The sequence below is a fragment of the Bombina bombina genome, chromosome 6 (genome assembly GCF_027579735.1).
Source record: "Bombina bombina isolate aBomBom1 chromosome 6, aBomBom1.pri, whole genome shotgun sequence".
In the NCBI taxonomy this organism is placed as follows: Eukaryota; Metazoa; Chordata; class Amphibia; order Anura; family Bombinatoridae; genus Bombina; species Bombina bombina.
This window is the reverse complement of record NC_069504.1, coordinates 718,480,367-718,624,545: the sequence shown is the minus strand read 5'-3', so window position 1 is coordinate 718,624,545 and position 144,179 is coordinate 718,480,367. Positions and strand designations below refer to the sequence as shown.

The 144,179-nt window shown below is 38.5% G+C and overlaps 2 protein-coding genes across 3 annotated transcripts; both read right to left on the bottom strand.

Annotated features, from left to right (window-relative positions):
* Positions 1-22,690: 22,690 nt before the first annotated feature.
* On the bottom strand, positions 22,691-34,790 carry LOC128662232 (uncharacterized). Its single transcript, XM_053716054.1, has 2 exons — positions 34,511-34,790; positions 22,691-23,674 (listed from the first exon to the last, which is right to left on the bottom strand). The coding sequence occupies exons 1-2, from the start codon at positions 34,567-34,569 to the stop codon at positions 22,870-22,872; spliced, it is 864 nt and encodes a 287-aa protein (XP_053572029.1). The 5' UTR covers positions 34,570-34,790; the 3' UTR covers positions 22,691-22,869.
* A 9,528-nt stretch (positions 34,791-44,318) lies between these two features.
* Positions 44,319-140,066, bottom strand: LOC128663537 (hepatic lectin). Of its 2 annotated transcripts, none has more exons than XM_053717910.1 (7): positions 139,962-140,066; positions 106,418-106,525; positions 71,005-71,064; positions 65,432-65,479; positions 62,068-62,210; positions 60,579-60,691; positions 44,319-44,598 (listed from the first exon to the last, which is right to left on the bottom strand). In XM_053717910.1, the coding sequence occupies exons 1-7, from the start codon at positions 140,017-140,019 to the stop codon at positions 44,463-44,465; spliced, it is 666 nt and encodes a 221-aa protein (XP_053573885.1). In that variant the 5' UTR covers positions 140,020-140,066; the 3' UTR covers positions 44,319-44,462. The 2 variants fall into 2 exon arrangements, with proteins under 2 accessions (XP_053573885.1, XP_053573886.1); XM_053717911.1 differs by having other exon boundaries at positions 106,478-106,525.
* Positions 140,067-144,179: the final 4,113 nt, after the last annotated feature.

Here is a 144,179-nt window from a genome sequence, read left to right as displayed (position 1 = left end):
ATAATAGTGGTGCGGTGCGCTCGGCAGATTAGGGGTTAATAAGTGTAGGCAGGTGGAGGCGACTTTGTGGGGGGCAGATTAGGGGTTAATAAATATAATATAGGGGTCGGCGGTGTTAGGGGCAGCAGATTAGGGGTAAATAGGGATAACGTAGTTGGCGGCAGTGTACGGAGCGGAAGATTAGGGGTTAAATTTTTTTTATAGAGTGGCGGCGATGTGGGGGGGCCTCGGTTTAGGGGTACATAGGTAGTTTATGGGTGTTAGTGTACTTTAGAGCACAGTAGTTAAGAGCTTTATAAACCGGCGTTAGCCCAGAAAGCTCTTAACTACTGACTATTTTCTGCGGCTGGAGTTTTCTAATTTTTCTAATGCTCACTTCAGCCACGACTCTAAATACCGGCTTTAGAAAGATCCCATTGAAAAGATAGGATACGCAATTGACGTAAGGGGATCTGCGGTATGGAAAAGTCGCGGCTGCAAAGTGAGCGTTAGACCCTTTCCTGACTGACTCCAAATACCGGCGGTAGCCTAAAACCAGCGTTAGGAGCCTGTAACGCTGGTTTTGACGGCTACCGCCCAACTCTAAATCTAGGCCAATATTGAGAGATAGAGAGAGTGAATAGAAAATGAGATAGAGAATAGATAGATAAAATGTTTGAGTGAGAAAAATAGCAATTAGAAATAGAGAGAGTGATGCAGAGAGAGAACATAGAGACATAAAAATAATAAATTGATTAAGAGAGAGGCAAAGAAAGATAGATATCCTAAAATATAAAGATCTATAGCTATAGAATAGATAGTAAAAAGCAATATTGAGACAGACAATATAGAAAAAAAAAAAGATATAGAAATAGAATAAATAAGATGTTTATTAGAGTGCCAAAAAATATAAAAAGTAGATAGAAAGAGAGTTATAGAAAGAGAGATAGAGAGAAATAGTAAAATAGTTAAAAAAAAAAACAGAGATAGAAGAGATTTTGAAAAAAGAGAGAGTATAGAGTTTGAGAGATAGATATAGAGACAGAAAGAGGTATAGAAAAAAGATATATAGAGATATAGAGAGCAAAGAGATAAAAAGAGATAAAAAGAGAAAGAGATATAGAGGAGAGAGACATATAAATATAAAGAGAGAGATAGAGACAGAGAGAGAGAGATAGAGAGAGATAGAAATAAAATATTGCAAAACATAGAGAGCAAAGAGAGAGATACAATAAAGATAGATAAGACACAGAAAAAATAAAGAGAGAGACAAAGCAAGAGAGAAAAAATAGTTAGACAGCAAATATAGAGAGAATAGAAATAGCAATTCTTATTATAGACACTGACAAAAACAGAGATATAAGAAATAGATAGAATTAATCTAGATGAATTAAATAAAAAAGAGAGAGAATATAAATAAATTAGAGAGAAAGATAGATATTTCTTTGAGAGAGAGAGAATAGAAAGAGATTAGATAGATTGTCAAACAACATAGAGAGATAGACTTATCAAAGAGAGGATATAAAGAGAGAGAATATAGAGACAGAAAAAATCTGAGATATATAGAGTGATAGAGATAGATATAGATAGAAGATAGAGAAGAGATATGAAAAACATATAGATAATGAGAGATAGAGAATAAACATATAGATATACACATATACTATATAGAGAGAATAGAGATTGAGAGAGTGAGTATAAAGATACATACATCGAAGTAGAGAGATATAGTTATGTTACTGATAGTATAGCACATATGTTATTTAACTCCAAAAGCTGCTGCCCTAGTCAAGTGTTTGTACTATGCTATAATAAACCAATGCTCTTAGTAACATTTTTCATAGTCTTTCATTTATGTAATGAAAAATAATGAAATTATTGTTATTAATTAATTATTATTACCTAACGATATGATACTGATAATATGATCAATCTAAATATGTTGTTAATTTTTTAATTTTTACAGATATAATTCTTAAGTATCTATTAAAAATGTCATCTTCCAGAGAAGAAGAACCAACTAGAACACTAATGGATCTTTCCCAACAAGAAGTCAGACATTTGGTAAGTCCTTTTTTTAAAATAATTTTAACCTGCACTATAACAATATACAGGTGTCATAATACAACATCAATATAGAGAGTTTTTTTATATATCTTTTTATCTTCCAGAGTATAATAGAATTAATTGAATAAATATAATTATAAAGTATTTAAAGGGACAGTCTACAATAGATATATTATTTTTTCAAAATAAAGATAATCCTTTAATTACATATTCCACAATTTTGCATAACCAACACAGTTATATAAATACACTTTTTACCACTGTGATTACCTTTTATATAGGTAACTTTTTCCATCCCACTGATCACATGACTTTTACTGTTTATTATCTACTAGTCCTAAAGCCCGTTCACACGGGCCAGTTTTTGCAGTACAGCGGTCCCACCTCTTGCTCTCTCCCTCCCCCTCTCTTTTGCTCTCTCTCCCCCTCTCTTTTGCTCTTTCTCTCCCCCTCTCTTTTAAGCTCTCTCTCTCCCCCTCTCTTTTGAGCTCTCTCTCTCCTCCTCTCTCTCTCCCCCTCTCTTTTGCGCTCTCTCTCTCCCCCTCTCTTTTGCACTCTCTCTCCCCCCTCTTTTGAGCTCTCTCCCCTCTATTTTGTGCTCTCTCTCCCCCTCTCTTTTGCGCTCTCTCCCCCCTCTCTTTTGCGCGCTCTCTCTCTCCCCTCTCTTTCACGCTCTCTCTCTCCCCTCTCTTTCACACTCTCTCTCTCCCCTCTCTTTCGCGCTCTCTCTCTCCCCTCTCTTTCGCACTCTCTCTCCCCTCTCTTTCGCGCTCTCTCTCCCCCCTCTCTTTTGCGCTCTCTCTCCCCTCTTTTGCGCTCTCTCTCTCCCCTCTCTTTCGCGCTATCTCTCCCCCTCTCTTTTGTGCTCTCTCTCCCCCCTCTCTTTTGTGCTCTCTCCCCCTCTCTTTTGCGCTCGCTCTCTATCCCCCCTCTCTTTTGCTCTCTTTCTCCCCTCTCTTTTGTGCTGTCTCTGTATCTCCTCTCTCTTTTGTACTGTCTCTGTCTCTCCTCTCTCTTTTGTGCTGTCTCTGTCTCTCCTTTCTCTTTTGTGCTGCCTCTCCTCTCTCTTTTGTGCTGTCTCTCCTTTCTCTTTTGTGCTGTCTCTCCTCTCTCTTTTGTGCTGTCTCTGTCTCTCTTTTGTGCTGTCTCTGTCTCTCCTCTCTTTTGTGCTGTCTCTGTCTCTCCTCTCTCTTTTGTGCTGTCTTTGTCTCTCCTCTCTCTTTTGTGCTGTCTCTGTCTCTCCTCTCTCTTTTGTGCTGTCTCTCCTCTCTCATTTGTGCTGTCTCTGTCTCTCCTCTCTCTTTTGTGCTGTCTCTGTCTCACCCCTCTCGTTTGTGCTGTCTCTGTCTCTCCTCTCTCTTTTGTGCTGTCTCTGTCTCTCCTCTCTCTTTTGTGCTGTCTCTGTCTCTCCTCTCTCTTTTGTGCTGTCTCTCTCTCCCCCCTCTTTTAATCCCCCGTCTCTCTCTCTCCCCCATCTCTTTATCCCCCATCTTCTGCTCTGTTTCGGCAGTTGACCCCGCCCACGACGCACCCGCTGGCCATGCCCACGACGCACCCACCAGTCACGCCCACGGCGCACCTGCCGACCACGCCCACGACACACCCATTGGTCACGCCCACGATGCACCCAACGGCCATGCCCACTCCACCACACACTGACTCTGACGCCAGATGCCAGGTCAGTCGGAAAGGCCAGGTGTGTTTGTCAGCGCGCGCAGTCTCTACTGCGCATGACAGCTTCGGACAAACACACTTGGCCTTTTATAATATAGGATTTTCTTGCATTTAGCATTGTGTTGTACTAAACCCCTGTTCATAAACACAGTGTTATCTATATGTCCCATGTGTACTTTCTGTCGCTTTGTGTTGCAAAGAGATATAAAAAGCATGTTAGAAGTGTCAGCCTTTAAAGGCTTATAAATGATCATCTGAGCCTACATATATTTAAATAAATAAATAAATACAGTTTAATTTATAGTAGACTGTACATTTAAATCTATTTTCAACACAAAGAGACAGAAATTACACTTTGGACATATAGATAACACTGTGTTTAGTCATAGATGGTTAGCACAACACAATGCTAAATGCAAGAAAATAGATACTAGTCAGTCAAAGTCATGTGATAAGGGTGCTTGAAGAAAGTTCATAGCTAGAAGGTAATCACAGGGCTAAAAATAATATTTATACAAATGCTTTTTTTTATACACAATTGTGTACTGTTTAATAAATGTAATATCTTTTTATTTTAAAAATTATCAATTATACTGCAGACTGCAAATTTAAATTATAGTATATGTGTTATCTGCATTACTATTATAAAAATAAAAATTAGATATAGTAATTTACAAGAGAACCTATTATGTGTATATTCATATCATTTTTGTTTAGATCAATTTTGTTTGCTGCAACACTATAATAACAATAAAAAATTATATAAATATAGTGTTGAAAAGAAAAAACTTGCATATAGACAGACGATTTTTCTTTATCTGCATTTCTATACTAATACTCAATATTATCATTTGAACAATTATTTTAATGTTTTTAGCACTATATCTCTGTGTTATCTTTATATCATCAGGGTTATATGCATCATTATAATAACACCATGCACTATTGAAAGACACTGTAGTGATTTTGGCATGTGCTTATATAGAGAGGAGGCATTGTTATGTTTTAATATGTTTCTTCACCGGATGTAATAACACAATGCAAACGCTTTTTATATTACATCATCGCTATATACATTTATATATTATGTATTAATTTATTAAAGATAGATAATCCATTTTTTACCCATTCCACAGTTTTGCATAATCAACACAGTTATATTTATATATTTTTTAGCTATCTTGTATATAAGCCTCTGCAAACTGCCCCTTTATTTCAGTTCTTTTGACATACTTGCAGTTTATCCAATCAGCGCTGTCTCCATGGTAAATTCACGTGCATGAGCACACTGTTATCTATATGAAACACATAAACTAATGCCCTCTAGTGGTGAAAAAATATCAAAATGCATTTAGATTAGAGGCGGCCTTCAAGGTCTAAGAAATTAGCATATGAACCTCCTAGGTTTAGCTTTCAACTAAGAATACAAAGAGAAGAAAGAAAAATTGGTGATAAAAGTAAAAATGAAAATTGTTTAAAATTACATGCCCTATCTGAATCATGAAAGTTTTTTTTGGACTAGACTGTCCCTTTAAATGAATTATTTACGTTTATCAAATTTTATAATTTTAATTTTGTTTATTTATTAGATGGAACAATTGATGGAAGAGCGTAATTCAGAACCTTTATTGTTAGATGTTTCACAGACACACCTGTGGGATCCCATACGCAATCCAGATGAACAAAGTCAAGCAAGTTCAAGATTGGATCACAATTCTCAAATGACATATGAAGATAGTGTTGATTTGGAGAGACTAGTGTAATTGTCTTGGTGTTCATGCGGCAATTGTGTGTTGATGCCTACTATTGTAGAGAGCATTTGTTGTCGTGAAAGCAGTAAAGTTATGTTCCATATACCAGAGGGGTCTCCGTGTATAATTGAAAATAAATATAGTTGTTAGGGGTAATATGAACCTGACTGCAGCCATCTTGTTCCTTGCAGCCATCTTGTGATGATTAGCATCCATTTTGTAATGATTAGACTTTATTATAATGGGTTATTATGTAGGGCGAACTATGTGCATGTTATGGTAGTTTCTTTAGCTGTTCGGCCTTGTCAATGTACTTTGGCTATACGCCCAGAAGAAGATAATGTCAATAAGATGGTTCAGAAACCTTGTTGTCTCCGCAGATGTTAGCTTATTATGACTATGAGATTATTGTTATGAGCTGGTGAATTCCCAGAATCACGCTGTGCTCTACTGTGTAAAACTGTGTAAGATGATGCGGTCCTAACGTGTCATCCCCTTAACCCTGTATGCTGTTACTGTACACTATAAGAAATGCTTGCACTGTTCAATAAACAGGATTGGCTTTAGATCATATTGCTGCGTGGTCTGAGTCATTCTAAGGGATCCTTATCAGATAATCTACATCTGCCTCAGGTGGTACACTGGGCCTGTGGCTTCGGCCTGACCTGACACTTACCCCCCTGGGGAAACACCTAACAATTATGGTGTCAGTTATGTGGGATTCGCCGTGGGTGAGTATGAGTGCTTTTACCATGCTTTCCTTCTGTGAATCTGAACCTAAATTTAGTCTGGTAATAGGTGTTGATAATATATGATAAAGGGTTAAAGGGGTTCCTGTGGTTGAGACGCAGGTTTGCGGAGGTTATAGTCCGGCCGGCAGTTGTGATACCCCTCCAGACAGGTTAAGAGTCCTGTGCTGGGTTACGACAGGTATTGTGAGTCCTGTCTGTGATAAGCGCGCAAGAAATATATGAATGCCAGTTGACGGAGTCTTTTAAGCTAAGCTCCCCCAGGAAAGTTGGCAGTGAGTGAGTCTCACGTGTGTTAAAGTTTTCCATATTCATTCCCATAATAGAGTTTTGTTACCCACCTGAAGCTCATGTTGATATCTGATGCTTGCTTTGCTTTGGTTATTTGTGTTTTGCTGCTATATAAAATGATGCTGTGCGTAGAAAATATTAAGTGGCTATGCATGTTATTATTGTGGCTATTATTGTGTTGAGAAATGGGATCTGCTTATAGATAAGAATGCACAGAGAAAATTACATGTATAAGGTCGGAAAAAAAAAAAGAGTTAATAGTTTCTGCAAAAGACAGAAATATTTTTTTAAAACACTGTCAGTGAGTACTGCTGTGTGGTAAATAGAGAAATCTCTGAGTTAAAAAATGTAGCAGGCAAAGAAGGGGGGCCACCACTGAGCGCGCACATAGATCAGAAGAAAAAAAAAAAAGAAAAGAAGCTGTTACAGCAGCTTCGTTTGTAAGTCTTTTTATTTGCTTGCAGTAATGAAAAGGAAATTTTGTATATTGAGATGCATAATGTGTGATGGTCTGTCGGTTCTCACTGTGGTATGCGTGTAACAGATTTACTTTAAACCAAAAACAGAATGTATTATTTGAAAATGATTGTCCCAATCCAGGCAAAAAATGGCCATTTTGCGTGGAATCGGAATGAAATACATTTTGAACTTGGTGACAAGTTAATCTTGTGGTCTTTTTTTTTTGATAACAAATATACTTTATTAAAATTAGATACTCATTAGTTATACTGTTACATTAAAATAAACTCTTCTTACATTTTTTTTTAAACAAGCTTTATTAAACATAAAGAAACATCATACAAAGACAGAATGTTACACCATCATAGTATACAAGAGGGCTTGTGTTTGAGTATTCCAAAAACTAAAAGCTTTGGAGAGATAGTGGCGTAAGTCCAACATTATTCAGTGTCCAGAAATGTGCCCTCCCCGAGAACGGAGAGGGCGAGTCCTCTGCTGTGTTTGCTACAATGTCCTCTGGTCATTAGAGAGAAAAGTAGCTCTGGCGTAACATTCAATATAATAAAACTTGGATTTTTGTTGCTAAACAGTTCAACACATTTTGTCCTTTGCTTGTTCTTAAGAAGATGTAAACATTCTAACATGAACCAAAAGACATACGAAAGACAAATAGGTCAGGGTGCAGTACATTTAAGAAGGAAGAGAAAATAGGGGGGGGAAGGGGGAAGAAAAAAAAACATTTATTTGTAATTGCATGCATTAGCACGGTCAGGGATATAAAAATATAAGTAATATTTCGCCATTACTGTGGATGTGTAGGAGGGGGATTCCAAGTGGCCATCATCAGTTCATATGTGGCCACCTGGTTGCTCCTGAGGTAATGGAGTTTCTCCAGGATCAACAGTTCCTCTACTGCTGAACGCCAATCAGAGAGGGCAGGTGTTTCTTTAGATTTCCACCACTTTGGTATTAGTCTCTTAGCACCGGTGAGCATAATCAGGAGAAGGGCCCGGTTGTGGCTGCTCTTAGTGTCGGGAAGATGAAGGAATAGTAAAGTTTCTGGGGATATGGAGATATGTGTGTTCAGTTTATCGGACATCTCCTTCAGGACTGACGTCCAGTAATTAGTCAACTTGGGGCATTCCCACCAAATATGAATAAGAGTACCCTGTTCACCGCACCCTCTCCAGCAAGTGTCTCTGACTGTCGGGAAAATCTGATGGAGTCTATGTGGGGTATAGTACCATCTTGAGAGTAATTTAATTTGTATTTCTTGAACTGTGGCTGAGACAGAGGAACGTTTAATTAACTTAAACGATTTAAGCCAATCTTCTTCTTCAATAATAGAATTAAGGTCCCTGTTCCATGCTCTAGTAAATGTGGGGAGTGGAGTTCCTGGTGGTGTCAAGAGTAGTTTATATATTTTTGAGATTAATCGTCTTGGCGGTGAGGTCCCTGTACAAAGTGTTTCAAAGGGTGTAAGGTCTCTGAGAAAATTTCCTCTGTCGTTATGGTGTGACAAGTAGTGCGATAGCTGATGATATCTTAACCATGAGGAAAAAACTTTCCCATGGAGTTCTACCATCTCCTGTTGTGAACGTAATCTGCCGTTATGGAGAGCGAAATGTAGTATTCCTAACCTCAGATTATGTGGTGCAGTTTTACATTTACATAATTCATAGTAGGGAATCTCAGGGTTTTCAAGATTCGGTAGCATTGGGGATGATCCTGCCGAAATGTGTGTGCTAGTTGCGAGTAATCTATCCCATTCTAGAAATGTTTCTGACGTTAGATGATATTTGTGTAAGAGTTTAGGGCGCTTGGAGGCATGGATCCACGCGAAGGATGCCACATTGTTGGTATGAAGAATCTGTCCATCCAACCTAACCCATTGTTTTTGGGATGTGTTGTGTGACCACTCTACTATTCTCTGAAGGAGTATAGCTCTTCTATATAAGGCCAAATTAGGGAATCCCAACCCCCCCCCCCTGTCTCTAGGGAGGTATAGAGTTTTTTTTGGTATTCTGGGTTTTACTCCAGTCCAGATAAACCGCTCTAAGGAACCCTGTAGTTGTAATAAGAAGTCTGTGGGCAGACGTATAGGTACAGTTTGTATAACGTACAGAATACGTGGCAGAATGTTCATCTTGACTAGACTTATTTTCCCCAGCCAGGATAAGGATTTATTTCTCCAGGAGGATAGATCATTAATTATTTCCCTACGTAATGTAAGGTAATTATGTTTATATAAGTCTGAGGAGTTTGCTGACAGATAAATACCTAGGTACTTCAGTTTGGATGTAGCTATGGGAACATTGTAATCAGTCGCTAATCGTCGGATTTGTTCTGCAGGGGTATTAATGTTAAGGAGCTCCGACTTCGAGAGGTTCAGATGAAAATTAGACATCTCGCCATATTCTTGAATCTCTCTCAGTAGCTCCGGGATGGACGTTTCTACATTAGTGAGGGTGTAAAGGACATCATTGGCGTATAACGCCTGTTTATACTCCACATCACCTACTCTAACACCCATAATATTTGAGTTAAGTCTGACCTTTTGCGCCAGGGCTTCTATGGAGAGGGCAAAAAGTAAAGGGGACAGAGGACATCCCTGTCGGGTTCCGTTTTATATTGTAAATGTGTTTGATAAAGTTCCATTTATCCTAATTCGCGCATTTGGGGATGAGTATAATGCGAAAACCATGTTCAAGAAGGGTTCTCCGAAGTTCATGATCCTCATAACCTGACGCAGAAAAGACCAATCGACCCGGTCGAAGGCCTTCTCCGCGTCAGTCGAGAACAGCGCCATAGGTACCTTCTCGGTTTGCGCATAATTTAGCAACTGAATCACCTTATTGGTATTATCCCGCGCCTCTCTCCCCAGCACAAAACCAACTTGGTCAGAGGAGATGAGACTCGGCAAAAATCTGTTGAGGCGATTCGCCAGGATTTTGGCTAGAATTTTTATGTCCAAATTTAATAAGGATATAGGCCTGAAATTAGCTGGAGAGATGGGGGGTTTTCCGGGCTTGGGGATAACTGTAATATATGCTTCAATCATAGAGCTGGAGAGAGTGGGCTGTTCTATTAAGTTATTGAAAAGTTGGAGCATTAGAGAACTCAAGGTGCCCCCGAATAGTTTATAATACCTAGGTGAGAAACCGTCCGGGCCCGGGCTTTTCCCGCTTGGGAAATCCTTAATGGCTTGTGTTATTTCGTCAGCTGAAATGCATTTATCAAGGCTATCTCTTTGTTCAGTATCTAATTGGGGCATTTTCAATGTGGTTAAATATTGCATCACCAGACTGTCTTTCTCGGTCATGTCTCTGCTAAAGTCCTCTGGTCTCTGTGGTTGTGTGATGTTGTATAGTGATTGATAAAATGAATGAAAAGAATGAGCTATTTGCTTAGAACCTTTTAATACCGACCCGTCTGGGTTTTGTATCCAATGTATATGTGTTTTAAGTTGTTTTCTTCGGACAGCCCTAGCCAATAATTTGCCAGGCTTATTGCCTCCTTCATAGTATTGTTGTTTTAGATGTAACATTTTGCGCTGATAGGCCTCCCGTAGATGTGTATTTAAATCAGATTTAGCTTTCTCTAAATTCATTTTAATATCTAAATCTGAAGGGTCAGCTTTGTGTTTCTTTTCTATTTGAATAATGTTTTGAAGCAATTGTGTGTGCCTTAATCTGCGGTTCCTGTTAAGTCTCACCTGGTGTTTGAGGAACTCACCTCGTATAACGCATTTATGTGCTTCCCATACAGTTACAGGTGAGGTCTGAGAAGGACAATTATGAGCTAGGTAGTCAGTCAGTGTTTTTTGTATGTCAATTTTTATTAGGGGGTCAGTTAATAGGGTGTCGTCTAGTCTCCAGGTGTATGTTGTAGGTGGTAAGTCGGGCCATTGTATTGCGCAGGTAACAGGGGCGTGGTCGGACCAAGTGATCGGTCCAATTGAGCAGTCGGTAGTCATGTCCAATCCATTGGAGTCGGTAAAGAAATAGTCTATACGGGAATATTTGTTGTGTGGGGAGGAGAAAAAGGTGAAGTCTTTGCTAGTTGGGTGTAGTGTCCGCCAGACATCATGTAAGTGTAAATTTGTGATTGTGGACCTAACCGATTTAATTATTTTGGGTGAGGTGCTAGTTAATCCGTTTGATGTATCCAATTGTGCGTCTATGGTGATATTAAAGTCTCCGGAGAGAAACACCGGGCCCCTCGCATGGTCCAAGAGAATCTTAGAAAATTTAGTCATGAATAGGTGCTGGTCAGAGTTTGGGCTGTACAATGTGGCTAAGGTGATGGGGTGCTCATATAGCAGACCTGTAACTATCAAATACCTGCCCTCTGGGTCTTTTTCTATGTGTACATTTTTCAGTGGGACCGATTGGTGTATCAATATGCCCACTCCACATCTTTTAGTTGTGCCAGAGGCGAAAAAGGCAGTCGGGTATTGTGTGTTAAACCATTTTGGCTCTCTCCCCCTGCGGAAATGTGTCTCTTGGAAGAAGAGAACATGACTATGTAAGTTCTTGAGAGCATTAAAAGCGATGGATCTCTTACCTGGATTATTTAATCCTTTGGCGTTGACCGTGGTCAATGTTAGGGTATGAGCGCCAAATCTACTAGCTCGTTGGTTCATTCTGGAGAGAAGGGAGGCAAAAAAAAAAAAAGGAGGAAGGGGATGGGAGGGGTGAGAAGTTTAGCGGTTAAAGTGTAAGGAAGAGTTGGGAAGGACAGTTAAAGGATAAATGAAAGAAAAAAAGTATTCGATATAAGAGAGTAGATGAGGATGTATACAGTATAGTTTAAAGGTATGAGGAAGTAGAGGAGAAAAGTGTACATTCAAATACTAGTTAAGTATTCAACAATAACAGTGAGACAGAAATACTAACGGGGTGGTAACCCCCAGGCTAATTCAAACAATAGATACATACGTGTCCTCCAGCATGGGTCTAGCCCACTCCCTAGAGGGCGTTTGTACAGTTGGCATAACATAATATTTGGCGAGGGAAAGGGGAGAGGGGGGGGAAGGAAAAGTGAGGGAGGTTAGGGAAGGGATAGGGTAGGTTATGAGTAAGGGGGTGAAAGGGAAGGGAGGAGGCTATATGGAAAAGGGGTAACAATCTGAAACTATTAACAGGAGTGTTTAAACTTATTCCCAACAAAGGTAACATGTAGTAATCAACATTATAAACCTTATATCAATTAGCTTTATATAATCTAAATGCAACAAATTCTAGAATCCATGGTTCTCTGGTTTAAGGTAATCTTAACATTAAGGGCAGCATGGTACATCATAAGATATCTGTAAGCCCTTATTTCCAGGTGGGTCGGGGATGCCACCAGGATCATGGACTTTACCAAAAGCGTAGTCAAATGAAAAAGGATACGGTTTGGGTGGTTCTTGGAGTAAAGTTTTTATGATCTCAGTATGGAAAGTTTCCTGCTTTGGTTGTTGATGATCACAGGCGTGAAGAAGAGTGTCCCTGAGTTGTCTCTGGACCGGGCTAAGATTCAGCAATTGAGAGGCTTGTATAGAAGGCTTGCAAGTCTGCTCCCGGGCTGAACACTGCAGTCTTGTTCTGATGTGTTGCCACTAGTGATACCAGGAAGCCCCAGCGGTACTGGATTTTATGTGCCCTTAATCTGGATGTGACGTGACTCAGCTCCCTTCTCTTTTGGAGGGTGGTAGGTGACAAGTCTGAAAAGATTTGAATTTCCTCACCTGCATGGCGAATAGGGCTCTTAAGGCGGGCAAATTTGAGGATCTCTTCCTTGTCTTTGTAGTTTAAAAAGCGAACAATTATATCCCTGGGGGGAGCTTTAGGTGGTGGCTTAGCTCTAAGTGCTCTGTGTGCGCGTTCGAGCATTATATCAGGGGCTGATGGATTGTCTTTTAGGGTACGAAATAAACTTTGGAGGTAGCCGTCAATTGCCAGTGGGTGAACAGATTCAGAGACCCCTCTGAAGCGTAAATTGTTTCGGCGGCCCCTATTATCCAGGTCCTCCACCTTGTCTGAGAGCTGTTGTATAGCTTCATTTTTATTTTGGAGCTCTGTGTTCAGTAATTGTACTGATGATGCTTGTTCATGTTGCGTCGTTTCCACCTGTGAGACCCTGGCATCCAGTATTGTAATGTCTTTTCTAAGGTCATTGAAAAGGGTGCGCATCTCTTGAACCGCATTTTTGATGTCTTCTTTTGAGGATAGATGTTTTAGATCTTCCTTTGTTATGCGATCACTATTAGAAGCCATTTTGTCAGGATCTTTTTGTTGTGCAGCAGAGTGTAGCAGATTGGCCTCTACAGTATCAATTGTTGGAGAGCAGGGTTGTTCCACTTGCTTTAGATATTTATTTAATGTGCTTGCAGTTGTAATTTTGTCAGTTTTAACTTGTTTCTTGCAAGGCATCACTCAGTCTCTTAGTGAAAGGGAGGAAAAAAAATTCTCACTTTTCTCTCTCTGTTCTTTCCTGATTTTTATTTTGTTTTTTATAGTTATTCTCTTTCCCCCTTCCCTCTCTAGTTTATCCTTTCCTATGCAGCTGCTAAAAGTCTGTAATGTTAAGGTGATGTGGATAAATTCATTTTCTCTTTATATCACTGCATGTATCCCAACTTGGCATGAAAGTTGTGTCCTGCTAGTATTATGACACTTCAATAATAAGAGAGAGTTTGGTCAGACAAAAAAAAAGAAAATAAATTTTTTTAAGCCAAGGGTCAGTCCTGAACACATATAGCATCTAGAGAGATAATGTTAAGGTGTATATCAAATTTTAATCTTGAGGATAGATGCAGTCTTTCCACCTTTCTGATTGTTATCAGACTTGTGTTGCAGTAAAAGTATCAAAAACAAGCAAGAAGATTCCCAGCAGGGAGAGGTGTCAGCCTGGGCAGTGGGCTTTATGTACTCCGGCAAATTTTTAAGTGACCCTCTCAAGTGTGACACTGTAGTGATGGCGTAGGATGACAGTGTGTTAATGCCGCTAGTCCCCCTTTCACACCTATGGTGGTTATGGTAGCTCGTGGGGAGCCGTTGAGGATGTATGACGCACTCAGGCCCCAGGCTGTATAATGCGGCGCGGCCGCGTGATTGACTGTGTGTCTTACCTCAGGGCTGTGCGAGAGGGTTGTGGTGTCTCCAAGAAGCCGAGCGGTAAGCGTTAGCTTCTTTATCTATCTCCGGTCCACTCAAGGGAGCGGTATATAGTGTAGAAAGCCGGCGCCACCGCACTTCCTTTGCTGAGCGTTCAGTAGCCTAAGGCCTGATCGCGGCTGTCTGCCTTGTCTTCAAGGGATCTCCGTCGTCTGTGAAGATTTGATGATCTAGCAGGGGGTGCTGTACAATTGTTCCTCCTATTTAAATGCTTTGGGCAATAAAATAAAAAAAAAATTATGCCATTTTTATGTTAAATTTGCCTGAGGGTTCAAGGAGCAAACTTAAAACACAGCCATCTGCCTGCGTGGCTTGGCTCCGCCCCCCAATCTTGTGGTCTTTTATATGTATGTGGTACGCTATGAAATAGATGTTTTTCTGAGAAAAGAAAAAAGGGAGTGAATCTCTGGTATGCGAGATGGAATGAGCTTGTGTGTCTGTATCGCTGTAAAAATGTTTCTTTCTGTTTCTCTGCTGGGAAATCAGACGTTTTAAGAAGATATTTTGTAATGTTATTTTATATACCTGTATTTTAAAGTCAGCAGCATGTTTTAAGTATGTGGTATTAATAAGCAGTTTTAGTTTTAAGTGATAATTGTTTTTCGGCATGTAAATATATGATATTGTTTTAGCAAGTGAATTAACGGCTTTGAAAGTGGCTTTGAAAGTGCGATGGTGTGTGTGATTTTTTGTCACGCTCTGGTAAATATGAAACTGTTTCTGGTATGATTAATGGGTTAACGTATGTTATATAGTTATAGGCTGTAATTGAAAGTTTATCTAAAAGTGCGTCTGTTTTTGCTGCAAGTAAATTAATCTGCAGGTCATGCTACAGTACAGAGGTGAAATTTGTGTGGTAAATCATACAAGCAGCCTTAATTATTGTTGGGATATATATATGAGATTTACGTGATGCATGGTTAGTCCTTAAAGGGACAGTCCACTGTAACAAAGTGTTGCTATTAATGTATTGTCCATGACTTGTTATACAAGCTGCATAGTATAAAATATAGGAGAAATTGCATGTGCAAGTTTATTTGTATATATATGAAGTAGCTGGTTTTATGCTTTCAAAACACAGTTGATTGCAATGGGTTGAATTTTAGATAATAATAATTTCTCATTATCTTATATTTGTCTGTTAAATCAGCGCTCAATGCGTAGACGGAGCAATAGAAAATTGTTATTTTATTCTTTAAAGGATCACTCTGGTGAAAGGAGTCCAGGAGCAGCAATAACACTGTATTAGTAGTTTGCAAAATATATTTTAAGAGACCTTTCTTTGTATATATTTATTTTTAATCTGCCGTTTAGATAGCAGATGTTTCTTTTTGCAGTATAACTTAATTCTCTCTGTAATGCAAACTGAAGTGATAAGTTGTCTACAATTTTAGTGTAGCGATCTGTGAGACTAGCGAAAAAAAAACCGAGAAAAATAGAGGAGTGAAAATATTTAAAGGGATACAGGCAAACTGATATAACATCTGAGAATGTAAGGGAATATTTACATAAAAGACAATGAGGTTTACTGTGAGCCTAACACTAGTATATTTCACTGTGTTAGCAGTTTCAATTAAAGATTATTTTTTAGTTTGGGTAAAATGTCCCTTTAACTAGCCTGCATCCCGCTGTGAGTGCGTTCTTATGCTGCTTATGCTTGCTTAGGCTATTTAATGAACGTCAGTATACATTTTTTTATTATAAGGATCATTGGGAATAATTTGAAGGGGAAATTGTATTATTATTCTTTTTTAGAAAGCTTATTTTTGTGTTATATGCGGTTGTTATATTTGGCTGGAGAGCTGCAGAATGGTGATTATCAAATTATACACACCGTTAAATCCAATAATTTTGTTGTGGTTAAACTAATTAGCATTTATCAAGTTTTCGTGTGAATTTTATATTTTTAAGCAGTAAACAGTGTTTTTCCTTTAAGTAAAAATGAAACTTTGAGCTTGCCTCACTATCCTTGAGAAGAATGATAACACTGTGCATGTTTTGTTTTTCTTTAAAAAAAAAAAGTTTCTCTCTTGTGTTTTGCTTTGTCGCAGAGAGAAAGATTTGTACTTTACATTTAAAGTGGCAGTACTGGTGTTCTATGTTATAAAAAATGATAAATATAAATTGCTCACTACAAAGAAACCAGTATTTATATTATATTCTGTCACAGAATATAGCTTAAAACTGATAATTTTATTTCTGTGGTCGTTTGCTGTCAAACTGTATCTCACAGATATTACAAAACTCTTTGTTATTAAAATAACCCCCACAGCGTTCAATAAATAAATGAGACATTATTTAATTAATTAATTTAAGTGACACTTTAACAAATATGTGGCTATATGGTTATGACCCAGTCTACAGCTATAACTGCAATGAGTTTGATTGCTGCTTACCAGCTAAGCCGTGGTCTATAATGTGTCTACTATAAACACCCCTATATTAAGGCAATAGGGGACGGCAAATAAATGATGCACAATTTCTCTGATTCTACTGCATTTACATAACTTGCTATTTTATCTGATTATAGTTTTAGTTTTATTTATATGGCTATTTTGTCTCTTGGTGTTGCAAAGAGATTTAAACAGCCTGTGATAAGAAGCAGCCTTCAAAGGCTTAACAATTAGCATATGAGCCTACCTATATTTGGTTTAATCTAGGAAAGTTGGTTAAAATTAAAAGTCCTATCTGAATAATGAAATTTTCATTTCTACTAGTATGTCCCTTTAACAGTGGATTTGCTTGGTGCATGCGGCAGGAGAACGGTGGCTGTACCATGGTTATCTGATCGTTCCCAAATAAGCGCAATTTTATTTGTACAATATGCAACTGAAGTTTCTTGGGCATCTGCTGTGATTGCTTTCTTTGTGTGATATCAAAGTTTTGTACATAGTGGATGTTTTTAATTGTTTGTAGTGTTTTGCGAGTGTGGCATTTCAGTGAATGTCAGGAAATTTGTGTCAGCAGCTAATGTTTTGTTTTGTGAAAGACAAGAACAATTGGTTTTCAATGTTTGTTTGTTATGTTTTTCTCTTTTGTGACTACGTGTGGAAGCGTGCTGTATGGACAGCATATTGAATTGTGCAGTGTATTTGATTTTGCTTGCTATTGAGAATTGTCTCTGCATGAGTGGAGTGCATGATTTGTCGTTTAGTCTCTTGTTATGTGGTGTTTGTGTGTCACATGAGATGTTTCACGCAAACAAGGGGGAAGTATTGATGAGTATTGATGAATATCTTTATGTAATGGGGGTGATTGTTTTTAGGAGGTGAACCTAAAACGTTTTGAATCTCCTCTTACAATGTTATTGCATAAACCACCAGCTGTGCCCTAAATTTCCTTGTCTTACCCCAATGCAGGATGCACTACGTCCCTAGGATTGTCTAGAACTTTCCTTCATTGGGAATCTGGCCACGGACATCATCTACCTTGATGGCCACCCCAGTTGTAGCCTGTATACCCATACCCCACTCTTTTTTCCCTCCCTGGTGGATTAGATCTTTTTATTGTCTTTCTGTGTTGTATTTTGCACTCATATTTCAGATGCCTAAAATGTTTTATTTTTCTATTTGGTTCTTAACACTATATTTGTATTTGCAGGATGAGATCATGAAGCTGTATCCAGAGATTAAAAGACACTAACTGAATTATTTTTGAGTTTCCATATTTAGGTCAAATCTGTACAGGCAAAATTCCATAAGTGCACTCTTCAAAAGATTAAAGATTGAAAGCAAGTAAACCTTTAAAGAAAGAAAAGATGAAGATGAAAAACTTTTGTCAAGCTTGTTTTAACCACCATACTGCAGTAAAAGTTGCTGAACTATCTTTGGATCCATTCTTTGCTTTGCATGCTGGTACCAGCCCCAGAACTGGACTCTGGGTAATCCATGACTGTTTCCTCTGATGTGTGTCTTCAGGACATAAAGACTATCCTTCTCTGGACTGGGCCTTGCCGCTTGATATGGAGGACCTGTTATGCTGTTACAGGGTCAACCAATTAAATTAGGGGAGTATTGTTTTAACTCAATTCCTTACATTGCTTGTTTTGTATTCTCTTGTATTTGTTTTATTTTTATTGATCATATTGGGTATAAGAGATCATATGCTTTACTGGTATTAGTGCACATTGTAGTTTATGTGCTTAACAAAGTAACCCTTTAGATAAATGTAACTGTGAACTTCGCAGTATTGTACCCTATTGAATGGCCCACTGAGTATAAAAATATGTTTAAGGAAAATTCTGCAATATATCATATTTTAGACCCTTCACCCTCTAGAACATAAGGAGGACACGTCTAAGCTAGAAGTTTATATTAAATATACGGAGAAATATTTGTTTAGGGAATAGATAGTCCAGGAAAGCAAATGTATTTTTCCCTTTTATTAATTGGTATGGTATCTGCAAAGTGAGTTTGGTCTTTCCTGATGTTTGTCAAAGAGAATAATTCTTACCATAAAGATGTGTTTACCTTTAAAAGAGTTTGTAGTTTTAAATGATGTTCTGTTTGTATGCGTTCCTCATACAGGAGTGTGAGAGAATTTAGGTTGCATAAAATAATTAGTAAACTAGTAGTGTTTATATCAGATGAGATTGTTGAATATTAGGATCATGGTTGGAGAATTATAAACATTATAGATAGCAGCCATGCAGAAAAAAGCAACACAAGGTTCTTTTATTTTTTAGAAGTTCAAAGTGACACTGTAAAGAAATTCATTTATTTTTATTGACTGTTTTCTTTTTTTCCATTTTTGCTACAGGGCAGGCCTTAGCATAAGTTTTAGCATAACCCTTCAGGCCCTTGATGAAGTCTGGCAGGTTTTCACTTGCTTAGTATTCATGAAGTATCATTTAAAAGTGTATAGAGAAGTTGTAAATTATTCTCTGAGAAATATCAATGTATTTAGATTCTATTATATATCAACAATGTTTTGTTTGATTTTAAATGACATAGGATGAAAGTGACGTTTTATTTGGACATAATTGTGATTGTATTGCGGTGTGTACTCATCCTGTACTGTTTTTGTTTGCTTCCTAGACTCCCTGTGACTCGAGTGTTTGCTTGCCATGGGTATCCACTGGTTGCCTTGTCTACCCCATGAACAAACCATCAGATTTCCAGCATCTCCATGCGGAAGAACATTGGATAAGCACCCCTATTGCAAATGAACTGTTGGAGAATTGTATTATAGCAAAGTGGCAAGGTGCAGCACTCTCAAATGGACAAAGACTGTTTTTAAAGTGATCAGAGGCCACCTAGAGACAGTTGTGCTGTTACTGTGGAGAAGGAACTGTTGGGCATATTGGGGGGTGCTAGCAATGCAGGTGGAGAAATAAACGATGCAGCGTTGTTTGGGGGTAGATGGGAGGCTGGTTGGGTCTCTGTGCCGGTAGACCGGTAGTTTTGGGAAGGCTGGAAGATAGATGGAAGGTATTAGAGGGGCTGTACCTATATGCAGTGACAATTAGCCTATAAAAGTATATCACGACATAGGAATATTTTTCTCTTTAGTATTCTCACATAGAGTTCTGTTAACATAATATAAGGCTTTACTAATTTTCTATGCCTGTCTATTTTTATGTTATTCTGTTAGAATAAAAGGATGGTATGTTAGGGGTAATATGAACCTGACTGCAGCCATCTTGTTCCTTGCAGCCATCTTGTGATGATTAGCATCCATTTTGTAATGATTAGACTTTATTATAATGGGTTATTATGTAGGGCGAACTATGTGCATGTTATGGTAGTTTCTTTAGCTGTTCGGCCTTGTCAATGTACTTTGGCTATACGCCCAGAAGAAGATAATGTCAATAAGATGGTTCAGAAACCTTGTTGTCTCCGCAGATGTTAGCTTATTATGACTATGAGATTATTGTTATGAGCTGGTGAATTCCCAGAATCACACTGTGCTCTACTGTGTAAAACTGTGTAAGATGACGCGGTCCTAACGTGTCATCCCCTTAACCCTGTATGCTGTTACTGTACACTATAAGAAATGCTTGCACTGTTCAATAAACAGGATTGGCTTTAGATCATATTGCTGCGTGGTCTGAGTCATTCTAAGGGATCCTTATCAGATAATCTACATCTGCCTCAGGTGGTACACTGGGCCCGTGGCTTCGGCATGACCTGACACTTACCCCCCTGGGGAAACACCTAACAATTGTCATTGTTAATCAAGAGCATCTTACCAGAATGGCAAAATGTAATAATAGTTATGGGTCAATGCGGTTCGCTATTGGTCAAGTGATGACAGAAAGGTAAATTCAAGTTTAAAATATCAATTAGAGATTTATTAAACATAACCAATTAAAAATATATGTTGAAAATTAATAATTATATATTTTTTTTTTTAATTTTTAAATTTTAAATGTAGATCATATCGTAAACTAGCATACCGTGCGTACTCTACCTATACCATCGTGCATGGTGAAAAGCATTTGCAATGCTATTCCTGCACCGGATAATGTATATATTGGATTCCATTATGCAGATGATGATGAACCAGCTACTGAAATTATTCTTGATTAAAATTTTAATCAATAAATGACTAGAGTTATTGAAACATTTTTTCTATATCATCACTTTGAGAGTTATATAATGTTCAATGTTACATTTAAATTTTAGATATAGTACTTATTTTTTGTATTGTTTACATGTTGACATTTATCTTGTTTTTTTGTGGTCTAATTTATAATATATATAATCTTTTAATAAATATTTTTAGTATCATTGTTATTGGTCTTTGAATTTCTTATAGATAATCCATTAAGTTAATGATCACAACATAATTTGTTAATTATATATATATATATAAAAAAAACACAACTATCAATTTTTAAAGTTTTTTAATTATTCTATTTTTCTTTTTAATTTAATAATCCAAAGAAAGTAAAATATTAATGAAATAAACCCAAAAATTAAAATAAAAAAATATAAAATAATCTGAAAACAACATTTTAAAATTAAAAAAAATTATAATTCAAAAACAATATAAAAAATAAAAATATAGAAAACAAAAATTAGAATTTTTAAAACTATATATTTGAAAAATAAAATGACACAACAATTGTAATATTACTTAGAATTTCCAGCTAGTATATATGTTGGATACATTACTTTTTGAAGTAACGAGTACGATGCTTGTCTATTAATTCCTTTTTACAAGGCCTGGGCGTCGAAGCTATATTCGGAGGTAGTAGCACATTCTTTGATTGCCACGTATGGGCAAATGTGAGACATGTTCATCTCTTCATATACAGGCTTTATCATCCACTGTTTCTTGCTTTTGGGGAAGTAAGTGGTATACATTGGTTCACCCAAAGCACCACTTTTTTCTGTGGGACATTTAATTTTGGCTTGCACTCTGTTGGAATTGTAGTTGTTAGCTAGTGCATCCAATTTTGTCCTTGCCTCCATGGCATCCATACTGAAGTGTATCCTTTTTGGCCTGTATTTTAGAACAAAACTATGGAAGACTTCTAAACTGCCTGCATGACAAAATAGAGTAAGATGTGGCATATCTTTCTCCGTCTGTTCACTACATACTATTTGTTTCAGTTCATGGAAAGCTTCCAATTGTTGACTTAGCCATTTTCGTTCACGTTCTTCTTCGTCTCTCATAGTTTGATGGTTGCATTTCTTTTCTTCACCGTCCTCCATCCATGTATGAATGTTTAAGACGTGATATAAACAAGATTTCCATTGCTTTGACATAGACACCACATCTCCCTTGGATAACATACTAAAGGTCCACAGGTGATTAGTAATTGATGAAACCCATGGAGACAGTTGCAAACAAGTTTTTTTCTTTGAAATAGTATGCATTTTTTTCTTTAAGCTTTTTGCATAATGCCAAAATTCATACTGATGGTTTATATTCAGGTATTCCTTGCGTAAATTTTTTTTGATGCTGACATGCCTGTCTGTTGCAACAACGATGGAAAACACTCCTGAAGACATTAGTTTATTGACTGATCTTCGAAAAGCTTTTGCCTCCATTGCAACAGAAGAGGTAGCTTCCGAAACTTGTATGATTTCCAAATCTAGAATTTTTTTTTTACTTTTCCTCCATCATGGTATATGTGCAATATTTAGCCGAAAATCCAGGGCTGTCACATTGACCATCACCTGTTACTGTAATTGGTTTGCCCTTTATTGCACTGACATTTTTTTCAACTTCCTCTTGCCAGTATTTGTCTATTATTGGAAAAAGAAATGTTGTTTGGTAATTGTAAAAAGTTTGCTTGCTTAAAAAGCAAACACCAAAGAACTGAAACATCTCAGCTATCTTGTCAAACCGGTTTCCTGTAAACAGAAAAGATGAACATGCAAGTATATTACCAATTGGTTTGTTACCTACAGTAGGTTGGTTAACCCATAAAGTGCTGTTATGATTTGCTTTGCTCTCTCCAAACACAATTACAATAGTACCTACTAATCTTTTGTTAATTGACATCATTGGAGCGTTGCAACTGCTGTTGAATCTACAAGGAATTAATTTTGAAAGTTCATCTAAACTTTTTTCAAACACAATGAATTTTCTTTCGTAAACATAATCTTCATTGGTAGGTTCAACAATCATAGAAAATTTGTCCGCAGTCTCTTCAGTAGTTTCAGGAATGTAAGTATGATCCTTCGGATCTTCATCCATATTTTGGATCTGAGAGAGGTCAACACTCAAAACTGTTTGATCTATACCAGTCAGCTCTATTATTTCGTCTTCATTTGGTTTTCTGATTCAATCTGTCTGTGTGTAGCTTGATATCCTCTTTGGTGTTTCAAGAATCGCTACATTCAATGGATTTGTATTATCCATTTCTGTAATTGATTGTCTAGGTACTTCTATTTTAAATTGAACAGATTTTTGACCAGTTGAAAATAGTGACAGACTAGTATCTTCGGACACATCCCCCATAGGCCATGTGTACTTATCACTGCATTTTATCAGATTTTTAGTGTCGCTTGATTTGTTTTTTGTTTTGATAATTGTTGTCGTTTGAATATTAGCACTTACTATTTCAGTTGATTGGTCTTGTAATATTTTTTTCTCTGTATTAGTTGATACTTCAACTTTCTTAATATTCAGATTCTGTCCACATGCATGGCATACATGTATCCTTTCCCTTGTTTCAAAAACATATGGTGGGTAATTTGTAGATGTTGACGGATAGTTAGTGTTTTCAATAGAAACACTAGTTGGTTCAGTATTTGAAACTGATGTACCAGGTCGAAAAATTCTTGATGGAAAAATGGTTGGGATGGAGGTATCTGTTAAATACCTACTCACTCCATGAGTATAGTAGGAGTCAGGATGGAAGTGCAATGAGCACATTCTGTACCTTGTGGCCTTGTTTGTATCATAGACCAATTGTACCATAGTTTCTAACTCATCTGTATTGTATTGGTTGGTTTGTGTAAGCCAAAGACGGATTCTCTCATGTGTCTTTGGGAAAACATGAAGAGAAACTGCAGAATTAGAACGTCCTTTTTTGGTGGAGCTAAGGCATCCAATTACAATGCAGTCTTTCATTCTTATAATCCTCCTAATAAAATATACAAAAAATAAATTATAATAAATATTTCAAAATTTAAAATTGTTTGTTTCAATATAAATTGGTTGACCTAGTCACACATAAATTTGATGACCAGACTAACACTGAAGTATTTTATTACATAGCTCTAATTTGTTTATTTTTAAAAATAAATTTATTCTAATGTAAATTGATTTTTAAAATACAAATGATATGTTCTATCCTAACACTTTGTTACACTTTACTTTATTATATGCACATTCCTACATATAATATGGGCAAGTTTGGTTATAAAAAATTACAGTATAAAAATTTAAAACAAAAATAGAGAGCATTAAATTAAAAAAGGGTATTGAAAAGAAGTATTGAGTAAAGGAAGAAATTTTAAACATTGATGGACTGATTGTAGTCTGTTGTTGATTCATTTTATGGTACAAGTTCTATAAAATTTAAAATATATGTTCAATTTAATTTATGTTTATAAATATATAAAAAAATATCTAATCAATTAAAAATTGCACATAATGGAATAAAAAAATAAATTAAAATAATATAAAGACAGAAATAAAGTGAGAGAAATAGAGAAAGTGAGAGATAGAGAGAGAGAAACTGAGAGAGATAAAGTGAGATATAGAAAATGAAATAGAGAGATATTGAGAGAGATAGAGACAATGATAGATAGAGAGAGAAAGTTTGTGTGTGAGAGAGAGAGAAAGTAAGTGAGAGAGAGTGAGAGAGAGAAAATGATAGAGAGAGAGAAAGATAACGTGAGAGAGAGAGAAAATGAGAGATAGAGAGAGAGAGAGTGTGTGAGAGAAAGAGATAAAGTGAGAGAGAGAAATAAAGTCAGAGACATAGAGACAGTGAGAGATAGAGAGAGAGAAAGTGAGAGAGAGAGAGAGAGAGAGAGAGAGAGAGAGAGAGAGAGAGAGAGAGAGAGAGAGAGAGAGAGAGAGAGAGAGAGAAAGTGAGTGCGAGATAGAGAGAAAGTGAGTGAGTGAGAGAGAGAAAGTGAGAGGGAGAGATAGAGAGAGAGAGATAAAGTGAGAGAGAGAGAAAGTAAGAGAGAGAAAATGAGAGAGAGAAAATGCGAGAGAGAGATAGTGAGTGTGATAGAGACAGTGAGAGATAGAGAGAGATATATATAAAGTGTGAGATAGAGAGAGAGAGATAAAGTGAGAGAGAGAGAAATTGAGAGAGAGAAAGTGAGAGAGAGAGAGAGAGAGAAAATGAGAGAGAAAGAGAGCGAAAATGAGAGAGAGAGAGAGAGAGAGAGAGAGAGAGAGAGAGAGAGAGAGAGAGAGAGAGAGAGAGAAAATGAGAGAGAAAGAGAGCGAAAATGAGAGAGAGAACGAGAAAAATTTAGAGCGAGAGAGAGAAAATGACAGAGAGATAAATAGAAAAATTGAGAGGGAGAGAAAATGAGAGAGCGAAAGAGCAATAAAAAGTAAGATAGAGATAGAGAGTGAGAGAGAGAGCAAAATAAAGTTAAAGAAATAGAGACAGTGAGAGATAGAGAGAGAGAGGGAAAGTGAGACAGAGAGAGAGAGAGAGAGAGAGAGAGAAAGTGAGAGAGAGGGAGAGAGAGAAAGCGAGAGAGATAAAGTGATAGAGAGAAAGTGAGAGAGAGAGAGAGATAGTGAGAGAGATATAGACCATGGGGGGTAGTTATCAACGCGTCTACTTTTCCTGCCTTCGCCGGCCCAATACGCCCGCCTAAGCTCGCCTCACATCGCCGCCACGGACCTGCAAAAATTTGCCTAATTTATCAAAAAAGCTGTCAAAAAGCCGCGCACCAAGTACGGGGCGATGAGCAGCGGACTGTGAGAGTTATCACTCATCCGATCTCGCTGCTCTTCTGCTTTTTTTACAGCTTTCTTGCTAGCCTGTCACTAAGCACCCACACTAACTACACTGTTCTACCCCCTATACCGGCACCCCCGGAGCCTCCCGCAACTAAATAAAGTTACTAACCCCTAAACCGCCGCTCCTAGACCCCGCCGCAACTCTTATAAATATATTAACCCCTAAACCGCCACTCCCGGACACCACCGCAAACTACATTATACCTATTAACCCCTATCCTGCCCCCTCTATACCGTCGCCCTCTATAATAAAGTTCTTAACCCCTATCCTGCTGATCCCGCACCTCGCCGCAACTAAATAGTTTAACCCCTAAACCGCCGCTCCCTGACCCCGCCGCAACTACAGGGAGTGCAGAATTATTAGGCAAATGAGTATTTTGACCACATCATACTCTTTATGCATGTTGTCTTACTCCAAGCTGTATAGGCTCGAAAGCCTACTACCAATTAAGCATATTAGGTGATGTGCATCTCTGTAATGAGAAGGGGTGTGGTCTAATGACATCAACACCCTATATCAGGTATAGCGCTGCGGAATCTGTTGGCGCTCTACAAATAACCGATAATAAATAAATAAATAATATCAGGTGTGCATAATTATTAGGCAACTTCCTTTCCTTTGGCAAAATGGGTCAAAAGAAGGACTTGACAGGCTCAGAAAAGTCAAAAATAGTGAGATATCTTGCAGAGGGATGCAGCACTCTTAAAATTGCAAAGCTTCTGAAGCGTGATCATCGAACAATCAAGCGTTTCATTCAAAATAGTCAACAGGGTCGCAAGAAGCGTGTGGAAAAACCAAGGCGCAAAATAACTGCCCATGAACTGAGAAAAGTCAAGCGTGCAGCTGCCAAGATGCCACTTGCCACCAGTTTGGCCATATTTCAGAGCTGCAACATCACTGGAGTGCCCAAAAGCACAAGGTGTGCAATACTCAGAGACATGGCCAAGGTAAGAAAGGCTGAAAGACGACCACCACTGAACAAGACACACAAGCTGAAACGTCAAGACTGGGCCAAGAAATATCTCAAGACTGATTTTTCTAAGGTTTTATGGACTAATGAAATGAGAGTGAGTCTTGATGGGCCAGATGGATGGGCCCATGGCTGGATTGGTAAAGGGCAGAGAGCTCCAGTCCGACTCAGACGCCAGCAAGGTGGAGGTGGAGTACTGGTTTGGGCTGGTATCATCAAAGATGAGCTTGTGGGGCCTTTTCGGGTTGAGGATGGAGTCAAGCTCAACTCCCAGTCCTACTGCCAGTTTCTGGAAGACACCTTCTTCAAGCAGTGGTACAGGAAGAAGTCTGCATCCTTCAAGAAAAACATGATTTTCATGCAGGACAATGCTCCATCACACGCGTCCAAATACTCCACAACGTGGCTGGCAAGAAAGGGTATAAAAGAAGAAAATCTAATGACATGGCCTCCTTGTTCACCTGATCTGAACCCCATTGAGAAAATGTGAGATTTACAAGGAGGGAAAACAGTACACCTCTCTGAACAGTGTCTGGGAGGCTGTGGTTGCTGCTGCACGCAATGTTGATGGTGAACAGATCAAAACACTGACAGAATCCATGGATGGCAGGCTTTTGAGTGTCCTTGCAAAGAAAGGTGGCTATATTGGTCACTGATTTGTTTTTGTTTTGTTTTTGAATGTCAGAAATGTATATTTGTGAATGTTGAGATGTTATATTGGTTTCACTGGTAAAAAAAAATAATTGAAATGGGTATATATTTGTTTTTTGTTAAGTTGCCTAATAATTATGCACAGTAATAGTCACCTGCACACACAGATATCCCCCTAAAATAGCTATAACTAAAAACAAACTAAAAACTACTTCCAAAACTATTCAGCTTTGATATTAATGAGTTTTTTGGGTTCATTGAGAACATGGTTGTTGTTCAATAATAAAATTAATCCTCAAAAATACAACTTGCCTAATAATTCTGCACTCCCTGTATAATATATGTATTAACCCCTAAACTGCCGCTCCCGGACCCCGCCACAACCTATATTAAATTTATTAACCCCTATCCTGCCCCCCCTACACCGTCGCCACTGTAATAAAATTATTAACCCCTAAACCTAAGTCTAACACTAACCCTAACACCCCCTAACTTAAATATTAATTAAATAAATCTAAATAATATTTCTATTATGAACTAAATTAATCCTATTTAAAACTAAATACTTACCTTTAAAATAAACCCTAATATAGCTACAATATAAATAATAATTATATTGTAGCTATGTTAGGATTTATTTTTATTTTACTGGCAAATTTCAATTTATTTTAACTAGGTACAATAGCTATTAAATAGTTTTTAACTATTTAATAGCTTACCTAGCTAAAATAAAGAGAAATTAACCTGTAAAATAAAAACTAACCTAAGTTACAATTACACCTAACACTGCACTATACTTTAATAAATTATTCCTATTTAAAACTAAATACTTACCTGTAAAATAAACTCTAAGGCCTAGATTTGGAGTTTGGCGTTAGCCGTGAAAACCAGCGTTAGAGGCTCCTAACGCTGGTTTTAGGCTACCGCCGGTATTTGGAGTCAGTGATTTGTTCCGATCAGCCAATAGAATGCGAGCTCAATCTGATAGGCTGATTGGATCAGCCAATCGGATTGAACTTGATTCTGATTGGCTGATTCCATCAGCCAATCAGAAAATTCCTACCTTAATTCCGATTGGCTGATAGAATCCTATCAGCCAATCGGAATTCGAGGGACGCCATCTTGGATGACGTCCCTTAAAGGAACAGTCATTCGTCGTTCAGTCGTCGGGCCGGATGGATGTTCCGCGCTGGAGGTCTTCAGGATCCTGCCGCTTCGCTCCGGATAGAAGACCATAGAAGATGCCGCCTGGATGAAGACTTCAATCGGATGGAAGATCCTCTTCTGCCCCGCTTGGATGAAGACTTTGACCGGATCATGGACCTCTTCAGCCCCCCGCTTGGGCTTGGATCAGGACATCGGAGGAGCTCTTCAGGACGGATCGGTGAACCTGGATGGTGAAGACAAGGTAGGAAGATCTTCAGGGGCTTAGTGTTAGGTTTATTTAAGGGGGGTTTGGGTTAGATTAGGGGTATGTGGGTGGTGGGTTGTAATGTTGGGGGGGGGTATTGTATGTTTTTTTTTACAGGAAAAAGAGCTGAAATTCTTGGGGCATGCCCCGCAAAGGGCCCTGTTCAGGGCTGGTAAGGTAAAAGAGCTTTTACCTTTTTTAATTTAGAATAGGGTAGGGAATTTTTTATTTTGGGGGGCTTTGTTATTTTATTAGGGGGCTTAGAGTAGGTGTAATTAGTTTAAAATTGTTGTAATATTTTTCTTATGTTTGTAAATATTTTTTTATTTTTTGTAACTTAGTTCTTTTTTATTTTTTGTACTTTAGCTAGTTTATTTAATTGTATTTATTTGTAGGAATTGTGTTTAATTAATTTATTGATAGTGTAGTGTTAGGTTAATTGTAGGTAATTGTAGGTAGTTTATTTAATTAATTTATTGATAGGGTAGTGTTAGGTTTAATTATATCTTAGGTTAGGATTTATTTTACAGGTAAATTTGTTATTATTTTAACTAGGTAACTATTAAATAGTTCTTAACTATTTAATAGCTATTGTACCTGGTTAAAATAATTACAAAGTTGCCTGTAAAATAAATATAAATCCTAAAATAGCTATAATATAAATATAATTTATATTGTAGCTATATTAGGATTTATTTTACAGGTAAGTATTTAGCTTTAAATAGGAATAATTTATTTAATAAGAGTTAATTAATTTCGTTAGATGTAAATTATATTTAAGTTAGGGGGGTGTTAGTGTTAGGGTTAGACTTAGCTTTAGGGGTTAATCCATTTATTATAGTAGCGATGAGCTCCGGTCGTCAGATTAGGGGTTAATAATTGAAGTTAGGTGTCGGCGATGTTAGGGAGGGCAGATTAGGGGTTAATACTATTTATGATAGGGTTAGTGAGGCGGGTTAGGGGTTAATAACTTTATTATAGTAGCGGTGCGGTCCGCTCGGCAGATTAGGGGTTAATAAGTGTAGGCAGGTGTCGGCGACGTTGTGGGGGGCAGATTAGGGGTTAATAAATATAATATAGGGGTCGGCGATGTTAGGGCAGCAGATTAGGGGTACATAGGGATAACGTAGGTTGCGGCGGTTTACGGAGCGGCAGATTAGGGGTTAAAAAAAATATGCAGGGGTCAGCGATAGCGGGAGCGGCAGATTAGGGGTTAATAAGTGTAAGGTTAGGGGTGTTTAGACTCGGGGTACATGTTAGAGTGTTAGGTGCAGACGTAGGAAGTGTTTCCCCATAGGAAACAATGGGGCTGCGTTAGGAGCTGAACGCGGCTTTTTTGCAGGTGTTTTTTTTCAGCTCAAAACAGCCCCATTGTTTCCTATGGGGATATCGTGCATGAGCACGTTTTTGAGGCTGGCCGCGTCCGAAAGCAACTCTGGTATCGAGAGTTGCATTTGCGGTAAAAATGCTCTACGCTCCTTTTTTGGAGCCTAACGCAGCATTTGTTTGAACTCTCGATACCAGAGTTAAATTTATGGTGCGGCCAGAAAAAAGCCTGCGGAGCGTTAACAGCCCATCTACCGCCAAACTCCAAATCTAGGCCTAAGATAGCTACAATATAATTAATAATTACATTGTAGCTATTTTAGGATTTATATTTATTTTACAGGTAACTTTGTATTTATTTTAGCTAGTTAGAATAGTTATTAAATAGTTATTAACTATTTAATAACTACCTAGCTAAAAGAAATACAAAATTACCTGTAAAATAAATCCTAACCTTAGTTACAATTAAACCTAACACTACACTATCATTAAATTAATTAAATAAATTAACTACAAATCACTACAATTAAATACAATTACATAAACTAACTAAAGTACAAAAAATAAAAAAGCTAAGTTACAAAAAATAAAAAAAATAAGTTACAAACATTTAAAAAATATTACAACAATTTTAAGCTACTTACACCTAATCTAAGCCCCCTAATAAAATAACAAAGCCCCCCAAAATAAAAAAAATGCCCTACATTATTCTAAATTAAAAAAGTTTAAAGCTCTTTTACCTTACCAGCCCTTAAAAGGGCCTTTCGTGGGGCATGCCCCAAAGAATTCAGCTCTTTTGTCTGTAAAAGAAAAATACAACCCCCCCAACATTAAAACCTACCACCCACATACCCCTAATCTAACCCAAACCCCTCTTAAAAAAACCTAACACTACCCCCCTGAAGATCATCCTACCTTGAGTCGTCTTCACTCAGCCGAGCAGCAATGGAACCGAAGAGGAGATCCGGAGCGGCAGTAGTGATCCTCCAAGGGGCGCTGAAGAAATCTTCCATCCGATGAAGTGATCCTCCAGGCGGTGCTGAAGAGGTCTTCGATCCGATAGAAGTCATCATCCAGGCGGCGTCTTCAATCTTCATCCAACCCAGAGCGGAGCCATCTTCAGAAGAGCCTATCGTAATTAAGGTAGGAAAAATCTGATTGGCTGATTGAATCAGCCAATCAGATTGAAGTTCAATCCGATTGGCTGATTCAATCAGCCAATCAGATTTTTCCTACCTTAATTCCGATTGGCTGATATAATCCTATCAGCCAATCGGAATTGAAGGGACGCCATCTTGGATGACGTCCCTTAAAGGAGCCTTCATTCGTCGGTAGTCCGTCGGGCCAGCAGGATGTTCCGCGTCGGAGGTCTGCAAGATGGATCCTGAAGAAGAAGATTGAAGACCCTGCTTGGAAGATGACATCGTCCGGATGGAAGACTTCTTCAGCGCCGCTTGGAGGATCACTTCATCGGATGGAAGACTTCTTCAGCGCCGCTTGGAGGATCACTTCATCGGATGGAAGATTTCTTCAGCGCCCCTTGGAGGATAACTTCTGCCGCTCCAGATCTCCTCTTCGATTCCATTGCTGCTCGGTTGAGTGAAGACGACTAAAGGTAGGATTATCTTCAGGGGGGTAGTGTTAGTTTTTTTTAAGGGGGGTTGGGGTTAGATTAGGGGTATGTGGGTGGTGGGTTTTAATGTTGGGGGGGTTGTATTTTTCTTTTACAGGCAAAAGAGCTGAATTCTTTGGGCCATGCCCTTTTAAGGACTGGTAAGGTAAAAGAGCTTTGAACTTTTTTAATTTAGAATAGGGTAGGGCATTTTTTTATTTTGGGGGGCTTTGTTATTTTATTAGGGGGCTTAGATTAGGTGTAAGTAGCTTAAAATTGTTGTAATATTTTTTAAATGTTTGTAACTTATTTTTTTATTTTTGTAACTTAGCTTTTTTTATTTTTTGTACTTTAGTTAGTTTATGTAATTGTATTTAATTGTAGTTATTTGTAGTTAATTTATTTAATTAATGTAATGATAGTGTAGTGTTAGGTTTAATTGTAACTTAGGTTAGGATTTATTTTACAGCTAATTTTGTATTTCTTTTAGCTAGGTAGTTATTAAATAGTTAATAACTATTTAATAACTATTCTAACTAGCTAAAAAAAATACAAAGTTACCTGTAAAATAAATATAAATCATAAGATAGCTACAATGTAATTATTAATTATATTGTAGCTATCTTAGGGTTTATTTTACAGGTAAGTATTTAGTTTTAAATAGGAATAATTTATTAAAGAATAGTGTAGTGTTAGGTGTAATTGTAACTTAGGTTAGTTTTTATTTTACAGGTTAATTTCTCTTTATTTTAGCTAGGTAAGCTATTAAATAGTTAATAACTATTTAATAGCTATTGTACCTAGTTAAAATAAATTGAAATTTGCCTGTAAAATAAAAATAAATCCTAACATAGCTACAATATAATTATTATTTATATTGTAGCTATATTAGGGTTTATTTAAAAGGTAAGTATTTAGTTTTAAATAGGATTAATTTAGTTCATAATATAAATATTATTTAGATTTATTTAATTAATATTTAAGTTAGGGGCTGTTAGGGTTAGTGTTAGACTTAGGTTTAGGGGTTAATAATTTTATTACAGTGGCGGCGGTGTAGTGGGGGCAGGATAGGGGTTAATAAATTTATTACAGTGGCGACGGTGTATGGGGGCAGGATAGGGGTTAATAATTTTAATATAGGTTGCGGCGGGGTCCGGGAGCGGCGGTTTAGGGGTTAATACATATATTATAGTTGCGGCAGGGTCAGAGAGCGGCGGTTTAGGGGTTAACATGTTTATTATAGCTTGCGGTGGGCTCCGGGAGCGGCGGTTTAGAGGGTAAACACTTTTTTTTAGTGCGGCGGTGTAGGGGGGACAGATTAGTGGTGTTTAGACTCGGGGTACATGTTAGGGTGTTAGGTGCAGACATCTCCCATAGGAATCAATGGGATGTCGGGCAGCAGCGAACATGAACTTTCGCTATGGTCAGACTCCCATTGATTCCTATGGGATCCGCCGCCTCCAGGGCGGTGGATTGAAAACCAGGTACGCTGGGCCGTAAAAGTGCAGAGCGTACCAGCTAGTTTTTTGATAACTAGCAAAAGTAGTCAGATTGTGCCACACTTGTTTCCGGAACATCTGGAGTGACGTAAGAATCGATCTGTGTCAGACTGAGTCCGGCGGATTGAAGCTTACGTCACAAAATTCTACTTTTGCCGGTATCTAGGGCTTGATAACTTAGGCAAATCAGCCTCGCCACAAATACTCTGCGGAATTCCAGCGTATTTGAGGTTGACGGCTTGATAACTACCCCCCAGTGAGATATATATATATATATATAGAGAGAGAGAGAGAGAGAGAGAGAGAGAGAGAGAGAGAGAGAGAGAAAGTGAGAGCGAGATAGAGAAATAGAGAGATAGAGAGAGTAAGTGAGAGAGAAAAAGATAGAGAATAATAGAAATTGAGAGAGATAGAGAAAGAGAGAGAGATAAATTGAAAGTTATAGAGTGAGAGAGATAAACTGAGATAGAGAGAGAAAGTGAGAGAGAAAAAGTGAGAGAGAGAGTAAGAAATTAAAAAAAGAGAGAGAGAGAGAAATTAAGAAATATAGAGAGAAAATGAAAAGAGAGAGAGTGAAAAGAGAGAGCGAAAAAGGCAGAGAGAGAAATCAAGAGAGAGATAGTGAGAGAGTATCATAACATTAAAATAATTTTTGCATCACTGCACCTTTAATAAATACTAACTTAATAATAACACTATATATATTATATTTATTAACCCCTAATCTGCTGCCCCCAACGTCGCCGCCACCTACCTACAATTATTAACCCCTAATCTGCCGAACGGACCTCACCGCTACTATAATAAAGTTATTAACCCCTAATCCGCCTCACTCCCGCCTCAAAAAACCTATAATAAATAGTATTAACCCCTAATCTGCCCTCCCTAACATATTTATTTTAACCAGGTACAATAGCTATTAAATAGTTAATAACTATTTAATAGCTACCTAGTTAAAATAATTACAAAATTACCTGTAAAATAAATCCTAACCTAAGTTACAATTAAACCTAACACTACACTATCAATAAATTAATTACATACAAATACCTACAATTATCTACAATTAAACCTAACACTACACTATCAATAAATTAATTACATACAAATACCTACAAATAAATACAATTAAATAAACTAACTAAAGTACAAAAAATAAAAAAAGAACTAAGTTACAAAAAATAAAAAAATAATTTACAAACATTATAAAAATATTACAACAATTTTAAGCTAATTACACCTACTCTAAGCCCCCTAATAAAATAAAAAAGCCCCCCAAAATAAAAAAAAATGCCCTACCCTATTCTAAAATAAAAATTGAAAAGCTCTTTTACCTTACCAGCCCTTAAAAGGGCCTTTTGCGGGGCATGCCCCAAAGAATTCTGCTCTTTTGCCTGTAAAAAAAAACATACAATACCCCCCCCAACATTAAAACCCACCACCCACATACCCCTAATCTAACCCAAACCCCCCTTAAATAAACCTAACACTAAGCCCCTGAAGATCTCCCTACCTTGTCTTCACCACGCTGGGTATCACTGATCCGTCCAGAAGAGGGTCCGAAGTCTTCATCCAAGCCCAAGCGGGGGCTGAAGAGGTCCATCATCCGGATGAAGTCTTGATCCAAGCGGGGGCTGAAGAGGTCCATCATCCGGCTGAAGTCTTGATCCAAGCGGGGGCTGAAGAGGTCCATTATTCGGCTGAAGTCTTGATCCAAGCGGGAGCTGAAGAGGTCCATCATCCTATTTGTATGTAATTAACTTATTGATAGTGTAGTGTTAGGTTTAATTGTAACAGGTTAGGATTTATTTTACAGGTAATTTTGTAATTATTTTAACTAGCTAGCTATTAAATAGTCATTAACTATTTAATAGCTATTGTACCTGGTTAAAATAAATACAAAGTTGCCTGTAAAATAAATATTAATCCTAAAATAGCTACAATATAATTATTATTTATATTGTAGCTATATTAAGGTTTATTTTACAGGTAAGTATTTAGCTTTAAATAGGAATAATTTCTTTAATAAGAAATAATTTATTTCGTTAGATAAAAATTATATTTAATTTAGGGGGGTGTTAGTGTTAGACTTAGCTTTAGGGGTTAATACATTTATTATAGTAGAGGTGAGGTCCGGTCGGCAGATTAGGGGTTAATACTTGAAGTTAGGTGTCGGTGATGTTAGGGAGGGCAGATTAGGGGTTAATACTATTTATTATAGGGTTTTTGAGGCGGGAGTGAGGCGGATTAGAGGTTAATAACTTTATTATAGTAGTGGTGAGGTCCGGTAGGCAGATTATGGGTTAATAAGTGTAGGTAGGTGGCGGCAACGTTGGGGGCGGCAGATTAGGGGTTAATAAATATAATATAGGGATCGGCGGTGTTAGGGGCAGCAGATTAGGGGTACATAGGGATAATGTAGGTTGCGGCGGTGTACGGAGCGGCAGATTAGGGGTTAATAATAATATGCAGGGGTCAGCGATAGCGGGTCGGCAGATTAGGAGTTAATAAGTGTAAGGTTAGGGGTGTTTAGACTCGGGGTTCATGTTAGGGTGTTAGGTGCAGACATAGGAAGTGTTTCCCCATAGGAAACAATGGGGCTGCGTTAGGAGCTGAACGCTGCTTTTTTGCAGGTGTTAGGTTTTTTTTTCAGCTCAAATGGCCCCATTGTTTTCTAATAGTTGGGGGAATCATGCACGAGCACGTTTTTAAAGCTGGCCGCGTCCGTAAGCACCGCTGGTATTTAGAGTTGAAGTGGCGGTAAATTATGCTATACGCTCCCTTTTTGGAGCCTAACGCAGCCCTTCTGTGAACTCTAAATACCAGCGGTATTTAAAAGGTGCGGGGGGAAAAAGCATGCGTAGCTAACGCACCCCTTTGGCCGCAGAACTCTAAATCTAGGCGATATTATTTGTTATTAGCAAATAGATAAGGTTCATTTCTAAATCGATTTCTCTTTGTAATATTTGATAACAATTTGCAGACTTTAGCGATATATATAAAAATGTAAATTGACTTGCAAACTTTGAGCAAACATTTTAAATCATGAAAAAAAATCTTTTAAATATACATTTCAATTGAGAAGTGTGATCGGTATTAGCTGCTATATAAAAAAGATGGAATTCACAAACTGAGCTTATAATATAAAGCGTTGTATAAAATAATATATTTACTATTATTGATCAAATAAATTTTTACACAGCAAGATTCATGATAAAAACAATTATAAATATATGCAAACAGTTGTGTTATACAAGTAAGAGATGTGCTTGAATTCTCATACTTACAATTATTTTGCGGCAAAGACAGATCGATAATCGCACTGCTAGTCTTGAGAGTGACAAATATAGTATTGAATGAATTTCGTAACTCATTCAATACTATGTTGCAGAGTATTGGCGCATGCGCTGCAGAGGGCGATGATCGGGATTAACGCATGCGCAAAGGTGAGAGTGAAGTTAGGATGCGCATGCGCCGTTGTTAGATGCTCGATGTGCACGACCTTAGTAGACACGTATAGAGCGGGTGGGACCGCTCTATACTTCACTGTCTAAGAAAGCCGTAAATGATGAATGGGAGGAGAATCGCAAGGCAACGAGCATAAAAATATAGGTATATAAATAATGTAAAAAATAAATTTATTGATAAAAAACTTAGCGACTGGGTTTAAGACTGGAAAAGGATTCTAAATATCATTTTTTAATGCCCAAACTTTACCTTCACTTTAAGTCTCCCACTATGGCTTATTGGTAAATTTTGCTGACTTGAAGGTTGAGAGTTCAATTCCAGCTATGGCTATGTGTTCTTCACACAAACATTTAAATTTGATATTTGTTACAGTATCAAACCAAATTTGTAAAAAAGTTAAAAACAAATGTACAGTGTTGTATGACGCCTATATTACATATACAGGTCCTACATTCACATAATGCCTACATAAATACTGAAAGATCATAATCATTGTTTAACCCTTTTGGTACTACTGTTCCTAATTTGTTGATTCACCAAACCAGCCTTTATTTCAAAAGCCTTTCTCTATTCATGCTATTCCTGGGGGGCTGTACACGTACTATTATCTGCCACCTCAGTTAGCTAATTTGGTGACCCTGTTCTAAGAAATGACTGGAGAGGGGGCCTCACGATTGTTGCATCTGATGTTAGATCGGTGCTGGCTCATTCTATCCCTGACTTTACGTGTCGTCTCCCCTATGTAAACAAGGGAGCATGGACACTTAATTAAATAAACCACATATGTAGTCTTACATGTGTAATAACCATTAATCCTAAACGTCTTTCCTTCATGTGGGTGATAGCAATGTTCTCCCTTTTATAATGGAATTATAGCTCATGCAATTAAGGCAGGGATAGCTACCTGCTTTCTTAGTAGTAAGATAAGTTTGCCTTTTATTTTTACTGGGGCCTATGTCTGTCTTTACCAAATGGTCCCTCAGATTCTTTACTCTTCTATGAGCCATCAGAGGGGGAGATTTGAATATTTCAATACCCTCATTACATTTACTCAATATGTGCCAGTGTTTGCGAATAATCCCTGAGATCTGATTACTCATTGGATTATATTGGGACACAAAAAAACATCCTCTCTCTTGCCCTTTAGGTTTACCTCTCGGTGCATGTTTTTTTAGTATCTCTTCCTTATGTTGGGATACTAAGGTCTCTGGGTACCCTCTCTCCACAAATTTTATGGACAGAAATGTCACTGTTTCCTCAATGTAATCAACAGTGAATTCCAACCCTGCCATAGAAGTAGTTAACTCATAGACAAACTCAAAAGGGATCCACTGTCACCCTACCATATGACCATATGCCAAAAATGTCATCTATGTACCGCCACCATATGGTACCATATTTGACAAAATTTTTATTCTCATAGATTACCTTTTCCTCTAATTCATTCATGAAGAGATTGGCATATGATGGGGTGATATTGGATCCCATGGCCGTAGACCTTGTTTGTACATACCAGTCTTCCTGAAAGATAAAGAAATTCTAATATAGTATTAGACTGAGTAACTCTCAAATAAACCCCCCTTGTGGAGTCTCATGCTTGATGGAAGTGTATAGACTCTTAACGTCCATAGTAAATAAAATAAATTTGTCACTTGGTAACTCTAAAGAATTGGCCTTACCAATAAAATGTCCAGTATCTTTGACATATGAGGACATTTTAACTACTTCTGGTTGAAGTATTTAGTCTATGTATTTGGAGATATAGTGTATACTGATTCAACACAAGACACAATGGGTCTACTGGGGGGGAACCGGATTTTGGAACCGTGTAGTATATGGGAGTGCATGGTGTATTGTTATAGGTATTTAGATATATATTTTTTTAATCAATGATACCCCTATCTCTTGCCCTTTTCAAAATAGAGGTGGATTACTGTCTAATTTTTTATACGTTTTTTTATCTTGAAGCTGTTCAAGTATTTCGCCTATATAATATGATTTATCCATTACCACAAGGGCCCCTCCCTTATCCGCCCCCTTTAATACAATCTCAGATTTCTGTTTAAGGCTGGTAAGAGCTTGCATATCTGCTTTTGAAAAATGACTGTTTTTCCCCATGGTCCTTCTATTTATAAGACCACGGTTCTCCTATTCTTTTAGTTTTTTAATATCATTATCCATAATCTACTAGTTGGACAAAAGTGTGCATACTATTGTTATTAATCGTAGGGTTAAACATACTTTTTTTCTTAAGACCTAACAATTGCAATGAGAATTTATAATTTTCAAATGCTTTACTATGTTACTGCTTTCAACATTGGAATATCCTGCATTAGTAACATTGCTAAACCACAATTTCAATTTAATATTCCTGTAAAACCTCTGTTGGTCTTTGTCCAATTAAAAAAAAATCTGTATAATTTAGAGGACAAAATTAAAGTGCCTTATTCAGGAGATCCCGTTCATTAGGAGTTAGTTCATATTGGGAAATATTTACAACATTATCATTTAACGTTACTTTACTTTACGTTGCTTTTCTGATATTTGTTCTTCCTGTTGGATCATCTTATCTTTTGTTCCTTGCCGGTTCCTATGTTTCCGGCCCCCTCGGCAGTATTTGCCTCGCTGCTCTGCTCCAAAGGGGAAAGAGAACATCCGAGGTATTGGATTTGTTCATTGTGTCCTACTGACATGCCTGCTGGTGATTGGGCTTTCACCTATCTCTCCAGCCAAAGTGATTCCAGTTTCCATAGTTACCCATGCGCCACTTGTAAACCTTGCCTTGTTTTTAGCCATCCTCATCTTTTGTGAACTTGGTACATTTTCTTTGTTTGATTTCTTGCTATTGTAAATTGATTTGTTCCTCTATATTCTTTTCCAATTGCTCAAATTCTTCCAGAGTCATCGATTTAGACAACTCTTTTTTGTCTCCCTTGATCTTTTCCTCCTGCAGCTCCATTTCTTTCAGCAGTGTCTCAACCGTCAGCACCATGATATCGTAAGAGCACTTGTTAAGGATTGCATCAAATTTGTCACAGCAATCTTGGTTATCCTTTAGCAATGTAGGACAAGTGCTCATACGTAATCCCCTCAGGATCCTCCTTACCCGGTAATATTCGGATGCTGTAGCTAATGGGGGAGTAGGCAGTCTCCCTTTGTCTTCACGTGCACCGATATATTGTTTTAGTGCTGTATTCATTTAACTCTTTAAAGAAAGAATGGCCAACCACAGATGTTCCATTAGGGAGGCGATCAAAAATGGAGAGTCAGACCTACCAGTGGCCTGTTACTTTGCTACTCACAGATACAATCTGTTAAGTCTTCGGACAATAGTGATTGATCACATTCCTTCCCAAAGAAGAGGTGGGGACCGTGCTAGAATGTTACTCCAACTGGAGTCCAGATGGATTTATATGTTGGATACAGTGACCCCTAAGGGACTTAATGTAAAATTGGATTTTGATCCTTTCAGAAGTTTGTGCATCTAGCATCAAAATAGACACTAGCAGTCTGACTTTTAATGTATCATTATCTACACATCAAAACCCTCTGGTGACACATGCAATATCCTATTGTGTGCAATTTGGGAACTATTGTTTTTAATCTCTATTATATCTCATTCAAATTGGGTTATACCCCCACTGTGAGTAACTTTATCAAATGTGCATCAAATATGGATGATTCACTAATGAAAATTATGTCTCATTCCTACATAACACAGAAGTTTTAACATATAACATGAGCTGAATGAATGTGGCTACACATGATGAGATGGACAACTTGCTTCGTATAACAGAGTGACAACAAGATGACCCACTAAGCTAATGTGGGGCACATACATGGAGATTAGTTTCCCACAGGGGAGGATGTATCAGGATATATCCAGTTGTGTGTATCATCTGACCGCTGATTGTCCTAATACTGACAGATCATCCTAAAATGTGTTATTGATGCTGACAGCATATGGGCCTGCTCATTTAGCGGCTGAGTAAATATGCTAATTAGCCATGCGGTTCTTCAATCTAATCAACCATTGGCTTGGCTGACCACTGACGATATCCAATGGAAATCAAATGAGACACCCACCCTGAAGTGCGGCGTGTTTTTCATATTGTGCACGCAGCGCATCTTCCAGTAACGTGTTTGTGGACAGGTGCTTCTAATCAATTGCTCACATAGGTAGGGGTATATAAGGTTGAATGCTTTCAATTTTAAACAGACTTCCTTTGGGACATCATGTTGGTGATGTTTCTACTCTAAGAACTGGGGACATTTGATAAAGATGCCAGTTGGGCATCGAACCGTCATGCTTTCTCCCTCTTTATATCGTTTTGATAAATAAGTAATTTTTTATGGAAATCCAGAGTGCATTCTTTTATTGCAATACCGCATATTTTAATTATAGACTTTGCACCCTGGCTGCTGCTATTTGAGTTGGATACTGGGAGTGCAGATCATTTTGGAAACCTATATATATATATATATAAATATATATATATATATGTGTTGCGGGTAAAGTAAGAAATTTAATAATCCTAGCATTACACTGACATTACCCAAGCGGCTGTGGTAGCATGATAAATCTTCTCAGAGTGTATCGAATCACTGCATCAAACATATATACAATGCACTGTAATTCACACATCTTCACTATCTTTTTTGCCTCCGATTGGGAGGTTCACTTGGGGTGGATGCCAAAGGATTGGCGGGGTGCCTTCCTTGAACCCCCCAGGCAGAGGCAAAAAAAAAATAGTGTAGATGGGGGAATAACATTACATCTGGCTTTACCCACAGCCACTAAATGTCAGGTTTACCCGGGTAATCCAAGGAATTACCTGGCTTTCTGACTACCCGTAGCCTCTCAGATGGCTCACTTTTTTGTATTCTGTTTTTGTTATTAAAGGGATAGGGAAGTCAAAATTAAACTTGCATGATTCAGATAGAGCGTGTCATTTTAAGACCCTTAAAATCACTTCTATTTTCAAATGTGCTTTGTTCTCTTATTATCCCTTGTTAAAAATGAATATGCACATATCATACACTAGTGGGAGCTGCTGCTAATTGGTGCCTGCACATATTTGTCTCTTGTGATTGGCTAAATAGATATTTTCAGCTACCTGTCAGTAGTGCAATGTTGTCCCTTAAGCAATAGATAACAAGAGAATAAAGCAAATTTGATAATAGAAAAAAATTGGAAAGTTGTTTAAAATTGTCTGTTCTATCTGAATCATAAAAGAAAATGTTGGGGTTTACTATCCCTTTAACACTGATAACTAATATTATTGCTAGAAAATGAAAACACAAATTTAAAGGCAGAAATTTGTTTTTGTTTTTTTTTTAAATAAAGCTTTATTTGTACATGATTTATATTGTTGTCTGGTTTGTGTTTTTCATTGGTTTTTATTATTGAAATGTACTAAACAGATCTTAGAACTACAAATTTCACTGGAACTTGGAACTTGAATATAGCTTGTCGTCTATCCGGAACATTTATAAACATTTTAGCCTCGTACTGGCAAATCAGGAGTTCTAACAAGTAAAGTATTACTTGTGGTATCTATACAATGTTACATGTAATCTGGGTTATTTGTCCCCAGCATATTTAAAATCACTTCTTTTTTCAAATGTTTCAAATTGGCCTCTTGGTATCCATTGTTGAAAATGAATATGCAAATATCCTAATCTAGTGGGAGCTAGCTGGTGATTGGTACCTGCACACATTGTTCTCTTGTGATTGGCTAACTAGATGTGTTCATCTAGCTGTCTGTAGTTCAATACTGTTCCTTCAGCAAAGGATAACAAGAGAGTGAAGCATATTTGATAATAAAAGAACATTTTAAAGTTGTTTAAAAATGTATGTTATATCCAAATCGTGAAATAAATATTTGGAGTTTCCTGTCCCTTTAAGGATTTGCAGGTGCATACAACCATAATAAAATAAATATTTTTTTAAAAATCTGATGCTGTATTTAGGGGAAAAAAGTCTCAGTAGTTTAGCACCTTGCGCTGAGCATGGATATATTGATAATTCTCAGTAGCGTACAGTCAGCGTAAGCCGTTAGGTGGTCTAAAGCCAAGTCCGTTTTTAAAGTCAAATGGAATAAAGAATTACACAGGTATTTAAAAAAGAGGTGGCAAAGCCAACTGGAAAAACCAAACAATGTCAAATTTGCTTATGGGGACAAAATTACTATACCAATTAAACAGGTAGACAAATAAACTCAGATCAATAAGTCAAATAGTTAATGAAACCTATATATTTATTTATAGGGAACGATCTCTCAAGATGCGATAAAATGTAAGAATACAATATATCATAAAATAGTACTAGTATAAGGATAAAATAAAAATAATGTACACGGATAAAAATCTAATAAAAGGTCCATACTGGGATCAGCCCAAAAGGACAATTATAAGACAGGAAGAATACAATATATTCTAGAAGAGTTCCTATAAAATATATCATCAGCGAATAAAGGAAATATACAATTCGGATAATGTGTCAAAACACCTCAATTAAATGACAGTTAATGTGAACTATGCAAAATATTACAAATCAGAAAAAAATACAGAAATAATAATATAGAAAATAATAATGATATAAATAAAGAATCGATAAGGGGTTACCTTGGGTATAATTAGCCCAATATAGATATAAGTAGTGAAGGTCTGAGGATCTAAGTGTGTCTAAGGAGCTAAAGGGCTATGGATCATATAGCCAATAAATATACAGAATATTATACTCAATGAAAAAACAGTGAAATAAATAAGTGTTAATTAAAAGCAGTGGGAAAATGTGTGAATGGTGTTGAACACAATAGTGTATGATATATAGCACTAAACCAATAAACAAAATGACCAATATAACAAATTGGCTTATGGCCACTAAACGAGTGCCGGCACACTTAAAAAATAAAAAAATAAAACAACTAAAAAAAGAGATCTCTAAAAATTAGTAAGTATAAACGTCCATGGGCCAACACTTGTGGTCCTAATGATATTTAACGAATTAGAACCATAAGTGTTGGCCCATGGACGTTTATACTTACTAATTTTTAGAGATCTCTTTTTTTAGTTGTTTTAGTTTTTAAGTGTGCCGGCACTCTTTTAGTGGCCTTAAGCCAATTTGTTATATTGGTCATTTTGTTGATTGGTTTAGTGCTATACATCATACATTATTGTGTTCAACGCCATTCACACATTTTTATCACAGTATTGTCGTCGTATTATGTTTTTGTATTTTTTGTGATTCTTGTGTTTTTATGCATATTAATTTTTTAATTTCTTTGCACCCATTTTCCCACTGCTAATAATTAACACTTATTTATTTCGCTGTTTTTTCATTGAGTATAATATTCTGTATATTTATTGGCTATATGATCCATAGCCCTTTAGCTCCTTAGACACACTTAGATCCTCAGACCTTCACTACTTATGTCTATATTGGTCTAATTATACCCAAGCTAACCCCGTATCGATTCTTTATTTATATCATTATTATTTTCTATATTATTATTTCTGTATTTTTTTCTGATTTTTAATATTTTGCATAATTCACATTTTTCAACCTTTTTTTTCTCTATTGATTTCTATGGGGAATGCAAACATGCGAGCATGCAATCATTTAAGTTAGGATTTTTGTGCTATTCGGAGTTCCCGCTTGCGCAAAATATGTTTTTTAAAATTGTAACATGAACGCAACACGACTAGCGTAAAAAGCTTAATTCTAGCAAAGTTTTCCGCGCCACTTGTAATCTAGCCCTTAGAATATTATATGAAAAAACATCACTTAGCTGTCTTGCAAGCAACAATACTTATTTTAGTTAAAATACCATTTACACTGACCTGAAACCTTTTTTTTTAAATTCATTTCTTTATTTTTAGTTAGGTATAGATTGTAAAACAAATATCCAATTTCTTTATACTCGTGAATTCTTTATACTTGTGGATTCTTTATACTCGTGGATTGTTTAGTAACTAAACCCTAATATAGAATTTCAACTTAGTTTCATCTCACAAACAGCATAAGCCTGGTCATAGGTACAATGTACATCATTCCACTCTCCAGAGGTCCAAACATGAGCGCAGTCTTCATTACTGCTATAATCATTTGGTTCTCCTTTCTTCCAAAACCTGAAAAAAAAGAGCCTACATTAAATTGAATAAAATAAAAGACAGTAATGAAAAACCCATTGACAGGGAAAGGAGTAGACATGTGCATTACTTTAGCTAACAAAACATTGATATAAGCAGAACGCTAGGAGCATAAGCATTGACTACGGTTCTGGGATGGTTCACAATATTGGGCTCCATTTATTAAGCAGCTGATGCTGCTTCTTAACCCCTTAATGACCACAGCACTTTTCCATTTTCTGTCCGTTTGGGACCAAGGCTATTTTTACATTTTTGCGGTGTTTGTGTTTAGCTGTAATTTTCATCTTACTCATTTACTGTACCCACACATATTATATACCGTTTTTCTCGCCATTAAATGGACTTTCTAAAGATACCATTATTTTCATCATATCTTATAATTTACTATAAAAAAAATTATAAAATATGAGGAAAAAATTGAAAAAAACACACTTTTCTAACTTTGACCCCCAAAATCTGTTACACATCTACAACCACCAAAAAACACCCATGCTAAATAGTTTCTAAATTTTGTCCTGAGTTTAGAAATACCCAATGTTTACATCTTCTTTGCTTTTTTTGTAAGTTATAGGGCCATAAATACAAGTTGCACTTTGCTATTTCCAAACCATTATTTCTTCTGTTATGTGTGATCAGTCCACGGGTCATCATTACTTCTGGGATATTATCTGCTCCCCTACAGGAAGTGCAAGAGGATTCACCCAGCAGAGTTGCTATATAGCTCCTCCCCTCTACGTCACCTCCAGTCATTCTCTTGCACCCAAAGACTAGATAGGAGGTGTGAGAGGACTATGGTGATTATACTTAGTTTTTATAACTTCAATCAAAAGTTTGTTATTTTACAATAGCACCGGAGCGTGTTATTACTTCTCTGGCAGAGTTTGAAGAAGAATCTACCAGAGTTTTTCTTATGATTTTAACCGGAGTAGTTAAGATCATATTGCTGTTTCTCGGCCATCTGAGGGAGGTAAAAGCTTCAGATCAGGGGACAGCGGGCAGTTGAATCTGCATTGAGGTATGTCGCAGTTTTTATTTTCTGAATGGAATTGATGAGAAAATCCTGCCATACCGTTATAATGACATGTATGTATACTCTACACTTCAGTATTCTGGGGATGGTATTTCACCGGAATTACTCTGTAAAAGTACATTAAACCTTTTAATAGGTATTTTATTCATGTTAAACGTTTTTGCTGGAATGTAGAATCGTTTGCATTTCTGAGGTACTGAGTGAATAAATATTTGGGCATTATTTTTCCACTTGGCAGTTTGCTTGTTTTGATTATGACAGTTTCGTTTCTCTCTCACTGCTGTGTGTGAGGGGGAGGGGCCGTTTTTGGCGCTCTTTGCTACGCATCAAAAATTTCCAGTCAGTTACACTTGTATTTTCTGCATGATCCGGTTCATCTCTAACAGAACTCAGGGGTCTTCAAACTTCTTTGAAGGGAGGTAGATTCTCTCAGCAGAGCTGTGAGACTTATGTAGTGACTGTGTTTTAAAACGTTGCTCTGTGATTTTTATGTTTAAAATTTAATTAGTGTTACTTTACTAATGGGAACAAACCTTTGCTAACAAGTTGTGTTGTTTTTAAAGAGTGATGCTATAACTGTTTTTTTCAGTTCATTATTTCAACTGTCATTTAATCGTTTAGTGCTTCTTTGAGGCACAGTACGTTTTTGTTAAATAAGATTGTAACCAAGTTGCATGTTTATTGCTAGTGTGTTAAACATGTCTGATTCAGAGGAAGATACCTGTGTCATTTGTTCCAATGCCAAGGTGGAGCCCAATAGAAATTTATGTACTAACTGTATTGATGCTACTTTAAATAAAAGCCAATCTGTACAAATTGAACAAATTTCACCAAACAGCGAGGGGAGAGTTATGCCGTCTAACTCGCCTCACGTGTCAGTACCTGCGTCTCCCGCCCGGGAGGTGCGTGATATTATGGCGCCTAGTACATCTGGGCAGCCATTACAGATAACATTACAAGATATGGCTACTGTTATGACTGAAGTTTTGGCTAAATTACCAGAACTAAGAGGCAAGCGTGATCACTCTGGGGTGAGAACAGAGTGCGCTGATAATTCTAGGGCCATGTCTGATACTGCGTCACAGTTTGCAGAGCATGAGGACGGAGAGCTTCATTCTGTAGGTGACGGTTCTGATCCAAGCAGATTGGATTCAGATATTTCAAATTTTAAATTTAAATTGGAAAACCTCCGTGTATTACTAGGGGAGGTCTTAGCGGCTCTTAACGATTGTAACACTGTTGCAATACCAGAGAAAATGTGTAGGTTGGATAAATACTTTGCGGTACCGGCGAGTACTGACGTTTTTCCTATACCTAAGAGATTAACTGAAATTGTTACTAAGGAGTGGGATAGACCCGGTGTGCCGTTCTCACCCCCTCCAATATTTAGAAAGATGTTTCCAATAGACGCCACCACACGGGACTTATGGCAAACGGTCCCTAAGGTGGAGGGAGCAGTTTCTACTTTAGCTAAGCGCACCACTATCCCGGTGGAGGATAGCTGTGCTTTTTCGGATCCTATGGATAAAAAATTAGAGGGTTACCTTAAGAAAATGTTTGTTCAACAAGGTTTTATATTGCAACCCCTTGCATGCATCGCGCCGATTACGGCTGCGGCAGCATTTTGGATTGAGTCTCTGGAAGAGAACCTTAGTTCCGCTACGCTGGACGACATTACGGACAGGCTTAGAGTCCTTAAACTAGCTAATTCATTCATTTCGGAGGCCGTAGTACATTTAACCAAACTTACGGCTAAGAATTCAGGATTCGCCATTCAGGCACGTAGGGCGCTGTGGCTAAAATCCTGGTCGGCTGATGTAACTTCTAAGTCCAAATTACTTAATATACCTTTCAAGGGGCAAACTTTATTTGGGCCCGGTTTGAAAGAAATTATCGCTGACATTACAGGAGGTAAGGGCCACGCTCTACCTCAAGACAAAGCCAAAGCTAAGGCTAGACAGTCTAATTTTCGTCCCTTTCGGAATTTCAAAGCAGGTGCAGCATCAACTTCCACTGCACCAAAACAGGAAGGAGCTGTTGCTCGTTACAGACAAGGCTGGAAACCTAACCAGTCCTGGAATAAGGGCAAGCAGGCCAGAAAACCTGCTGCTGCCCCTAAGACAGCATGAACCGAGGGCCCCCGATCCGGGACCGGATCTAGTGGGGGGCAGACTCTCTCTCTTCGCCCAGGCTTGGGCAAGAGATGTTCAGGATCCCTGGGCGCTAGAGATCATATCTCAGGGATACCTTCTAGACTTCAAATTATCTCCCCCAAGAGGGAGATTTCATCTGTCAAGGTTGTCAACAAACCAAATAAAGAAGGACGCGTTTCTACGCTGTGTACAAGATCTATTATTAATGGGAGTGATCCATCCGGTTCCGCGGTCGGAACAAGGACAAGGGTTTTACTCAAACCTGTTTGTGGTTCCCAAAAAAGAGGGAACTTTCAGGCCAATCTTGGATTTAAAGATCCTAAACAAATTCCTAAGAGTTCCATCGTTCAAAATGGAAACTATTCGGACAATCTTACCCATGATCCAAAAGGGTCAGTACATGACCACAGTGGATTTAAAGGATGCTTACCTTCACATACCGATTCACAAAGATCATTACCGGTATCTAAGGTTTGCCTTCTTAGACAGGCATTACCAGTTTGTAGCCCTTCCATTCGGATTGGCTACGGCTCCAAGAATCTTCACAAAGGTTCTGGGTGCCCTTCTAGCGGTTCTGAGACCGCGAGGAATTTCGGTAGCTCCGTACCTAGACGACATTCTGATACAAGCTTCAAGCTTTCAAACTGCCAAGTCTCATACAGAGTTAGTTCTGGCTTTTCTAAGGTCGCATGGATGGAAAGTGAACGAAAAGAAGAGTTCTCTCTTGCCTCTCACAAGAGTTCCATTCTTGGGGACTCTTATAGATTCTGTAGAAATGAAGATTTATCTGACAGAAGACAGATTAACAAAGCTTCTAAATTCATGCCGTGTCCTTCATTCCATTCAACTCCCGTCAGTAGCTCAATGCATGGAGGTGATCGGCTTAATGGTAGCAGCAATGGACATAGTACCCTTTGCACGCCTACATCTCAGACCGCTGCAATTGTGCATGCTGAGTCAGTGGAATGGGGATTACTCAGATTTGTCCCCCACTCTGAATCTGGATCAAGAGACCAGAAACTCTCTTCTATGGTGGCTTTCTCGGCCACATCTGTCCAGGGGGATGCCGTTCAGCAGGCCGGACTGGACAATTGTAACAACAGACGCCAGCCTTCTAGGTTGGGGCGCTGTCTGGAATTCTCTGAAGGCTCAGGGACAATGGAGTCAGGAGGAAAGTCTCCTGCCAATAAACATTCTGGAATTGAGAGCAGTTCTCAATGCCCTTCTAGCTTGGCCCCAGTTAAAGACTCGGGGGTTCATCAGGTTTCAGTCGGACAACATCACGACTGTAGCTTACATCAACCATCAGGGAGGGACAAGAAGCTCCCTAGCAATGATAGAAGTATCAAAGATAATTCGCTGGGCAGAGTCTCACTCTTGCCACCTGTCAGCAATCCACATCCCGGGAGTGGAGAACTGGGAGGCGGATTTCTTGAGTCGCCAGACTCTTCATCCGGGGGAGTGGGAACTTCATCCGGAGGTCTTTGCCCAAATACTTCGACGTTGGGGCAAACCAGAGATAGATCTCATGGCGTCTCGCCAGAACGCCAAACTTCCTCGCTACGGATCCAGATCCAGGGATCCGGGAGCGGTTCTGATAGATGCTTTGACAGCACCTTGGAACTTCAGGATGGCTTATGTGTTTCCACCCTTCCCGCTGCTCCCTCGATTGATTGCCAAAATCAAACAGGAGAGAGCATCAGTGATTCTAATAGCGCCTGCATGGCCGCGCAGGACTTGGTATGCAGATCTAGTGGACATGTCATCCTGTCCGCCTTGGTCTCTACCTCTAAGACAGGACCTTCTGATTCAGGGTCCATTCAAACATCAAAGTCTAACTTCTCTGAAGCTGACTGCTTGGAAATTGAACGCTTGATTTTATCAAAACGTGGTTTTTCTGAGTCGGTTATTGATACCCTGATACAGGCTAGGAAGCCTGTTACTAGAAAGATTTACCATAAAATATGGCGTAAATACCTATACTGGTGTGAATCCAAAGATTACTCCTGGAGTAAGGTTAGGATTCCTAGGATATTGTCTTTTCTACAAGAAGGTTTAGAAAAGGGTTTATCGGCTAGCTCATTAAAGGGACAGATCTCAGCTCTGTCCATCTTGTTCCACAGGCGTCTGTCAGAAAATTCAGACATCCAGGCCTTTTGTCAGGCTTTAGCTAGGATCAAGCCTGTGTTTAAATCTGTTGCTCCGCCATGGAGTTTAAACTTAGTTCTTAACGTTTTACAGGGTGTTCCGTTTGAACCCCTTCATTCCATTGATATAAAATTGTTATCTTGGAAAGTTCTATTTTTAATGGCTATTTCCTCGGCTCGAAGAGTCTCTGAGTTATCAGCCCTACATTGTGATTCTCCTTATCTGATCTTTCACTCAGACAAGGTAGTTCTGCGTACTAAACCTGGGTTCTTACCTAAGGTTGTCTCTAACAGGAATATCAATCAAGAGATTGTTGTTCCATCCTTGTGTCCAAATCCTTCTTCAAAGAAGGAACGTCTTCTACACAATCTGGATGTAGTTCGTGCCCTCAAGTTCTACTTGCAGGCAACTAAAGATTTTCGACAAACTTCTTCCCTGTTTGTCGTTTTTTCTGGACAGAGGAGAGGTCAAAAAGCTTCTGCTACCTCTCTCTCTTTTTGGCTTCGTAGCATAATACGTTTAGCCTATGAGACTGCTGGACAGCAGCCTCCTGAAAGAATTACAGCTCATTCTACTAGAGCTGTGGCTTCCACTTGGGCCTTTAAGAATGAGGCCTCTGTTGAACAGATTTGCAAGGCTGCAACTTGGTCTTCGCTTCATACTTTTTCCAAATTTTACAAATTTGACACTTTTGCTTCTTCGGAGGCTATTTTTGGGAGAAAGGTTCTTCAGGCAGTGGTTCCTTCTGTATAACGAGCCTGCCTATCCCTCCCGTCATCCGTGTACTTTTGCTTTGGTATTGGTATCCCAGAAGTAATGATGACCCGTGGACTGATCACACATAACAGAAGAAAACATAATTTATGCTTACCTGATAAATTCCTTTCTTCTGTTGTGTGATCAGTCCACGGCCCGCCCTGTTTTTTTAAGGCAGGTACATATTTTTTAAATTATAATTCAGTCACCACTACACCCTTGGATTCTCCTTTCTCGTTGGTCTTTGGTCGAATGACTGGAGGTGACGTAGAGGGGAGGAGCTATATAGCAACTCTGCTGGGTGAATCCTCTTGCACTTCCTGTAGGGGAGCAGATAATATCCCAGAAGTAATGATGACCCGTGGACTGATCACACAACAGAAGAAAGGAATTTATCAGGTAAGCATAAATTATGTTTTTTCAAAATTAGCGCTAGTTACATTAGAACACTAATATGCTTCAGGAATCTCTGAATATCCATTGACATGTATATAATTTTTTTTTAGTAGACATCCCAAAGTATTGATCTAGGCCCATTTTGGTATTTTTCATGCCACCATTTCACCGCCAAATGCGATTAAATACAAAAAATCGTTCACTTTTTTACAAATTTTTTCACAAACTTTTGGTTTCTCACTGAAATTATTTACAAACAGCTTGTGCAATTATGGCTTAAATGGTTGTAAATTCTTCTCTGGGATCCCCTTTGTTCAGAAATAGCAGACATATATGGCTTTGGCGTTGCTTTTTAGTAATTAGAAGGCTGCTAAATGCCACTGCGCACTACACGTGTATTATGCCCAGCAGTGAAGGGGTTAATTATGGAGCATGTAGGGAGCTTCTAGGGTTAATTTTAGATTTAGTGTAGTGTAGTAGACAACCCCAAGTATTGATCTAGGCCCATTTTGGTATATTTCATGCCACCATTTCACCGCCAAATGCGATCAAATTAAAAAAAACGTTAAATTTTTCACAATTTTAGGTTTCTCACTGAAATCATTTACAAACAGCTTGTGCAATTATGGCACAAATGGTTGTAAATGCTTCTCTGGGATCCCCTTTGTTCAGAAATAGCAGACATATATGTCTTTGGCGTTGCTTTTTGGTAATTAGAAGGCCGCCAAATGCCGCTGCATTTCACACGTGTATTATGGCTAGCAGTGAAGGGGTTAATTATGTAGCTTGTAGGGAGCTTGCAGGGTTAATTTTAGCTTTAGTGTAGAGCTCAGCCTCCCACCTGAAACATGAGACCCCCTGATCTCTCCCAAACAGCTCTCTTCCCTCCCCCACCCCCCAATTGTCCCCGCCATCTTAAGTACTGGCAGAAACTCTGCCAGTACTAAAATAAAAGCTATATTTGTTTTGTTTGTTTTTTTAGCATATTTACATATGCTGCTGTGTAGGATCCCCCCTTAGCCCCCATCCTTACTGATCCCCCACCAAAGAGCTCTCTAACCCTCCCCCTCTGCCTTAATGGGCGCCATCTTGGGTACTGGCAGCTGTCTGCCAGTACCCAGTTTAGTGAAAAAATGTGCCTTTTTTTAAAAAAAAAAACCCTTTTCTGCAGTGTAGCTTCCCCCCCCCCAAGATCAACCCCCCACCCCTTCCACATCTCTTAGCTGTTATTTACAGCTTTCAAAAAGTTAATTGAAGTACTTTTGAAACTTGATTTTTCTGTAGTGTAGCGGTTCCCTCCCGTTCCCGCCCCGTGCACGCGCCCGCCCGCCGCCCCCCGTGCACGCGCGCGCTCCCGTGCGCGCTCCCGCCCCTCCCGCCCCCGATCCCGCCCCCGATCCCGCCCCCCTCCACTCCACTGGGCACATCGATGGCCGCCCACCCGCCTCCCAGACTTGCTCCCACCCACCAACGATACCGGCCACCGATGTCCGGTGCAGAGAGGGCCACAGAGTGGCTCTCTCTGCATCGGATGGCCAAGGGGGGTTATTGCAGGATGCCTCCATATCGAGGCATCACTGCAATAACCGGAAAGCAGCTGGAAGCGAGCAGGATCGCTTCCAGCTGCTTTCCACACCGAGGACGTGCAGGGTACGTTCTCAGGCATTAACTGCCTTTTTTTTGAGGACGTACCCTGCACGTCCTCGGTCGTTAAGGGGTTAAACTGTCCAAAAAAGAGAGAAGAAAGTTTAAGGGGCTTAACTAGCAATCTTTCCTAATAAGACAGCGTATGATGTCGGCATTCAGTGATGTCTGGCGGACATGATATGCTGCAGCGTATGAGGTCTGCCAGACATTAATAAATCGACCCCTTAGGGGCCTATTTATTAATGTGTGAGCGGACATGATGGGATGTAGCGTATCATGTCCACCGCACATCGATAAATGCCGACAGCGTATTTATCATTGCACCAGCAGTTCTTGTGAACTGCTGGTGCAATGCGCCCCCCTGCAGATTTGTGGCCTCTAGCAGGGGGTGTCAATCAACCCGATCGTATTCGATCGGGTTGATTTCTGTCCGCGGCCTCAGAGCGGCTGCGGACAGAGTGGCCTCAGGCAGACTTCTGTTTCCAGGCAAACCTGAAGGCTCGATGGAACAAGGGGCATCAAGCTCCATTCGGAGCTTGATAATTCTGCCCCTTAGTCTGAAATTCAAGTGAATAGCAGATTTTTTTTTCTGACAAATTGCAAAGTTAAGTCTAGTTCCACTCCTCCTGTATTATGTGACAGTCATCAGCCAATCACAAATGCATATACGTATATTCTGTCCATTCTTGCACATGCGTAATTGGAGCTGGTGACTCAAAGGTGTAAATATAAAAAGACATATGCTCTTAGATGTTCTCTTTATTACATGCTCTGGGTAACCTTTAGCTAAAAACATATTGCTGATAACTTCTACTTCACCAAGAAAATCCTGTGTCCTCGAGCAATTACGTTTGGCCCTCTGAAATTGCCCAAAGGGAATATTCTGTATCCATTTAGCATGGTGCCCACTACGGGCATGTATATACTGTACCCATTCGTGTCTTAGTGTATGTTCCACCATTCTCCTGGGCAATCCCTAGGTCCAAAAACATATTTTTTTCCTTATTATAATCCATCGTAAAGTGGAGGTTCAACAAATTCATATTGGCATATTTAAAAAAATCATTCAATAGGTACATTTCTCCTTGCCAGATAATGAGTTCATCATCTATATAGCAGTACCACTTGATGTTATGACTTTTGTATGGGTTCTGGGTGTTTTATATATACATATCCACACACCACCCCATGTAGAGGTTCGCAAAGTTTGGGGTGAACTTTGTACCCATTGCGGTACCAGTCTTCTATAGATAATACTTATTTTGAAACATAAAATAATTCCTCATAAGTATAAATCTAATAGACTCTTCTAAAAACCAAATTTGATTGCTATTTATAAAGCCACATTTTTCTAGGAAATATTTTACTGCTGTGATTCCCAAATCATGGGGTATGGATGTATACAATGAACTCACGTCCATTGTGACCTATACATAATTATCCTGCCATACAGTATCTTTTAAAAGTTCCAGAATATGTGGGGTATTACAAACATAGGACCTTTTGTTTCAATTCCGGGTCACTGTGGGTTTAAATAGATCTCTATTGTTAACTATGATTATGCCTGATGAAACGGTCTGGAATAGACTGAGAAACGCGTTGCAAAATAAATACTGTTTGTTTTATACCACGACCCGGTATTTTTGCTTCTTTCCACAATCCACTTGTTTTTGAAACAGGACTTTTACCACGGAACCTTTCATACACTGACACTGTCAGTTTTGGAGAAAAGTCTCGGTGGCGTGAGTGCAGCAGGAGAACACCTATCAGCTTGCAGCTCACCTGGTCCGGCCATTGGCCCTAAAAAACATGGATGCTACTTTCTAGATGCCTATCTGGATTCCACAGGTCCTCTGGGTGAGACCTCCAGCGTACTGACTGCTGGAATTTGAATGTCAGCCTGCTTTATCGCACCTTATTCATTTAAGGTGCCACTTTCCTTGTGAGTAGTTTTTTGCACATCACTTTTATATTTGTTGTTTTAACGATTCACACTATGTTGGCGCCCCTTGTTTATCTTCCATTCTAGACACCCTGACCCATCGCACCGAGGGACACAAGAGGAGCACGCCAAACACCTGAACACATCACCGTTCACATATTAGGATTGGACACTTATTTTTTACATCACAGCATTTTTTGGGACATTGATAAGTACTTTTTATATATTTTACTCATCGCCACAAATATCATTGTTTATCTGTGATATCTGATTATTTCAATGTATCACTAATATTATACACAAATTGTCCTGAGCACTTGTTTTACTCACAATTTATTTTCGTCATTATTATTAATTTTTCACACATACCAAACACTGTGCTGTTTATATTTTTTTATTTATGCATACGGGTACAAACCCAATCATAAAGTGTTAGGTCCTACTTTGATAACCTGTGTTCCAAGCGCATCCTCTTAAGTTTTTTCCTCCTCAGGAATTTCTTTTTATATTATTTCCATATTCAGTTTAAGGAAGTTTACTATGAAATCTCACGAGAGTTGAGTGAAATCTCATGAGATCACAGTAAAAGAGTTCATGACCTCAGTACTGTTGATGCTGATTGGCTGCAGTTCATTTCTTCATTTTTTATTTTTTTTACCTGCAGCTGGGCAGCAGCTGAATTATAACTTTTTACACAGACCTTACTCTGCTGAGCTGAGGAGATTGTGAAGTAAAATATCTTCCTTTTTTACATAGAGATGCTCAGGTGATATTTTCCTGTCAGCTTTTTACAGTTATACTTCATCAGTTTCAAGTGATTTAGCATATGAGTATTATGTCCCTTTAAGTTTAAAATGTCTTACCAGAGTAAGTTTTCTAACAAGTTTTTTGGTGTTTATGTAAAGTTCGAACATTTGGATAAGAATAACAAAAGTTTTGGAAATGCAGAAAATGAGTCTGCCTATAAAATCAGGGATCTCTTGAACTGTAAAACGAATTATGTTTATATAATTATTGGGTGGGTTTTATTTTTTAGTTTAGGGTCTGGGCAGTAAAAGAGCTAAATGCCCTTTTAAGGGCAATGCCCATACAAATGAGCCTTTTCAGGGCTATGGGTAGCTTAGTTTTTTTTAGAATTAGTTTTTTTACAGGTAAAAGAGCTGATATCTTTGGGGCAATGCCCCACAAAAGGCCCTTTTAAGGGCCATTGGTAGTTTATTGTAGGCTAGGGTTTTTTTTATTTTGGGTGGGCTTTTTTATTTTGATAGGGCTATTAGATTAGGTGTAATTCTTTTTTATTTTGGATAATTTCGTTTTTAATTTTTTGTTTTTTCGTGTTTGTTATTTTTTGGAACTTAGTATTTTTTTGTAATTAGATCGTTTGTAATTTTTAGAGTAGTGCTAGGATTTTTTAATGTGTAGTTTAGTTTTATTTAATTGGTAGTTAGTTTAATTTTAGTTTAATAATTATATTAGTTTAATTGTTAGTTTAAATTTATGGGTAGATTACGAGTCTTGCATTATGAGCTGTGCGGTGCCAACCTGCAGTTTTTTTCTCACCGCTCACTTACCTACAGCGCTGGTATTACAGGTTTTTACAAACCAAGCGTTAAAAGGCAAAAAGTGAGCGTAGAGCAAAATTGTGCTCCATACCGCACTCCAATAGCAGCGCTGCTTAAGTCAGCGGTGAGCTGGTTATACGTGCTCGTGCACGATTTCCCCATAGACATCAATGGGGATTGCCGGCTGACAAAAAGCAGCGTAAAACTCAGTAACACAGCCCCATTGATTGCTATGGGGAAACACATTTAATGTTTACACCTAACACCCTAACATGAACCCAGAGTCTAAACACCCCTAATCTTACACTTATTAACCCCTAATCTGCCACCCCCGACATCGCCGACACCTACATTATACTTATTAACCCCTAATCTGCCACTCCGGACATCGCCGCCACCTACATTACACTTATTAACCCCTAATCTGCCACCCCCGACATCGCCGACACCTACATTATACTTATTAACCCCTAATCTGCCACTCCGGACATCGCCGCCACCTACATTACACTTATTAACCCCTAATCTGCTGCTCCCAACATCGCCGACACCTACATTATATTTATTAACCCCTAATCTCCCGTCCCCAATGTTGCCGCAACCTACCTACACTTATTAACCCCTAATCTGCCGCCCCCAGCATCGCCGCCACTATGCTGGGGGCGGCAGATTAGGGGTTAATAAGTGTAGGTAGGTTGCTGATTTCTTTGGGGCAATGCCCCGCAAAAGGCCCTTTTAAGGGCTATTGGTAGTTTAGTTTAGGCTAGGGTTTTTTTTTATTTTGGGGGGCTTTTTTATTTTTATAGGGCTCTTAGATTAGGTGTAATTAGTTTAAAGATCTGTATTTGTTTTTTATTTTCTGTAATTTAGTGGGGGGGTTTTGTGATTTAGCTAATTTAATTTAATTTATTTAATTGTATTTAATGTAGGGAATTGATTTAAGTGTAGTGTAGTGTTAGGTGTTATTGTAACATAGGTTAGGTTTTATTTTACAGGTAAATTTGTATTTAGTTTAACTAGGTAGTTATTAAATAGTTAATGGCTATTTAGTAACTATTCTACCTAGTTAAAATAAATACAAACTTACCTGTAAAATAAAAATAAACCCTAAGCTAGATACAATGTAACTATTAGTTATATTGTAGCTATCTTAGGGTTTATTTTATAGGTAAGTATTTAGTTTAAAATAGGAATAATTTAGGTAATGATAGTAATTTTATTTAGATTTATTTAAATTATATTTAAGTTAGGGGGTGTTAGGGTTAGGGTTAGACTTAGGTTTTAAGGGTTAATAAATTTAGAATAGTGGCGGCGACATTGGGGATGGCAGATTAGGGGTTAATAAATATAGGTAGGTGGCGGCGATGTTGGGGGCAGCAGATTGGGGGTTAATAAATATAATGTAGGTTGTGGCGATGTCCGGAGCAGAAGATTAGGGGTTAATAAGTATAATGTAGGTGGAGGCGATGTTAGGGGCGGCAGATTAGCTGTTAATAATATTTAACTAGTGTTTCCGAGGCGGGAGTGCGGCGGTTTAGAGGTTAATATGTTTATTCTAGTGGCAGATTAGGGGTTAAAAATTGTATTTTAGTGTTTGCAATGCGGGAGGGCCTTAGGGGCAGCAGATTAGGGGTTAATAGATAGTTTATGGGTGTTAGTGTACTTTTTAGCACCTTAGTTATGAGTTTTATGCTACAGCGTTGTAGTGTAAAACTAGTAACTACTGACTTTAAAATGCGTTAGTGATCTTGTCGGTATAGACTGTACCGCTCACTTTTTGGCCTCCCAAGACAAACTCGTAATACCAGCGCTATGGAAGTCCCATAGAAAAAAGGTTTTAGGAAATTTACGTAAGTCAGTTTGCGTTAAGGCCAAAAAAGTGTGTGGTACACCTATACCTACAAGACTCGTAATACCAGCGGGCATAAAAAAGCAGCGTTAGGACCTGTTAACGCTACTTTTTTACCTTACCACAAAACTCGTAATCTAGGCGTTAGTTTTTTTTAATTTGACAGGTACGTTTTAATTTAATTTAAGATAGGGAAATTGTAATTTTAATATAAAGTTAGGGGGGCATTAGGTTTAGGGGTTACTATTTTAAACTAGTTTTTTTTCGATGTGGGGGCTTTCGGTTTAGGGGTTAATAGTTGAATTAATATATTTCGTTGTGGGGGGCTTTCGGTTTAGGGGTTAATAGGTTTATTACAGTGGCGGCGGTGTAGGGCTTAATAACTTTAGTATAGTGGGGGCGATGTGGGCGGATGGCAGATTAGGGGTTAATAATATTTAAATAGTGTTTTTGCGATGCGGGAGGGTCTCGATTTAGGGGTTAATATGTTAATTATAGTGGGGACGATGTCGGGGAGCGGCGGAATAGGCGATGTCGGGAGCAGAAGATTAGGGTTTAAAAACTTTAAAATAGTGTTTGCGATGTGGGAGGGCCTCGGTTTAGGGGTTAATAGGTAGTTTATGGGTGTTAGTGTACTTTTTAACACATTAGTTAAGAGCTTTATGTTACAGCTTTGTAGAGTAAAACTCATAACTACTGACTTTAGATGGCGTTACGGATCTTATCGTTTTAGACTGTAACGCTCGCTTTTTAGCCAGAACGCAAAACTAGTAATACCAGGTAATCCCATTAAAAAACGTAATTTTTACAAGTGCGGTACTGACGTTGCGTTACAGGCTAAAAGGCTTGCAGTACACCTATACCGACAGGACTTGTAATGGCTGTGGTGCTGTTTTATCACTGAAAATACCATATTTTCAGCGTTAAAAGACGAACTCACAAACTTGTAATCTATGTGACAGAAAATGGGATAAACACACATGGCTTGTTGGCACATTTTTTAGAAGCACACAACAAAAACAAACTCGGATTTAGCATTAGAGCCATTGAGCCTATTAAAAATATATTAAGAGGAGGTAATTGTCTAATTAAGCTTAGACAACGGGAGACCTACTGGATCCATAAGTTGGGTACCATGGAACCGGTAGGTCCAAACCATGATATAGATTTAGCAGCTTTTATAGAGAAGTAGGATATGAGAATATCTCTCTCTCTTATTTCTGATTTTTTTTTTCATCATTCAGATAGGGCAAGCAATTTTAAACAACTTTCCAATTTACTTCTATTATGAAATTTGCTTTGTTCCCTTGGTATCCTTTGTTGAAGAGTCTACCTAATTAGGTTTAGGAGCAGCAGTGCACTACTCGGCGCTAGCTGTTGATAAGTGGCTGCACATATATGTCTCTTGTTGTTGGCTCACCATATATATTCAGCTAGCTCCCAGTAGTGCATTGCTGCTCCTGAATGTACCTAGTTATACTTTTTAATAGACATGTGCATTGATTTTGTAAAAAATTCATTATCAATACACGGATATTCGTCTCGTTTTCACAAAACAAATTTTATCCAAACAAATGCAGCATTGAAATGTAAAGAAAACTAATAAATCATGACAAATTGGTCATTATTCGTTTCCTGTAAATAGTTAAAATATTTACTTTTAGCGTGCTGGATAGCTGCGCTAACCTTCTCCTCTTCTTCACAGAGCCCTGGATGCTCTAATAGGAGGCTTTTGACCAGTGTTCCCTCTAAGGACAGTTTTGTGTGCAGCCCAGCAGTGAAACAGTTAACAAGAGAACCATACCTTGCCACCTGCATTGTGTAGTGTTTGCTAATTGCAGGGTGTGGTTACCTAATTAACTGTATCACTGCTGGGCCGCACACAAAACTGGCCTTAGAGGGAACACTGCTTAGCACGGTCTTTAGTGCAGGCCATGGGAGCTGCCACGCTAAGCCTCCTGTTAGAGCCGCCACACCAAGCCTCCTATTAGCCCAGCTGGGCTCTGTGGAGAAGAGGAGCAGCTATCATGGCTAAAGTTAAGCACAAAGCTACAGGTGAACGTTTCCATTTGTTTAACTTCGATGAATGTAAATGGTCGGTATTTGCCGAAAGACGAATAGCATGAGCACTGAATATTTGATACAAAGTATTGTCAATAATCAGAATCAAAGATTCGGCCTAATCAAAAATGTTGCCAATGCACATGTCTACTTTTTAGTAAAGGATACCAAGAGAATGAAGCTAATTTGATAGCAAAAGTAAATTGCTCTACCTGAAACATGAAAGTTTAAGTTTGACTTTATTGTCCCATTAACAATCCAGGTCATTGTTCTACAGACACAGAAGAGTGACAAATATTAATGTAGAATAATAATAAATAAATTGTAATCTGCATTTGCAGTGAAAGCAAAAATTATTTATTTGCTAGGAAATCCAATTCTATTACATTTTATGTAATTACAAAAAAAAATTTACTTGAATGATTTCTCGTAGTCTGTCCCATCCACCCATGTCCATACACCTTCATCATCCAAATCAGACAGGCCGATCCAATATCTCATGCTACTGGTTCTTCCGGAAATAAAATCCTAATGGAGTATAATTAAATAGATCAGTTTACATCAAAGACCGGAAAGTTATTCAGAAATGAAAACATTTAAAAACAAATACTAATTTTTTTTATTTTTTTTTAAAAAAAAAAGGTTTTGTAGCTAAAAAAAAATTAATTATTTGACAAATTTTTGACAAATATTTTACAGTTCTTAGCGTAAAGGGACATACAATGCCAAATTAATTATTTCACTGTTGCTTGGAGTTCATTTACATTTTGGAATAAATGACTTCCTGATTAGAATCTAGGGGGCACCAATGAGTAGAAAATGTCTCATATAATGAACATATACTGCTGTATATATATAATATAGTCAATATAGAATGACAATATCCAATATATATGAACAATAATGGTTCATGTTCCAATGTTCCCAAAAAGAATGTTCCCCGCAGGCTGCTCTCCTCTTTCACCACGTAGAATTGAATAAAACACAAAAAGACAAGAAGGTGCCTCTTAATGTAGATCAATCAAACTTAATGGGGCAACCTCTTCCCAAACAAATGGTACTCTCAATTGAAGCTGCACTCCTTTGTGCTGTAGGAAGCACACTGAGTGTATGTCAGTGATTTAGCTCACTGCACTCGGCATTGGAGGAACGTGTCATTTTTGTCTATTTGTGTTTTATTCAATTTCAATCTTACTGATCTTGTTTATAGGCAGTTTATTGGCACCTGATATGCATTTTCCTATAATGTAAGCATTCACAATCCAAATAATAACACTATTTTGGTGTTGGAAAACGATTGTATTGACTATGTAGTAAATGATATTCACCTGACCACAAGTTATAGGCTAAATATCTGTAACAAACATGGTTGTGAGCATTCCAAGGTGATTTAATTATATTATCTTGTGCATGTGTAATACATTCTGAAATTGCCACTGATGTCATTTTAGATGCATATAGGAATATATGGTCTAGATTTATTCGTAAATGTGATTTTTATTTGCAATCATATCTTCTTGATTTGGATTTAACTGTTAAGGATTCTGTCTTGTTTATTGGCAATCAATGTTGCTTGTACAGGTTTTTACTATAAAAAGATACCAAGAGAATGAAGAAAATGTGATAAAAGGAGTAAATTAGTAAGTAACTTAAAATGCTCTATCTGAATCACGAAAGAAAAAATTTGGGTTCAGTGTCCCTTTTAAATTGCAAGCTCTATGTCAATCATGAAAGTTTCATTTTTGTATTTCATGTCCCTTTAAGCAGAATCCTAAAATATTAACATGCACACATGCATTTCACATGAACAGCTTCTTCTAGCTCTTACATGCACGGTAGCTTTTAGTGGAATTATTGTCTCTGCTGGTGACTGCAACAGATGTTCATAAATAATAAATCCTCACCTGCTCTTCCTTATTATTTATTACAACCAGATCACTGTTTTTCTTCATACACATAGCCCGTGCTTTCATCCAGTTAGATTTTGTGCTGGAAAAGTAGTAGCAGTTGTTACCGATGGTCGACCAGCCGCTTTCACAGGACGCCTCTGTGACAGGACTGAGAATTAGTTTGTGTGTCTATATATATATATATCAAACAAAAAACATAGTTATAATGTATATATGCAAATGTAATGTTAGATTTCTTATATACATATATATACACAAAACCAGGCATATTAGTCCACATTTAATATTCTGAGATGTTCTGTAAACTTGACATAAATTGCTTTCAAATCTTATACATGGTATTCTACATTTCTCCTTCCATTTTGTATTTTACTTTATTTGTAAGTTCCATACAACATATCAACACTTGTCTTGTGACTGTGCATAAGTGCTCTTATGAGATTATGGACCACCATTACATGATATTTCAGCATTTATGTTTGTGCATGTATTTTTTTAAACACATACGCCTAGATTTAGAGTTCTGCGGCCAAAGGGGTGCGTTAGCTACGCGTGCTTTTTTCCCCCCGCACCTTTTAAATACTGCTGGTATTTAGAGTTCACAGAAGGGCTGGCTTTTCAGTGCGTTAGGCTCCAAAAATCGAGCGTAGAGCATAATTTAACGCCACTGCAACTCTAGATACCAGCGGTGCTTATGGACGCGGCCAGCTTCAAAAACGTGCTTGTGCACGATTCCCCCATAGAAAACAATGGGGCAGTTTGAGCTGAAAAAAAACCTAACACCTGCAAAAAAGCCGCGTTCAGCTCCTAACGCAGCGGTGCGGTCCGCTCGGAACAGCCAATAGAATGCGAGCTCAATCTGATTGGCTGATTGGATCAGCCAATCGGATTGAACTTGATTCTGATTGGCTGATTCCATCAGCCAATCAGAATATTCCTACCTTAATTCCGATTGGCTGATAGAATCCTATCAGCCAATCGGAATTCGAGGGACGCCATCTTGGATGACGTCATTTAAAGGAACCGTCATTCGGCGAGTAGGCATCGGTTGAAGAGGATGTTCCGCGTCGGCTTGGAAGAAGATGGCTCCGCTCCGCTCCAGAAGAAAGAAGATTGAAGATGCGGCTTGATAGAAGACTTCATCCCGATGATGGACTTCCGACTTCAGCCCGATGATGGATTTCTTCAGCCGCCGCTTGGATCCAGACTTTAGCCCGAGGATGGACGTCACTCTTCAGCCCCCCGCTTGGGCTTGGATCAACACTTCCGAGGCTTGGATCAAGACTTCCGAGGACCGATCGGTGAACCTGGTATGGTGAAGATAAGGTAGGAAGATCTTCAGGGGCTTAGTGTTAGGTTTATTTAAGGGGGCTTTGGGTTAGATTAGGGGTATGTGGGTGGTGGGTTGTAATGTTGGGGGGGGTATTGTATGTGTTTTTTTTACAGGCAAAAGAGCTGAATTCTTTGGGGCATGCCCCGCAAAGGGAACTGTTCAGGGCTGGTAAGGTAAAAGAGCTTTGAACTTTTTTAATTTAGAATAGGGTAGGGCCTTTTTTTATTTTGGGGGGCTTTGTTATTTTATTAGGGGGCTTAGAGTAGGTGTAATTAGTTTAAAATTGTTGTAATATTTTTCTAATGTTTGTAAATATTTTTTTATTTTTTGTAACTTAGTTCTTTTTTATTTTTTGTACTTTAGTTAGTTTATTTCATTGTATTTATTTGTAGGTATTTTATTTAATTAATTTATTGATAGTGTAGTGTTAGGTTTAATTGTAGATAATTGTAGGTATTTTATTTAATTAATTTATTGATAGTGTAGTGTTAGGTTTAATTGTAACTTAGGTTAGGATTTATTTTACAGGTAATTTTGTAATTATTTTAACTATTTTAGCTATTAAATAGTTCTTAACTATTTAATAGCTATTGTACCTGGTTAAAATAAATACAAAGTTGCCTGTAAAATAAATATTAATCCTAAAATAGCTACAATATAATTATAATTTATGTTGTAGCTATATTAGGGTTTAGTTTACAGGTAAGTATTTAGATTTAAATAGGAATAATTTATTTAATAAGAGTTAATTTATTTCGTTAGAATAAAATTATATTTAACTTAGGGGGGTGTTAGGGTTAGGGTTAAAATTAGCTTTAGGGGTTAAAAAATTTATTAGAGTAGCGGTGAGCTCCGATCGGCAGATTAGGGGTTAATACTTGAAGTTAGGTGTCGGCGATGTTAGGGAGGGCAGATTAGGGGTTAATACTATTTATTATAGGGTTATTGAGGCGGGAGTGAGGCGGATTAGGGGTTAATAACTTTATTATAGTAGCGGTGCGGTCCGCTCGGCAGATTAGGGGTTAATAAGTGTAGGCAGGTGGAGGCGACGTTGAGGGGGGCAGATTAGGGGTTAATAAATATAATATAGGGGTCAGCGGTGTTAGGGGCAGAAGATTAGGGGTACATAGCTATAATGTAGCTGGCGGCGTGCGAACGGCAGATTAGGGGTTAATAAGTGTAGGTAGCTGGCGGCGACGTTGTGGGGGGCAGATTAGGGGTTAATAAATATAATATAGGGGTCGGCGGTGTTAGGGGCAGCAGATTAGGGGTACATAGGGATAACGTAGGTGGCGGCAGTGTACGGAGCGGAAGATTAGGGGTTTAAAAATTTAAATATAGTGGCGGCGATGTGGGGGGACCTCGGTTTAGGGGTACATAGGTAGTTTATGGGTGTTAGTGTACTTTAGAGCACAGTAGTTAAGAGCTTTATAAACCGGCGTTAGCCCAGAAAGCTCTTAACTACTGACTTTTTTCTGCGGCTGGAGTTTTGTCGTTAGATTTCTAACGCTCACTTCAGCCACGACTCTAAATACCGGAGTTAGAAAGATCCCATTGAAAAGATAGGATACGCAATTGACGTAAGGGGATCTGCGGTATGGAAAAGTCGCGGCTGGAAAGTGAGCGTTAGACCCTTTCCTGACTGACTCCAAATACCGGCGGTAGCCTAAAACCAGCGTTAGGAGCCTCTAACGCTGGTTTTCACGGCTACCGCCCAACTCTAAATCTAGGCCATACTTATTTACAAAAATGTACGCCAAGTTTACACCTGTATCTAGCTTCTTATTGTCAATGGTCCGAGAGCTTATGGTAACTTTGGGGGTGTGGAGAAGGTTGTTCATTATTCTAAAATGTAAGTACTTTGCTTCCCAATGAAGCATTTTTTTTATAAAAAGGAATATACAGAAGATTGTATTTCCATATATATATATATATATATATATATATATATATATATATATATATATATATATATAATTACTATTCAATAACACATTGATGCAATTTTAATATTTGTAACCTTACTTTTTGATGCATTTTCCATCTTATGTAGTTTTAATGCAAGTCCAGCAACTGCAAAGACAGGAAAATACTAAATTCAGATTACTAATACCAGTCATTTATAAATTTCTAGCAAACAAACAGTCACAATGACACAACAGTGTTCCAAATCAATGCAGTATTAAAATTAAATGCACACTAACTACTCTATGTGATGATGTAACCGTATTTTATTCATAAACTCAATAATAAAAACACTCATTAAAAACTATCAAACATACTTAGACTTAAAACCCAAACATTTTCTTTCAGGGTTCAGATAGAGCATACATTTGTAAACAACTTTGCAATTTACTTCTATTATCAATGTTGCTTCATTCTCTTGGTATCCTTTATTGAAGGAGCAGAATTGCACTTCTTGGAGCTAGCTGAACACATTGGTAAGCCAATGACAAGAGGCATATATGTGTAACCACCAATTAGCAGCTAGCTCTCAGCTCCTGAGCCTACCTAGGTATGCTTTTCAACAAATAAAATAAATAAAGTGGAAAATTGTTTATAATTCTATGCTTTATCTCAATCGTAAGAGATATATTTTTGGGTTTCATGTCCTTTTTTAAGTCTACAAATACCAGTGTATATACTAGTTTTAGGTAACCAATAAAAAATGTCTAAAGCCAGAAAAAGTACATCTCCTATACAAATAGTGCAATGCCACGATCATCAATTATTAATGTCACAATAGGCATGGTTGAACTTGTAATTAATCCCCAAAAGGGCAACATGAACAAGCTACCTCTGCTGAGAGGAGAGACCCAACAACATGTTCTGCTGTGGCTTGGTCATGGTTTGGTGATACCCTACTCAATTTCTTGACATACCCAGGAGCCACGGACCCACTGGCTCTTAGAATTTTAACCCCTGGCTCCTAAATTTGTGGGTTATTCTCCAGATATCTATATACAAATACCACTATCTGGCTCCTAAATATTCTTATTAGATCCTAAATTGTAAACCGATATGCTGACCCCTGCCCTACTCTCTGGTAGTTTCATTAGCTTCTAGGAAAAGCATGTAAAGGGGGGCTGTTAGCTACATCCACCACGTTGTCAATATATATCAGCCCGATCTAAGCCATAAAGCTTAAAGGGACACTAAACACAAACATTTTCTATCATGATTCAGATAGAGAATACAATTTTAAACAACATTCCAATTTACTTATATTATCTAATTTGCTTAATTCTATAGATATCCTTTGTTGAAGAAATAGCAATGCACATGGGTGAGTCAATCACGCGAGGCATCTATGTGCAGCAACCAATCAGCAGCTACTGAGCCTATCTAGATATGCTTTCCAGCAAAGCATATCAAGAAAATGAAGCAAATTAGATAATAAAATTAAATTATAAAGTTGTTTAAAATGACATGCTCTTTCTAAATTATGAAAGAAAAAATGTGGGTTTCATGTCCCTTTAAAAAAGGAAACTACACATGTAAACCACATACAATGCAGAAATGCATTAATGTGTAACTGAGGACTGCACAAAACCAAATCATACTTTGCAGTTGTAAATAATGAAGTAATCTCTTTATATAACCAATATATAATCGCTTCACATAACCAATGAATACAGCTTTCCAGCTTTTTTTAAATCTTAAAGCAGAATACAATATTAAATAAACTTAAAATATACCATACTGACACATTAAATAATATATGAATACATTACATCCACCAAATCATCTACTCTGTAGATAGTGGTAATATTATTCAACTAATAAAAAAAAAACTACTTTATTAGTAAAAAATATTGCTATAATAAAACATTTAAACATTGTTTAATTCTTTACAAAAACAATGATCAATCAGACAAAAGGGTCAAAAGTACTGAGATTAAAAAAAAATATAAACCCTTTCTAATTGTAAGCATTTGATTAGAGAGGCCTTAAAGGGACAGTATACACTAATTTTCATATAAGTGCATGCAATAGACACTACTATAAAGAATAAGATGCACAGATACCGATATAAAAATCCAGTATAAAACTGTTTAAAAACTTACTTAGAAGCTCTCAGTTTACCTCTGTTGAAAAGATAGCTGGAAAGCCCACTGCAAATGGGAAATAAGACACTCCCCCCTCCCCCTTCTTTTGCATATGAAAAGACCCTTTACACAAACAGGAGCAAGCTGGAGAAGGTAGCTGACGGTATTCACATAAAACGTTGGGGCTTGGTTAGGAGTCTGAAAATCAGAGCAATGTTATTTAAAAATAAGCAAAACTATACATTTTAAAAAAACAAAACTTTATGGGCTATATAAATAGATCTTCTACAAAACATTTATGCAAAGAAAAAATGAGGGTATAATGGCACTTTAAGGTTTTTTTTCTGTGGTATACTAGAAATTGTCTACAATCACTATGGGTAATAAGCCTTACTGATGTTCATAAACCTGGTTCTTAAAGGGATAATTTTGAATGTTTATTCTATAGGTCCATATTTGTATTACAATGAACACACCCTGGGTAAAAGCTAACAATATAATTATAATATTAAACAAAAAACAGGGATAATTAATAGCCTGACAACTTTTTTTTCTTTTTAAAATTTTTTATTGAAAAAAAAAATATCTAACAGAAGCATGTACAATACGGCATACATAAATCTCAAATATTTATATCATATCTGATCATTTAAAGTACTCATAGAATTTATCAGCTCTGAATTTTTCTAATTCCCCAAGAATCACATCTGTCACAAAAAAGGGTAAATCTTAAAGGGACACTGAACCCAAAAAAATTCATTCGTGATTCAGATAGAGCATGCAATTTTAAGCAACTTTCTAATTTACTCCAATTATCAAATTTAATTCATTCTCTTGGTATCTTTATTTGAAATGCAAGAATTTAAGTTTAGATGCCGGCCCATTTTTGGTGAACAACTTGAGTTGTTCTTGCTGATTGGTGGATAAATTCATCCACCAATAAAAAAAATGCTGTCCACAGTTCTGAACCAAAAAAAAAAGCTTAGATGTCTTCTTTTTCAAATAAAGCTAGCAAGAGAACAAACAAAATTTGATAATAGCAGTAAATTAGAAAGTTGCTTAAAATTGCATGCCCTATCTGAATCACAAAAGAAAAAAATTGGGTTCAGTGTCCCTTTAACAGTAACAAATTGGGAGTGGCAGCTCCTTTCAATATAAGAGAATAACTAGGAGTCACAGCTCCCTTCATAATGAAAGCCTGACAATTTTTATACACAAATAAACCTGAAAATACAATTTCTCATACATTTTATACTCTGCAACTTATTGGAAATACATTAAGGGAAAACAATTTTACAATATACTGTCCCTTTAAATTATATTAGTCTTTATATTTAAAGTCATATAAATCTGTCCTAAAATAATATGTTAACCAGTAATCTTACAACACACGTCTTCCTCTTTCTAGTGAACTGAGAAATAAATTACATTATTTATAAATAATGTGAGTCAAATTCATATTTTTAAAATTAACACTCGGCTTATCCCTTCTATTATTGCCTCACTTCTCTATTTATGTATGATCTCTCCCTATTGTGCTTTGCAGTTAGGCTTGTCTGGGGTTAACTGTCTGAGTCGAGGGATGAGAATTTAGCTCTCTGTGAATGCCCAGAGAGTACCAGAGCTGTCAGTTTTGCCATTGACATGGGATGTGTACCCAGCCCAGTTTGTAAAAAAAAAAAATGTCTTTTATTGATTTCTCTCCTCATCTATAGGGTATGAGACATTTCTTTGTTCAAACAAATACTTGCATGTTTGTTGCTTTGAAAACTTTCATTCAACCACAAAAATATATTATTATCTTTAAAACTTGTTATCAAGTCATAAAAACGCTTGCTACAATAACTGCTGGGAAAAGGCTGTCATTGTTACAGAATAACTTCATGGCTGCTCCAGTTGCTCAGCTTACTCTCACAGACAGGGGAGGGGGTGCAGCTACTACACACACACACACACACACAATTGTGTGCTAACTGCTTCACAAATATAAATGAGCTACTTGTAAACGATTAAATGCACTCCAGCAGGTAAAATAGAACAAATTAAAGGGGAGACATTTTAGGTTAAACTGGCCCTTTAAGATATAGAATGGTGAAAACAAGACCTATGTTTGGCTTGTACATAACAGAAAACCAATTCATATCTCTTAAATTGAGGTTAAACACTCAGACTTCTAAAAATGACCACTGCTACTTGTGAACAATTGCAGCCAATTGCTGCATTGCAGTATATATAATGTGTTTGTGTTTATGTATACAGACCTGTCCTAAATAGATTGGGTATGGAGTCTTTAAATAAATAGGAGGCTGAGATTCTGCAGCCACTAGATAATCACTTTATGTGACTTGAGCAGAGACTATGGGGTTGATTTATCAAGCTGCGGCGGACAGGGGCTCATATATGTGCCCCTGTCTGCCGCAGCTCGCCTCCGGTGGGCTGAATTCCCCTGGTGGAATTCAGCATTGCTTACGGGTGCTATTTTGCCCTTATGTGCAATCCCGCCCCCTGTCCGCTCACAACCAATTATGCCCGGGCAGGAGCTGTCAATCTTCCCGGTCGGACGAGACATTATATTGCTTGTGGTCACAATAGAGAAGTCATGCAGATAGTGTTTCTTTGCTTAGTCTTAATAGCTGTCTTATTATTATGCCTTGTTTGATTACATAGGTATCTTATGTTATTAAACAACTGAAAGTTATATTACTAGATGCCTGTATTGTTTTGTATAAACCTCAATAAAAATTATATTTAAAAAAAAAAAAAATTACATGCTCTGTGTTTAACACAGATAATTGCTGGTCCCAAGCAGGAAATAGCTGATAAGCAAATTGTCAGTGGTAGTTGCACAACCCTGGCATTCATGACTCTTTCCTGCTCAGGACCAGCAATTCTCTGCGGCTCTCTAATAGGACTTCAAAGTGACACGAAACCCAAAATGTTTCCTTTGTGAATCAGATAAAGCATTAAATTACTTTCCAATTTACTTCTATTTTAAAATGTACTTCATTCTCTTTGTATCCTTTGTTGGAGGAGCAGCAATGCACTACTAGGAGCTAGATGAACAAATCGAGTTAGCCAATGACAACCAGCATACATGTGCAAACACCAGCCAGCAACTAGTTCCTGAGCCTACCTAGGTATGCTTTTCCAAAAAAGAATATCAAGAGAATGAAGCAAATTTGATAATAAAAGTAAATTGGTAAGTTTCATGTTCTGAATCATAAAAGTTAAATTTTTTCCCCCGTCCCTTTAAGATATGGGTTTTTCCCTTCCTCAAAAGTGCATTTTTAGCTCCACACCAGTTGTTTATGATATTGTTCCCAAAATCACTCTCCATCTGAATCATGTGATGGACCAGTTTGTGGCATGAGTTACAACACGAGTAGTAAAAAAATTATACATTCTAATGAATCAGAGCATGAAATTGTTTTTTTCACTTTAACAGTAGAGCATTGAGCAAGTGGATTTTCATTTCAAAACCAAATACAAAGTATGGGTTAGCTCATAATGGTTTCTTTGTCGTGGCTTTGTGGCATTTTTCCATCTTACCATTACTCCTCAATTCATTCAGATCAACAATACTGGCTGAGTGAGACGTTCCAGATGTAGCTGTTTAAAAAAGAAGAGAAGCTGATTAACAAAGAAAAAATGTATTAACATCTGCAGGGCGTGATGATAAATTTATGCTAGTTACAGGAAACATACTTGGTAGAAAATAATTGCAGTAATCCAGAAAAAGTTGCGTAAGAATTACACTATTTTTTTTAAATGATCATTATTCCTATAATAATGAAGACATTCCACTAAAAGCACAAAGGTTATTAAAAACATAATTTATGTAAGAACTTACCTGATAAATTCATTTATTTCATATTGGCAAGAGTCCATGAGCTAGGATATACAATCCTACCAGGAGGGGCAAAGTTTCCCAAACCTCAAAATGCCTATAATTACACCCCTCACCACACCCACAATTCAGTTTAATGAATAGTCAAGTAGTGGGGTGATAAAGAAAGGAGTAAAAAGCATCAACAAAGGAATTTAGAAATAATTGTGCTTTATACAAAAAATCATAACCACCATAAAAAAGGGTGGGTCTCATGGACTCTTGCCAATATGAAAGAAATGAATTTATCAGGTAAGTTCTTACATAAATTATGTTTTCTTTCATGTAATTGGCAAGATTCCATGAGCTAGTGACGTACGGGATAGTAATACCCAAGATGTGGAACTCCACAGAAGAGTCACTAGAGAGGGAGGGATACAATAATAACAGACATTTTCCGCTGAGAAAAATGAATCCACAACCCAAAATATAAGTTTATTCTCATAATGAAAAGAAAAACTTAAACATAAGCAGAGGAATCAAACTAAAACAGCTGCCTGAAAAACTTTTCTACCAAAAACTGCTTCTGAATCAAAACAGTAGAATTTAGTAAATGTATGCAAAGAAGACCAAGTTGCTGCTTTGCAAATCTGAACAACTGAAGCTTCATTCTTAAAAGCCCACTAAGTGGAGACTGATCTAGTAGAATGAGCTGTAATTCTCTAAGGCGGTGCCTAACCCGGCTCCAAATAAGCCTGATGAATTAAAAGCTTTAACCAAGATGCCAAGGAAATGGCAGAAGCCTTCTGACCTTTCCTAGAAGTCTTCCTGAAATCTTTAGTAGCCTCAACATAATATTTCAAAACTCTTATCACATCCAAACAATGTAAGGATCTCTCCAAAGAATTCTTAGGATTAGGACACAAAGAAGGGACAACAATTTCTCTATTAATGTTGTTAGAATTCACAACCTTAGGTAGAAATTTAAAAGAAGTTAGCAAAACTGCCTTATGCTGATGGAAAATCAGAAAAGGAGATTCACAAGAAAGAGCAGATAATTCGGAAACTCTTCTAGCAGAAGAGATGGCCAAAAGGAACAACACTTTCCAAAGCCTGTACAAAACAGTGAATATCCGGAAGCTTAGCAATCTTTCTGTGAAATAAAACAGAAAGAGCAGAGATTTGTCCCTTCAAGGAACTTGCAGACAAACCATTATCCAAACCATCCTGAAGTACTGTACTGTAAAATTCTAGGAATTCTAAAAGAATGCCAGGAGAATTTATGAGAAGAACACCATGAAATATAAGTCTTCCAAACTCAATAATAAATCTTCCTAGAAACAGATTTACAAGCCTGGCCCTGTAACATAGTATTAATCACTGAGTCAGAGAAACCTCTATGACTAAGCACTTGGCATTCAATTTCCATACCTTCAAATTTAATGATTTGAGATCCTGATGGAAAAACGGACCTTGAGACAGAAGGTCTGGCCTTAATGGAAGTGGCCAAGATTGGCAACTGGACATCTGAACAAGATCCGCATACCAAAACCTGTGAGGCCATGCTGGAGCTACCAGCAACACAAACAATTATTCCATGATGATTTTGGAGATCACTCTTGGAAGAAGAACTAGAGGCGGGAAAATATAAGCAGGTTGGTAACACCAAGGAACTGTTAATGCATCCTCCGCTTCTGCCTGAGGATCCCTGGACCTGGACAGGTACCTGGGTAGTTTCTTGTTTAGATGGGAAGCCATCAGATCTATTTCTGGAAGACCTCACATCTGAACAATCTGAGAAAACACATCTGGATGGAGCGACCACTCCCGCGGATGTAAAGTCTGACAGCTGAGATAATCCGCTTCCCAATTGTCTATACCTGGGATATGAGCCGCAGAAATTAGACAGGAGCTGGATTCCGCCCAAGCAAGTATCCAAGATACTTCTTTCATAGCTTGGGGACTGTGAGTCCCACCCTGATGATTGACATATGCCACAGTTGTGATGTCTGAAAACAAATGAACAGTTCTCTTCAACAGAGGCCAAACCTGAAGAACCCTGAAAATAGCACAGAGTTCTAAAATATTGATTGGTAACCTCGCCTCTTGAGATTTCCAAACCCCTTGTGCTGTCAGAGATCCCAAGACAGCTCCCAAACATGAAATACTTGCATCTGTTGTGATCACAGTCCAGGTTGGATGAACAAAAGAGGCCCCTTGAACTATATGATGGTGATCTAACCACCAAGCCAAAGAGAGTCGAACATTGGGCTTTTAAGGATATTAATTGTGATATATTTGTATAATCCCTGCACCATTGGTTCAGCATACAAAGCTAGAGAGGTCTCATATGAAAACGAGCAAAGGGGATCACGTCCGATGCTGCAGTCATGAGCTTAAAACTTCCATGCACATAGCTACTGAAGGGAATGATTGAGACTGAAGGTTCCGACAAGTTGAAACCAATTTTAATCGTCTCTTGTCTGTTAGAGACAGGGTCATGGACACTGAATCTATCTGGAAACCTAAAAAGGTGACCCTTGTCTGAGTAATCAAAAAAGTTTCTGGTAAATTGATCCTCCAACCATGTCTTTGAAGAAACAACACTAGTTGATTTGTGTGAGATTCTGCAGAATGTAAAGACTGAGCTAGTACAAAGATATCATCCCAATAAGGAAACACTGCAATACCCCGTTCTCTGATTACAGAGAGTAGGGCATGAGAACCTTTGAAAAGATTCTTGGAGCTGTCGCTAGGCAAATTGGTAATGCTTGACTAGAAAAGAGAATCTCAGAAACTGATAGTGGTCTGGATGAATCGGAATATGAAGATATGCATCCTGTAAGTCTATTGTGGACATATAATGCCCTTGCTGAACAAAAGGCAGAATAGTCCTTATAGACACCATTTTTAAAGTTGGCACTCTTACATAACAATTCAAAATTTTCAGATCCAGAACTGGCCTGAATGAATTTTCTTTCTTTGGGACAATGAATAGATTTGAATAAAACCCCAGACCCTGTTCCTGAAATGGAACTGGTATGATTACCCCTAAAAGCTCCAGGTCTGAAACACACTTCAGAAAAGCCTGAGCCTTTACTGGATTTGCTGGGATGCGTGAGAGAAAAAATCTTCTCACAGGAGGTCTTACTCTGAATCCTATTCGGTACCCTTGAGAGACAATACTCTGAATCCATGGATTTTGGACAGAATCTGCCCAAATGTTTTGGAAGAATCTTAATCTGCCCCCTACCAGCTGAGCTAGAATGAGGGACACACCTTCATGCAGACTTGAGGGCTGGATTTGGTTTCTTAAACAGTTTGGATTTATTCCAACTTGAAGAAGGTTTCCAATTGGAACCAGATTCTTTGGGGGAAGGATTAGGTTTCTGTTCCTTATTTTGTCGAAAGGAACGCAAATGGTTAGAAGCTTTAGATTTACCCATAGGTCTTTTATCCTGAGGCAAAAACTCCCTTTCCCCCCAGTGACAGTTGAAATAATCAAATCCAACTGAGAACCAAATAACTTATTACCTTGGAAAGAAAGAGATAGTAGTTTAGACTTAGATACCATGTCAGCATTCCAATAATTGAGCCACAAAGCTCTTCTAGCTAAAATAGCTAAAGACATAGATTTAACATCAATATTGATGATATCAAAAATGGCATCACAGATAAAATGATTAGCATGTTTAAGCAAGCGAACAATGCTAGACAAATCAGGATCCATTTCCTGTTGCGCTAAACTTTCCAACCAAAAAGTTGATGCAGCTGCAACAACAGCCATAGAAATGGCAGGCCTAAGAAGATAGCCAGAATATAAATAAGCTTTCCTTAGATAAGATTCAAGTTTCCTATCTAAAGGGTCTTAAAAGAAGTACTATCTTCCATAGGAATAGTAGTACGTTTAGCAAGAGTAGAAATAGCCCCATCAACTTTGGGGATCCTTTCTCAAAACTGCTGGCAAAGGATACGATTTTTTAAACCATGAAGAAGGAATAAAAGAAGTACCAGGCCTATTCCATTCCTTAGAAATCATATCAGAAATAGCATCAGGAACTGGAAAAACCTCTGGAGTAACCACAGGAGGTTTATAAACAGAATTTAAACGTTTACTAGTTTTAATATCAAGAGGACTAGTTTCCTCAATATCCGATGTAATTAACACCTCTTTTAACAAGGAACAAATATACTCCATTTTAAATAAATAAGTAGATTTGTCAGTGTCAATATCTGAGGAAGGATTTTCTGAATCAGATAGATCCTCATCAGAGGAGGATAATTCAGTATGTTGTCGGTCATTTGAAATTTCATCAACTTTATAAGAAGTTTTAAAAGAGCTTTTAAGTTTATTAGAAGGCGGGATGGCAGACAAAGCCTTCTGAATCGCATCAGCAATAAAATATTTTATATTCACAGGTATATCATGTACATTAGATGTTTAAGGAACAACAGGCATTGTACTATTACTGATGGACACAATCTCTGCATGTAAAAGCTTATCATGACAACTATTACATACCACAGCTGGAGATATAATCTCCACAAATTTACAACAGATGCACTTAGCTTTGGTAGAACTGTTATCATGCAGCAGGATTCCAACAGTGGTTTCTGAGACAGGATCAGATTGAGACATCTTGCAAATGTAAGAGAAAAAACAACATATAAAGCAAAATTATCAATTTCCTTATATGGCAGTTTCAGGAATGGGTAAAAAATGCAAACAGCATAGCCCTCTGACATAGAAAAAGGCAAGAGGCATATAGGAATGGGGTTTTAAATAATGAAATTATTTGGCACCAAGTATGACGCACAATGCAAACGGAACATTTTTTGGCGCTAACAACATCCGGAAATGACACTCGCGTCATTGTAGATGCAACCCTGTGCATGGAATTGACGAATTTGCGTCATCAGATGTACCTTCGCGCCAAAAAATTATCGCGCCAAGAATGACGCAATAAACTTTGGCATTTTGCACCCTCGCAAGCCTAATTTTGCCCGCAAAATTTAATGAAAAAGCAGTCAATTGAAAAAAGACTATACCCCAGGTAAGAAAAATATTTTCCTAAAAATGTTTTTTCCCAAATATGAAACTGATAGTCTGCAAAAGGAAATATACATAAACCTGACTCATGGCAAATATAAGTACAATACATATATTTAGAACTTTATATTAATGCATAAAGTGCCAAACCATAGCTGAGAGTGTCTTAAGTAATGAAAACATTCTTACCGAAAGACACCCATCCACATATGGCAGATAGCCAAACCAGTACTAAAACAGTTATTAGTAGAGGTAATGGAATATGAGAGTATATCGTCGATCTGAATAAGGGAGGTAGGAGATGAATCTCTACGACCGATAACAGAGAATCTATTAAATAGATCTCCCGCAAGGAAAACCATTGCATTCAATAGATCAGGGTTTTTCAACCAGTGTGCCGTGGCACACTAGTGTGCCGTGAGAGATTCTCAGGTGTGCCGCGGCAGACTGACAACAGTGCGGGGGTGTCCCTCTTTCAAGTACAGTGTGTGTGTGTATGTATATATATATATATATACACACACACACAAACTGTATATATATCCTGTATTAGGCTAAAATGTGTGATTTTGTAAAATTTTGGGATGGTGGTGTGCCACAGGATTTTTAATGTAAAAAAGTGTGCCACGGCAAAAAAAGGTTGCAAATCACTGCAATAGATGATACTCCCTTCACATCCCTCTGACATTCACTGTACTCTGAGATGAATCGGGCTTCAAAATGCTGCGAAGCGCATATCAACATAGAAATCTTAGCACAAACTTACTTCACCATCTCCATAGGAGGCAAAGTTTGTAAAACTGAATTGTGGGTGTGGTGAGGAGTGTATTTATAGGCATTTTGAGGTTTGGGAAACTTTGCCCCTCCTGGTAGGATTGTATATCCCATACGTCACTAGCTCATGGACTCTTGCCAATTACATGAAAGAAATTGGCTATGTAATTACAAATATAAGAAACAATTAACATATAAGATTTAAAAACTCTCAAAGGGACATGAAACACACTTTTTTTTCTTTCATGATATAGAAAGAGCATGCAATTTTAAACAACTTTCTAATTTACTTCTATCTAATTTGCTTCATTCTCTTAATATTGTTTATTGTTAATTTCATTTTCGAATGTTCATATTTAGATTGAATACCCACATTCGAAATTTAGAATGTAACATTCAATTTAAAAAATACTATTCAGAAGTTCAATAGTTCTGGTGGTAGGGAATTTACTAAATTGATACATAATAGATATAAATATATCTATTCAAACTTTTCTATTTCAAATATTGCATAATTAGATTATTAAATTTAAAGACAACATTAGAAACACTATTACAAATATATTAATTAAAATTTTTCAAATCTGAATATTGCAAAATTTTATTTGAATATGAAATATTTGAATTAGAAAAATTTGAATAGAATATTACATTTAAGGATAACATTAGAATGTTGTACAAACATTTGAAATTCGTAATGAACAACGAATGTGTTAAAATTGTGAGTAACTGTGTGCGCTATTCTTGTGTGTTGTCTGTGGATGAGTTAGGTTTGACAACTGCCCCTTGCTGTGTGTGCTGCTGGTAATTGTGTGAGCTTGCTGCAAATGATATCTTCCCCAGTAAGTTGCTACAAGTGCCAAATTCCTGTGTGGCCATCATCTATCCTCATTAACACAACTCCCTGCATATTGACTGTAAATGACAAGTTAGGTGTGACTGAACTGCCCTTGTTACTGTACTACTGTGTGTGCTGCAGGGCTGTGACTGTCATCAGATTTGAGTGACAAATGCTTACCATTTGAATGACAGCTCCCTAAATGAGTGATGTATAGCTTAAAGGGACACTGAACCCAAATTTTTTATTTCAATATTCAGATAGAGCATGCAATTTTAAGCCACTTTCTAATTTATTCCTATTATCAATTTTTCTTCGTTCTCTTGCTATCTATATTTTAAAAAGAAGACATCTAAGCTTTTTTTTTTTTATTCAGAACTCTGGACAGCACTTTTTTATTGGTGGATGAGTTTATCACCAATCAGCAAGAACAACCCAGGTTGATCACCAAAACTGGGCCGGCATCTAAACTTACTTTCTTGCATTTCAAATAAAGATACCAAGAGAATGAAGAAAATTTGATAATAGGAGTAAATTAGAAAGTTGCTTAAAATGTCATGCTCTATCTGAATCACGAAAGAAAAAATTTGGGTACAGTGTCCCTTTAATGATTTACATTTCCCCATGTGATTAACAGCTGCCTTTTTGATTGACATGTGTGACCAGCATTTTCCTATTTGACTGACATTTTCTTGTTGTTTGACATTTATCTTTTCATGTCGTTTTGTTAATTATTGTAAACTACTTATGACTGAGATCATTCAGTTTGACCTACCAGTAATTTCCCCATGAGTGGTATTTTAAGCAGGGGCAGAGCAGGCAGTTTTTTTTTTGTGAAGCTTTTTTTCTCTATTATGATGGGCCGGTGCTAACTAACAGAGGTGCAGTGCAGGCAGATTTTTTTTTGTTTTTGCATGGACCGCAGAAAACTTCAGACAGGAAAAATCAGATACCGCCCTCCTGCCTACATGTCGTAGTAGCTGATTGACTGGCAATCAGAGGTACAGAGTGGGGCGAACCAGAGCAGGGTACGTAACCTGTAAAGGGATATGAAACTCATGATTCAGATAGAGCATGTACTTTTAAGCTAATTTACTCCTATTATCATTTTTTCTTTGTACTATTGGTATCTTTATTTGAAAAGCAGGAATGTAAGCTTACGAGCCGGACCATTTTTGGTTCAGCACCTGGGTAGCGCTTGCTGATTGGTGGCTTAATGTAAAATTGCATGCCCTATCTGAATCATGAAAGAAAAAAATAGGTTTCATATCCCTTTAATGTAAAGGCTTTAGGAATTGTTTTTTTTTTTAGTTGTGTAGATGTGGCTTCTGGGCAACAGGGGATCAATAACACTCTCATACTGCACTTTCTAAAGTTGTTCTCCCCCCAATTTTTTCTCTCCCCCCCCCCATTCTCCACCCCCCCTCTGATCTCACCACCCTGTTCTCTCTTCCTCATTACCTCTTTTCTCACTTTGTTCTGTTCTCTCTCCCCATCCAGTTCTTTTTATCCCCCACTATGTTCTCCTCCCCTCCCTCTGTTGCCTCCCCCCTTGTTCTGTCCTTCTCATTTCTCTCCCTTAGTTTCTCTCTCTCTCTCTCTCTCTCTCTCTCTCTCTCTCTCTCTCTCTCTCTCTCTCTCTCTCTCTCTCTATCTATCTCCTCCCTTTGTTCTCTATATCCCCTTTTTGTTTTCTCCATCTTGCGTAACCAGTCTTTAGGAAACAGAGTAATAATATACTAATGATCCCTCTGCCTTTTCAAGCTTTCCAGTCCTGTCAGGTTTATGTTTTCTAAGAGGGTCATTCACCAATGAAAGGAGATATTGTATGGAATCCATTAATTAAAGCTCACTGGAGAGACCAGAGAGATTTAACCTCTTCAGTATGCAAGACTACCTGTGATCAATACAAATGATGACAATGTATCATCATCCTGGGGGGGCTTTTTCTGATCTATATTCTAGCCCCACAACTTTTAGCAGGGGAAGGAGACTGTGACTGTGGGGGCTTTGAATGCTTATATCGTAGTCCTCAGGCCACTTATAGAACAAGAAACCTCTCACTTAAAGGGACAATGTACTGTCAAATATTCTATCCTTTAATGTTTTCCGAAATATTCACTTAACCTGCTGGTGTGTATTGATCTGTTTACAAATAGCTGCTTTACCTTTATTTTGTCATTTGTAATATCTTCTTTTGCCTGTAGTATCCCCACCTGTACTCAGAAGTTCAATACATAAATTACACTCTCAATGGGAGGTAGGGAGCAGTGACGTGCAGTGACGTCAGAGGATGGTGAGGCAGTGGCTAGTATACGCCTTCATTCTTTAGATAGCCTTTGTTGAAGAAATAGCAATGCACATGGGTGAGCCAATCACATGAGGTATCTATGTGCAGCCACCAATCAGCAGCTACTGAGCATATTTAGATATGATTTTCAACAAAGGACATCAAAAGAATAAAGAAAATTAGATATTAGATGTAAATTGGAAAGTTATTTAAATTTGCATATGGGTTTCTATGGGTTTCATGTCCCTTTAAATGGTGTCTTGGAAAACTGGTCAACTTAGTAAACATCTGATTTTAGTCTAAAAGGATTGTAACAGAAACTCTTGCCAGATAACACAATGCTTGCTCTGATTATGAGATCTAGAAATCCATGCCCATTAAAATATGTTTAAAACATACTTTTTACTTTAATGCTGCAAATTATGCTTATAGATTCTTTCATTACATAAGGGATGAGAGTCAGAGGGGGAGGAAGAGAGACAGAGAGAGAAAGAGACCATGGGGGAGAACAACACATAAGGAGAGAGATGGATAGATAGAGAGACACACACACACACAAGGGGGGGGGGGCACTGCATTTTAAATAATAATAAAACAGCAGAGCTACAGAGAGTTCAGAAAATTAGTCTATAATTTAGTGTGAAGTACAGAGGCAAGCTGCTAAGTTAGTGGGTGTAAAGTTTGAGTAAACAAAATACAAAAACGATCCTTTGCTGTAAAAGAGTAAAAAAAACACTAAACCACATTCATTAAATTATCATTTACACTAACTGAATCCCTTTCAGTAAAATCTTACTTTAATAAGATGGGGCTGAAACATTGCTCTCTGTGCCTCTCTCTCTTCCTGCTCTGTAAGGATTCAGGAAGTGACAGTGGCACATTCCAATGCACTTAGAGGGGAAGAACAGAACTCTCTTTTTCACTTTAGCAAAGCTAGCAGGTTCACAGGACAGCAACAAAATATATGAAAGTTGTTTTTTTGCGTTTTTGTTTTGTTTTATATGATTTAACATCCAGCCCCAACCCTATGTTCCACTTACTAATGCCTCTCACTGGATTGGTTCAGCCCAAATAGGACTGCCTCAAATAAGCAGTTAATGAGCCATGCAATGATCTTAACCACTTGCATCCAGTAGATGGCGCAGCATGTTGTGTAATGGTGGGCAGACCTGATTGTGCCTCTTCATTGCACAACATATAGCTGTGAGAAAAAAAAATGCTGGGGGAAAAAATTTACAATTTTTTTTTTAAAGCCAATAAAAAAATATATATTTTTGCCCATATGAGAGGTGAAGCACTGCCTCACCTGCCTCTAGTGACTGCACATCACTGCCCCTAGCTTAAACCTTGTGTAGCCTATATTCTGTTCTAAGCCCTTACGACAACACTATATTGCTATACACCCGAGCGGACACACCTGAGACTGTTGTCTACTTTTAGAATAAGGTCTGAAATTATATATTCAAGTTGGTTAACGTCAGCCACAACTCAAACAGAACTAAATGTTTATGATATATTTTTTTCTACGACAGTCGATACCCTTTAACTGCATGTACACCCTTGAAAATCGCTTGAAGTGAACTATATAACTTTGTGAATGTTATTTGTAGAGATTAAATCTATTTGAACCATGATAATGTTCCTGTTTGTTTTGGTGTCTCTGATTTATATAATCACTGTTATAGATTCCCCATTTAGGGTATCTCTATTTGTAATATTGTCTCTTGCATGAGACTTTGTTTTTTTCACGTTTCTTTTTTTTTATTTTTTAACTTTTGTCAAAGTGTATATTTTCTTATTATTCTCCAATAAAAATTATATAAAAAAAAACTCACCTATGATACACCCTGACACCAAATAACCTCAACCATGACACACCCTGACACCAAACGACCTCACCTATGACACACCGACACCAAACAACCTCACCCATGACACACCTTGACACCAAACAACCTCACCCATGAAACACCCTGACACCAAATGACCTCACCCATGAAACACCCTGACACCAAACGACCTCACCCATGAAACACCCTGACATCAAACGACCTCACCCATGACACCAAACAACCTCACCTTTCACATACCCTGACACCAAATAATCTTACCTATGACACACCCTGACACCAAACAATCTCCCCTATGACACATGCTGACACCAAATAACCCCACCCATGACACACCCTGACACCATATAACCTCACCCATGAGACCCCCTGACACCAAACGACGTCACTCATGACACACCCTGACACCAAACAACATCACCCATGAAACACCCTGACATCAAACGACCTCACCCATTACACACCGTGAAACCAAATAATTTCACTTATGATACACCCTGACACCAAACAATTTCAGCCATGACACCAAACAACCTCACCTTTGACATACCCTGACACCAAATAACCTTACCTATGACACACGCTGATATCAAACAACCTTACCTATAGCACACCCTGACACCAAACAATCTCCCCTATGACACATGCTCACACCAAATAACCTCACCCATGACACAACCTGACACTACAGGGAGTGCAGAATTATTAGGCAAGTTGTATTTTTGAGGATTAATTTTATTATTGAACAACAACCATGTTCTCAATGAACCCAAAAAAACTCATTAATATCAAAGCTGAATAGTTTTGGAAGTAGTTTTTAGTTTGTTTTTAGTTATAGCTATTTTAGGGGGATATCTGTGTGTGCAGGTGACTATTACTGTGCATAATTATTAGGCAACTTAACAAAAAAACAAATATATACCCATTTCAATTATTTATTTTTACCAGTGAAACCAATATAACATCTCAGCATTCACAAATATACATTTCTGACATTCAAAAACAAAACAAAAACAAATCAGTGACCAATATAGCCACCTTTCTTTGCAAGGACACTCAAAAGCCTGCCATCCATGGATTCTGTCAGTGTTTTGATCTGTTCACCATCAATATTGCGTGCAGCAGCAACCACAGCCTCCCAGACACTGTTCAGAGAGGTGTACTGTTTTCCCTCCTTGTAAATCTCACATTTGATGATGGACCACAGGTTCTCAATGGGGTTCAGATCAGGTGAACAAGGAGGCCATGTCATTAAATTTTCTTCTTTTATACCCTTTCTTGCCAGCCACGCTGTGGAGTACTTGGACACGTGTGATGGAGCATTGTCCTGCATGAAAATCATGTTTTTCTTGAAGGATGCAGACTTCTTCCTGTACCACTGCTTGAAGAAGGTGTCTTCCAGAAACTGGCAGTAGGACTGGGAGTTGAGCTTGACTCCATCCTCAACCCGAAAAGGCCCCACAAGCTCATCTTTGATGATACCAGCCCAAACCAGTACTCCACCTTGCTGTTGCAGCTCTGAAATATGGCCAAACTGGTGGCAAGTGGCATCTTGGCAGCTGCACGCTTGACTTTTCTCAGTTCATGGGCAGTTATTTTGCGCCTTGGTTTTTCCACACGCTTCTTGCGACCCTGTTGACTATTTTGAATGAAACGCTTGATTGTTCGATGGTCACGCTTCAGAAGCTTTGCAATTTTAAGAGTGCTGCATCCCTCTGCAAGATATCTCACTATTTTTGACTTTTCTGAGCCTGTCAAGTCCTTCTTTTGACCCATTTTGCCAAAGGAAAGGAAGTTGCCTAATAATTATGCACACCTGATATAGGGTGTTGATGTCATTAGACCACACCCCTTCTCATTACAGAGATGCACATCAGCTAATATGCTTAATTGGTAGTAGGCTTTCGAGCCTAAACAGCTTGGAGTAAGACAACATGCATAAAGAGGATGATGTGGTCAAAATACTCATTTGCCTAATAATTCTGCACTCCCTGTAAATAACCTCACCCATGACACTCCCTGACACCAAACAAATTCACTTATGACACACCCTAACACCAAATAACCTCACTCATGACACCCCCTGACACCAAAAGACCTCACTCATGACACTCCCTGACGCCAAACAACTTCACCCATGACACTCCCTGATACTAAATGACCTCACCCATGACACACCCTGACTCTGTTCAACACCACCAATGACACGCCTTGGCTCTGTTCAACTCTATCTATGATACACCCTGACTTTGTTCAACCCCACAAATGTGACACACCCTGACTTTGTTCAACCCCATCTATAACACACCCTGATTTTGTTCAACCCCACCTATAAAACGCCCTGACTCTGCTCAACCCCACCCATGACATGCCCTAACTTTGCTCAATCCCACTCATGACACGCCCTGACTTCGCTCAACAACACCCATGACACGCCCTGACTCTGCTCAGTGCTCAACCCCACCCATGACATGCCCTGGCTCTGCTCATGTCATCTGATACCCACTCTGGCAACAGACATTTAAAGTGGTGTCTAAAAATGCCGGCTTTTGTCTGAAATATTGTACTAATTATGAATAATCTTTACAGTGTGCTTTTTTATATTATCTGCAGAAATGTGGCACTGCAATGGTGACAAAGTTTGTCCACCTCATATGCCAACTTTGTGCACACAGGAATCCATACATCATCAATATATAATTACATCACCAATAAATTATTACATCACCAATATATAATGACATCACCAATACATTATTACATCACCAATAAATAATGACATCACCAATATATAATTACATCACCAATAAAAAATTGCATCACCAATATATAATTACATCACCAATAAATAATTGCATCACCAATATATAATTACATCACCAATAAATAATTGCATTACCAATATATAATTACATCAGAAATAAATAATTTTGGAAGATTTACTGATGATCTGTTATTGATATTGATGAAACTTCAGAATTTCTTGACAATTAATTGAAAGATCTTTATACCACCACAAGCCTCAAAGTCACATATTTGGTTTCAGACAGATCCATCCCATTTAGATTTGACCCTCATAGGATGTATTGCTATACTGTTACTAGCAGTATACTAGCTATTATATCAGCCGTATAAGTACTAGCAATACTATTTTGTAGGCATATCCAGCTCACCCACAATATCTTAAGAAGGTCACGCCTAAAGGACAGTTATAAAGCTTTAAGCCGGAGTCCTATTAATATGACCTATTTTTCCAACTGCTTATTCCTTAGAAAATCATCAGGTTTGTAAAATAGTTATGAGTTGTTCAGCCATGCTTTTTACAGATGACAGAATATCAGATACATTTAGCTAGCAATCAGCAAGAGCTACCCAGGTGCTGAACCAAAAATGGGCGGCTCCTAAACTTTCATTACTGCTTTTCAAATAAATATACAAAGAGAACAAAGAAAAATCGATAATAGGACTAAATTATGAAAGTTGCTTAAAATTATTGCTCTATCTGAATCATAAAAGAATATTTTTTTGGTTTAGTGTCCATTTAAGTATGTACCTAACCCCTTCTATGCAACTCAATCTAAAATAAAAACGTGCCTGACTGAATAAACTAGGAAGCTATAAATGCAATTGGCATACTGGCAACGCACGTACAAAATATGTGCAGATCCCAGTCTCTACCAGTCTGTACACTAGCAATGAGTATATTGCTGGCAATGTGTGCAGATCCCAGTCTATACCAGTGAGTACACCACTGGCAATATGTGCAGATCCCAGTCTATACCAGTCTGTACACAAGCAATGAGTATATTGCTGGCAATATGTGCAGAGCCCAGTCTATACCAGTCTGTGCACATGCACTGAGTACTTTGCTGACAATATATGCAGATCCCAGTCTATACCAGTCTGTATATATGCACTTAATACATTGCTGACAATAGATACAGAGCACAGTCTATACCAGTCTGTATATATGCACTTAATACATTGCTGACAATAGGTACAGAGCACAGTCTATATCAGTCTGTATATATGCACTTAATACATTGCTGTCAATAGGTACAGAGCACAGTCTATACCAGTCTGTATATATGCACTTATTACATTGCTGACAATAGGTGCAGAGCACAGTCTATACCAGTCTGTATATATGCACTTTATACATTGCTGACAATAGGTGCAGAGCACAGTCTATACCAGTCTGTATATATGCACTTAATACATTGCTGACAATAGATACAGAGCACAGTCTATACCAGTCTGTATATATGCACTTAATACATTGCTGACAATAGATACAGAGCACAGTCTATACCAGTCTGTATATATGCACTTAATACATTGCTGGCAATAGGTGCAGATCCCAGTCTATACCAGTCTGTATATATGCACTTAATACATTGCTGACAATAGATACAGAGCACAGTTTATACCAGTCTGTATATATGCACGTAAGGGAGATAAGTAATAACATGTTAATTTTCATTTGTTCTCTCTAAGTATTCAGCTTTGGTATACAGGCAAATATGCGATAAGGATGTATGTGTGAGTATAGAAAGTGATAAAATAAGAAGATAGGATTTCCCTGCAAGCACAGCCCATTTTGATGTGTTGTAGCATCAAAGAATAAAATCATCTTTTCATATACAAAAATAAACCTAAAGGGGCAATTTATCATGCATGTTACACTGATGCTGGTATAACAAATCATTGGAAACACATTAAAGGCAAACCAGTTTTACAGTACACTGTCCCTTTACAATGTTTTTACCCTGAGGGAGAGGGGCTCTAATGTAGCCCCTTCCTCCCCTATTTGTACTAGAGGGTCAAGTGTTACCTTCATTTGAAAGGGCAGATTCCCCTCTTTCAAACAAAAGATACAGCTAATCTAATTACCATTTGAAAATGGTGATAAACCGTCCCACTAGAATCAAGACCATTTCTGCTGTTTTAAATTAAGGTTTCACAACCCCTCTAATTATCAGGTGATCGCCATGGTAACAATCTGCCCCATATACAGACAGGTGCAGTGTGTGAGTTGGAGGGAGCCTTTTAAATTTGCTATAACCACCCATAAAACACAAAACGTGTTAGTACAATTAACAGAGTGGCGAGTGGAGAAGACTCAGAGGAGGAATAAAATGGGAGCCCCAATATCTAGGTGGTAAACATTACCAGGGAAAACCGATCACTAGATTTGGGTGTGCCGAGGCACACTCTGCACGCCTATGGGTCCACGCCTGGTTGCAGCCATTACCCTAATTAAAAAAAAATGTTAAAGTAATGGTAAACTCTCCCATTTATAAAAACAGATTCGGAATGTTAGTGATATTTTAGATGGATTTTAATTTATCAGATATAAATAAGTTGCGCTATAACTTACTTTTTAATATAAATATGAAATTGAAATACCCCGTGCTCCACCGCCCACTTCAAAATAGATTTTTCTGTAAGCTAACGGTTCATTAGTGCTCTAGCTACAACGAAAGTGCCATATGGAGAGAGCACTGATTGGAGAACAGTTCAATCCTTTAACGCAAAGAAAATTTGACTTTTGAAGTGGGCAGTGAAACGCTGGGAAATTGAATTTCAGATCTATATTAAAAAGTAAGTTATAGCACATCTTAATTACAACTGATGAATTAAGCTCCATCTAAAATATCACTAACATTCCAAATCTGTTTTTATAAAGGGGAGAGTTTAACCATCACTTTAAGGGCTCGATTTATCAAAGCCCCTACAGCTGCAAGTTCTCACAAGAACCTGCTCGCCATATTTAACAAGCAGCGGTCATAAGACCGCTGCTTTCCTAACCTCTTCACCACCTCTAAGGTGGCGAAATTCAATCTCCGCGGTCTAGTCCGACCGAGGAGATTGACAGCTCCTGCCCACGCGTGATTGGCTGTGCCCGTGCAGGGGGCGGGATTGCACGCGAGCACAAGATAGCGCTCGTGTGCAATGGTAATTTCCTCCGGGTAAATTCGCCCCTCCAGAGGCGAGCTGAGGTGTACAGGGACGCGTATATACGCCCCTGTCCGCCTCAGCTTTGGTAAATCGAGCCCTAAGAAACAAAATAAATTAGAGAACTGGGTGAGTGCAAAAATAGGTGAATAGGGGATTTTGTGAAATTCTATATAGGATGATTTTTTTATATATATACAGTATATCTATATATTTAAATATTAGTTTGGACAGGGTTTGGAACTTGCATACAATGTTAAAAGGAGATAAGCCACTTGGGAAAATATAATTCCACCAGGTGGAGGCAAAGAACACCCCAGCAAAGCTTCAAGTATCCTCCCACTTCCCACAATCCCCAGTCATTCAGCAGAGGAAACATGGAAAGAGAAGAAGACAAAAAAGGTATAGAGGTGCCTGAGCTTTAGAAAATGACAAAAAGCCTTCTTAAAGTGAAGATAAACAAAAAGGTTCTATTCTAAATAATTTAACATATCAACCCAAATAAATATCACTTTCATTCATCAAAACCTCTAAATCTTTATATTACCTTCGATATCCTATATTATTTTCATCAACTCGGCTATCTGAAAATCAACCCGTAAATGTTTTTTTTTTTATAAACAACGATCACGTTGTTCATCCATCCAATTGATTCTTTGGCCGTTAGGCGGCCGTCAATTTACGTCATCCTGGTATGTTTCAACATGCGCATGCGTAACATTTTTTACATCGCAGTTCCCAAGCACGCGTTCACGTTTCGCGCATGCGCATTATCAACTAGTTATTGTAGGCATAGTTTTGACCGCAGCAGAAAAATGGTGCGCATGCGCGGTTTATCGAGGCTCGATGTGCACGAGCTGAATAGATACGTATAGAGCGGGTGGGACCGCTCTATACGTCATAGTATCCGAAACCAGGAAATAGTGAATGGGAGGAACATCGGAAGGGAACCGTAAGACAAATATATATATAAAATTACATAAATCAATAAAAAAAAATGTTTTAAAAAAGCCAGCGACTTGATTTAAGTTATTGAAAGGAATATAAATATGATTGATGGCTGCAAAAACTTTACCTTCACTTTAAGATAAAAATAAGGGCGGGTAGTGGACTCTCCATGCCAGGAAATAATTTTTTTTATCAGGTACGCATAAATTATATTTTCTTTCCAATGGCATGGAGAGTCCACAAATCCAATCTTTTACTAGTGGTAACCAATAACCAAGCTAGAGTCCACGGAATTGAAGGGAGAGATACACAAGAAAGGTGAGCCTAAACAGAAGGCACCACCGCTTGAAGAACTTTCCTCCCAAAAGAAGCCTCAGCTGAGACAAAATCATCAAATTTGGAAAATTTAGAAAAAGTATGCAATGATGACCAAGTATCCGCCTTGCAAATCTGTTCCATAGAAGCATCATTTTTAAAGGTCCAAGAGTGAGCCGTAATTTTTTTCTGGAGGCTGCTGTCGAGCTGTCTCATAAGCCAATTGAATAACACTTCTCAGCCAAAAGGAGAGAGTAGAAGAAGTGGCCTTTTGACCCTTCTGCTTACCAGAAAATACAACAAAAAGAGCAGAAGATTGACGAAAATCTTTCATCGCCTGCAAATAGAGCTTTAGAGCACGCACAACATCCAGATTGTGCAACAACCATTCCTTCTGAGAGGAAGAATTAGGACAAAATGAAGGAACAACAAGTTCTTAATTAATATTGCGTTCCTAAACCACCTTAGGTAGGATTCCTAATTTATTACGGAGGACCGCCTTATCCGCATGAAAAATAAGATAAGGAGGTTCACACTGTAGAGCTGAAAGCTCCGAAACTCTACGGGCAGAGGAAATTGCCAGCAGAAACAAAACCTTCCAGGACAATAACTCAATATCAACAGAATGCATAGGCTCAAATGGAGGCTGCTGCAGAACAATGAGAACAAGATTAAGACTCCAAGGAGGAGCAATTGACCTAAACACAGGCCTGATCCCAACCAAAGCCTGGAAAAAATATTGAACATCTGGCAAAATTGTCAGATGCTTCTGTAAAAGAATCGACAGAGCCAAAATCTGACCCTTTAGGGTACTGACTGATAAACCTTTCTCCAGACCCTCCTGTAGAAAGGACAGAATATGGGTAATTCTCACCTGACTCCAAGAAAAACCCCTTGATCCGCACCAATGAAGGTATTTACACCATACCTTATAATAAATCTTGTGATCCTGAATTATAGTCTCAATAACCTTCACAGAAAAACCTTGTCTGGACAAGACTAAGCGTTCAATCTCCAAGCAGTCAGCTTCAGAGAGACTAATTTCGGATAGAGGAAGGGACCCTGAAGTAGAAGATCCTTCCTCAGAGGCAATTTGCACGGGGGGAAATGAAAACATCTTTACTAGGTCTGCAAACCAAGTTCTGCGAGGCCACGCTGGATCTATTAGAATCACCAAAGCCTGCTCCTGTTTGATACAGGCTATCCCTGAGCTCCTGTTTGATACAGGCTATCTCTGAGGAAGGAGGGCAACCGGAGGGAACAGATAAATTAGACCAAAATCCCATGGCACTGCCAGGGCGTCTACCAGAGCTGCTTGAGGATCTCTTGATCTTGCTCCGTACTTTGGAAGCTTGGCGTTTAGACGAGATGCCATCAGATCCAGCTCCGGAACTACCCACTTATGGGTTAACATCGAGAATACTTCCGGATGGGGAGCCCATTGCCCTGGGTGAAACATCTGCCTGCTTAGATAATCTGCTTCCCAGTTGTCGACCCCTGGGATATGAATGGCAGAGAGATGACAATTGTGAGACTCTGCCCACTGAAGAATGTGAGACACCTCTTTCATAGCTAATAAGCTCTGCGTTCCTCCTTGGTGGTTGATATAAGCCACCAAAGTGATGTTGTCCTATTGAAATCTGATAAACCGGACTAAACTCAGTTGAGGCCAAGCTGTTAGTGCATTGAAAATTGCTTTCAATTCTAGGACATTTATAGGGAGGGCAGACTCCTCCTGAGTCCAGATTCCCTGAGCTCTTAAGGACCACCAAACTGCTACCCAGCCTAACAGACTGGCCTCCATGGTCACAATCTCCCAAGAAGGTCTCAGGAAACAAGTGCACTGAGACAAATGGTCCTGGAAGATCCACCAGGACAGAGAAATCCTTGTCTGAGAGTTTAAAACTATCCTCTGAGAGAGATCCGAGTGGTCTCCGTTCCATTGACTGAGCATACATAACTGTAGAGGCCTCAGATAGAAGTGAGCAAATGGAGTAATGTCCATGGTTGCCACCATGAGACCAATTACTTCCATGCACAATGCCACTGATAGACGAAACGAGGACTGAAGAGAACTACAGGTCACCAGAATCTTGAGAAAGTAACTGAGCAGTCACATGATCACAAGTGCAGCATATTGAGGCTCCTTACATCAAACCTACTCTGTCCTACATATCAGGCCACTGTTCCCGTTTTAAAGCAGAGCGTTTAGAGCCAGAGGTGCACAACACCAAACACTGCCCCAACCATCAAGAACTGAACAAGGTGAGTCCTAATTTATTTTAGTTTGTTTCCCCACAAAGGCTAGCGGGCAGACTTGCTCTCTATTCTAGGGCTTGGGAAGCAACTGGGTGCTTCATACAGTATGGAGCTTTCAGACAGACCTTGTCCAATACCCAGTCTAGCCCTCTTCTCACAATCCCATTTATCCCCCCCCCCCGCCAATGCAGACACATGCAGGCTCTCATACATTCAGAGCTTACCCAAAATCTACATAAAGGGGCCATAGAGAGAGCCACTCACCCATGCTTTTTAAGCAACATGTTTCTAGTGAATAAAAAAGATGGGAGCTCATGCTATATTATAAACTTAAGGGTTTCTGGTCTTCTCTGTAGATATGGTCTTAGCCACCTTGACCTCCAAACTCAACACGTTTTGCAAAGAACTGTGGACCACTCTCAAAAACTCCCACATTCAGGTACTCCAACTAGCCAGGATCATTTGTCTATTATCATCCTCTCTCCAGGCTGTTTTTTCAGGCCCCCTCTACTATCGAGCCATGCAGAGACTCAAACTCTCATTTGCATTACAATCCTTCATTTTCTCAGCTAATTTCCCTTTACCCAGAGGTCAAGCAGAAGATCTTGTGGTAGCTCCACAATATGGAGGCAGGGAATGGCAGGGCAATCTTCGACACTCACCCAGACTATGTCATAGACTCAAATGCCAGATTGGAAACTTCTTTCAATTTCTATTCCACCGGGGGGAGATGGACCCCAGTGGAATCCTCACTCCACATAAGCTGTTTGGAACTCATTTCCTTTGCCATACTGTCCTTCACAGACTCCTTAGTGAACTGCTGCATCCTTCTTCATATGGATAACATTTCAGCGGTTCAATATATCAACAAGCTAGGTCACTGACCCCGTTTAATATAACAGTTTTACCAATTCTGCTACGACCACAACATTTCAGTGGTGGCAGAAAACTTGCAAGGGCCTCCCCAACTACTTTACTTAGCTCCCAGACCCAGGAGCACAGACCAAGAATGCGTTCCTTCTGCCCTGGTCTCAATCAGTAGCGTACGCCTTCCCCTGTTCTCCATGATCCCCAGAATTCTACAAGTCCACAGACTTTACGTCCAACTGGTCATAGTTACTCCGTTCTGGCCAGCTCAGGCTTGGTTTCCAGCCTTATTAGAACTGTCTGTTCAATCTCCCCTCCTGATTCAGACATTCCATTCTCTTCTCCAGGACACCAGCTGGGCTCCCTATTCCCTAATTTTGAGTAACAACCTCCAACTGTTAGCCTGGAAAATTTCAGGGGTGCCTGGTCTATCTGGCTTTGCTGGTGTCTTGAAGAATGTGCCAATCCCTTTTTAGCCTCTCCTATAGTGTTTTCCTTGTCCACTTATGTAAGCTGCGCAAAGCCTACTGAACTATTAACCTATTTTTCACTCTGCTTCCCTCTGGGTAAGAATCCTCTACGGAGTATCAGACTTCAGGTCCCCCTTCAGCTAAATACCAATGCCTTTGGGACGTATCCCTGGTTTTCACCCTCTTTAAGTCCTTGCTTCTAATGCCCCGTTGTCCCTCAAACAGCTATCTGCTAAACTGGCCACTCTTTTCTACCTCCTCTCCTTCCATAGGGTTTCAGATGTTCAGACTCAAGACTTTGATGGTTTCATTCTCTCCTCTTTGGGGATTCAATTTACAAATTAATAGAGGTACAAAAATCTTTTCTTCAGCTATTTCTTACCCTTATTTAGATGAGGAAACTCAGCTCTGTGTAGCATACTTTCTCAAGGAATTTGCTTTGTGCACAGTAAATCTGCGTGCCTCCTCCTCAGGGCAGCATCTTATCCCTTATGTCCATTCCTTCCTTCCTTCCATCCTATCTCCTCTCCTACTATTGCACGTTGGGTTTGTTGGGTCATGTCTCAAGCCTTGATACCCTCCTCCTTTGGGACACATTCACTTAGAGTTTCTTGCCTTTATTAAGGGATGTTCTTACTCCTTGCTGCAGCCGATTGGTCTTCAGATGTACTCTTTCATAGGTTTCATTTTAGGCCTGTATCTCACACTGCTTTGACCTTCCTCAGGTTGACGTTTCAAGTTCAGTTTACCGTGTTCCTGCTTGAGGATTGCGTAAAGAAAGAGGAAGTGGGAGAGATTGACTAATATGTTGGAAGCTGAGCCCCCATTGGTTAGGGGCTGTTGCACTGTTTTCTTTTCTGTATTTACTGTTGGAGATTTAAGCAAAATTTTTGCCTCCTGTCTTTAATAAAATTGTGACTATACAGTCACCAAGGTTATCATAATCTTCATTATTTAGCATAGATCACGCTTACTGAGCATTGCAATATATGCTTATATACTTTGTTTTTGTCTGTTATATGTACTATGTAACAGATTACATGATTGTGTCTATAATATATATCCATATGTCTTTGGCAAAACTGACATAATACAATGTGTCTGCAAGGCACTTATGCAGGATGACGTGTGCAATATTTAGTATATAATAATTTTTATAGCAGGGTGCTTAGACTATTATAGCACTGTGTATATTATATGTATTCTTTATGGCTGGTATTCGTCTTTGGGTTAACAATTTTCCATTTAGTTTGTAAACTTCCTGCCACCCCATGATGCCTGGTTACTAGGACACGGCCCCTGACTCCAGTGTCAGCCATGGAAAAGTTGTGGCGGTGGGCTGTGATCACAAGGGGCTATAAAACATATATCAGTGAGACAGAGGTACTCATCGCTGTGGATCTGACACAGAGCTATGCAATTTTGCAGCCTTGTGTTACTGACAAGTGGTAATAAATAAACCAGAGTATATTGATCTAGCATGACACAGGTGAAGTAGTACATATTTCTATTCAATATTAAGGCATGTGGTAATTGTTGTTAGTAACAGTTTTTTTGTGGCCTCCTGACTACATGTTTAATAACAATATCATCATATGTGAGATTTCTTTATACACCATTTGTATGTTTTTATTGATAATAGTGTGCACCTATGTAAATAAGGGGTTGCCATTGCAACTACTATTGGCTGATTTTAGAAATTGAGGGAGGGGTTTTGCCCTTATAAGGATGAATAGTTTGTTGCACAAAGGTTTGTCTGAGGAAGGGGGATTACATTAAAGTGTCACATTAAAATAAATTGTGTTTTTTAAAATGTAATGATTGCAGACCTGTTTCAACAAGTAACTATAGAACACTATATATGGATTATATATATACAGTACTGTGCAAAAGTCTTAGGTCACCATTAGATTTTCAAAAATATACAAGAGTTGCCGCTTGGGTAAAAATGTGAAAGCTTTATTCAATCAATAAAATCCTTATTGCTAACGTGCAGCAAACTTTAAATGGAATGAATCATCACAGAATTAGGCCAACTGACGCGTTTCGGCTCTTATGCCTTATTCATAGACTACATTTGCTCAATCTTCCTGTGGGGCTTTAAATGCCCCCTCACAATCTCATTGGTTGCCTACTACTATGAATTTCCATTCTCCTCCCTCCTGCTTGTCTATCATTGGTTACTATAAGTCTCCACCAACACACCTCTTGACACATTCCCCTTCCCGGTCTCATCTAATCAACAGCTGAATATCTCAGCTGTATGTTAACTCTTTGCACTCATTTTGATCTGATGCCTCTTGCATCCAGAAAGCTGCATAAAGCAATATTAGGCTATAGAAACCACTCTATTTATTGAGCTGCACATTTATTTGTTTGTGCAAATTTAATTTGGTTACTCAATGCCTACTCACAGTTTTGTCCCGAATATTAGCAATTGTTAGAGTGCTTGTTAACACTTATATTAGGTAAGGATTTTCTTGAGTGTGAATGGACATCATGTTCTCGTACAAAATTATTCATGTTTTAGTTTTAATTGGTCATGGAACCAGAAGCAACCCACCACATATCGGAGTATATATATCAGTGTTTAACTTATGATAGTTAATATACTGTAGTCAGGTATGCACCTGTCTCCATGTCCAATATGATTATTGCCAGAAATTTATTACATCATCTTTAATATTGAGACCTGCTGGTCTGCGTGTACTTAAGGTGAAAATCCAGTATGCCTCTCTACGGAACAATTCATTTGTCCTATTACCTCCTCTGGGTTGTTTGTCTATCACATCTATTACGGTCCATTTAAGGGCACTAACATCTCCCTGATGTACACTTAAAAATGTTTAGCCACTCCAGTAGGGGTCCTCTCTTTATCAATGTCGTTGAGGTGCTCCCTAATTCTCGCTCGTACCTCCCTAGAGGTGCACCCAACGTACTGTAATCTGCACTGCTGGCATGTCACCAAATACACTGCATATTCGGTTCTACAGTTTGTACACTTTTGACATTCATAAACTTTATGCGTCTTTGAGGATTGAAATACCTTACTGACTGTTGTATATTTACAAGCCGTGCAACTCCCTGTGCCACATCTATAGTGCCCTTTACAGCTTAGCCAGCTACTTTCCTTCTCAGGTTTTTTCAACATACTGGGTGATATCATGTTGCCAATTGTGACATTCCTTCTTGAGACAAATCTACACCCCCTATCAAACACATTTTTCAGTACATCATCACATCTCAGTATCCGCAAATTCTTTTTGATAATATTGCAGATTTCATTAAACTGACTGGTGTAAGTTGTTACAAATGTGATTTCACTTTTATCTTTTTGTTTGGGGGGTTTGGGCTTTAACAGCATACCTCTCGGTATGCCATTGACTTCCTTCAAAGCTTTATTTATTGGGCCCTCCGGATAGCCCCTCTCTCTCAGTTTCTGAACCAATTTTGTACTTTCGGTCACATAATCAGAGTCTTCTGTACAATTACGTTTTGCTCTGATTAGTTGACCTTTTGCCACACCATAATGCAAATGGTGTGGATGGCTACTCCTTGCATGGATTAGAGAGTTAGCTGAGATGGGCTTTGTATAAAGTTTAGTTTTAACCTCACTGGCAATGACATCACCAATTAATGTTATATCCATGTAGTCCACCTGATTTTTATCAAAACAAGAAGTGAAGGACAGGCCCACTTCATTGCTGTTAAGGTATGACACAAACTTTTCGCTAGATTCCCCGCTGCCCATCCATATGAACAGCAGGTCATCTATATAGCGTTTATATCCTACTATCTGCTCCCCATAAGGATTACCATCTACAAAGATGTGGGACAGCTCCCACCAGCCCATGAACAAATTCGCATAGGCTGGTGCAAATTTGGCTCCCATCGCTGTCCCACTCCTCTGCAGATAGAACTGTCCATTGAAGCTAAAAAAATTGTGAGTTAGCAGGAATTCAATGACTCGCAAAATGTAGTCCTTTAGCTCCTGCGTATAATCACTCAGATAGTCCAAAAGGTGTTGCACGGCCTGCAAACCTTTATCGTGTGGTATGGCGGAGTATAATCCCACCACATCTACTGTTAGCCAACAATACTCAGGTAACCAAGTGACTTCTTCCACAATATTCAATAGATGTTTCGTGTCACGGAGGAAAGTTGGCAGTTTCCACACTAGTGGTTGTAACAGAGATTCTACCCAATTTGACAGATTCTCGAAGAGAGATCTGATCCCGGACACGATCGGTCTCCCCCGAACGTCCTTGATGGACTTGTGCACCTTTGGTAAGTGATGGAAAATAGGTGTTACTGGTTCCTTCACATATAAGTACTCAAAGGTGCACAAGTCCAGCAGGCCCTCCTCCATTCCATCATCAAGTAGATCCTTCAGCTCCTTCTGGAACCTGTTAGTCGGATCATACGGCAATCTCTTATATACCTCTTCATCACTTAATTGTCTATTATCCTCCTGTATGTATATGGATTCCTCCATGACCACTATTGTGCCTCCCTTATCGGCATTTTTTATCACTATGCCTTTCCTATCTTTTAGGCTCCTCAGGCCTTTCTGTTCGGCATGTGTGAGATTATGCCTTTGGGAACTGCAGTCTGCTTTTAATTTGACCAGATCTTCCTCTACCCTCCTATGGAAGCTTTCCAACACTTCCCCTCTGAAATGGATGGGGTAAAATTTGGATTTATTCTTAAATCCTGTATGGCTACCTTTACCAGAAATAGCCCCCATACTCTCTCTTTCCAGATGGCTCAATGTTAGGAAATCTACAGTATCTTTGTAGAGGAAACAGTCATTGGACACCTCTCTTTTCTCTGTCTCTAATGTATCCGTACACTCTTGGATTTCTTCACTATGATAGAATTTCTTAATGGTTAACTTTCGTACAAACCTGTTGACATCCAAGAGTGTATCAAATACCTTAAAGTCAGTAGCAGGAACAAAGTTTAAGCCTAGTTCTAGAACTTTCATTTCTTCAGAGCTCAATTCTAGACTTGTTAAATTAATGACTCTCATATTTTGTATTTGTTTTGTTTGCCTTTCCTTAGAGAATAGTGCTCCTGCTTGGCCTGTTGATCTTTGCCTTTTCCTCTTCCCCTTCCTCCTACTGTCCCTCCACCTCGTCCTCTGTCCTCTACCTCCTGAAAAACCTGAGATTCTGAAGAAGATGGATTGGACATAGATGGTGCATCTGCTGGTAGTGAATATTTATTTACTCTATTACCTCCTCTACCTCTGTTCTTTAAAATACCCACTACCCCTGTGGAGATATTACTATATGTAGATTGATGAGGGGTACTATCACTGCCAAAAGATGTATTTGGAGCTGGACTCTCATTAAATGTATGTTGGGGTCCCTCTTCTTCAGAGGAACCCCCACTTATGGCATAATCAACAAAGTCTCTTAAATCATTATCTTCACTCGAATCAGTGTCAACGAAAGTCACTTGTCTCTTTCCTTGCTCCAATGTTTGTCCCTTTGCTCCTGTTACAGTCCCTCTCTTTTTGTTATTCTTCCTTGACTGCCTCATTCTCCTAGGGTTCTGTGAGTTCCACTGGTATACCCTATTGTTAGTGTAGTCCTCAGTATCCCTCAAGTATTTGCGATATTTCAATTTATCCACCTCTTTTTTCAGGTCATCTATCGTGATCCTCAGCATAGAATCTAATTGTTCATATTGTTCATGATCAGTGAATCTGTTGAGGTCTTTCTGAATGTTTTTAATGAATTTCCTGGTTTCCTCTAATTTCTGATCTTTGTACTTTATTATTACATTCATCAACCTGATAGAACATTCACTTAGAATCTCATTCCATTCACTTATAAACCATTCTTCTGTTACATGAAAAGAGGGATACTTCCTGATCCTGAGACCCCTTGGTACCATTTTCATATCTATGTATTTCTCTAAAGATCTTTTATCCCACCAAATCTGGTATTCTTTTGTAAGTGTCTTTTCCATTAGTAAAAATACATCTGAAATATCTTTGGTCTGGGTCTCAGGATTAAAAATGTCTTTGAGTGCTGGTCTATGTCTCTCAATGTCTTCTAGACTTGTCAGGGAGTAAAAGTTACTGCACGTAGCTAATCTGTCATCCATAATTGTAGCTGTTGAATACACTTATTTTATTGTCAACTTTTATAGTGCAACAACAGAATGAATAAAGCTGTCAGCTGTCACTTTGTCACTTTGTAACACTAACGTATGTATACATTTGTATGTTTATGGAGCTCATTTAACTTTACACTTGCGTTGTACAAATTATGTCACACATATATATAGAGCAACCTTCAATGATAAGAGTAAGGTACTTGCCGTTCTAGTGTGATTAACTGTCGAATATCCGGACTCTCAGCCTGTGAACCTGAAGAGACTGTGTAATGTAGACAAGTGGTTTCTGCTGCCAAGACCGGTGCAAACTGATAGTTGCCTGGACGACTGTTCGCCGAGTCTGCCCCCCCATTGGTTAGGATCGGTCACGAGGGAGTGACGTCAGACGCCAACGGAAGAATCCCGCAACCGCCACAGAGCGGAGGGACAGAGCGGAGAGATTCAACGGGAGGGGTAAGACGGATGAGACGAACAGAGGTGAGAGAAAATATCTTGATTTCTTTCAGTCACCGATAGCAGCACGGATACTCACAAGCCAGTGGAACAACCACTTGTCTACACCATTAAATTTGTTGTTTTAGCATCCATATTTATTTTTTTGTCTCTTTATTAGGATACAAACAGAAAATACAGGAATTATGTACATAAAATATAAAATAACACAATTTTCAGAACAAAATGGATTTTTCAGGCAAAAGTCAGTATTTAATGTGACCTCCCTTCCCAATAAGCACATCTTGGGGAGACTGTCCTGAAGTTTTCTGTAAGTAATCTTCTGGTATATTAAAGCAGGCTTCTTTCATCACTTCCCAGAGCTCTACTTTAGATTTAGGTTGTCTTTTATTTCTTTCACTTTCCAGGTGATCCTGTACTGCCTCTATAATATTCAGGTCTGGACCCTGTGGAGGTCAGCCCATGACATTCAGTGTTTTATCAGCTGTTTTTCTCTCCAAATATTATTTCTCTGCATTAGCAGTGGGCATGGTATTGTTATCATGCTGAAAAAGTAAAACCATTCCCAATCAGCCGCTTTCCAGAAGAAATGGCATGATTAATTTAAACCTGTCTGTACTTTTCAGCATTCATGATCCCATCAATATCACCAACACCACTGGCAGAAATGCAGCCCCAAAACAGAACTGACCCTTTGTTTCACTGAAGGCTGCAAGCACTCATTCTTCTATATCTCTCTTACTCTTTTTCTCACATATTGTTGACGATTGGAGCCAAAAATTTCAAACTTGTATTTGTCACTCCATAATACTTTTTTCCACTGATCTTCATTGCAATCCTTGCAAGATTTAGCGTATCTTAGCCTTTTATCTTTGTTTCCCTTCGAAAAAAGTGGTTTCTTGGCTGCTACCCTTCCACAAAAAACATTCCTGATCAAGCTTCATCGGACTGTAGAAGCGTCAACTTGGGATCACAATGAAGCTGCCAAATGCTGAGCCAGGTCCTTGCTGGACTTCTTCCGGTCTCCCAAAAAAGAAACTATGAGAAACTTCTCATCAGATTTGGAATGTTTTCTTGGCTTTCCAGTCCTTTTTTGTTCTTGACCTCTTCTGATTCTTCAAATTAAAATTTCCCTTTGAGAGTGACCTTGCTGATGCAAAAGTATCATTATATGTCTGTCAAATTCTGTGATCTTTGGCATTTTGAATGGAATGATGTGATTGAAAATTGGTCTTATTAGCAAGCTTCCAATGAATTAAACTCATACCACATACAGTATGTATGTAATGCTCAAGCATGTCTTGCACAAACCTGGTGTAATATACCTTTTTCACAGCAGTAATTTTGACATGAAATACTAGAACAAATACAGGTGTTAGTAATGACATTAATTAGGGTTCCATTCCATTTAGGTTTACAAGAGCCAGGTTCCTGCTATTGCTCAAGTGTAAGGGGAGTCACACTAAATACTTGCCATTTTAGACTATAGAAGCTAGTTGAATTCTAATAAAGAGACTGAGAAATAATTATATATGGTCATTATACCATTGCTAAAACAACAAATCTAATGGTGGCCTAAGACTTATATATTATATATATATTCATAAAAATAACTCCTTTTCATGAATAGACTCTAAAATATAAAGAAAAGAAATCACCTTTTTTACATTAATTTGAATGGCACCTTAAAGTGATGTGAAACCCAACATTTTTCTTTCATGAATCATATAGAGTGATCAGCAGCTAGCTCCCAGTAGTGCATTGCTTCTTCTGAGCCTACCTAGGTATACTTTTCAACAAAGGATACATTGAGAACAAATTAAATTAATTAAATTAAATAATAGAAGTAAGATGGGTTTCATGTCTTTTTAAAAACTAATGCCTGGATTCCAATCTTTTTGACAAATACCTGATAAATATGACAAAGCAGCTTGGGTGCTCTATGGGAGTTAAAGCAGAATAAGTGACAGGAATAACAAGGAGGGTACTGGAAGCCAGAGGGTGGTTTAGGGGAACAGAGGGAGTCATAAGGGGAAGTAAAGAGGTCAATCAGAGTGATGAGGGGGGCAAAGTATGCAATAGGGGAAGTGTGCAGAACTTAAAAGTACAGTTTAGCCTAAATTAAACTTTCATTATTCAGATAGGACTTTTAATTTTAATCAACTTTCCAATTTACTTTTATCATCAAATTTGCTTTTTTCTCTTGGTATTCTTAGTTTAAACTAAACCTAGGTAGGCTAATATGCTAATTTCTAAGCCTTTGAGGGCTGCCTCTTATCACATGCTTTTTAAATCTCTTTTCAACACAAAGAGACAGAAAGTACACGTGGGCCATATAGATAACACTGTGTACAGGCACAGGGGGTTATTTAAGATTTAGCACAAAACAATGCTAAATTTAAGACAATAGATAATAAACAGTCACAGTCATGTAATCAGGGGGCTGGAAGAAGGTTCCTAGATACAAGGTAATCACAGAGGTAAAACGTATATTAATATAACTGTTGGTTATGCAAAACTGGGGAATGGGTAATAAAGGGATTATCTATCTTTTAAAACAATAACAATTCTATGGTAGACTGTCCCTTGAAGGAGTCAGAAGAATAGCCAGAGGGGAAGTGAGAGACGGAATATGCGGGCCAGTGACTATCAGACATCCCAAGTCTCCCTCTTAGCCAAAAATTTTTTTAGCCGTGGGCTGCTGTAGCAGCTAAAATCGGCAATCGGTTGAAACAAATAAAGCAGCTTTCTACATGAAGTATCTTATACTTCATGAATGAAAGTGCCCTTTATTTGTTTCAATAGTAAATCCTAGCGTTTATACAACGCTAGGGTTTACTTTCACTTTAAAGACAATCTAGTGGCAAGTCCTTTTGACCTGTTTTCAAGAAAGAGATAACTATTTAGAGGGTCTATACTGTAGACATTTTGTATGGTATGCCAACATTTGGAGAAAAACTCGATCATTAGCCACCAGCATAGCTTTACACCTATGTAATATCCAAAATGCAAATAAAGATATAAAATAAAACAAAATAACAGCAGTGGCCAAACATTTTGTGGAAAGTCATAATTTCAATAATAGTAATAATCTAAAATGTTGAGGAATAGAAATTATGACATGTGGGATCATAAGAGGGACCACTGCAAATTAATTTAAAAAAAATGGAGGTATGAAGGAAAAGAACTACTACTAGGTGTATATTTAATTTACTGACATATTAAAACATCAGGAATGTGATTGTGGAGTGTTTTTAGTTACAATTTCAATCATATTAACAATCTTATTGCATATTTTGCTAACTGAATTAAAGTGTATCTCAATTTAGATAAATCGATGCCCGGTTTTTAATAATCCTATTAAAAACAAGGGCACTTTAATTCATCAAAATTTACATTTGACTCGTTTTCTTCAAATACTTACCTTTTTAATCCTGACAGCTGCTGCAGTGCTTCCTCCGCCTGTCGCAAGTGCTCTTCGCGGGTCCAAAATGACAAATCCGGCTTCCTCCAATCACTGGGTTGCCTCAGGCCAAGATTTCCCCAGGGGGGAAGCTGCGGTTGGAGGAAGCCGGATTCGTCATTTATGATGTATGAAGAGGCTTCCAACGGCCGGGGAAATTGCTGGAGCGGCTGTGAAGATTAAAAGGTAAGTATTTGAAGAAAACGAGTGAAATGTATATTTTGATGAATTAAAGTGCCCTTGTTTTTAATAGGATTATTAAAAACCGGGCACCGATTATTTAAATTGACATTCACTTTAAGATAAATAACAAATATCCAAAGAACAAAATAGTAAGCAATATATGTGCTTAGAAAACAAACAAAAAAAAACTTTGCAGGTGATATATGCTCTTAGGCAACTTTTACGATTCATAATAAGACAATGGGGCCCATTTATCAAGCTCCGTATGGAGCTTGATGCCCCGTGTTTCTGGCGAGCCTTCAGGCTAGCCAGAAACACCAGTTATGAAGCAGCGGTCTAAAGACCGCTGCTGCATAACCTGTCCGCCTGCTCTGAGGCGGCGGACAGAACTTGCGTGAAATCAACCCGATCAAATACGATTGGGTTGATTGACACCCCTAGCTAGTGGCCAATTGGCCGCAAATCTGCAGGGGGCGCCGTTGCACCAGCAGTTCACAAGAGCTGCTGGTGCAATGCTGAATGCGGAGAGCGTATTGCTGATCGGATCATGTCGGACAGGCATTCAATAAATAGGCCCCAATATCTTTTTTCAAAATATTAATAAAATTTAAAAAAATTGTCAGTCAGAAAGTTGGTAGATATTTAATTTTGATTGTTTAAAATATATTTTAAAAAACAACAACAATATTTATTTAAAACTACAATACCTGGCAGTTCCCTCTCAGGTGAATGCAAAGTTTGAAACTGCACTAACCAATCAGGAGCTCACCACCAATAGTGGCCAATTTCTAATTTCATTTTGGAATACAGTGTCCCTTTAAATGGACAATGTACTCAGTCATGCAGTTGATAAAAGACCATTGTATTCAAAGCAGCTGCAAGAACACACTTTTAAAGGACTGGGCTCTCTTTCCCACTATTACTGGGTTATTGATTTTTTTTTCTGCTGTTTCTTGTTTACATAGGTTTCCTATATCCAAGGTACTTTTAATGTTAAACTCCATAATTATCTATTCTTTCACTAATGTTCTCTTTCTGTGTTTTTTTGCTACTCCTCAATTCTCAATATTTGTTCTAGTGGCATTTCAAACCATCTTGCAAGTATAGCTTGCTCAATTTTTACATAACCTTATCTCCTGAAAGGTCTATAGACAATAAATGTCTTCTACAAACTTTACACATGAAAATATTAGAATGAGACATTTAAGTGCAGCCACCAATCAGAAACAAGCACTCAGTGCTGAATTGCTGCTCCTGAGCCTACCTAGCTATGCTTTTCAACAAATGATACCAAGAGGACAAAGCAAATTAGATAACAAAAGTAAATGTAAAAAGATGTTTTAAAATTGCATGTGTTATCTAAATCTATCTGAAGAAGAACATTAAATTAAAATACCATGTGAGGTGTTAATCTGCTTGTTTCTTTTTTTTAAATCAGTATGAAGCTACTAATGCATGTACCTTGTAAATACAACCCAAATAGCTGGCCTTTTGTTCATATACAGTCATGGCCAAAAATATTGGCACCCCTGCATTTCTGGCAGATAATGCACTACTTCGCCCAGAAAATTGTTGCAATTACAAATGTCTAGGCATTTTCATGTTTATTTATTGTGTTTGTATTAGTATGACACAAAAAAGTGGAGAGAAAAAAGCCAAATCTGACACATTCCACACAAAACTCAAAAAATGGACTGGACAAAATTATTGGGACCTTCTCAAAATTGTAAGAAATAATTGCATTCCAAGTTTGTGATGCTCCTGTAATTTGTAATTAAACTCACCTGTATCAATTAACAGGTGCTGACAATATAGAAATCACACTGGCAACCAGTTAAAATGGTGAAAAATATACTCAACCTTTCTGTTGTGTGTCTCTGTGTGCCACACTGAGCATGGAGAAGAGAAAGAGCAGCAAAGGCTTGTCTGAGGATCTGAGAACAAAAATTGTGGAAAAGCATGGACAATCTCAAGGTTACAAGTCCATCTCCAGAGATCTTAATGTTCCTGTGTCCACTGTGCACAGCATTGTCAAGAAGTTTACAGCTCATGGCACTGTAGTTAATCTCCCTGGACATGGATGAAAGAGAAAAATTGATTGAAGAAGAAAGATTAAAACAAAGGATTATTCGAAAGGTGGATAAAAAAAACCCTCAATCAACTTCCAGACAAATTCAAGCTGACCTTCAGGCACAGGGTACAAATGTGTCAGATGCACTATACCTCGCCATCTGAATGAGAAGGGACACTATGGTAGGAGGCTCAGAAGGACTCCACTGCTGACACAGAAACATAAAAAAGCCAGATTGGAGTTTACCAAAACTTACCTGAGGAAACCAAAATCCTTTTGGGAGAATGTGCTGTGGACAGGCGAAACAAAGTTAAAGTATTTTGGTAAAGCCCATCATTCTAATGTTTTCAGAAAAAAAAATAAGGCTTTAAAGAAAAGAATACAGTCCCTACAGTCAAACATGGTAGAGGTTCACTGATGTTTTGTTGTTGCTTTGCTGCTTCAGGCACTGTATGTCTTGACTGTGTGCATGGCATCATGAAATCTGAAGACTACCAAAGATTTCTGAGGTGCAATGTAGGGCCCAGTGTCAGAAACTTGGGTCTCTGTCAGACCGTCAAAATGCACCCAGAACTTGTTTAAGACAAAGCACTGGAGAGTACTGAACTGGCCAGCAATGAGTCCAGATCTCAATCCAGTGGCGTATTTAGGTTTTTGTGCTGCCCTAGGCACTCAAAATTCTGCTGCCCCCCCAAGTTTTAGGCTTTTTTTGCCCATAATATTTTTATGGAAACATTGGCCCATAGAGCACCTGTGGAGAGATCTCAAAACAGTAGTTGGGAAAAGGAACCCTTTCAATCTGAGAGACCTGGAGCAGTTAGCGAAAGAAGAGAATTCCAGTAGAGAGGTGTAAGAAACTCTTTGATGGTTACAGGAAGCGATTGATTATAGTTATTTTTTTCCAAGGGGTGTGCTACAAATATTAAATAATGCCAATAATTTTGTCCAGTCCATTTTTGGAGTTTTGTGTGGAATGTGTCAGGTTTGGCTTTTTTTTCTCCACTTTTTTGTGTCATACCAATACAAACAAAATAAATAAACATGCAAAATCCTAAACATTTGTAATTGCAACAATTTTCTGGGCGAAGTGGTGCATTATCTGACAGAAATGCAGGGGTGCCTATATTTTTGGCCATGACTGTATTCACACGTGCATTACAAGTTGTTTTTAAGTAACTTTATATAAAGTAAAAACAGAAATACGTTTGTGCCACTGACATTTGGATATGACAATTATGAAGAGGGCCATGATGAGTATGTAAGAGACAAGGAGCAAACCGTAGGTAATCAGTGTAGACTTCGGTCTCAAAGAATTCCATCCTTTTCCTGGAAAGAAAATATAAAACAGGAGAAATGTTTACATTTTTAATCAGCCTATTTGCGTATGCCAGAATAATAAAATATTGCAAGTAAAAAAAAAAAGATGCTTTATTTATTTTTATCTGCCAGTACAATATTCAGAAATTACATTATTACATATATTTGTATATATACATAAAACACAACATTTTCAATCTGTTACTGGGAAGAATAGGCTGAGATATATGTGTCACATGTATTTAGTGCATACATTAATAATTAGTGAAGTAGAGTTCCAGCTGGGGAAATGAGCATGTCCCGGGAAGGGTAAGGGGGGTTGGTCTGAGGGCATGGCTAGGCAGTCTCTATTTTTGCTTCCACAGATTGGGATATTTATAAGGCAGAAAGAATTGCCAGAGGGACTGAGATCCAGAATTGTGACAATCCTAAAATATGCTAGACATCTGGGATATCTTCATATGTACTAATATGTACTAATAAACATCTGAACTCATTTGTTACTTCAAAATCTACAGCTCTTCTTTGCTAAGTTTAATACTGCATCTTTGCCAGCTTAGGGATAATGAGGAGATTTGCCAAGTCTTATCTATGTTTTTCCATGACAGTTGGTGAGGTCTGAGCAAAAACTGATATTGGGTAAGCGAGGCACACAGTACATCCCAGCCCTAGCCCTGGTCGATTATCAAACAAGCATTATCTCTTACTTCAAGATTTTAAAACAAATTAATTATGTCAAAATATATGACTTTTTAATTATCTATATGCAACAACTGTTATTATGATAGAAATATTTTCAGGTAGCCACTTAAAATTTAATTGAAAACAATAAATTGAGCAAGAGAACATAGTAGATAGAGTCATTAACAAACCTCAAATCAAGCCTTTGCCCATGCTACCCCTGTAAGCTATATGCCCATGTTGAAATTCAGATAAGACCCCATAGATTGCAGCTTCTGTTGGTTAAATGCCAACACCAGGCCTCAGATAAAACCCCAGTATGCTGTAAGCTCACATCAGACCTCATATTAGATCCAGTAGTGTCCAATTGTTTTAGATTTAAATATGCGTGTAAAATGTTCTCCTTTATTTCAGATCTATAGTAGTGCATAAAAATTGTGAAGCATTTTCCAGTGACAAAAAAATGATATGCAAAACTAAGGTGACCAGATGTCCCTTTTTGTAGTGACAGTCATGAATTTGTGCAGTTAAAGTTATGTTGTCCCAGTGAGTTAATGACAAGAAACAACTTCACTATCCAACATTACTTAGTGCAGGAGGATCAGTTGATATCTTCCATAGACCTAAACGATTTGCATATCCCTATTCCCAGCGTTCATAAAAAAAAAAACCTCAAATTAAACAGGCATTATTTTGTGGAGTCAAGATAAAACAAGAATGGGCCTTTGTTATATTAATTTCTCTGGCATGGCTGCCAGCTTTAGTGTCTTCTTTTCAGGAAGGACTGTCTCTCTCAAATTCCCTTGTTTCATCAAGACCACAATCTCTAAATTTGACAGCATGGCAATTGAATGCCTGGTTTTGTCTCAAAAGGGTTTCCCTGATCACTTTGATTCAAACCCAAAAGCCTTTTACCAGGCGCATTTATAATAAGGTATGGAATACTTTCCTTACCTGGTGTGAGAATAAGCATTACCTTTGTAACCTTTTTTATCTCTTTTTAAATTCCTTGTATATTTCAATTTCTGCAAGATGGTCCGGAAAGTTTTAGCAGCCAGTTCATATAAAGGTCTGATTTTGGCCTTGTTGGTCTTATATGACAAAAATATTTCTAGACTTTCTGATATTCAAGCCTTTGTTCAAGCTTAGGCCAGGATATAAGACCAGCTTCAGCTCTGTGGAACCTTAAACTTAAACTTTGCCATTTCATTTGCCAGGAGAGTGTCTGAACTTTCTCTCTTATCGTGTAATTCCATTACTTGATTTTTCATCAGGATAAGGTGGTTTTGAGAACCAAGTATTCTTTCCTTCCTATAGTGGTATCTTTGGATAACAAAAAACAAGAAATTGTGGTCCCATCTGTCCAGCTTCAAAAAGTGAGAGGTTTTTACAACTTGGATTTGGTCAGGGCCTTGAAATTTTATCTTCAGGCCACAAAATATTTTAGAAATTCTTCTTCTTTGTTTATTCATATATCTAGTCAGAGACTACAGCAATTAACTTAACTGCTTGGCTGAAAGCTTTAATTCATAAAACATACTTGGTAGTGGGAAAATCTCCCCCAGAGCAAATTACTTTTCATTCTACTAGAGCAGCTTCCTCCTCTTGGGCTTTCAGAAATGAAGCTTTCATTGAACAAATCTGTAAGGCAGCCATTTGGTCCTCTTAACATACTTTTACCAAATGCTACCATTTTGACACATTGCCTCTTCTGAGGCTGCTTTTGGTGGGAAAGTTATTCAGGATGCTGTGTCTGTTTAGCACATTTTACTGCCTTAACTGTTAGACCGGCCTATTTCATGGACTTCACAGCTCGGTATAGGATCCCACATGTAATGCATGTGGACTCTAACCATCTTGTGAACAAAAAAAATATGCTTACCTGATAAATTAATTTATTTCATGATGGTGAAAGTCCCTGAGACCCACCCTGTAATTTTTTTATAACAGTTGTTGGCAGTAACAGTTTGCACTTTACTTACCCCGATTTATCTTTCCGACTTTTCTAAAATTGTACTTTTTCTTGGCCATATGTATGACTGAGGGATCATAGGAAGGTGGGAGGAATTCCAAACTCTGTAATGTTGTCCTAGTGGACTGGACATTAATCCCACATGTGTTCGCTTGTGGACTCTCACCATCATGAAAGAAATTAATTTATCAGTTAAGCATACATTTTGTTTTTATATCATTGGCTAGGCTTATATTATATCCTAGGTCATTTATTCATGGGGGTAATAAATTCACCCTTATTACACAAATCTCTCCTCTTCATCTTCTCCATACTTGTTGTTGTATAACATTTTTAGAAGTTGTATGATGGTTATGCTCCTTGTATTCATTTATTACCAATATACTAAGTTTAATGATTTGAGCATCAACTCCTGTCCACCTTCACTATACCAAGCCTGTTTTTGACATAAAACAATATACATTTTTTTAAGATATAGATTTTATGACTATATCCAATGAAAGTTTTTTTTTCCTGGGGGTGGAGCCAGCATCTGACCGAGACGATCGCAGTCTTTAGGAGATCCAGCATTTTTAACTTTAAAAAGTAGTTTATTTCTTCAAAATTAGCCTTAACTGGACACCAAACTAGTGTTAACTTACGCCCCAACACCTGTTTTTATTGACCGGTGGTGTATGGAGAGGAAATTAAAGATATTATAGGTGCTTTGTATTGTTAACATACAGCAGCATATCCGCCCAGCAGCATGCTACAGTCTATCGCATCCGGCTAATTATCAGGGCAAGTGACTCCTACATCAGACACCGGAGGGTGGGGGCTCCGCTCCGGGTCCGTCACCTATTTGCTACTAGAGAGGGGATCCTCTCACAGCAAGAAAACTACCCTGCAGTGCTTACCGGCTTAGATCCTGGTGACATAGGCTGAAAACACGCTGCTCCCCAGTCTGACTCACATCACCAGCGATCCCCATGTTGTGCGACCACAGCATCTGATAACCTCCCGAGTTGGACGCTGTGCTGGGACCACAGATCAACGTTTCCCTGATGCAGGGCCCAGAGCCTGGAAGGAGTGGTGTAAAGGCGTGAACGGCGGCCATCTTAACCTGCCCTGAGGCCTGTCAATAGTAAGTGCCGCTCCCTATGCATACACTACGCTGCACACAGAGAATTAAAGGAGAAGACCTGGTTATACATGGTTTCTACCTATCATCCTCCCCTGGGATAGTGTATCTGGCTTTCAACTCCTCACTACATGGGCCTAATTCCAGAGATCCTAACAGGCCTGGGGAGTCACACACATAAGGGGCACTGTTAACCACTTAACCCTATAAGCTATTGGACTGCAAAACGGGGGAAAGGCCTATAATTTACAGTATTAAGGGCTTGGCACCTTTAATACAAACAACCTTATTGATTACCACACATGCCCTTTCAGATATTTGAGGCCCAACATCCGCCAAGACCCTCCCAGAAACAAATCAGGAGCTCCTTCTGATATACCCCGCTGGAGTACATCCACCTGCTTGTGCCAATATTCCACTAAGGATGTCACTATCAACCATGAGTGGCTAGACTAAGATCAACACCAGGGGGACTTTGTTCTACCTTACCAATATTTTTGTGTTTACATGTGTTCTTACACTGAGAGGTTACTATAAGTCTTTGTTTTACTTTATCCTCTGCCATTTGCCTCAACGGTCCTGTCTCTATATTATGTCTCAATCTGCTAGGCGAAAATCAAAACTAACCCAACCTCTTAAAAAAACAGTAGCAGATAATTTCAAAGATCATTCCTCTTCAAAGGGTCAATCAACCAGAGAGTCAAATCAGGAGCTGGACCTGAGTTACTCAGAAAGCAGTATGGACTCTCAATCACCCACGGGAGATAACCTATATTGTTGAGGTTTTGACCAGACGCATGAATATATTACAGGACACCCTGACCAAGGAGATTAAGGGCTCCATGGCTGAATTACGCAGAGATATAGCTGCTCTGGGTGAGCGCACTGAAACCCTCAAACGTAAACATGAGCACTAAGCTATAGACCATGCAAACCTCCTATCTTACTCCCAGAATCTCTCTACACAAATTTCAGACCTGGAACTGAAACTGGCAGATATGGAGGACAGATCCAGGTGAAATAATCTGAGATTTCGTGGGATCTCAGAAGACATTAGCCCTGCAGAGCTGGAAGCCTATATACTGGAACTTTGTAAACATCTCCTACCTTCCTTGGATCCTCCTGGTCTTATTCTAGACAGAGTACATTGAGTGGCAAGACCAAGGAATGTGCCTAGAGATGTATTGGCTATGTTTCACTTCTTCACCCACAAAGAAGGCATACTTAGAGAGCTGGATAACAAACAACAACTTCCAGCTAAATTTCAACAAGTTGCTATCTACCCGGACATCTCCAGCTATACTCTCCAAAGAAGACGGACATTCAGATCCATTAACCAAACCCTGAGAGCAGAGAACATTAGATATCGCAGGGGTTATCCCACCAAGTTAATAGTCACAAGAAACGAGGATACCCACACTATCATTGCCGCACAAGAGGGGTTCAGACTGCTCAAAGAATGGGGGATTACTCCCTCTACGGAACTATCGGCAAAAAATCCCTCAGCCTCTAAACTCCAACCTGGGGCCCCTGAATGGAATCCCTCACCTCAGAGGCCATCTACTTGATACTAAGAACTAACCAAGTACACAGTATCATGTTGTAAAACATATCAATACTGGAAGTAAAATGTTTAATTATTTTGAATGTATACCTTATTCTGTTGTAGAGGGTGCCTTTGGCTCCTGACTCGAGGGGTAGCTATCTACTTAGGTTGGAAGACACACACTTATTGTCCATGCTCCCTCCGGATCTGGGGTCGGAGGGACCCGAGATATGTCCCGTTGCTGGGCTCTATTTTTGCAGGGTTTTGGCTGTTATAATAATAGTTACACCACTGGTACCCCGTTGACCCCATACTGGCTTATATTCACTCTACTTGGGAGTTATATACAACAAAGCCAGACCCTGATCAGCCATATCATCCCCTGATCCCAGTAACGGGATAATGTATATGCTCTAGACTACATCAACATATTCTATAGAATTATAGCTCATATGATATAAACACCTGATTTCCTGAACTTACATCCACTGTTATATATATGAAGAAGCCTGCAATTAGTGTACTACCCATTACCTCATAACAACACATATGATACAAAAATTCTACCACACAGTTCATTTCCCCCCCTTAAAGTGTCGATCCACTTATATAGTTACGTGTTTGTAACATTCCCCCCCTTAACATAAATACTGTTTGTATTATCCCCTAATACGGGGACCAAAGAGGTCAGCCGTTTTCTTCCTAGGCAAACCTCTTCCACTGGTGGTGAATCAGACCACCTCATCTATTATAGATAGATAACAAACTCCTGTGTTGAAAACTGACTGTTCCATATTTTACGTATTGATATTTGCATTGTGTTCAACCAAGTTCTAAAGGTTTTTCAATACTATCATCAATCCTATACTGTTATAAGTACCTAACAAATTTCTTCCTTTTTTCTCAGTATAACCTGCTAGTAGACCATAAAACTGCATTTCGGCTATAATCAGCAGAACTTAGAAACGGTCCAGACGGGTAAGTGCTTTTGAACCCCTCTCCCCCCGTTAGTACCTAAGTCTAATATTCTCCACTGTCTCCTATCCCATCTTTGCCCCATTTCCCACACACATTAGAATAACAGTCATGGAAGAATCCCCTGACCTTATCACCTTCGCTACCCTAAACGCTAAGGGCCTCAATTCATCCACTAAGAGAAGTCTACTAACTAATTCTATGAAATTCCTGAAAGCTCAAGTTATATTCCTACAAGAAACCCAATGGCTGGCTTCACATCAGGATCCATACAGATCCTCTGACTATCCTACTGTATTTTTTTCATCCTATACAGAGAAGTTGAGGGGAGTTGCAATAGTTGTTCATAAGACTGTAAATCTTGAACTTATATATAAGGAAACAGATGACCAGGGTAGATACTTAGGGCGCGATCCGATATAGATCGCAGTTTGCGGCGCAAGCGAGGGAACCGGCGTCGCCCGCAGTTTCAGCTCGCAACTCGAGCTATCCCATATAAGTCGCCGTCAGATGCTAACGTGCCGTAAGTCTGACAAACCAGCGATGTCCAGAAATCTGCGTAAGTACAAATTTCTGGCGTCGCCAGTGACTTGCGGCACGTTAGAAACTGCCGGCGCCTATAAAACCTGACTAAAGTCTAAAACACCCGCACTGTCTAAAACGCCTCCCTAACATAGCCCGACAAGTCTAACACGCCTCCCTAACATAGCCCGCACTGTCTAACCCTCTATCCGCTATCCCCCCTCACTATCCTAACAATAAAAAAGCTATTAACCCCTAAACCGCCGCTCCCGTACCCCGCCGCAACCTAATAAAGTTATTAACCCCTAAACCGCCGCTCCCGTACCCCGCCGCCAGCTATATTATATCTATAACCCCCTAAAGTGAGCCCCTAACACCGCCGCCATCTATATTAAAATTATTAACCCCCAATGTAAGCCCCTTACACCGCCGCCATCTCTATTAAAATGATTAACCCCTAATTTAATCTACCTACCCCGCCGCCAGCTATATTATCTATGTTAACCCTAAGTATATTATAGTTAATATAGGTATTACATTATATATATTAACTATATTAACCCTAATTATATTAGGGTTAATATAGTTAATATAGTTACTATAGTATTTATATTAACTATATTAACTCTATCTAACCCTAACACCCCTAACTAAATTTATATTAAATTAATCTAATTCATTTATAAACTAAAATATTCCCAATTACCTGTAAAATAAATCCTAACCTAAGTTACAAATACACCTACACTATCAATAAATTAAATAAACTACAAACATCTATCTAAAAATACAATTAAATTAACTAAACTAAATTACAAAAAAAAAAAACACTAAATTACAAAAAATAAAAAAAGATTACAAGATTTTTAAGCTAAATACACCTATTCTAAGCCCCCTAATAAAATAATAAACCCCCAAAATAAAAAAAATTCCCTGCCCTATTCTAAATTAAACAAATTTCAAAGCTCTTTACCTTACCAGCCCTTAAAAGGGCCTTTTGTGGGGCATGCCCCAAAGAATTCAGCTCTTTTGCATACAAATACAATACCCCCCCCATTACAACCCACCACCCACATACCCCTATTCTAAAACCACCCAAACCCCCCTTAAAAAAGCCTAACACTACCCCCCTGAAGATCTCCTTACCTTGTCTTCACCACACCGGGCCGAACTCCTGATCCGATCCGGGCGATGTCTTCCTCCAAGCGGCAAAGAAGAATTCTTCCTCCGGCGATGTCTTCCTCCAAGCGGCAAAGAAGAATTCTTCCTCCGGCGACGTCTTCCTCCAAGCGGCAGCAAAGTCTTCATTCTTCCGGCGGCATCTTCAATCTTCTTTCTTCGCTCCGCCGCCGCGGAGCATCCATCCCGGCCGACTACTGAACTTGGAATGAGGTACCTTTAAATGACGTCATCCAAGATGGCGTCCGCCGAATTCCGATTGGCTGATAGGATTCTATCAGCCAATCGGAATTAAGTTAAAAAAATCTGATTGGCTGATTGAATCAGCCAATCAGATTCAAGTTCAATCCGATTGGCTGATCCAATCAGCCAATCAGATTGAGCTTGCATTCTATTGGCTGATCGGAACAGCCAATAGAATGCGAGCTCAATCTGATTGGCTGATTGGATCAGCCAATCGGATTGAACTTGAATCTGATTGGCTGATTCAATCAGCCAATCAGATTTTTTTAACTTAATTCTGATTGGCTGATAGAATCCTATCAGCCAATCGGAATTCGGCGGACGCCATCTTGGATGACGTCATTTAAAGGTACCTCATTCCAAGTTCAGTAGTCGGCCGGGATGGATGCTCCGCGGCGGCGGAGCAAAGAAAGAAGATTGAAGATGCCGCCGGAAGAATGAAGACTTTGCTGCCGCTTGGAGGAAGACGTCGCCGGAGGAAGAATTCTTCTTTGCCGCTTGGAGGAAGACATCGCTGGAGGAAGAATTCTTCTTTGCCGCTTGGAGGAAGACATCGCCCGGATCGGATCAGGAGTTCGGCCCGGTGTGGTGAAGACAAGGTAGGGAGATCTTCAGGGGGGTAGTGTTAGGCTTTTTTAAGGGGGGTTTGGGTGGTTTTAGAATAGGGGTATGTGGGTGGTGGGTTGTAATGGGGGGGGTATTGTATTTGTATGCAAAAGAGCTGAATTCTTTGGGGCATGCCCCACAAAAGGCCCTTTTAAGGGCTGGTAAGGTAAAGAGCTTTGAAATTTGTTTAATTTAGAATAGGGCAGGGAATTTTTTTTATTTTGGGGGTTTATTATTTTATTAGGGGGCTTAGAATAGGTGTAATTAGCTTAAAAATCTTGTAATCTTTTTTTATTTTTTGTAATTTAGTGTTTGTTTTTTTTTGTAATTTAGTTTAGTTAATTTAATTGTATTTTTAGATAGATGTTTGTAGTTTATTTAATTTATTGATAGTGTAGATGTATTTGTAACTTAGGTTAGGATTTATTTTACAGGTAATTGGGTAATTATTTTAACTAGGTAGATATTAAATAGTTAATAACTATTTAATATCTATTATACCTAGTTAAAATAATTAACAATTTACCTGTAAAATAAATATTAACCCTAACATAGCTACAATGTAATTATTAATTATATTGTAGCTATCTTAGGGTTTATTTTATAGGTAAGTATTTAGATTTAAATAGGAATATTTTAGTTTATAAATGAATTAGATTAATTTAATATAAATTTAGTTAGGGGTGTTAGGGTTAGATAGAGTTAATATAGTTAATATAAATACTATAGTAACTATATTAACCCTAATATAATTAGGGTTAATATAGTTAATATATATAATGTAATACCTATATTAACTATAATATACTTAGGGTTAATATAGATAATATAGCTGGCGGCGGGGTAGGTAGATTAAATTAGGGGTTAATCATTTTAATAGAGATGGCGGCGGTGTAAGGGGCTTACATTAGGGCTTAATAATATTAATATAGCTGGCGGCGGTATAGGGGGATTAGATTAGGGGTTAATAATTTTTATATAGGTGGCGGCGGTGTAAGGGGTCAGATTAGGGGATAGATAAGGTAGATGGTGGCGGTTTTAGTGGCTCACAGTAGGGGGTTAGTTTATGTAGATGGCGGCGGGGTCCGGGAGCGGCGGTTTAGGGGTTAATAACTTTATTAGGGATTTCGGGGGGGGGGGGATCGCGGTTGACAGGTAGATAGACATTGCGCATGTGTTAGGTGTTAGGTTTATTTTAGCAGATCGCGGTTGACAGGGAGATAGACATTGCGCATGCGTTAGGTGTTAGGTTTATTTTAGAAGATCGCGGTTGACAGGGAGATAGACATTGCGCATGCGTTAGGTGTTAGGTTTATTTTAGCAGCCAGTTTAGGAAGTTACGGGTCTCCAATAGTCAGCGTAAGGCTTCTTACGGCTGCTTTTTGTGGCGAGGTGAAAATGGAGTAAGTTTTCTCCATTTTCGCCACGTAAGTCCTTACGCTGCATATTGGATACCAAACTGCGCGGGTTTGGTATACCTGCCTATGGCCCAAAAAACTACGGGCGACGGCAGAAATATACGCGCGTAACTTCTAGGTTACGCCGTATATGTGATACCAAACCCGCGCAAATATTGGCGTCGCCGGCTTTTGCGGGCGACGATTTTTATCGGATCGACCCCTTAATACTTATCTGTAAACTAAACGGCTTATTATTCACCTTGGTTAACATAGATGTCCCTAACCAGTCCCAGCCTAAATTCTTGAGGGAAGTACTAACTAGAGTAGAACCGATCAAAACAGGAACTATGGTCCTGGGAGGAGACTGTAATATGATATGGGATCCTTTGATGGACAAAAAGGTCCGGACAGACAAAGAAATTGACGCTTACAACATAAGTACTGCCACTAAGTTTAGACAGCTTATAACGCAATATAATTTTAAGACATATGGTGGGCCCTACATCTTAATGATAAAAATTACACATACTTCTCCAGACCTCACAACACATATTCTAGATTGGATTATTTGTTTACTGACTCTTGGACACTTAACAAAGTAGTAGCCTCACACATACAAATCTGCTCCTGGTCAGACCATGACATTCTATGATTCACCCTTTCCACAGACTTACCTAAAACATCCAGACAGACCTGGAAATTCCCTAGACAACTGCTACATAGTCAAGAATTCAGGGCATCCCTCCAAACTTCCATTGTGGAGTTTATAGCTATAAATGAAACCCCCCAAATGTCACATCAAATAATCTGGGCCTCACTCAAGGCATTCATTAGAGGTATGTGCATTAGGAAACAAGCCTCCACTCAGACTCAGAAGGGTTCTCCGCTGGGGTTACTAGTAGCCTCTCTGAGAGCTAAAGAACTGAATTACAAATCCTCACCTTCCCCACAGTTAGCTGACGAAATCAAAACATTGAGAACTCAACTAGCTGACAGAGAAATGGAAAGAGTCAGGCATACTCTTGTTTCAAACAAATAATGTATTACCAGGGAAATAAAGCTTCTTCTCTACTAGCCTGCAAACTGCGTGGCAGAACTGCTGCGGCCTGACATTGAGGAAGGACAAAAAGGTAGCTAACTCCCCTAAAGAAATAGGGGAGATGTTCGCAGAATACTACTCCGAACTATATAACCTTAAATCCTCTATGGCACATACTGAAGCTTCGGTCCAATCTATAACCCTTTTCTTAAATAAACTAAACTTGCCTTCAATCTCTGACGGAGACAGAGATACACTCAATACCCCATTTATGTTGGCCAGACTCCTATTAGCCATAAAACACACCCAGAACAATAAAGCCCCAGGTCCGGATGGCTTTCCATCAGATTTCTATAAACTCTTTAAGACAGATGTAAGTAACATTCTCTTAAAAGTTTTCACCGAGACATGCATAACAGGTATATGGAGAAAATAGTTCCTACAGTCAACTATCCTACCTATCCCAAAACCTAACAAGGATCCGTCCCAATGCAGTAGCTATAGGCCAATCTTGTTGATTAATGCTGACACCAAATTATATGCCAAACTCTGGGCAAACCGCCTTAAACTACTACTTCCAAAAATCATTCACCCTGATCATGTAGGTTTCCCGTTTGGTAGGGACCTGACTATACCCAAAGAGTTCTTAATGTCTTTTCAGAGGCCGCTAGGCTTCACTGTCCCATGCTGGCCCTGTCTCTAGATGCAGAGAAGGCATTTGACAGGGTCAGATGGGAGTATCTGTGGCAGGTCCTTGCGCAGTTTGGTTTTCCATGTGAGGTTGTCACAGCAATCAAGGTGCTTTATGTAGATCCTTCTGCTGTTGTTAAAGGGCTCAGATTTTCCTCCCCACAGTTCCCCATCACCAACGGCACTAGGCAGGGGTGTCCTCTGTCACCCCTGATCTTTGTTTTGGCAATTGAGCCTCTGGCACAATCCATACGTAATTCTCCGATGGTCCAAAGAGTACCGTTGGGAGTGAGGGGAGAGAAGATTTCTCTCTTCGCCGACGATGTCACTCTCTTTCTAACTAACCCACTGGGTTCACTGCCCATACTGTTTGACATTATAGCCAACTTTGGAAAATATAGCTACTATAAAATCAACCTCCTAAAACTGAAGCATTGCCTATCCATATCCCTATATTTGAATTGGAGGTTATGCGATCAGCCTACTCCTTTCAGTGGTCACTAGAAACTATCTGACACCTGGGAGTTCAATTAGGCCCTGACCCCAAACTAGTTGTTTATAAAAACTATAATAATGCACTGCAGGAGATCTCCACACTCCTGAAATCCTGGACTTTTAAGGAAACTTCATGGCTGGGACGCATTTAGTCTCTTAAAATGACTATCCTTCCCAAGATCCTCTATTACTTTAGATGCCTGCCCCTAAATGTCCCTAAGATACTGCTCTGTAAACTCCAATCTCTCTGCCTAGGATATGTATGGGGACCCTCCAGACCCTGTATAGCCTCAAAAATACTACAGAAACAGTTTGGACAAGGTGGTGTTGCCATACCCAGTATACAGGGATACTATGAGGCCGCCAAATTGACACACATATCTGCTTGGGCGGATAAAGGTGAACCGCAGAGGTGGAGAGACGCAGAGTCCTCGGAACTACCCTCCATACTGGGATTAGAGGATCTCCTTTGGATCCCAACCTATCACCTAGATGATTTGGGGATCAATAATCCCATCATAAGGGATAACTTAAAAGTTTGGCATGATATTAGACACCTCTCCGAAATTGCGCCACATCCATCTCCACTACATTCTATCCCCAGCTTACTAGCAGTGTTTCCAGACATGCACTCTTCACAATGAAAAGGCTGGAACATCCAGCATGTCGCCCAGCTTTACTCTTCTGAAACATTTACCCCACCACAGAGAATAGGCTCTTTTATACAGGATCCTCCACCTTGAATACACCAGACTACACAACTTCTTAATATCATGGGGTTTTCCCAAAGCTGACAAAGGACCCTTGACCACATGGGAAAAATTATGGAAATGAAAACTAGGATCACCAAAACCCTATCAATCCATTACAATTTGATTCATAAATCTACCAACTCCGACAGAATCTGGCAACTTAAGGCTTGGGAATTTGACTTATCTAGGACCATTACTGATAATGACCTACACCGCGCTAAAACACTGACTAAGAAAACTCTACATTGTGCAAACACCATTGAGTCACATAAGAAAATCCTTCTCAGGTGGTACTATACACCTGTTAGACTCTCACAGATGTTCCCATCATCTTCTCCCCTAAGCTCGCGCAACTGTGGTGAGAGAGGGACATATCTACATATTTGGTTGGGCTGCCCAGTGCTGAGATCATGTTGGAATAAAGTATTTCATTTATGTGAAGAAATGGGACTGTCGGTACCATGTGGACCGGATACGGCCCTCTTTCATATCTTCCCAACTACTCTACCCACCTCGCGATCTAAACTGGTCATCTTCATTTTTGCTGCTATGAAACTTACCATAGCAAGAGCCTGGAAACAATCATTACCCCCAGACATCTCTGATGTAATTACTACAATTAAATATTTTGCCAAAATGGAAAGAAGTTTCTCTTTGAGACTGGACAAAGAGGATATGTATTGTATTATATGGGAACCCTGGTTCCATTACCAGGAAGGTCCTGGGTAAACATGCTATACCTCACCCCTTCTTCTCCACCTCCCACCTAGTTTGGGTCTCAGCCTACCCTCACTTTGCCTCTATTCACCCCTCCCCCTCCTCTTTCATATAAAGATGTAGCCTCCCTCCCCCCTTCCCCGTCACTCCTTATCCCGCCTGGACTACCAGCTTGAATCTGAGTTCATTATTAGAGGTTTACATACTTTTCGCTACAATGTATAAACTGACTTTCATATTCATCACAGTATTTATGTCTCAAATGTGTGCATGTATTTTATTTTGAATTAACCTGAGAGAGTAGATTCATATCACACTATGAGAAAAGTGGTTATTTGTAAAGGGATATCCCAAAAGATCTCATATAACAGGTAAGATGACAAGTAATTATATTATACAACTGTTTATCCTGACACACCAATACGGTCTTTAAGTTACCTCAATTGTGCCTTTGAGATATGATAGATGTTTGTTTAATTCCCAAGATTAATGCCTGTCATTATAGTGTTGTCAATTTGATTTGTTATATTCTCAATAAAAATTTATTTGGAAAGAAAGTTTTTTTCCCTTTCCAAACGTATGCACAACGCATGTAATTGTTGTTACTATTTAAAGATTTATTTGTGATATTTTAACCTCTTAATGACCATGACATACCCTGCACATCACTTGTTGTTAATGTTTTTTCAGGTCATAGTAGCGTGGGTCTTGCCGCTTCCTGGAATAGCCACAAAAAAAATAATCCCCATTCAAAGACCTGCAACGTACAGGGTACATCGCTGGTCATTAAGGGGTTAAGGTTGATTGTTGCTTAAATCTGATTTTGTAACTGACTCAGATCACTATATAATGTTATCCTCAGTTAAACATCCGTTGGATATTACAGGACTTTAATGGACTTGAAACATACACTCACAGGTTTTTCTGGCACACGGTGTATTTGCTGTTTAGTAGCCTGCTTTGTACCAGGCTGGCCTCTAGACTCGAGATCGGTTTCTTGTATGTTATGAGGAAAAGATCAAAATTCAAGACGCTTCCCTGGAGGCCTTTGAAAAAGCAAAAAGGTGGTACATTCTGCTAGCAATGGAAATAATTCTAAAACTTTATGAAAATATTTTGGAATACAATGCTTAAAGGGATAGTCTACTCCAAAATTTGTATTGTTTAAAAATATACATAGTCCCTTTATTACCCATTCCCCAGTTATGCACAGCCAACATGTTTATATTTATATTACTTTTAACCTCTGTGATTGCCTTATATCTAAGCCTCTTTTAACAGCCCCCCTAATCACATGCGGCTAGATTACGAGTTTTGCGTTATGAGTAAAAAAGCAGCGTTAAGGCTCATAATGCTGCTTTTTAACTACCACTACTATTACGAGTCTTGTAGGTACAGCTGTCCCGCACACTTTTTTGGGCTTAGCGCAAATTAACTAATGCAATTTGCGTAAAGTCTTTTTTCAATGGGACTTCCATTGCGCCGGTATTACAAGCTTTTTTTTTAGGACAAAAAGTGAGCGGTACAGACTATCCGGCAAGATTCGTAACGCATTCTAAAGTCAGTAGTTATGAGTTTTACACTACAAAGCCGTAGCATAAAACTCATAACTAAAGTGCTAAAAAGTACACTAACACCAATAAACTACCTATTAAACCCTAAACCGAGGCCCTGCCGCACCGCAAACACTATAATAAAATTATTAACCCCTAATCTGCTGCTCCGGACATCGCCGCCACTATAATAAACATATTAACCCCTAAACCGCCGCACTCCTGCATTGCAAACACTAGTTAAATATTATTAACCCCTAATCTACTGTCCCTAACATCGCTGCCACCTACATACATTTATTAACCCCTAATCTGCCGTCCCAAACGTCGCCGCCACTATACTAAAGTTATTAACCCCTAAACCTAAATCTAACCCTAACACCCCCTAACTTAAATATAATTAAAAGAAATCTAAATAAAACCTACTATTAATAACTAAAGAATTCCTATTTAAAACTAAATACTTACCCATAAAATAAACCCTAAGCTAGCTACAAATTTACCCGTAAAATAAAACCTAACCTGTCTTACACTAACACCTAACCTTACAGAACAATTAAATAAATTACCTAAATTAAATACAATTACCTAAATTAAATATAATTACCTAAATTACAAAAAAAAAACACTAAATTACACAAAATAAAAAACAAATTACAAGCTATTTAAACTAATTACACCTAATCTAATAGCCCTATCAAAATAAAAAAGCCTCCCCAAAATAAAAAAAAAACCTAGCCTAAACTAAACTACCAATAGCCCTTAAAAGGGCCTTTTGTGGGGCATTGCCCCAAAGAAATTAGATCTTTTACCTGTAAAAAAATACAAACAACCCCCCCAACAGTAAAACCCACCACCCACACAACCAACCGCCCAAATAAAACCTTAACTAAAAAACCTAAGCTCCCCATTGCCCTGAAAAGGGCATTTGGATGGGCATTGCCCTTAAAATGGCATTTAGCTCTATTGCTACCCAAACCCTAACCTAAAAATAAAACCCACCCAATAAACCCTTTAAAAAGCTAACACTAACCCCCTGATGATCCACTTACAGTTTTGAAGAGCCGACATCCATCCTCAACGAAGCCGGGAGAAGTCCTCAACGAAACTGCAAAATGTCCTCAACGAAGCCGGGAGAAGTCTTCATCCAAACCAGGAGAAGTGGTCCTCCAGACGGGCAGAAGTCTTCATCCAGATGGCATCTTCTATCTTCATCCATCTGGCGCGGAGCGGGTCAATCTTCAAGACATCCGGCGCGGAGCATCCTCTTCTTCCGACGACTCCCGGCGAATGAAGGTTCCTTTAAGTGATGTCATCCAAGATGATAAGCCAATCGGAATCTAAGGGACGCCTTCTTGGATGACGTCACATAAAGGAACCTTCATTCGTCAGGAGTCGTCAGAAGAAAAGGATGCTCTGCGCTGGATGTCTTGAAGATGGACCCGCTCCACGCCGGATGAATGAAGATAGAAGATGCCATCTGGATGAAGAATTCTGCCCATCTGGAGGACCACTTCTCCCGGCTTGGATGAAGACTTCTCCTGGCTTCGTTGAGGACTTCTTGCCGCTTCATTGAGGACTTCTCCCGGCTTCGTTGAGGATGGATGTCAGCTCTTCAAAACTGTAAGTGGATTTTCAGGGGGTTAGTGTTAGTTTTTTTTAAGGGTTTATTGGGTGGGTTTTATTTTTAGGTTAGGGTTTGGGCAGCAATAGAGCTAAATGCCCTTTTAAGGGCAATGCCCATCCAAATGCCCTTTTCAGGGCAATGGGGAGCTTAGGTTTTTTTAGTTAGGGTTTTATTTGGGGGGTTGGTTGTGTGGGTGATGGGTTTTACTGTTGGGGGGGTTGATTGTATTTTTTTTACAGGTAAAAGAGCTGATTTCTTTGGGGCAATGCTCCGCAAAAGGCCCTTTTAAGGGCTATTGGTAGTTTAGTTTAGGCTAGGGTTTTTTTTTATTTTGAGGGACTTTTTTATTTTGATAGGGCTATTAGATTAGGTGTAATTAGTTTAAATATCTTGCAATTTGTTTTTTATTTTGTGTAATTTAGTGTTTGTTTGTTTTGTAATTTAGGTATTTGTATTTAATTTAGGTAATTTATTTAATTGTAGTGTAAGGTTAGATGTTAGTGTAACTCAGGTTAGGTTTTATTTTACAGGTAAATTTGTATTTATTTTAGCTAGGTAGTTAGTAAATAGTTAATAACTATTTAGTAACTATTCTACCTAGTTAAAATAAATACAAACTTCCCTGTAAAATAAAAATAAACCCTAGACTAGATACAATGTAACTATTAGTTATATTGTAGCTAGCTTAGGGTTTATTTTATAGGTAAGTATTTAGTTTTAAATAGGAAGTCTTTTGTTATTAATAGTAGGTTTTATTTAGATTTCTTTTAATTATATTTGTTAGAGGTTAGACTTAGGTTTAGGGGTTAATAACTTTAGTATAGTGGCATCGACGTTGGGGCAGCAGATTACGGTTTAATAAATGTAGGTAGGTGTGGCGATGATGGGGGCGGCAGACTAGGGGTTAATATTATTTAACTAGTGTTTGATATGCGGGAGTGCGGCGGTTTAGGGGTTAATATGTTTATTATAGTGACGGCGATGTCCAGAGCGGCGATTAGGGGTTAATAAGTATAATGCAGGTGTCGACGATATCGGGGTGGCATATTAGGGGTTAATAAGTGTAAGATTAGGGGTGTGTAGACTCAGGGTTCATGTTAGGGTGTTAGGTGTAAACATAAATTTAGTTTCCCCATAGGGGAGCTTTACGGTGTTAGGCTTTTTTTCAGCCGGCTCTCCCCATTGATGACTATGAGGAAACTGTGCACGAGCACGTACAACCAGCTCACCGCTGACTTAAGCAGCGCTGGTAGTGGAGTGCGGTATGGAGCTCAATTTTGCTCTACGATCATTTCTTGCCTTTTAACGCCGGGTTTATGAAAACCTTTAATACCAGCGCTGTAGGAAAGTGAGCGGTGACAATAACGTGCAAGTTAATACCGCACCCATTTTACCGCAAAATTCGTAATCTAGCCGATGGATATTTATTATTTATTGACTTGCATTTTAGCCAATTAGTGCAGTGTCATGCACAAATCCACTGGAGAGAGCACAATGTTATCTATATGGCCCACATGAACTAGCTGTCTCCTGCTGTGAAAAGCCAATAAAAAAGCATGTGATAAGAGACTGTCTGTAGTGGCTTAGAAACAGGCAGAAGTTTAGATGTTATAAAGTATATTAAAATATCAATGTTGGTTGTGTGACAGAAGCAGCAAGTAACGAAAAGGATTGGTGTGGTTGCCTGGAAGGATCTTTCGCCATCCTGTTCTACCCAGTGCTTGCCAACCACTATTAACGGTTAATCTGACCCTCAGGAAAAACACTTTTGGTATATCCAGTACCGGAGACGGCGTGAAGCCCAGGCTTGCCACCGTCCGGGTTTCACCCGGACAGTCCAGGTTTTAAATCACATGTCCGGGTTCAAACCACCTGAAACCTGGACACATTATTTAACAGCACAGCGGCGAGCTCCTGCTGGGAAGTGTCATCCTGCAGAGCAGAGAGTACAGTACGTCTCTGAGTCTCACTCTCTACCGATCTGCCGGGACTCGGGAGGGTAGCTACACTACTCACACACAGTCACTGTATTATTATGGTAAGTTTAAACTTTAGTTCCCCCCATCGTATCGCCATCGCTCCCACTGCAGGCAGGTCACAAGGGGAGGTGGGCAGTAGAGTGTGCAGGGGGTGGTGGCAGGTGGGTTGAGGGGTAGCAAGATATGCAGAAGGAGGGAGCAGCAGAATGTGCAAGGAGGGTACAACAAGGTTAGTAGGATAATAAGATGTGCAGGAGGAGTAAAGAAACAGGCTGAATGTATCCAAACTCACCTGCAGTTCAAAGCCTTACGTTATAGTGATTGTGACTTATAAGCATGCAGAGTAGCAAACTGCCGACATTCTTACTGTACTAAACAGCAGATTTGGTCCAGTACATGTCATCAGTGTTTCCATGCCAAACAGGTGAGGTAGCCCTGCACTACTGCTATGCTCTGTAGGGCAGGGGACACTATGGAACCTCTGTATGCCTGACGGGTGACTAAGCCCAGTACCCTTGTTACCCTCATAAGGGTAGGGAACACAATGGATCCTCTGTATGCCATGCTGGTGACTTAGCCCAGTACCCTTATTTCCCTTAATAGGACAAGGGGCACTATAGAACCTCTGCATATCAAACTGGTGACTTTGCCTAGTACCATTGCTACCTTTAGTAGGACAGGAGGTGCAGTGTGTGCATGACAGCCTTCTGATTTTACCCAGCATCCTTGTTGCTGCAGACAGTGTTTGTCAATATATTAACTGTAGTCCTCATACTTTCTGCAAAGACAACAGCTTATTCTTCTAACTGGCATTATGATTATATTAGCAAATCTCTGGGAGGAGTGTACTAAACAGCAGATTTGGTCTATTGATACCAGCACATCCTACTGATTACTACACAGCATACTGTACACAGTCACACCAGCTACAGACCTATTTGAGAGGAACAGTCCCTCTGAGACAGCCATATATCACTATTAGCAGAATTTCCTCTAGCTCCACTCACTGACTCCAGCCACGCCCATGATTCCACCCTCTATCAACCTGTAACCCATCCATATGCGGTCTCGTAAACAAAATGGCAATGCAAAAGTCCGGGTTTGGTGGGAAACAGCCGCAGCCAAAAAGGTGACATTGCGCATTTGCAACATACCACACGTGCCTACAGATATTCTTGTGTGTTTGTGTCATTGTGTGTGAGTGTCTTTGTGTTTGTCAGTGTTTTTCAGTGTGTGTGAGTCTATGGGGGGTAGTTATCAACGCGTCTACTTTACCTGCCTTCGCCGGTTCAATACGCCCGCCTAAGCTCGCCTAGCGGACCTGCAAAATTTTGCCTAAGTTGTAAATAAAGCTGTCAAAAAGCTGCGCACCAAGTACGGGGCGATGAGCAGCGGACTGTGAGAGTTATCACTCATCCGATCTCGCTGCTCTTCGGCTTTTTCCCAGCTTTATTGCTAGCCTGTCACTAAGCACCCACACTAACTACACTGTTCTATCCCCTATACCTGCGCCCCCGGAGCCCCCCGCAACTCAATAAATTTATTAACCCCTAAACCGCCGCTCCTAGACCCCGCCGCAACTCTTATAAATGTATTAACCCCTAAACCGCTGCTCCCGGACACCGCTGACACCTACATTCTACCTAGTAACCCCTATCCTGCCCCCCCCATGCCGCCGCCCACTATAATAAAGTTATTAACCCCTATCCTGCCAATCCCGGACCTCGCCGCAACTAAATAAATAGTTTAACCCCTAAACCGCCGCTCCCGGACACTGCCGCAACCTATATGAAACTTATTAACCCGTAATCTGCCCCCCTACACCGTCGCCACCTATAATAAATTTATTAACCTCTATCCTCCCCCCCTACACCGCCGCCACTGTAATAAAATTATTAACCCCTAAACCTAAGTCTAACACTAAAACTAAAACCCCCCTAACTTAAATATTAATTAAATAAATCTAAATAATATTTCTCTTATTTAATAAATTAATCCTATTTAAAACTAAATACTTACCTTTAAAATAAACCCTAATATAGCTACAATATAAATAATAATTATATTGTAGCTATTTTAGGATTTATTTTTATTTTACAGGCAAATTTCAATTTATTTTAACTAGGTACAATAGCTATTAAATAGTTAATAACTATTTAATAGCTACCTAGCTAAAATAAAGAGAAATTTACCTGTAAAATAAAAACTAACCTAAGTTACAATTACACCTAACACTACACTATACTTTAATAAATTATTCCTATTTAAAACTAAATACTTACCTGTAAAATAAACCCTAAGATAGCTACAATGTAATTAATAATTACATTGTAGCTATTTTAGGATTTATATTTATTTTACAGGTAACTTGGTATTTATTTTAGCTAGTTAGAATAGTTATTAAATAGTTATTAACTATTTAATAACTACCTAGCTAAAAGAAATACAAAATTACCTGTAAAATAAATCCTAACCTAAGTTACAATTAAACCTAACACTACACTATCATTACATTAATTAAATAAATTAGCTACAAATAACTACAATTAAATTAAATTAAATAAACTAACTAAAGTACAAAAAATAAAAAAAGCTAAGTTACAAAAAATAAAAAAAATAAGTTACAAACATTTAAAACATGTTACAACAATTTTAAGCTACTTACACCTAATCTAAGCCCCCTAATAAAATAACAAAGCCCCCCAAAATAAAAAAATGCCCTACCATATTCTAAATTAAAAAAGTTCAAAGCTCTTTTACCTTACCAGCCCTTAAAAGGGCCTTTTGCGGGGCATGCCCCAAATAATTCAGCTCTTTTGCCTGTAAAAGAAAAATTCAACCCCCCCCCAACATTAAAACCCACCACCCACATACCCCTAATCTAACCCAAACCCCCCTTAAATAAACCTAACACTACCCCCTGGAGATCATCCTACCTTTAGTCGTCTTCAGCCAGCCGACCCACCGATGGAACCGAAGAGGAGATCCAGAGTGGAAGAAGTCATCATCCAAGGGGCGCTGAAGAAATCTTCCATCCGATGAAGTCATCATCCAGGCGGCGCTGAAGAAGTCTTCCATTCGATAGAAGTCTTCATCCATGCGGCGTCTTCAATGTTCATCCATCCGGAGCGGAGCCATCTTCAGACAAGCCGACGCGGAGCCATCCTCTTCTTCCCGACGACTACCGACGAATGGATATTCCTTTAAGGGACGTCATCCAAGATGGCGTCCCTTCAATTCCGATTGGCTGATTCTATCAGCCAATCGGAATTAAGGTAGGAAAAATCTGATTGGCTGATTGAATCAGCCAATCAGATTGAAGTTCAATCCGATTGGCTGATCCAATCAGCCAATCAGATTGAGCTTGCATTCTATTGGCTGTTCCGATCATGTCCGACAGACATCGCTGAATGCAGAGAGCAATACACTCTCCGCATTCAGCATTGCACCAGCAGCTCTTGTGAACTGCTGGTGCAACACCTACACCATCCCCTGCAGATTGGCCGCTAGCAGCGGGTGTCAATCAACCCGATCGTCTTCGATCGGGTTGATTTCCTGCGATGTCTGTCCGCCTCCTCAGAGCAGGCAGACATTTCTTTAGACCGCTGCTTCATAACTGGTGTTTCTGGCGAATCTGAAAGCTCGCCAGAAACACGGCCCTTCAAGCTCCATACGGAGTTTGATAAATGGGCCCCATAGTGCACTCTGCAAAAAAAAATGTTGATGTGCTGTGCACGGAGCAGAAGTTATCGGGTTTGACCTGAACTAAAGGTGGCAACTCTAGTGAAGCCCTTTAAAAAACGGATTGGTTACGGGGAGATCCCGGTGTTAGGCCGCCTCTTAGTTGTATATACAGAAGCCACCGATGTCCTGCACCAGCTTTGAGCATGTTCATCCCGGTTTGCGTGTCTGGCCATGGCTTGTGGAGCCACATTAAAAAGGACTATTGATTTCGACCCCTTGTTGAGTCAGGCCGCCTCCCCCAAGAGAAGAAGATGTGCCCCATTATCCCCCTCAGGGCTTTCCCCTCAAAAATACCTCTGTATGGAGCCCTCACCCTTTGGGGAGGTGTCATCCTCATCTTCCTTCCCTGTAAACACAGGTTATTTCAAGCTTTTGTCAGTGCCAACCACTTTTATGCAGCAACTGGTTTTGGGGTGCTCCCTGATGTCCGCACCACTTTGATATGGATCTCTGCTACCTGTATTAATATACCAGTGGCCTCATTTGCTTTTTCATTGAATTTTGGCTTCTTTTGTTATGTATAAATTTGAATAGACTAATGCTGGTGTTTTAAGAACATTCCCTCTGCTAAGTGTGTAAATAAGTCGAAGTTAGAATGGCATCGTTGGATTCAGTTTTAATAACTACACAGCAAAATGGTATTAACCAATCTTGTTGTGAAGTCATTTTCTGGGACTATTTTATTATGGCATAAGACTGTTTTTGAATGGGGAGCAAATAATAAGGGCATGTCTTTATTAAAGGAACATTGTGGGGAAGGTAAGATTGAATTTAGTAGCCAATAGTATGAGAGCTGCTTAACGCCTATTGGCTGATTTGAATAGCCAATAGGATTTTAGCAGCCCTAATTCCTATTGGCTGATTAAAAATTTTCAGCCAATAGGAATGCCAGGGACGCCATCTTGAATCACGTCCCTTGCATTGAAGATTCAGTGTACGGCGGCGACCATATGAAGAGGGTGCTCGGCACCGGATGTCTTCAGGATGGACCTGCTCCGCGCCTCCGGGATTAAGATAGAAGATGCCGTCTTGATGAAGATTGAAGAGGCCGTCTAGATGAAGACTTCTTGCCGCTTGGATCAGGACTTCAACGCCGGGATGAAGATCGTTCAAAACTTCAAAAACTGTAAGAGGATCGTCGGGGGTTAATGTTAGGCTTTTTTTAAGGATTTTTTGGGTGTTTTTGTTTTAGTTTAGGGTCTGGGCAGTAAAAGAGCTAAATGCTCTTTTAATGGCATTATCCATACAAATGCCCTTTTCAGGGCAATGGGTAGCTTTTTTTTTTTTTAAATTAGTTTTTTTATTTTGGGGGGTTGGTTGGGTGGTGGGTTTTACTGTTGGGGGGGCTTTGTGTTTTTTTTACAGGAAAAAGAGCTGATATCTTTGGGGAAATGCCCCACAAAAGGCCCTTTTAAGGGCTATTGGTAGTTTATTGTAGGGTAGGGTTTTCTTTTTTTTTATTTTGATAGGGCTATTAGATTAGGTGTAATTTTTTTTTTATATATATATATATATATATAATTTCGTTTGTAATTTTCCGTAATTTAGTGTTTGTTATTTTGTGTAACTTAGTATTTTTTTGTTTTTGTAATTAGATAATTTGTCATTTTTAGAGTAGTGTTAGGATTTTTTTTAATGTGTAGTTTAGTTTACTTTAATTGGTAGTTAGTTTAATTTTAGTTTAATAATTATATTAGTTTAATTGTTAGTTTACACTTAGTTTTTTTAATTTGACAGGTAAATTTTAATTTAATTTAAGACAGGGAAATTGTAATTTTAATCTAAAGTTAGGGGGGCGTTAAGTTTAGGGGTTACTAGTTTAATTTAGTTTATTTTAATGTGGTGGGCTTTTGGTTTAGGGGTTAATAGTTTAGTTTAGTATATTTCGTTGTGGGGGGGGCTTGCAGTTTAGGGGTTAATAGGTTTATTATAGTGGCGGCGATGTAGGACTTAATAACTTTAGTATAGTGGGGGCGATGTGGGCGGACGGCTGATTGGGGTTAATAATATTTAAATAGTGTTTGCGATGCAGGAGGGCGGTGGTTTAGGGATTAATAACTTTAGCATAGTGGTGAGGATGTCAGGGAACAGTGGAATAGGGGTTAATACATTTTATTAGTGTTTGCAAAGCAGGAGGGCCTCGGCTTAGGGGTTAATAGGTAGTTTATGGGTGTTAGTGTACTTTTTAACACTTTAGTTATGAGTTTTATGTTACAGCTTTGTAGCGTAAAACCTATAACTACTGACTTTAGATGGCGTTACAGATCTTGTCATTTTAGGCTGTAACGCTCGCTTTTTAGCCAGAACGCAAAACTCGTAATACCAGCGCTATGGGAATCCCATTAAAAAACTTAGGCCTAGATTTGGAGTTTGGCGTTAGCCGTGAAAACCAGCGTTAGAGGCTCCTAACGCTGGTTTTAGGCTACCGCCGGTATTTGGAGTCAGTGATTAAAGGGTCTAACGCTCATTTTTCAGCCGCGACTTTTCCATACCGCAGATCCCCTTACGTCAATTGCGTATCCTATCTTTTCAATGGGATCTTTCTAACTCCGGTATTTAGAGTCGTTTCTGAAGTGAGCGTTAGAGCTCTACCTACAAAACTCCAGCCGCAGGAAAAAAGCAGGAGTTAAGAGCTTTCTGGGCTAACGCCGGTTCATAAAGCTCTTAACTACTGTACCCTAAAGTACACTAACACCCATAAACTACCTATGTACCCCTAAACCGAGGTCCCCCCACATCGCCGCCACTCGATTAAATTTTTTTAACCCCTAATCTGCCGACCGCCACCTACGTTATACTTATGTACCCCTAATCTGCTGCCCCTAACACCGCCGACCCCTGTATTATATTTATTAACCCCTAACCTGCCCCCCACAACGTCGCCGCCAGCTACTTACAATAATTAACCCCTAATCTGCCGACCGCAAAGCGCCGCCACCTACGTTATCCTTATGTACCCCTAATCTGCTGCCCCTAACACCGCCGACCCCTATATTATATTTATTAACCCCTAATCTGCCCCCCTCAACGTCGCCGACACCTGCCTACACTTATTAACCCCTAATCTGCCGAGCGGACCTGAGCGCTACTATAATAAAGTTATTAACCCCTAATCCGCCTCACTAACCCTATCATAAATAGTATTAACCCCTAATCTGCCCTCCCTAACATCGCCGACACCTAACTTCAATTATTAACCCCTAATCTGACGACCGGAGCTCATCGCTACTATAATAAATGGATTAACCCCTAAAGCTAAGTCTAACCCTAACACTAACACCCCCCTAACTTAAATATAATTTAAATCTAACGAAATTAATTAACTCTTATTAAATAAATTATTCCTATTTAAAGCTAAATACTTACCTGTAAAATACATCCTAATATAGCTACAATATAAATTATAATTATATTGTAGCTATTTTAGGATTAATATTTATTTTACAGGCAACTTGGTAATTATTTTAACCAGGTACAATAGCTATTAAATAGTTAATAACTATTTAATAGTTACCTAGTTAAAATAATAACAAAATTACCTGTAAAATAAATCCTAACCTAAGTTATAATTAAACCTAACACTACCCTATCAATAAATTAATTAAATAAAATACCTACAATTACCTACAATTAACCTAACACTACACTATCAATAAATAAATTAAATACAATTGCTACAAATAACTACAATTACATAAACTAACTAAAGTACAAAAAATAAAAAAGAACTAAGTTACAAAAAATAAAAAAATATTTACAAACATATGAAAAATATTACAACAATTTTAAACTAATTACACCTACTCTAAGCCCCCTAATAAAATAACAAAGACCCCCAAAATAAAAAAATGCCCTACCCTATTCTAAATTAATAGAGTTAAAAGCTCTTTTACCTTACCAGCCCTGAACAGGGCCCTTTGTGGGGCATGCCCCAAGAAAATCAGCTCTTTTGCCTGTAAAAAAAAACATACAATACCCCCCCCCAACATTACAACCCACCACCCACATACCCCTAATCTAACCCAAACCCCCCTTAAATAAACCTAACACTAAGCCCCTGAAGATCTTCCTACCTTGTCTTCACCATCCAGGTATCACCGATCCGTCCTGGCATCCGGTGCTGAAGAGGTCCAGAAGAGGCTCCAAAGTCTTCCTCCTATCCGGCAAGAAGAGGACATCCGGACCGGCAAACATCTTCTCCAAGCGGCATCTTCGATCTTCTTCCATCCGGTGCGGAGCGGGTCCATCTTGAAGCAGCCGACGCGGATCCATCCTCTTCTTCCGGCGTCTCCCGACGAATGTCGGTTCCTTTAAGGGACATCATCCAAGATGGCGTCCCTCGAATTCCGATTGGCTGATAGGATTCTATCAGCCAATCGGAATTAAGGTAGGAATATTCTGATTGGCTGATGGAATCAGCCAATCAGAATAAAGTTCAATCCTATTGGCTGATCCAATCAGCCAATCAGATTGAGCTTGCATTCTATTGGCTGATCGGAACAGCCAATAGAATGCAAGCTCAATCTGATTGGCTGATTGGATCAGCCAATAGGATTGAACTTTATTCTGATTGGCTGATTCCATCAGCCAATCAGAATATTCCTACCTTAATTCCGATTGGCTGATAGAATCCTATCAGCCAATCGGAATTCGAGGGATGCCATCTTGGATGACGTCCCTTAAAGGAACCGTCATTCGTCGGGAGACGCCGGAAGAAGAGGATGGATCCGCGTCGGCTGCTTCAAGATGGACCCGCTCCGCACCGGATGGAAGAAGATCGAAGATGCCGCTTGGAGAAGATGTTTGCCGGTCCGGATGTCCTCTTCTTGCCGGATAGGAGGAAGACTTTGGAGCCTCTTCTGGACCTCTTCAGCACCGGATGCCAGGACGGATCGGTGATACCTGGATGGTGAAGACAAGGTAGGAAGATCTTCAGGGGCTTAGTGTTAGGTTTATTTAAGGGGGGTTTGGGTTAGATTAGGGGTATGTGGGTGGTGGGTTGTAATGTTGGGGGGGGTATTGTATGTTTTTTTTTACAGGCAAAAGAGCTGATTTTCTTGGGGCATGCCCCGCAAAGGGCCCTGTTCAGGGCTGGTAAGGTAAAAGAGCTTTTAACTCTATTAATTTAGAATAGGGTAGGGCATTTTTTTATTTTGGGGGTCTTTGTTATTTTATTAGGGGGCTTAGAGTAGGTGTAATTAGTTTAAAATTGTTGTAATATTTTTCATATGTTTGTAAATATTTTTTTATTTTTTGTAACTTAGTTCTTTTTTATTTTTTGTACTTTAGTTAGTTTATGTAATTGTTGTTATTTGTAGCAATTGTATTTAATTTATTTATTGATAGTGTAGTGTTAGGTTAATTGTAGGTAATTGTAGGTATTTTATTTAATTAATTTATTGATAGGGTAGTGTTAGGTTTAATTATAACTTAGGTTAGGATTTATTTTACAGGTAATTTTGTTATTATTTTAACTAGGTAACTATTAAATAGTTATTAACTATTTAATAGCTATTGTACCTGGTTAAAATAATTACCAAGTTGCCTGTAAAATAAATATTAATCCTAAAATAGCTACAATATAATTATAATTTATATTGTAGCTATATTAGGATGTATTTTACAGGTAAGTATTTAGCTTTAAATAGGAATAATTTATTTAATAAGAGTTAATTAATTTCGTTAGATTTAAATTATATTTAAGTTAGGGGGGTGTTAGTGTTAGGGTTAGACTTAGCTTTAGGGGTTAATCCATTTATTATAGTAGCGATGAGCTCCGGTCGTCAGATTAGGGGTTAATAATTGAAGTTAGGTGTCGGCGATGTTAGGGAGGGCAGATTAGGGGTTAATACTATTTATGATAGGGTTAGTGAGGCGGATTAGGGGTTAATAACTTTATTATAGTAGCGCTCAGGTCCGCTCGGCAGATTAGGGGTTAATTATTCTAAGTAGCTGGCGGCGACGTTGTGGGGGGCAGGTTAGGGGTTAATAAATATAATATAGGGGTCGGCGGTGTTAGGGGCAGCAGATTAGGGGTACATAGGGATAATGTAAGTTGCAGCGGTTTACGGAGCGGAAGATTAGGGGTTAATAATATAATGCAGGGGTCAGCGATAGCGGGGGCGGCAGATTAGGGGTTAATAAGTGTAAGGTTAGGGGTGTTTAGACTCGGGGTACATGTTAGAGTGTTAGGTGCAGACGTAGGAAGTGTTTCCCCATAGGAAACAATGGGGCTGCGTTAGGAGCTGAACGCTGCTTTTTTGCAGGTGTTAGGTTTTTTTTCAGCTCAAACAGCCCCATTGTTTCCTATGGGAGAATCGTGCACGAGCACGTTTTTGAGGCTGGCCGCGTCCGTAAGCAACTCTGGTATCGAGAGTTGCATTTGCGGTAAAAATGCTCTACGCTCCTTTTTTGGAGCCTAACGCAGCATTTTTTGGGACTCTCGATACCAGAGTTAATTTTATGGTGCGGCCAGAAAAAAGCCTGCGTAGCGTTAACAGCCCATCTACCGCCAAACTCCAAATCTAGGCCCAAATTTTTACGAGTGCGGTACTGACGTTGCATTACAGGCTAAAAGGCTTGCGGTACACCTATACCGACAAGACTCGTAATGGCTGCGTTAGGGAAAATGATGCGTTATGGGCCACAGCGCTGTTATTTGACTCATAACGCACAACTCGTAATCTAGCTGAAAGTTAGTTGTGCAAAGCTAGGGTATGTGTAGTAAAGGCGTTATCTATCTTTTAAAACAATTTTATTGTTATACTATGGGCCAGATTACGAATGGGAAGCAAAGGAGTTTATTGCAATTTACGTTAGAATGATTACGGCAATTTCAGAGCTCTGGTTAACTGTTTCGCGAAACACATCAAAAATACATTACAGAGTACAGTTACTTTCATAATAACACTGTCTAATAAAAAATATTTTTAAAAATTTTTGCACACAAAAGTTATATGGGCAGAAAGATATGAGATCTCAGGTGTGAGAAAAAAAAGGCAGGCAAAGGGCTTTAACAAAAAGATACATACATATACATGTCTAAATATGTATATGTATGTATGTATATAAATGTTTATATGTGTGTACATATGTATTTAGGTATTTATATGTGTATATACGTATTTACAGACATATATACACATATAAACACATAAATACATATGTACCCACATAAGACATAAGTGCATTGAAACCCTTTGCCGTTATCGATGTGCAGTGGATATGATCCGCTATATCGGATCGTGTACGCTCGTACAATCATAAATATGCCCCAGAGAATGCAATTTTAAGCAAATTTTTAATTTACTCCTATTTTTCTTTGTTCTCTTAATATCTTTATTTGAAAAGCAGGAATGTAAGTTTAGGAACCTTCCAATTTTTGGTTATAAAGATACCAAGAGAACAAAGAAAAATTGATAATAGGAGTAAATTAGAAAGTTGCTTAAAATTGCATGCTCTAAAAAAATGTGGGTTTCATATCCCTTTAAGCGGATGAAAACATAAAAAATCATATTTATGAAATAAATTAATAAAGGTTTTAACTATGTATTTACTGTAAATATTTTTCATTCCAATATTTTGCACATAGCAGAATATGTTTTATGTATTTTTAAATAGATCTTCCTATATATATATCTGTATATAGCTATACCTATATATAATCATGCGTGTATAAATATATATATATATATATATATATATATATATATATATATATATATATATATATATATATATATATATACACAGTATATATATAGATAGATAGATGTTTTACCATATATTCATATTTCCATGTCAGGTTAGCATACATGAGAATATGCGATCAGGTTTGCACGAGAGTAAAGTGTTTTTTTCCATTTTGTTCTCTCTATTGACCTCTATGGGGAAATATTGGAAAATATGTGAACACGCACGGGATATTGTAACTTCGGCTTTTTGCGCTCACCCTGTTAGTGTGGGAGTAAAAACAGTTTACTTTCAACTCATAATACAAGCGGAACTCGATGAGCACAAAAACTTACTTCAAAAATATGTATATATGTACTGTATGTATGTTAAACAAAATTTAGGGCTAGATTATAAGTGGAGCACAAACTATCGCTTCCGCGAAACAATATTTGCGCTCTACTTTGTAATACCAGCTCACACAAATGTGCTCACGAGAGCTTGCTTCTATAGTAGTTAAAAAAAAAAAATATTCTTTATTTTGGTGCCAATTGAGAGTTATTGGTAAATTTTCTGAGCGCTAATTGCTACTGTGAGCTCGCAGTAGCAATAACCAGCCATTTGTAATGGCTGGTTATATATTGCACACCCGTAAACGGGCAAATTTGCCTGTTTATTGGCACGCAATAAATTAGCACTCCACTTGTTATCTATCCCTTTATGTTTGTTTAAGCAAAGTAAAAGAAATATGGAATGTACAGTCATTTATTTTGCTTACCTTGTGTATAAACTATGGAGCCGATTTACCAAGCCCCGTATCGGCCCCAATGCCTCTGTTTCCGCGCGAGCCTTCAGGCTCGCCGGAAACAGAAGTTAAGAAGCAGCAGTCTGAGGCTGTGAGCATCAATCCGCCCGATCTCATACGATCGGTTTGATTGACACCCCCTGCTAGCGGCAGATTGGCCCCAAATCTGCAGGGGGCGGCATTGCACAAGCAGTTCACCAGAACTGCTTGTGCAATATTAAATGCCGACAGCGAATGCTTTAAGCATTCAACGATGTCGGGAGGACATGATCGCTACAGCGGATCATGTCCGTCCGACAGTTAATATATCGGCCCCTATATATACAAACTGTGCTTTTTCATTTCCTCCAGATAGCTTGGGGTGCATCCTAAATACTTTAAGGAACACTAAACCCAAATTTTTCTTTAATGATTCAAATTGAGCATGCAATTTTAAGTAACTTTCTAATTTTCTTCTATTATCAATTTTTCTTCATTCTCTTGCTATCTTTATTTTAAAAGCAGGAATGAAAAAGCATAGGAGTCGGCCCATTTTTGTTTCCGAAACTGGCTTATTGGTGGCTAAATGTCAGCCACCAATAAGCAAGCATTTTTCTTGATAAAATGGGCCAGCTCCTACATTTATATTCCTGCTTTTTAAATAAACATAGCTAGAGAACAAATAAAAATTGATAATAGGAGTAAACTAGAAAGTTGCTTAAAATTGCATGCTCAATCTGAATCATGAAAGAAAAAAAATTGAGTTTACTGTCCCTTTAAAGAAAACATGTAAAAGCGTATCCATGCAATATTCATATTTAATAGTTTACTGTAAATATTTCACATTCCGATGTTTTTCACATAGGGGAATATGTTCTACTTATTTTTAAATAGATATTCCTTGTATATCTGTATATATCTATACCTATATATAATTATATATAAATCAGATATACAGTATATCGAAATTTATATTCATGAATGTAAAGAACATTGGAAAGGGAAATATTCATATTTTCATGTCGGGTTAGCGCTCTTGAAAACATGTGATAGAGTTTGTTTTCAAGTAAGGGTGTTAAGTTTTTTCCACTTTTTGCTCTCCATTAAAGTCTATGCGGGAATACGTTAACGTGGTGGCGATATTTGAAGTTTGTCTTTGCACGTGAGCGAAAACTTTTTACTTTCATCTTGTAATATGTACGCTACCTGACGTACACGAATAGTCTGGTGTAGCTGTGCAAATGTGCGAGTGGGAGCACCACTTGTAATCCAGCCCTAAACCATTATTGCCAGTGTGTTACGCACGTGCACACATTAATAACTCAACAATACACCATAGGGAACTAGCTGGTGATTGGTCACTTTGGACATATGCCTTTTGTCATTGTTTCACCAGATCTGTTCATCTAGCTCCCACTATCCTTTGTAGGGATTAGATACTTAGGGCTCAATCACAGTCTAACAGCTTAGGTTTTTGCAGCGCTCTTTTTTGGCAAAACGACCACTTTTCTTTATTCAATTTTACCCCCAAAAAAATCAACAACCAAACAATTTACAGTGCACAATGTTTCAAAAATACATACAAAATCAAGCAGTAGTCACATTTAAATGAACAGACAGAAAAATATATGCAAATTATTGTATACAGAAGGAAGTATAATATTGAATCAATAATCATAAGCTACAGAAAGGAAGATAAGGGTTTGTTTCCATTTACAGATTATCTGATTGAATTCCCTACTCTGTTCCATGTATAGCTATGCTATGATTCATTATCTGGTCTGGGAAGTGTTTGTGTGGTTCAGCACCCATAATAAAATTACTTGGTAGAAAACTGATCTGCTTTACCCCCATAAAAGTATTAAATGCTTTCCAATGAAAGAACCAGATCAACTTCGTTTGCATAAAAATGTCCCTTTAAATCTGTTTTTTTCTCCTCCAATAAATGCAATACAAAAATTAAATAGGCTAGTTATCTGCAATGAAAAATATATTTTAAGGTTTCTTTTCAAATTCTTTAATGGAATGGGATTATAGTCTATAGAATACAATAAAGTAGTCAAACAGTTTACATAAAATACTATTATCATCTTTAAACCTAAAAAGTTCATCATAATATGGTAAAAAAAGACAATAATTAACAATTTTACCTGAATACAACATGTCATCATGGAGTCTTTCATGGCTAAAATTGTTGTCTGAGTCCATAGTGAAAACCAATATTCCAATCTGTTTACTGAGTGAATACTTTTGGCTTTAAATATGCTCATATGGGAGGAAACAAGCTATCTCACTTCTGCTCTTACATATTATTATTTTCACTTTGTCAGCATTTATCCTTCTATTTTAGGAATTCTACAGAAACATGATTATACAAATATATTCTGAACATGGACTCCATTACATATGCGGCGTCGCCCGCAAAAGCAGGCGCCGACGTTTTTTACACGATTTTGGTATTACATATACGGTGCCGCATATAAATGCGGCACGTATATTTCACCCGTTGCGCGCAAATTTTTTTTTTTACATTTTTTTTTATTGAAGAGAGCCTCAGTATACAACATGTCGTACAAAACTTTTTACGTTGTTTAAAGTTACACAGAATAAATTCGAAGTGATCATCATAAAAAAAAAATAATGATACATGTCAGGCAACATTAGAAAATAAGAGATATGATAATGCAATCGACACAGGTGAATGACAGTTGCACATACCGAAACCCTCTCATTTTTGTACAAATACTTTGAACCTTTTAACACTATTAAACAATAAAAAAATATCAAACATCAAACAATGCTTTCCATGAGACAGGATGATTGTCTCATGAGATAAATACATTCAAATAATTAAAAATAAAAATATAATGCATGTGGTGAGGAAATGATTCCCATTCTAATTGAAGGGTATGGTTACTTATTATTTACTATCCGTATCTGCCAGTATTGGTCTGGGTTGAGGCTTGTTTTGTCTAGGGATTCCCAGTAAAACTTTGCCTCTAGAAATAGGAATAGTTTATTCCGTTTATAAAAGCCATATTGTTCTAACGGGAGGGTTTCATTAATTTTTTCCTTTCACAAATTGTGCGTGAGCATAAATGTAGACTTCCAGTGTTGTGCTATTAAATGTTTTGCACTATTTATGCACATCTGTGTGAGAAGGGAACATATTCTGCATCTACAGTTAGTGCTTTTATTCAGTAACACAATTTCAGGTGTTAAAGTGAAGTCCTATCCGAGTAATATTTTCAGTGTTTGTTGTATCGCTTTCCAAAAAGCAGAGAGTTTGGGACACTTCTACCATATGTGGATCATGGTGCTCATGTCTTTGCATCCTCTCCTGCATAGTGTGGAGGAGAGGGGATAGATTTTGTGGAGCCTAACTGGAGTCAAGTACCAACAGAGGAGGACTTTAAAATTTAACTCTAGCAAGTTTCGTCTAGTTGTGTATTTATCTCCCGTTGCCATTGTGTTGTGTAGAGGGGAAGTGGAGTTTGGCTTGCCGTGCCTAGTATTCTTTTGGATATCGAAAGGGATCCCCTGGGTAGTGTAGCCGAAAGGCACAAGTGTTCAAAGGGTGTTTGGGTTCTAGTGAGATTTCGCTTGAGCTGGTTGTGTTGTAGGAAGTGGTTCAATTATGAATGTTTGAGCCAAGAGGTAAATGCCCAGTTTAATATGTTGTGGAGGTTCGTTTGTGGTTTTAGTTTCCCCTGCTCTAGAGTTTCAATGATTGGGATTGTATAGGGGATTTCCCAAGTTACCACTGTTTTCCCTATTGATTCATATCCTCCCATAATCTCCATATTAGGAGATATTGCGGTCAGTGGGGAATAAGGAGTGGACATTTTTGGTGCGGTCAAGACCAAGTGATCCCAGTTAACAAATATATGTCTGTATAGTTGTGACTTATAACATAATGTGGGTCATATGTTTTTAGGCATCCAGCATAGCGCACCAGGACTAAGGGTTTTTAAAATCTGTGAATCCAAGGAAATCCAAGCCTTGACTTTTTATTTGCTATGCCAATCTAGTGTCTGTTGTAGTATTATAGCTCTATAGTAGGACTCAAGTTTAGGGACTCCCAGTCCTCCCCCTGCAAGCGATCTATACATAGTTGTGGGTTCTACCCCATATGAAGGTATTGATATGTTTTTGCAGTTGCAGGAGATAGGATTTAGAGAGTGAAATTGGTATAGTCTGGAGTATATAAAGTATTATAGGGAGTACAGTCATCTTAACGGATTGCATTCTCCCCACCAAGATAGTGGTCTTTCCTGCCATGTAAGCAAAGTATGCTAGGTAGAAGTGAGTAGGTGTGGTATACCTTTAACTCTAACCCCTCCTATGTGGTCTCCTCCCTATTTAAGGACTACCTGTAACATTCATTTACTGCCTGATTATTGAAGTCATACCTACTCTGCTGTAGCTATTCTTATTTCATGTCTCCTATTACTTGAATCCTGTGCAAAGTAACTTTCCAATATTTACTTTTGCTACCTTTTGAATCTCTTATGATCTTGTCGCAACTTTGTTATTACCGAGCCTGGATCATTGAACGGCCGGATCTACTTTTTCACCGCTACCCGGAAGTAAGCCGCATTCACACACGCTGCCTGTCCCAGACACGGATCTCCCAATGCGGTAACGGAACACTCACGGTCCTCAAGGTGGTAACGTACACGAACAAAACTAAAGCCTTTAAGCTTCTTACCTGCATGTTGTTGTCACCATTCTGAATTATTGGGCAAATCCTATTATCTGCAATATCCATTACAAACAAACAATGTGTGTCTGCGGAGTGTCTGAACTTGTAAATATTTTAGGATGTGTGTGATTGCGTGAAGTAAAAGGAGTTCATTTTTGTTACTATCATTACTGATTTAGACCGTGTCAGTATTTCAACTCCTTCTGTGGCTTCCATTTAGATATATATTGAACATATGATATGTATCTTATTAATAAATCCTTATCTTTATTAACACTTAAGTTTGTAGTTAATAAATAAATTCATCATATATTAAATGTCTCATATTGTCTAATCAGGCTACATAGAAGTTGTTTTCTGATTAGTACAAAAAAGAGCAACAAGCTCTAATTTTAGGGCTAACCTTTATGACAATTGCACAAAATACTAGTTTTCTGAATTACAAAGCTCAATATACCACATAATAATCAGGCCTAAAGACAATCAAAACTTTTTTGATTGAAATATTTACCATTATGGATCCTAATGAAATAAAAAAGGAGCTTAATAATGTCTATCTCAAACTTGATTATTTAGCAAGAGCAGTGACTGAAGTGCAGACTGAAAATGCTGCACTTAAAACTATAGTTAAAGATTATGTTTCACAAAAACCTCATGATCCACCTGAACCTCATATTAATTATCCACAACCTTTCTCAGGGAAACGTTCTGAGTTCAGGGAATTTAAGAATGCCTGTAACTTATTATTTTCCCTTAGACCTAAGACTTATCACACTGAGCGGATTAAAGTATGTACCACAATATCTTTCCTACAAGGTGAACCTAGGACTTGGGCTAATAGGTTTTTTGAAAACAATAACCCTATCCTAGATTCATTACAGGATTTTTTTTCTGCTTTGACTAGTCTATATCAAGACTCAAATACTCAAATAAATGCTGAAACGAGATTGAGGTCTTTAAAACAGGGTAAGAGAAATGTGGAAGATTTTACCACTGAGTTTCAGATGTGGGCAGAGGACTCTCAGTGGAATGAAATCAGTTTAAAGAATCAATATCGTCTGGGTTTGTCTGAATCACTCAAAGATGAACTTTCCCGTCTTGAGATCCCAGATACCCTTGAGGGTCTTATCAAATTAAGCACTTCTTTGGATCGACGTTTGAGAGAAAGGAGAGCAGAGAGGGCCTCTTATGATACCCCATCCAGGAAACCTTACCAAGTCACAACAAGTCATGACAGAGCTCATGGCAGTGCTACCCCTATGGAGATTGGAGTTCTTAGAGGACCTCTGCCACCAGAGGAAAAAATTAGAAGGAGGTTGGAAAATCTCTGTTTATACTGTGCTCAAAAGGAACATTCAGTATCCACTTGTCCTTTGTTAAAAAAAACAAAAGAATGGTAAGACAATAACCAGTGACTTTATTTACAGCATTGCAAATGATACACATATGACTTTGTCCATTTCTTTACAGTGGGACCAGAAAAATATCCAAACCAAGGCATTAATTGATTCAGGAGCATCCGGCAATTACATTGATTCCACCTATGTAAATAAAAATAAAATACCAGTTATTTGCAAACAAAACCCTGTGTCCATTAAGTTAATAGATGGTTCATTCATAGAACCTATTACACATCATACTGTTCCCCTGCTTGTAACATTAT

Excerpts from the sequence above, each read along its gene's own strand:
- LOC128662232 (XM_053716054.1), bottom strand. The coding sequence starts at position 34,569 with ATGAAGACTTCGGACCCTCTTCTGGACGGATCAGTGATACCCAGCGTG. Across the intron at positions 23,675-34,510 it reads CCCAGCGTGGTGAAGACAAG|GAGGATTATAAGAATGAAAG; the intron begins GTAGGGAGATCT and ends ATATTTTATTAG.
- LOC128663537 (XM_053717910.1), bottom strand. The coding sequence starts at position 140,019 with ATGGACTCAGACAACAATTTTAGCCATGAAAGACTCCATGATGACATG. Across the intron at positions 71,065-106,417 it reads CATAATTGTCATATCCAAAT|CTACATCTGGAACGTCTCAC; the intron begins GTCAGTGGCACA and ends TTTTTTAAACAG. Across the intron at positions 60,692-62,067 it reads TAAATAATAAGGAAGAGCAG|GATTTTATTTCCGGAAGAAC; the intron begins GTGAGGATTTAT and ends ATACTCCATTAG.